Below are 144,179 nucleotides of genomic sequence, written 5' to 3' on the forward strand. Positions count from 1 at the left end.
TGACAAAAATAAAGAGGTATTGGTCAACAATGACTGGGGAAAAAGGGAAAAAACATAGAACTCTTATGGTAGCAAGTCGCTCTTGAACATGACACTTTCACTTCATCTCCGTGTTTGAGTTGGGTTGGGTTATACCGTTTATTTGTCATCATACCATTGGTCTATCATACCATCCATCTTTTGGGTTTAAGATACCAATTCATCTCAGTGTCACCAATATGTTCAAGAGAATTCATCCAGTTGAGAAGTCAACCAACTAAAATTCCATCCATTGCAATACTATGAACATTCATTTTCATCACTGTCATTCCTGAGTCTTATGTCGTCAATTCATTTTCATCTCCAAAAATCATTTGCCTCGTTTCATTTTGTAGATGTGGGATACATCAAGGCCCTCCTACAACGAGTCACTTCTTGTCGACGACAACTCATTATCCAAGAAGTCGACTTAGAAATAACCTTTCATTGCTTTGAAGCTTGCATACATCAATGGCAAGTTTTTTCACTTCCGGCGACAAGTTTACATCAATGACCTTTGACCGAAAGATTTTGCGTGGTGTTCGACATCAAATCATCTATTCACACCACATTAAAAGTGTTGTCTTACCTTGAGGTTCATCTGCATTATTGGTGATTCCTCTCGCGTCTGTTAACAACTTACATCATTGGCTCGTAATCAGACGATGTCTCTCCATGTTCCACTTCAAAACATCTTTTCACATGGATTGATTTGTACATTGAGTGAAGATTAGACGAGTTTGAAGACCCCGGATCTAGTTTCATCCATTCATTCTGTGATATATATATTCAGGAGTACAAAAAATCAAATATACATGGGCATTTCATAGACGATCATCTTCCTTCATAGACTACAAGTCTATCTCTACAGATGATTATCTGATCTATGTACTTATAATGAAAGTTTATAAAGCTGAGCATATGAATGCCTCCCTCATCTGATCCATGAAAAATCATATTATCATGTATTGCATTGTAATCGATGCAGGTCACCTTCCAGTTCAAAACCTCCGATCCTCATGATAAAGCATTTCACTCGACATGAATTTTTACAACCTCATGCTTTAGGGGGCAACTGTTATAGACATATTTGGGCACATCAACCCCAACCTTATATGTCAATGAACTAGGGCTCATCAACCCCTAAAAGGGTTGTTTCATATCCTAAAGGAACTTAGTCACTTGAGTGCATCATTCCCCAAAAGCTCCACTTCAGAAAACATCTAGAAACTACTTAAACTGGACCATACTGACTGCTCCACTGATAAACTGTGATGCATACTGGCTGGTACACTGTCAAGGTGCGTTGCACACTGTTTAGGCCTTCTATAGGGTGTGATGGGCGAGAGTGGACAACTTTGCGGGATTGTTTGTTAGTTGGTTGCTCATGGAACCTTCTAGAAACTTCTCCTGTGCCACTTGTCCAAGGATAATTTTAGGGGCCAATGTTCGCCCTTTGGCGAAATTAAGGGGTTTTAAATTTTTAGTGGGCGAATATTTTGTATCATAGTACATTTTTACAGCTCACCTCAAATAGCCACCTTATTTTAAGGGAGAGGGTAAAAAAGGTAAATTTAGCCCTTGAAATTAGGACTTACAACCTTCCATTCGCCCATTTTCAAGAATAGGTTTTATTTAAGTGAATCCATTCGCCCATTTTCAAGAATAGGTTTTATTTAAGTGAATCCTATGGGCCAAATACCATATTTATAAAAGAGGTATGGTAAATTAATAAAAATATAAATAAATGAGAGGTATGGTAAATAAATAAAACATTTTTTATATTTACTCCATAAGTCACCTTATATACATGTAAGGGTGTAAATAAATAAAAATATAAGTAAAGTGGAGGTATGGTAAATAAATAAAACGTCTTTTTATACTTATGGTAAATAAATAAAAATATAAATAAACTATATTTATCGTAAATAAATAAAACCTATTTTTATATTTAGTCCATAACCCTCGTTCTATTTATGAATGCTCAAGAAAGAGGTTTTATTTAAGTGAATCCTATGGGCCAAATACCATATTTGTAAAAGAGGTATGGTAAATTAATAAAAATATAAATAAACGAGAGGCATGGTAAACAAATAAAACATTTTTTATATTTACTCCATAAGTCACCTTATATTTACGAACACTCAAAAAATGGATTATATTTAGGTGAAACCTATGGCCAAAATACTATGGGACAAATACCATGGACTAGATTGTTATTAATCCCATGCAAAAAACCATTATTAACCCTAATATTAGAATTAATAAAAATAAAAATGGCACATGGTATTGACCCATGGTATTCACCAAAATGGCACATGGTATTGACCCATGGTATTCACGTGAAATGTAGCCTATTTAAATGGGGGAATTAAACCAGCATGTAGCCTATGCTAAGAATCACTAGGACTTTACAAAGTTTTATTATTTAGTGAAAGACTCGCCAAGATCTTACAAGATTTTATAATTGAGTAAAATATTCGCCATGCCTGGTGAGAGATTCGCCAAAAAATTATATATACATATTATATTATTGATAAAATCGCCTTCCATTTTTCCTATATACCATGGAGATTCGCCCATTTATTATATTTATAAATTTAGGGGGGGTTCTTAAAATTTTCCCTGCACTTGTCTATCTGAATTCGCCCAAGGATGAAAAAGGGAACTAGGAAACCATCTCCAATCCCCTCTCTTGTGGAACCAATTGTAACAATTGGAATGACACTAATCAAACCCCATAGATGAATCACACCCTTGCAAATATCCATAAATAGATCTCCAATCTAAGATATCAGAAGGTTGGAATGTTGTGAATTGCAAGTAAGTTCTAATAGTTTGTAATTGAGGAGAGAGCATTGTATTCTTGTTGGTGTGATCTTGCTATTTCATGAGGTGAAGAGGGCTTGATGCTGGGAGGATGATGCTGAATCGAACATAGATTCAAGGGTTGTAATCTTTCCTAGATTAATATAAAGAGTTCTATGTTTTTCCCATTTATGTGTTCATGAAATGTATGTTGTGTTCATGTAATGTATGCTGTACATTCGATTCTATAGCATGTTTGGTAAACATATCTATTTTTATGCTTAGATGGTTTGCTGTCTCGGCTTGTGTGCAGGTACCTCTCAAGTGAGTTAAGTACGAGAGGGAGTGGTTTAAATGGTCAAAGGGGAGAAGGATTAAGCGAAAGTTCCAGGTTGGTTCCTTTCTCTTCTTTATCTTATTTGTTTACTGAAAGGAAAAACAAAAGGAATTACCTTAACTGATGTTCTAGATTCACTACCAAATCTAGGGGTTAGTCGTTTGACAAGACACTAGAAGTAGTAAAAGTAGTTAGGTATTCTTAGAAGTAGTTGCTATTACACTAGGACTAGTACTAGTGTCCTTAGGTAACTGTGAAACCTCCTCTTGAAAGGTAGATGTACCAGGAATAATTGGAATAACTGGAATCCATAAAGTTGTTGGAACAAATGTTTCAAACAACCCAGATGAGCTAGACTCAGTTAAATGAGACCGCTTTGTCTGAATTGGTTTCGCTTCTGGAGGCAAAGATGGTTGACCTGCTAATCTCCCTCAACAACGGGTTTCGATTGACTTTATTCCACGATTGCGGATTACTTGATCAACTTAAAAAACTATTGGGAAAGTGATGTTATTCTGAATTCAATTAATTTTAATGCCGCTTGGACACAACTTTGCTTTTTCAATTTTTAAGAGTCGAGAAAAAGCTAAAGATGACTCTAGTCTCCTTCGATTTTTAATGATCCTAAAAGGACAAGTGCCTAGATGGAACTTTTCTTTTAGAGAGTCGAAAAGGAACGAAAGTGACTACTCTGGAGAATCTAGACAAAGGGATTGCCAAACCAATCGCAAAAATGCAATATACACCTTGGTGGTAAATTAAAGAGAAATTACCAAGGACTTATGTACGACAATCAATCTTCCCGAATGCTGTGTTCAGTGCATTGCGATCAATAGGGCGACAGAATCAGTTTCCTATGGATAAAGGATTTAAGCCTATTATGGTCTCCCAATATATACACGACGGTACGGGGAGCACAAGTCCGTGCTAGCACTTGTCGTATCAAAGAGGAGGAATAACCCAACCTTCAATGAAAACGATAGCCACTAGTTTTAACGACGTCGGAACACGTCGCTAGCCTAGACCTCTAGATATGTTGCGTTAAGTTCCAAAGCATTGTTAGGTTCATTGAAGTTCATTTTAAAGTTGATCTTTCTTAGAGTTTGCATTTCAATGGTTCACCGTGTGATAATGATTTGAAATTGCTAAGATGCAATCTACTATGATAAGAAATATTTTGTTTATTTGAACGATAAAAACCCTCACTACAAAGGATAGAGCATAGAAGTGCTTTTAAACAAACAACAAAGAGCACACGCTAATGAAATTTCCCTAAATCATATTTTTGCACACAAATAAAAAATGCTAAATGCAAATGCATGTATTTTTTTTCGCTTTCCTTAATGTGAAAGATGCAAAAAAGGAAAACTAAATGCAGCAAAGATCTAAAATATTGCACTCAAAATGACATTTTTGACAATTTTCTTCAAAAAGAGAAAGGAAGACTCAAAACGACACTTTCAATTTTGAATAAAAATGCTTTTGACACTTCTAATGTAAACACATCAAATGCAACAAAAAAGTTCAATCGACTATCAATGAAAGAGGATTTTACAACATTTCACTTTTCGACAAAAAACTGAAGACTTTACGACACTTTTTTTATCGAAGCGACAAATCGATTAAAACAAATTTTCGACAAAGGATTGTAAATGAGGAACAAATGTACAAAAAAATTCATGAATCCTAATGTAATTGAGGCTGATCTAAGTGATGCAAGGAAGCTTCAGTGAAGAGACACTATTCATATGCAGCAAAACAACCAAACAAAAACTAAAAACAAGTAAAAAACCCTCCAAGTCCTAGATGGGAAAATGAGCTCAGGCAATCATCGCACTTAGGCTTCACAAAAAACAATATGCATTGCACTTTCTACACTCGTGAGATGGAATGCGTATTGGAACACAGTGGAAGATAGTGCGATGGTCCAGAGAGCGCAACTGAAAGAGGTTTTGGCTCAAATGTGGAGCAGTTTTCAATGAAATCAAGCTTGGTTTTGATGAACAATGAGAAGCAAAGTATGATGGAATAATTTGAGAGGTTACTAAGCTACCAAAAGGGCATCTAGATGTGCTTGCAAGTCAAATGTTTAATTCATAAACTAAACCAGAGATTGACTGAAGCAGCATTCATCTACTATGCAATTGCATAGCAAGAGTAGTTCGAAAGCTACCTGGCTGACTTCAGACTTTGTCTATAGTTTATCAAATTGAACATAAAATAAACACTAACAACAATCAAACATCTGTTCTTCTCCCCAGCGGAGTCGCCAATTTGTTATGGGAAAATTTAGTGTCTTGTTGAATGACTAACCCCTAGATTTGGTAGTGAATCTAGAACAATAGTTAAAGTAATTCCTTTTGCTTTTCCTTTCAGTAAACAAATAAGAGAAAGAAGAGAAAGGGACCAACCTAGAACTTTCGCTTAATCCTTCTCCCCTTTGACCATTTGTGCCGCTCCATCCCGTACTTAACTCGCTTGAGAGGTACTTGCACACAAGCCGAGACAGTAAACCATCAAGGCATACAAATAGATCTGTTTACCAAACATGCTATAGAATCGAAAGTACAACATACATTACACGAACAAAACATACATTTCATGAACATATAAATGGGAAAAAAATGGAACTCTTTATATTAATCCAGGAAATATTACAACCCTTGAATCTATGTTCGATTCAGCATCATCCTCCCAGCATCAAGCCCTCTTCACCTCATGAAATAACAAGATCACACCAACAAGAATACAATGCTCTCTCCTCAATTACAAACTATCAACACTTAATTGCAATTCACAACCTTCCAGCCTTCTGATCTCTTAGATTGGAGATCCATTTAGAGATATTTGCAAGGGTGTGATTCATCTATGGAGTTTGATTAGTGTCATTCCACTTGTTACAATTGGTTCCACAAGGGAGGGGATTGGAGATGGTTTCCTAGTTCCCTTGTTCATCCTTGGGCGAATTCAGATAGGCAAGTGGCACAGGGAAGTTTCTAGAAGGTTCCATGAGCAACCAACTAACAAACAGTCTCGTAAAGTTATCCATTCTCACCCATCGCACCCTATAGAAGGCCTAAATAGTATGCATCGCACCTTGACAGTGTACCAGTCAGTATGCATCGTAGTTTATCAGTGGAGCAATCAGTATGGTCCAGTTTACGAAGTTTCTGGATGTTTTCTGAAGTGGAGCTTTTGGGAAATGATGCACTCAAATGACCAAGTTCCTTTAGGGTATGAAACAACGCTTTTAGGGGTTGATGAGCCCTAGTTCATTGACATATAAGTTTGGGGTTGATATGCCCAAATATGTCTATAACACATCCTTCAATATGTCCAGGAGGAAATCAACTATGGGATTCATTATGCAACAAAATATTCTTTGGATCTCTTTGGGTTCACAAATTCAGATTGGGTTGGTGACAACCTTGATCAAAAGTCCACCTCTAACCATGTACTTAGTTTGGGATCCGACCCCATTTGTTGATCAAGCAAGAAGAACACTTCCATTGCTTTATCATCAGTAGAGGTCAAGTACAAAGGAGTGATCAATGTTGCCATTCATGCTATTTGGTTGCAACATTTTATTTCCGAGCTTGATATCATTGTCCATCGTTCGACTATCATATGGTGTGATAATCATAGTACATTGAATTTTTGTAGAGATTCAATAAAATGAAAACATACCAAACATATTGAGGTCCACATGCACTACATCACAGAATTGATTCATGATGGGATCATAGATCTGCAGTACTGCCCTAGTTTTGAGTAGATTTCCGACATCTTCACCAAGACCTTCATTGAGTAGAAGTTTCACTTTTTGCAGTTGTCTTGGGGTGAAGGATACAACTGTGAGACAATTTCCTTTTCTTTTAGTTTTGCATTGTGTTTTGAAGGGGGGGGGGGGGGGGGGAGTTGTTCCCACTAGGTTTTCCTTCTTTCCTCTTTGGTGCATTATACATGCATGAGAGAAATTTTGAGGTTTAAAATGGGCTTCAAAACAAAAATGTACAACCAAAATCGTATTTTCAATTTATCTTCATACAATTTTACTCACCTTTCGAGTAGGAGCACTCATTCTATCCATAATTTAATTCATCATCTAAGGAGTAACCATGTTGCATACTTTTGATGGACCCTGCTACACGAAAAATGAGAAATACATGAAAAATGTGATTTCAATCACATTTTTTCATGTATTTCTCATTTTTCGTGTAGCAGGGTCCATCAAAAGTATGAAACATTGGATGAGGAATTAAATTCCGTGTCTAATGAGTGCTCCCGCTCAAACTTTGAGTAAAATAGCAGGGAGATAAGTTGAAAAAATAGTTTTCTTTTTTTCCTCTAAAGTTTGAAAATGTAATCTAATCTTATTTTATTATTTCCAGTATTATTTTATAATAATCCTTAGGAAGGTCATTTTAGACCTCAAAATTTCTCTAATGGGTACCTAAAATGGCCTTGTTTCCAGGACTGTTAGGTCTCTAAAATACTAGTATAGCCCCAATATCGTTACTTTTATGCCTCATAGAAACCCACTATTGTTATTGTTGAGCCCTTACATTAATTTTTTTATGTAGGGCCTAATTATATTTTGAAGCGTTAGATTCCTATATATACCAAGGAGGTCTTTTCATTTAAATACTCCAAGGATTGTTCATTTATGTGATTTAAAAGGAGGTTTCCCCCTCGAAGAGGATTATTTTCATGTCATTGATCTATCTTTTCTTCTGTTTTTGTGATCTGGTTACATAAAATTTGGTATCAGAGCTTTGGATCCTAGGGTTTTGCGGCTTCAAACAGGACATCTTGGTATTTTTGCTGTAAATTGTTTTCTGCCAGGATTCAAAAGTTGAAAAAAATAACAATGTGTATTTGAATCTTAGTGAACTTCATGTAAAATTTTTAGATCTTTGTTCGCTATATTTTCAAAGATATGGTCCAAGGAAGTTAGGCTTTCTGCATGCTCCAAAATCCAGTCTCAAACATGTGTTTTGGGGAAAATTGTAATAACATTCTCTACATGCATTGGATTTGAATTTTGTAAAAAGTGACTAACAATACACATAATTATTTTTTCATGTAACAATTTTACAGCTGAAGGTTAAAACAATGACATGTGGCATACCTTACAAGTTTGCTTTACTGAACTAGCCCATAATTAGGTCATCATGCAAGATTTGGTATAACTTCCAATTGAAGTATCCAATCTCGATCTAACTAGTGGGGTTGAAAAGAAGACATAAAGGGCTACAACAGGAAAAATATTAGACCTTGGGAGGCCAAAATCACAAAGATACAACAATTTTAAGGTCAACCTTATCATCAAGCTCAAAATCAAGTTCTTAAAAAGTGTGTATTTTTAAATTTGCATAAATTTTGTTTGACAAATAAGTTTGAAGTGATTTAAAGGGAACAATGAGGCATATTATCATTAGTTGATTCCAAAATTCATCCCAAACAAAAAATTTCTACACCCATCAAGTCCTCTGAAATCCCTACTATGACACATGAGTAAGAAGAAATGCAACATGATATATCAAATTTACGAGACCAAATGCAATAATTTTTTCTATCACAAAGAGCAACAAACAATGAATTATAAGCTAATATTGATGGTTTAGAAGCAAACACAAAAGTATACATGGAATTTTTGAAGGAAGGTTTGAAAATTTCTTAGAAGAAAGGCTTCTTATTGGTGGCAAGGCATGCCATGAAACCAATGATGAGAACAAAAGGAATGCGAATCATGATTTTAGAGACTATAACTCTAGGCTAAAGACCTTTCATATTCCAAATATCGATATGAGGAAGTTTGATGGCAAGGATTCGGTAACATGGTTGCTACAAATAGGGTTTTGAGCTTACAATCATGGGTAAGGGTTCAACCCGTTGCAGGTATGAAGAATAAAAGGGTTTTGAGCTTACAATCATGGGTAAGGGTTCAACCCGTTGCAAGTAAGAAGAATAAAAGGGTTTCGAGCTTACAATCATGGGTATGGGTTCAACCCATCGCAGGTAAGATGAATAAATGCCCTGGGTGGAAATAGGTGGGTGGCTTCGAGGCATGTAAAGGACTGAGAATGATAAGAGAGCTGGGCTTGAGCTTACAGTCATGGGTTAAGTTTTGTGAACTGGTTCTTAAAAAAAATAGGAAACAGAGGAACCTGATTTCAAGCTTACTGTCATATTGAAGATTGGTGTCCAATGTTGCCATGCTCGAATGCCATCATGCCCACTGATTTTAACTTATCGAAAGCCCTTGTGGCCTCCTCGAATGCCCTCCTTCCTCCTTGTGGAATGCCCTCGTGCTCACTCTAAGAACCTGATTGTGCCCTTGGCTCTGCTGTGAACCTGTATACCATTATGCCCTCCACACTTTTGATTATACATTATATATTGTATTATATATCATATATATATATTGCTCTATTATATAATATATAATATATATTTTATATATAACATATAATATATATTATATATAAAATATATATTATATATAAAATATTTATTCTACATTATATATAATATTATAATAACATTATTAGATATTATTATATATTTCCTATGGATGGTCCATTTTAACTTAACCAATGGATGGAATTTAGATTTATTCCATGCTTTCTCACAATGATTACTAACCCAGGGGAGTTGGGCAACCGATAAACCAACATGACTGTTGGGTGTGGCTTTTTACCTATTTTCTGCACCTTCTTTCCCCAGTTTTGATCCTTTTATCCTCTAGGCCTATGAACTTTACATGATTAATTCCCATTTTGCTCATTTTTATAACCTATTCTACTATCATGCTATTTTACCATATTTCACTGAATAATACGATGCTATATTCCTTTTTGTGGCTAACTGGGGGAGCATTGAAGGAGTACTTTGGGGAAGCTCTTCACATTTTTCAGGTGTTTCTCGAAGGAACAAGGTTTCAGAGTAGACATGCAGTGATGATTAACTATAGAGAAGGGTAGAGCAGTTCGTTGTTACACCCACTATGTTGTTACATGTTGTTGTTACACATTGAATGTTGTTACAGGTTGTTGTTACACATTGAGTATTGTTACAAGATGTTGTTACACTACGCGCTGATGTAAAGATCTGTTGTTACACCAAGGGTTTTGTTGCCAACGATTTTCGTAACATCTCGAGCCGCTATTCACTCATAGGATGTTGTTTCACTGAAGATGGAAAATGTGGGTACTATTCCACATAACAACTGTCGGCATTAGGAATTGTTTATTTTGGAAGCAACATACTCAAGCGGTTGCAATCCTAACTAATGTATATTTGTATTTAGGAATAGGTTATAACTACTTTTATTTTTGATCAGCATGAGAATCGTGAGATTCTCATGATTGATCTGTTTCTAAATTCGGGTATGTAATAACTATAAAGGAACTCAATTTCCTATGTATATGGACATGACATATGGAAAAGTATTGTTACTCTTCTTCTGTAACTCTGATTATTTTTAATACTAATCATTACCGTGATGCTGTTACTGCTCTTCAAATGATTTGTTAATTACTTTTGTGTTATTCCTGTGCCCTGCTAAGGAGGAAGGGCCCTCCTCTTTGGCAGGGACTGTAGTGATAGAGGTAGTGTACATCCTAGTTTCACTAGTTGTTTTATGGTTTCTTGTTGTTGCTGTACAAATTGTGAAATACATTCACTGTTGTTCCCATTTATATTATGATGTTACATTGATTTAATCAACAGAATGGTAGTAACCAACTAGAGTAGATATTAGTCACTGCGTGGTGCACCCTTACTTTGATAGTTGTGAAGTGTGATTCAATTCTGTGGAGTGTTTTAATTTCTACATGAATGATTTGATTCAACAATTTGGTTCAATGATATCTTTTATTGTTTTCTCCATTTTCTCATTCTTGGTTGTAGTGTATCGGCACAAGCAATGCGAACCCCATTGAAATAGCGAGACCTACCGGTTAACAATTAAATGTTGCAGTCTCCGTCAATTAGGATTGATTAAAATAGCACTACATTTTGGCATTGTTGCCGGGGACGGTAGTTGAAGATACAGTCAGCCAAGTTGTTTGTTTGATGATAGAGTGTTCCTAGTCCACAATCATTGGGCGGTAAGATGAGAGGTAAGAACTTGCACATCGCTCTAACATACCTGGGTGGGCTCACCATTGTGATCACTAGGTCACTTAGGTCATTTTTGTGTTTTTTTTAGCGTGTATTCAACTCTTCAGTCGCTAGGTGGTAAGACGAGAGGTAAGAACCTGCGCATCGCTCTAACATACTTGGGCGGGCTCACCATAGTCAAAGACTAAGACACTTAGGGTGTGAATTAATACACATAGGGTCCATGTGTGCAATTGTAGGAATCACATAGATACTAAAACTACCGCCCACTCTAATTAGTCACAGGAAAAACGGGTCGTAAAAAGGAAAGGAAGGGTGTATATTTGGGAAGGAAAATATTTATCTAGGAACTAATCTCTAAGGTAGAAAAAGAATAGTCCAGTTCTCAAAGAGATGCAAGGAAAACAGGGCCGCAGAATGTTGTTACTCCCATAGCAAGGGAAGAAGCCTCTGATTCCTCTATCACGGACCATATCATTCTAAAGCTAGCACCCACATCCCCAAGATCAAGAATCCAATTCAGGAGTAGGAGGGGGAAGCTAGTAGCGAGAACCTGAGGAATGAGGGACAAGGGGAAACTAAGGGGGAACATCAAACACCTGTTGGTTTACCAATACCCAGATACAAGTAGTGCGGTGAAACATGTAGCGTGAAGGATACCTGACCCATTAATCATACTTGCACGAGAACAGTTTGAAGGACGTCTCTTACAGCAAGGGTTAGAAGGATTAGTCATGGGTGACAACAATGACAACAACACTAAAACAGATGCTACTATCACCACTTTTGAGTTCCAAATCAGGGATATAAGAGGTGAAGCTCCTATGAAAAATATTCCTCTATCATCCTTACCATCCTTCCAGGGGATGACTGTGGAAGATCCAAACACCTTTCTATTTGAGTTTGATGTCTTATGCATAAGTTATGATTATACATTAGATGCTCAGAAATTGAAATTATTTCCTGCTACTTTAAAAGGGACAACCTTGAGATGGTTCATGGGACTGGGCTCCGCCTCTATTCGAACATGGAACAATATGAAGGAGACATTATTATCAAAGTACAAAGGCTATTGAAGAATGAGGGACTTAAGGGAGGAGATATTTAGAATGAAACAGAAGGAGGATGAAAGCTTGGAAGATTATGTGGAATGGTTCCACTATAATCTGTGGAGGTCTAAACATAGCGATTTAGACTAGGAAATATTGAAGACTATATTTATCAAAGGAATGAGGGACGACTTCCTTGACACCCTGAACATATTAGGGAAGGGGGATATATCACAAGAACCATTCGTTGAAATTGTAAAGCTCTGTCTAAGATGCTCTAGAGGATTGTCTAAGGGGAGGAGCACAATTCGAGATGCCTCTGCCTGAATAAAAAAATCTACAGGAGGAAGAGTAAATAGAGCAGATATCGGGAATTTGATCAAAAATTTCAAGACCAATATCCTCAGTACTCTCTCTACCCAAATAATGATAATGTAGATCAAGAAGGCACAAGCAGAAGTTGACACACCTCTAGATGTGTTCTGCCTGAATTGCGGAAAGAAACATCCTTTGAGGGAATGTGAATTGAACAACATCAGTTTGTGTCATGTGAATATTTTCGAGCTAGAACATTCAATAGGGCAATGTCCGGAGCCTCCTAGACTGAAGGAAGTACTTAGAGAGTCAAGCGAGGAAGTGCGGTCCTCTTAGTTCCTTACACCAAGGAGGTCATGGCAACCACGATCTCCAGGTATGTGTCAAAATTTTTCCTTTTTCAATTCATGGAACAATGCATATAATACTCAAAAATATCCATGGAAATATGTTACTCCTTCTTCAGTGGAATTTCCTTCACCCTGGAACCAGTGGTCTCCATCTCCCTCCATCCAATATCCTCAATCTCAGCCATATCCTTGGAATCAAAACTGGAGATTAAATGCCGAGAATTCAGCTTTGCTTGGATTACCCATGCAACAACAATTGCAGTTACCTCCTTTCAAAACTCTTGCTCCTCCACCGCCTGTACGACCCCAACTACCTGTGCAACCTAACCCAAATCCGAACAATAAAGCAACTCAGGGCCTAGAGGCTTCGACTACCTTTCAGACCTACCTTATTACCCCCGTGGGGCTTAATGAAATACAATTGTGATCGAGAAAGGTAATTAAACCAAGTCACTCCCCTATTATTACAGAGGAGGAATGTGAACCATCTAGAAGAGATCTCGGAGGCTCTCAGGCGGCCACTATGCCTATAACAACCTATATAGAGGAAGATGTTACGTTTGAAACATCCAACCCACAAAGAACTGTTACTACTGTAACAGCCAACTCGGGAAAGGCTGATACACCTGTAATAGCCGATTCGACTATTGTAACTCAGGACCCTCTGTATCCTCAGAGATTCGCTCAACCTAGGATGACTTCACAGCCCGAATATGATTTTCTTAGGGAGTTGCAAAATCTACATGTACAAATTCCTTTGCTACAAGCCCTTAAATAAGTACCTATTTATGCTAAAATAGTGAGAGATTTGCGCATCAAGAAACTTGGGAGGAAGCCTAGAGACCCTGCCACCATACATGTGATGGGGAAATTATCCTAATTAATGTCTGCTCAGCCTCTTCTAATTAAGTATAATGATCCAGGAAATCCTATGGTTACTATCTACATTAATGATCAACCCATAGCTAACACGTTGATCAATCTCAGTGCTGCCATTAATGTAATGACAAAGGACCTCTTTACTGCTCTCGAGCTACAAGACTTAGACATACTGCTACTATACTTGAATTAGCAGACAACTCTCGTGTTAAACCCGAGGGGGTGTTAGAGGATATAGTGATTACAATGGCTTCCCGAAGGTATCCGACTAACTTTCTTATTTTACAACCCAAATCCAATTTGGGGGGACATCCTTTTATCTTAGGGAGACCTTGGCTAGCCACTGTAGACGCATTTATAGGCTGCAAATCTAGATCTATGGTGATCTCGGATGGCCAGGTGACAAAGAACCTTAATCTTTACCCCCAAAATCAAATGTGGATGTATAAAATCCTTGGTAGGATGAGTTTGAGCTTGAGTCAGACCTTTCCTCACTCCGGGGAAAGCCCAGTATTTCATTGATGAGAAAAAAGATGATGTCATTAATGGTTTTATTAGTAACTCACTTTCTGTCGCTTCTATTAAAAATGCGCACAAGGGAGAAGAGGTGGAAGATATAGATTTTGAACAAATGAGAACCACTCTAAATATTGACAATAGTCCAATTGAGATAGAACCTGGAAAGTTTTTGAATATTAACCCCAACCTAACTGCTGAGCAAAACCAACTATTGTTACAGATGTTACAGAAATACAAAAAGGCATTTGCATGGGACTATACGGATATGAAAGGGATCCACCCTAACCTATGCAATCACCATATTTATTTGAAGGATGGCTGCAAACTAGTCAGACAACCACAACGGCTCAAGAACCCTTCACTGAAGGAGGTGGTGAAGGAAGAATTACAAAAACTCCTGAGTGCTAATTTTATTTATTCAATATCTGACAGTCAGTGGGTGTCACTGCTTGTCATCGTTACTATAAACAATGGCAAGTGGAGAGTCTGTGTATATTATAGAGAACTCAATAATGCCACTAAAAAGGACCACTTTCCCTTACCATTTATAGATCAGGTCCTTGATACCATTTCTTGAAAGAAATTCTTTTCGTTTTTGGATGGATTTAGTGGCTACAATCAGATACATATTATCCCAAAGGATCAGGATAAAACAACCTTTACTTTCCCCTGGGGAACCTTCGCATACAGAGTACTTCCTTTTGGACTCTATAATGCACCAACAACCTTTCAAAGGGAAATAATGGGAATTTTTTTTGACTTATTGAATGACTACCTTGAAATCTTCATGGACAATTTTACACCTTATGGAGATGCTTTTGAAATAAAATTAGTTAATCTGGAAAAAGTACTGAAATGGTGTGTACAGACTAATGTTGCTTTGAGCACTGAAAAATGTCACATGATGATGACTGAAGGGATCGTGCTTGGACACTACATTCCTGCTGAAGGAATCAAGGTAGACCCTACAAAAATAGAGGTAATTCTAAAAATTCCAACCCCCAAAACACAAAAAGAGGTATGTAGTTTCTTGGGGCATGCGGGGTATTACAGGAGATTTATAGAAAAAATTCAAGAATTGCATCACCATTATTTTCCTTGCTCATGAAGGATGTCGACTTTTTGTGGATAGGGAAGTGTGAGCAGGTCGTTTTAAAGTTGAAATGTTGTGTATCATCAGCTTTAGTCTTGCGAGGACCTAATTGGGAACTTCCATTCACATAGCTACAGATGCATCTGATATTTTTGTAGGTGTTGTTTTGAGCCAACTGGAGGATAAGAAACCTTATGTTATTTACTACATAAGCAAAAATATAACCTTGGCTGAGCTCAACTACACAGTGACTGAGAAGGAGTTCTTAGCAATCGTGAACGCCATCAATAAATTCTGACATTATATCAACAGGTATCAAGTATTTGTACACACTGACCACTTTGCCGTTTGTTTTTTAATGAATAAGCCAATTACCAATGGTAGAATCACACATTGGTTATTGCTGTAACAAGAATTTGATATCACAATAGTCGAAAAACCTTGAAAAGATAATGTACTAGTTGATTTTCTTTCTAGGTTAACTATTGATGACAATTTCATTCCTACAAAGGATTCTTTCCCTGATGAATATCTCTTTGCTATTTCTACTTACTTACCTTGGTATGCAGATATAGCCAGTTATCTTGATGCAGGGAAGTTGCCACAGTATTTGTCCTCCAAGGAGAAAAGAAAGATTATACAACAAAGTGCTATCCATACCTGGATAGATGGGAATCTCTATCATACTGGACCAGATTTCCAGATGACACATTGTGTTAGAGAAGATGAAATCTTTGACATCCTTAAAACTTGTCACAAGGAACCTTGTGAAGGGCACTTCGCAGACAAACGTACAAGATATAAAGTCCTTTCAACAAGGTATTATTGGCCAACAATATTTCAGGATGCCAAGAAGTTTGTGAAGGGATGTGATAGTTGCCAAAGGATGGGCCAACCACTGCAATCAGATGAGATGCCATTACAGCGCCAAATCATCTTAGAACCTTTTGAGAAATGGGCTCTAGATTTTGTGGGACCAATTAATCCTTCATCTAGACAAAAATCTTACATCTTGGTCTGCACTGACTATGCCACACAATGGGTTGAGGCAAAGGCACTAACATGAGCCATGGAGCAGGTTGTTTTAGACTTTCTGTTTGAAGACATCTCTGTCCGATTTGGCATACCCAGGGAGATAGTCATAGATGGAGGTCCCCAAATCATATCTCATATGATCGAGAAGTTGGTTGAAAAATAAAAAATCCATCATAGAATCACAACATCTTATCATCCACAAGCAAATGGCCAAGTGGAAAGCACTAACAAAGTCATTGAGGGGATCCTTACTAAGACTATGGCCAGTCACCAAAGAAATTGGGCTGACAAACTTCTAGAAGTGTTGTGGGCATACATGACCACATGGAGAAATACCACGGGATTCTCACCATATGAACTTGTGTATGGTAAAAACTCCTTATTCCCCATTGAGTTTGAAATCAAGACACTAAGAACAACATTGTAGGTAAATTTGGATCTAGCTACAACACAAAAGCAGAGATTGGACCAACTCAATGAATTGGAGGAGAAATGGTTAGTTGTTATCCAACAAACATAGATTATCCAGCAGTAGAGTGCTAAGTGGCACGACAGATTCATCAAGAAGAAGAAGTTCCAGAAAGGAGATTGGGCTTTCTTATAAGACTGAAGATTTAAAGACTTCAAGGGTAACCTCTGCACCAGATGGCTAGGTCCCTATGAGGTAGATGCAGTCTTTGACAATGGGACTGTAAATTTGGTGACCATTGACAGTGTGAGGACACCATTGCTTGCAAATGGGCACCTTCTTGGGTTATATCATAAACATGCTTCAAGGGATTCATTCGTCAACATTGTCACAAATTCAGATATTCATATTACAGGAACAAGGGAAATCCCCCCTGTGCTACAAAAATTCTAATGTTTCCAATAAGTATAAAAGCTGAAAATCAACTACAGTTGGCAGTAGTTACACCTTCGAACTATTCAAAAAAAAAAACATAATAAAATAATCTGGTTGTGAAAACCTTTCCCGAGCGCAGACAGACAATTTATGTAGGAGTTGAAAACCACCTTGTGGCGGCTGTTACATACTCTGTAACACACACACACACACACACACATATATATATATATATATAGATATATATTTAATTTATTTCAAAGAATACCTTACGATAATGCTGTTCCATGATCTTTTCTTCTCTATTTTTGTAAAAATTAAAAATATATACTAGTCGTCTTGGCTGTTACACCTGTACCAACCGACGACTTTTAGAAATAAGTGGAATAGGATATTTTATTGCAATAAGAAGTATGCATCATCGTGGTTCTTGTCATCATAGTTAAGTTTGCGCATCTCGCCATTGGAGCTAGGTTCGTGCGTCACGCCACCCATGACTTCTCCCCATGTCACCCAGGTATGTCATACAAAGGTAATATTGTTATTCGCTTTATTCGACAATTATGGCAACTTAACATGACTTTTGATGGCCAAGGACGACTGTCACATTTAAGAAGGGGGGAGCGAATCATATTGTGACATGACATTCGCATGACTTGTGATTATTCAAAAAAACCTGCAATTAATCGTGGTGACCTGGTAATTATTGTTACTTAATGCCCGATCATACCAAAAAGGGAAAGCGTACCTTCGATGAGACCTCCCATAACCCAACATTAATAAGGAAATATCACTTTGCAGTACGAACCATGAATGCAAAATCCTAATTTGAAATCCTTGTAGGTTTTAACATCGTACATAAATTACCTGCATAGGAATTCTAAGAACAGAAAATAAACAATGCAAGAGCATAACACATAAAACAAATATACACAGAGATTTTCCCCTGGATCCCAAAACCGGGACTACTAGCTTGACTTTTCATTACATTCCTTTCAATGTTACAATACATATTTATACATGTTGAAGCATCCAATACCATGGACCGAAAACCCATTGCATCCAAAACCATGTGCAAAAAGCATGCACAAAACCATAGGTAGGTTTGCCCAACCTAATATAGGGTCCAAAAAAAATTTCCTCGGGGCGCTGCCCTGAACCCCATAAAGGGGGGCTACCTGCTCCCCTCAAACCCCCTATAGCCCCCCTGTTGCGCAATGAAGGGGGGGCTCCACCCCCTCTCTAACCCCTCAATTGACCAGGTGAGCTAGTCGTGGAAAGAATATAACACAACCCAACATTCTCCCACTTGTTGTTTTCTTTCCACAAGAGAGCTTAGTCATTTATCCAGCCCTGCAACACCCATTGTTTCTCTACACCAAGAGAACTTCTTAAAGCTCATAAATTTTGTCAATGCATCTGCAATATTCTTCAAAGTGTCCACCTTTACCAGCAACACCTTTTTGTCTTCTATCATATCCCTCACAAAGTGATACTGAACATCAATGTGCCTTGTCTTTGAATGATAAGCAGGGCCCTTTGCCAAGAAAATTGTACTTTGGCTGTCACATTCTATCCTTATATCTCCCTGTACTAACCCCATACTTGAACAAAATCTCTGCAACCAAATTGCTTCCTTTCTTGCATGAGTGGCCGCCATGTATTCTGCCTCTGTAGTTGATAGTGCCACTACAGATTATTTCTTACTCATCCAACTGACTACACCTCCAAATAGGTTAAACACATACCCACTTGTAGATCTTTTCTGATCCAGATCTCGAGCCCAGTCTGCATCAACAAAGCCATGAATATCCAAAACTTTGTCCAATCCTGGTCTTCCTTGTAGCACAAACCATAATCACTAGTGCCACGCAAATACCTGAAAACCCGCTTCACTATTGTCCAATGCTCCTTCCCTGGTTTTGACATAAACCGACTCAATACTCCCACTACATGTGCAATGTATAGTCTAGTACAGACCATCACATACATCAGGCTACCGACTGCACTTGCATATGGAACACGAGATATGTCCTCTTCCTCTTCTTGTGTCTTGGGACACTGTTCAACAGATAAATTTACACCTACAAGAATAGGAACCTTCACCGGTTTACTATCCTACATATTAAACCTCTGCAATATTGTCTCGACATACTTCCTCTGGTTTAACCAGAGCTTCCTCTTTGCCCGATCTCTTTTAATTTCCATGCCCAAAATATAGTTTGTAGCACCAAGATCTTTCATGTCTAATTTGGAGGACAATTGGGTCTTCAAATCCTGGATAATTTCTTTGTCATTTCCAACCACCAACATGTCATCCACATACAAGACCAGATAAATAACACAGTCACCAATTAATTTAAAATACACATAGTGATATGCTTTGCTTCTAGTGAAGCCAAGTCCTCGTATAAATGTATCAAATTTTGTATAACACATCCTTGGTGACTGTTTTAGACCATACAAATACTTCTTTAACTTGCATACCAGTTCTTTCTTACCCTTCACCGCAAAGCCTTCAGGTTTCTTCATGTAGATCTCCTCTTCTAGATCCCCGTCGAGAATGTTGTCTTCACATCCATCTGTTCTACCTCAAAGTCAAAAGAAGCAACATCAGATAAAGTAATCTAATAGAAGCTACCTTGGCAAAAGGAGAAAAAATATCACCAAAATCAATTCCCGACACCTGGGAATAACCTTTTGCTACCGCTTTGCATTTCTCCACCTTTCCTTCTGCATTTGTCTTCTTCTTGAACACCCATTTGCTGCCAATGTGTTTCCTTCCAGTCGGAAATTCCACCAGATCCCAAGCCTCATTTTTGTGCAAAGATGCCATTTCATCAACCATGGCCCTTTTCCAGAGTTTTCCATCCTCTGAATCTATTGCTTCCTTCACAATTCTGGGATCATTATCAGTAATAGATAAAGCAAAATTTGAACAGAAAGTAGATGGACTATACCTTTCTGACTGCCTTCTTTCTCAAACTGATCTTCTCACAACCGGAGTTTGTGGCTCTTCATCTTTTGATTCCTCTTCTATTACTTTGATGGGACTTCATGTTTAATAACATTGTTCACCTCTCTAAACACCACATCTCGGTTGTACGCAACCTTCCTTGTTACTAGGTTCCAAAGCTTATAACGCTTTAAACCATCCTTATACTCAATAAATATGCACTTTTCAAATTTACTATCCAACTTGGTTCTTTTCTCCTTTGGAACATGTACATATGCATCACGTCCAAATAACCTCAGATGTGAAAGAGAGGGTTTCTTACCAGTCCATACCTCTTATGGAGTCTTATCCTCCAATGCTGATGAAGGTGATCTGTTGACCAAGTAACATGTTGCCTCCGCCGCCTCTGCCCAGAATTCTTGTCCTAACCTGGCACCACTGAGCATGCTTCTTGCCCTTTCCATCAACGTCTTGTCCATTCTTTCTGCAACTCCATTTTGCTCAGGTGTATACAGAGTAGTCTTATGCCGTGCTATACCACAATTCTTACAGAATTCCTAAAATTCCTTACTGCAAAACTCTCCACCGTTATCTGTCCTCAGCACCTTTATCTTCTTCTCTTTCTGGTTTTCCACCAAAGCCTTAAATTCTTTAAACCTGTCAAAGATTTCACATTTCTTCTTGAGGAAATATATCCATGTATTCCTTGAGAAGTCATCTATAAATGATACATAGTACACAGACTTACCCAGTGATGGAACCTTCACAGTCCCAAACACATCGATATGCACAGGCTCTAATATTTGTTTTGCCCTCTTACCACCAGAAGGGAAACTCACCCGATTCTGCTTCCCATATACACAATTTTCACAGAAATCAAAATCTAGAGAGCTATTAGTCATACCTTCTACCATAACTTTACCATGAAGTATTTGAAGGCCCTTCTCTCCAATATGTCCAAGCCTTTGATGCCATAACATGGTCTTTTCTCGAGAGACCACTAGATTTTTTGCTCCACTTTCAAGAACCATAAAACTGTTACACCCATCAATAAAAATGCTACCTTGCAGCTTGTATAGAGTTCCAATATGAACTCCTCGCATCAATAACAGTGCTCCCCGAACCATTTTGCAGATATCCTTCTCGAACATTGTTTTTACACCTACATCATCCAGCTTGCTTACAGAAATCAGATTTCTGGCTAATGCAGGAATATGCAGAACACCCGAAAGTGTTCTAACCCTTCCACCTTGCAACTTCAACTTTACTTTTCCACGACCAATGATTCTGGCCTTCCTATCATCCCCTAAGAAGACATCACCACTATCATATTTCTCATACTCGCAGAACCACTCTCTATGGGGAGTGAAGTGAAAGGATGCATGTGAGTCAATCAACCATGCCTCATGATCTACATGTGTACTTGAAGAAGCCAGGTACACATCCCCACCTTCATCTGAGGTGGTTTTCACCTCTGCAGAAGGAGCATCATCAAATCCCTTTCCTTTGTCAGGAGCTTTAGATTTACAGTCCTTTTTGTAGTGCCCTTCCTTTCCGCATTTCCAGCACACCACCTTTACATGTTTTCCTGGAGATTTATATCTCCCACTTCATGACTTATTTTTGTTTCTTATCCGAGACCGTCCTTGTACAAACAAGGCATCATCATTTCCCACTTCATGACTTATTTTTGTTTCTTATCCGAGACCATCCTTTTACAAACAAGGCATCATCATTCTGGTTCTCCATATTTTTCTGTCTCATCTCCTCCGTCAGCAAGGATGAGACTATTTCATCAAACTGCAAGGCAGTTGCATTGCTACCTATTGCAATAACTAGACTATCCCACAAATCTGGTAGAGAACACAACAAACTAATTCACTTATCTTCATATGAAATTTTAATATCAACAGATAATAACTGACTTACCACAATATTAAATGCATTCAGATGCTCTGTCACTGAGTCTCCATCTTTCATCCTTAGGTTATACAACTTTTTCCATAGGAACAGTTTATTCATCAGAGACTTAGATTAGTACAAAGTCCCTAACTTATCCCACAAATCCTTCGCCGTAGCTTCCCATGATACATTCAACAATACTGAATCTGAGACACACAATCGTATTGTTCTCTTTACTTTCTGATCCAACTTCTTCCATTCTTCATCGGACACTCCCGTTGGTTTAGTACTCGGATCTACCACGACCCACTGATCTTTATCCACCAACAGATCCTCCATCTTGAACTTCCACAACTCAAAACTCTGACCATTAAATTTCTTGATCTCTATCTTTCCACTACTCGCCATCTGCTTTCACCACCAGAATCGATCTCGTAGATCTCCCACTGAACAGGATCTACCACATGCCTGAGCGAAACCCCTTAGAAACAAAGGCATCCCCATGAAGCCAAAACAACTCTGATACCAAATGTAGGTTTTAACCCTGTACAGAAATTACCTACATACAAATTCTAAGAAAAAAAAATAAACAATGCAAGAGCATAACACATAAAACGCATATACACATAGATTTTCCCCTGGTTCGCAAAACCGGGACTACCAGCTTGATTTTTCATTACGTTCCTTTCAATGTTATAATACATATTTATACATGCCGAAGCATCCAATACCATGGACCGAAAAACCATCACTTCCAAAACCATTTCCGTAAAGGGGGTCTACCCTCCCCATCAACCCCCCTGTGACCCCCCCCACTGCGCAATCAATGCAACGAACGGGGGGCTCCGCCCCTCCTCTAACCCCCCTGTCGACTAGGTGAGCTAGTCATGGAAAGAATATAACACAACCTAACAATCCTCACCTGCGCCACCTTGCCACCCTAGCATTTACCCCTGTTGGAGCATTGCATCCCCATTCAAAGTACTCAGAGAGGTGGGAAAACAATAGTGTAGGCTAAAATAGCTAAGTAGTGTGCCGACTACCCCGAAACTTCTGAAGGAATGGAGAAGGAAGAGAAACAACACTGAATTTGCGAAGCAATGGTTGGAGCAGCAATTCGGCATGAGCCAGGGTACACAGAAGCCTTGGAGAATTGCCTCAAAGCATGCTAGGTTTTCAAGGGCGCAGGCTGGTTTGAGTTCTTCGAGAGGTTGGAGGGATCAGACAACGATATTACCATGGAATTTGCAAAGAATTTAGAGAGAAACTAGACGAAGGTTAGGGGGTTGAATCTGGAGGTTACAAAAGAGGTGATTGCTCGAGTGATGATATTACCAGTGGAAGGAAAGAGATGGTTTAACAGGAAGGTTAATTACCCCTCCTTGAAGGGGGATTTCATCCAAGAGGAAGAGTCACTGGTAAAGAAATGGAGGGGGGTCGACAGGTTATCACTTCCCCAGCCATGGGCTGATATTTCCCTCTACCTCATCAAGTACATTACTTGCGAGGGAAGGGAAACAATTGTGTTAAACTACCACTTTCCATTGCTAAATCACCTTCAGCATTGGTAACTGATCAATCTTCCCTACTTCATGTTGGGAAACATTAAGCATATGGCTGCGGCCATGAAAATAGTTGCGCATCTAGAAACATGTATCACCAACCATGACCTCATCAAGCTCATTGTGTTGGACGCCTTGAGCCGCCAGGGCAGGAATTGGGAATAATTCATGAGGAAGAAGGACAAGACCAGCCGCAGGAGGCAAACCGGGATGCCTGAGGAAGCTCCAGTGGTGACAAAGGAGCAGCTCCAACCTTCGACAGGAAGGGTTGGTAAGAGGCCAGTCGAAAAACCAGTTGGTGATGGGTGGCCAAAGAAGAGGATAAGGGTTAGAGGGCACTCATAGTCCCCATCCATGTCAAACAAGAAAAAAGAGGTAGTAGAGGAGAAGGACGAGGAGTAGGCTCAGCCAGAGGAACCTTCTTCACCTGGTAAGATCAAAACTCAATCCTTGTTGTTAAGAATTGAAAATTTAGAAAAAGAAAATAGAGAGATAAGGGAAAAACTAGCAGAAGGGAAGACATAGGTGAAAGCCCCAAGGTTAGACACTTTGGCTGAGGACGTGGACAGGGCTAGAAGAGGATATGTCCCGGGGACTTTGTGCACGGCCTGTGCTGAGAAGCTAGTGACAGCAGGGTTTAGAGTCTGTGCAGCAGAAACCACCTCGATGGAAACAAAAACTAAAATCTGGGAGGCTGACACATAAGAAACCATCGAGGACGTTGCTGTTACACAAGAACCAGCAATTGAGCTGAAAAAGTCCACAGAAAGTGATCTGGTAGTGGATACACAGGAGCCTTTGGCTGACATTGCTATTACACAAGAACCAGCAGTGGAGACAGAAGCCTACCTGGGGAAAAGCGATATACAAAAGTTTGTGGATGACATTGTTGTTACACAAGAACCAGCAGTGGGAATGGAAGCTAATCAGGGAGATAAGGAAACTGTAACAAAATCCATTGACGAAGCTATTGTTAAACAAGAACCAGTAGCCGAGGTGGGAGAGTTTCACCCTTGGGAGGCTGTTACACCCTCAATTGATAGTGCATGTGGGAGAACAACGGGTCTTGATGAAGAATATTGTTATGAAAAGATGATGTTGTTGCCAGAGCTACAAAAATGGAAGAAACATGTGCTCTCTCTACAAGAGGGAGTGATATCGCTCAAGGCACACAAAAGGATGATGGATTGCCTTAGGGAAAATTGGTTAAAGGAAGAATGGGAGAGAGAATGGGAAGCACAGAGGCACAAGGAAGCCATGAAGAAGAAGGATGAACAACTATATCAGTTACATAAATAGGTCCCAGACCTAATGAATGACAAGACCAAGCTCCGTGACCTTGCCCTAAACCTTTTAGAATGCAGGTGGTCATCCCCATCGTATCCATTGTTCCTTTGGGAACAATATTATTTATTTCAATTAAAAACAGTTTTTGAGAATAGGTCTTATTTGGGTTCTTCAACCTGGAATTTTCTTGAGTTTTTTTGCTCCTACGATTTTGATGAACAGAGCTTGCTTTGCGAGCTATTTTTGCATAATATCATGTGTCAGTATGTCAACATGAAAATGGTAGCAAGTGTGTTCTCCTATATGTGAGATTTTCAATTTTGAGCCTTCCTTTCATTTATGAGGAACCAGATTGAGTGGCATCTGGTCATGAAATCATCAGAATCTAATGAAGAAAAGACAACATTGTGGGTCATAGCCGAACCAGGGATGGTTTATGAACTCAGGTGTGAGTTTAAGATATTCCTGAGCACTCTAGAGATCAGGGAACAATCGGTCATCTATAGGAAAAGGATTGTGAGGATCTTCCTCAACTTGTATGCACATATGAAAAATCGAGCACTAGTAGGATGTCTTAAATGCACCGAGGCATGTAGTGATGAGGTGCAAGAAGGGGATCCTTTTGAGTACAAAAATATTGTGGTTGTTGTTAGATGGGTGCCTGAGTATGCTCGGATCATGCACACATTGGGGGCATTCTGGATTGGGCTCAGATTTAAATTTCCTTTGATTTGGTTGCCAGTAGAAGAGTATCAGCCGAACTACCACCTATGTGATTATGAAGAAGAATCCTGGCCACATTAGTTGATGGCCATTCAAGGGTACAAAGCTCCGAGTGAAGACACTATTGGTGCTTACAATTTTACAGACTTGCATCGGGGGTATAGCAGGAGAAGCTAAGATTCTGCATGAGGACATGCAGTTGCTTCAGTCGGTGGGAGATGTTGAGTGTGGATTTTTATCTATTTTATGCACCTTCTTTCCCCAGTTTTGATCCTTTTATCCTCCAGGCCTATGAACTTTACATGATTAATTCCCCTATTTCATAACCTATTTTACTGTCATGTTATTTTTCCATATTTTACTGAATAATACGATGCTTTATTCCTTTTTGTGGCTAACTAGGGGAGCATAGGAGTATTTTGGGGAAGCTCTTCCCCTTTTCAAGTGTTGCTCACGGGAACAAGGTAATGGAGTAGATAGGCAGCACTAGTTAACTACAAAGAAGAGTAGAGGAGTTCGTTGTTACACCCAGTATGTTGTTACAGGTTGTTGTTACACATTAAATGTTGTTACAGGTTGTTACACACTGAGTGTTGTTACAAGATGTTGTTACGCTATGGGTTGATGTAAAGGTCTGTTGTTACACCAAGGGAGTTGTCACCAGTGATTGCCGTAACATCCTGAACTGCTATTCACTCGTAGGATGCTATTGCACCAGAGCTGGCAAATGTGGTACTATTCCACATAACAGCTGTCGGCATTAGGAATTGTTTATTTTGTAAGCAACAGACCCAAGTGGTTGCAATCCTAACTAATGTATATTTGTATTTAGAAATAGGTTGTAACTATTATTTTTTATGAGCATGAGAATCATGAGATTCTCATGACTGATCTGTTTCTAATTTCGGGTATGTAATAACTATAAAGGAACTCGATTTCCTATGTATAAGGACACGACATATAGAAGAGTATTGTACTCTGCTTATATAACTCTAAATTATTTCTAATATTAATCATTATGGTGATGTTATTAATGCTCTTCAGTTGATTCGTTAATTAATTTTGTGTTATTCCTGCGCCCTGCTAAGGAGGAAGGGCCCTCCTCTTTGGCAGGGACTACAGTGATAGAGGTCGTGTACATCCTAGTTTCGTTAATTGTTTTATGGTTTCTTGCTATTGTTGTACAAATTTTGAATTACATTCGTGTTGTTCCCATTTATATTATGTTGTTACATTGAGTTAATCAACAGAATGGTAGTAACCAACTGGAGTAAATATTAGTCACTGGGTGGTGCGCCCTTACTTTGATAGTTGCGAAGTGTGATTCAATTCTGTGGAGTGTTTTTATTTCTACATGAATGATTTGATTAAGAAATTTGGTTCAACGACATCTTTTACTGATTTCTCCATTTTCTCATTATTCGTTTGTATTGTATCGGCACAAACAGTGTGAACTCCATTGAAACAACAAGACCTACCCTGGGTTGACAATTAAATGTTGCATTCTCGGTCAATTAGGATTGATTAAAACAACACTAGAATGACCACATAGTAAAATCAACATGCTAGTGCATGATTATTTAGTAAGTACGTATGTACCCATGTATGTATGAGACTCAAATGAAGTAGGAAACCAGTCCAACAAACATTCATTATTCAGGGGTTATCCTTAATTCATCTGCCTAGTTTCCTACGAGATTGAAAGTGCTTAGGGGAGGAAGGAAATGAATATTCCAATGTAATGAGAGTGGTGATAAATAAAATTATAAAATTATTTAAAAAAAGATCCTAGATGAAACTATGTCACAATTGCATAGGTGAGAGCACAATTTTTCACAAAAACACAAGAAAATTTCCTTATATCCATTCTTAAATAAATTAAGAAATTTATAGAATGTGGTGCACATGATTAATCTTAATTAATATTAATGAATTATCTCTAAATTGATTAATAGTGATCAAGAAAACTTAGATGAGTGGGTCAAAAAAATCGTAGTTTACTTTTTTGAGTAGCAAGCAATAGAAGAAAGTCATCCCTCGCTGATGTTAAAATAAGATTTTATGAAAAAATGTATGACTAGTTCCTCTACATAGTACCCACTTTAATTCACAAAGTCTTGATTGGCCAAGGCATTTGGAACATTTTTGAACCCCAATCTCCACTAACAATACTAACTAGTACATAATAGAAAAAATGACAATCTAGGTGATAATATTTTTTGAATGTTAGTTGACAAATTGCTCAAGAATCTTAAGAATACTTTAGAAATGAATAGCTAGTTGTGGTACTTGATATTGGATGGCAGTTTTTTGACTGCTCTGCAACTAGAGCTAGGGTTGAAGTTGGCACTAGGGTTTTGACTTAGGGTACCATGGCGAGACGTGCAGGGGGGAGTGCTGCTCTCTCCTATAGTCAGGTAGTTACAGAAGGGAGTAAGGACACGGGAAAGAAGCATTTCAAAAAACCTCTGGAGAAGGTATCAGAGGCAAGAAGTAAGGGAACAATGGGAAGAAACGTACTTCAGGGTCAGGAAGGGGATCAGGAAGGGGATCAAGTGGAAATGAGTAAGGAAAAGGAGAATGAAGGAAGCAGGGAAAAACTCACTTCCACAAAGCCGACTGGGGTCTGCAAACCCAAGTCGAGTATCATTCCCTGGGCCATATTGAGTGATCCAGCGATACACGCGCATAGGGACCATATGAAGGAATATGCGATAAATTCTAAATTCATGGGGTTATGGCTGACTGAGAGGGCACTACACATATGGATAAGAAGCCATTGGAAGCCAAAGGGGGAAATACACCTACATATGGGTTCTAAGGGCTTCTTCACAGTAGTGTTCACAAGCCTAGAGGAAAAAGATAGAGTGTTTGAAGGGGGGCCATATTTCTATGCTACGGCAAGAATCGACATGCAGCCATGGATGATGAACTTCATCCTGGAACGGGAGACCTTCACATTGGTACTGGTATGGATCAGACTATACTCCCTTCCTTTGGATTATTGGCTACCAGAATCTTTGAAAACAATAGGCAAAAAGCTGGGGCATTTTCTAAAGATCTCAGAGGCAACTCTGAAAGGAAAATATACATCCTTTGCCCGTATATGTGTGGAAATGGACTTTTCGGGAGCCCTTCCGGAAGCAATAATTTTAGAAGTGTATGATGAAGAATGGGTGCAGACTGTGGACTATGAGAACATTCCATTTAGGTGCCGCAAATGCGATGAACATGGGCATCTATTCATAGATTGCCCAACAATCAATAGGGAAGGTAATGGGAAAGCTACTGGGGATATAAATCAACAGGATTTCACCAAGGTTGGGGGCAAAGGGAAAGGAGGAAAGCGTCCACAAAGGAAGATGAATGAGGACAAACATACAAGACACAATAGCTTCAAGATCCTAGAGGAAGAAGAGGGGAACAAGGATATAGTCCAGGACATGGAGAACATAACAAAGGAGCAGGAAAAGGCAGCTGACATGGAGATTAACGCAGTAAACGTCCAGTAAAAGGATGGCCTACCAAGCAGCATGGATATCAGTAGGGACTATGAAATGACTCCAAGTGAAGTAGGAATGAAGGACCATGAACTACAGGAGATTCTAGATAGGGAAAATCTAGATCTGGAAAAATTTCTGGAACAGGGGAAGAACAGGGGAGTGGACTCCCTAACAAAAGAGGATTATGACAGAGTATAATAACTCTTTCTATGGAGATCACAATTGAAGGGAGATGGAATCAAAAGAAATCATAAAATCTAGGAGCCTAGCGAGGTTAAAATGATGGAGAACGTACAGGCACCATCTCCAAATAGCTCAGGTAGGAAAAGAGGAAGAAAAAGACAAAATGAGCTACTGAACGAATGTGGAAAACTATTGATCAACTCAGGGAAGATGAAAGATCTTACCAATTACTCATTTACTAATCTTTCCTAATGAAACTTACAACCTGGAATATTAGAGGAATAAGAAATAGAAAGAAACAGAGAAATCTTAGCAACAGAATGAAAGAAGAAAAACCAGACATGATTTTTATTCAGGAGACAAAATGTTCAATGGATAAGATAAGAGAAATTCATAATAAGTGGTTAATCAAGTATGAGTATTTAGAGGTTAAGGCAAATAACTCGGCAGGGGGGAATTCTCACGATGTTGGATCCACAAAAATTTGGAATCTTGGATGCTGAAGCATCTAGGAACTATCTATTGGTGGTATGTCAACCTGTAGGTGATAAGGAGATATACTTGTTCACAAACATTTACGGACCTCAAAGAAAGCAGATAAACTCAAGCTTCTCATCTCCCTGGAGGATCTAAGAGTAAGACATCCCAATATGCCCTGGATCGTGGCGGGAGATTTTAACATGATAAGATCTATTTCAGAGAAAAAAGGAGGTATTAGACAGCTAGGCAAAGACTCCTTGGCCTTCCAGAACTTCATTATGAATATGGGGCTAGTGGATACTGAAACAATAAATGGAACTTTCACATGGAACAATAAGAGGGGAGGGGCTTCTCAAGTTGCTTCCAAACTTGATAGATTTATTATTTCAGAGAACCTCCTTCTTACAGGCCCTACCATAACAACTTCCATTTTTCCCTTTGGAGGATTGGACCACTGGCCTGTACAACTGGAAGCCACATTTATGGGCACACTGAGAAATAGACCTTTCAGGTTTGAAAATGCATGGCTCTCTCACCCTAATTTTACAAGCAACATTGAGAAATGGTGGAGAGAGTATTTGAAAATTAAAGACACTAAAATGTTCATGCTACAACAGAAACTTAAACATATCAAATCCAGACTTAAGGTTTGGAACAAAAAGGAATTTGGAGATATCTTCAAAGCCAAAAGAGAAGCTGAGTAGAAGCTCCAGGAGATCAATCAAATCAACATCACAGATGGATTCACCGTAGAGCAGAAAAATCTTACTAACTCTTTGCAGGAAGAATGGGAAGAGCGATGCTTGCAAGAGGAAATTTTCTAGAGGCAGAAATCAAGGATACAATGGATTAAGGAGGGAGAAAGAAATACAAAATTCTTTCATAAATCCACCATGGCTAACAGGGCACACAACAGAATCACAAATATTAAATATTCTCAAGGGATTGAACTTGTTTCTCACAAGGATATGGAATCGGTCCTTGTACAACACTTCCTTAATATTGCAAAGGAGGCACAAGAGGATAGATCCAGGTTCATTGACCATTTCACTAGTATATCCCTCAGCTGGTTAGCAGAGAGGAAAATCACAATCTTAATAGGCCAGTGTCAGAAGAGGAGGTCAGTGAAGTGATTAATGAAACGAAAAATGGAAAAGCACCAGGCCCGGATGGATTCAATGTAGATTTCTTTAAATCTTGATGGGAAATAGTCAAACAGGATATCCTTGAGGTTGTGGAAGTCTCAAGAAAATCCAAAAAGGTTATGAAGGCTTTTAATGCTTCCTTCATAGCTTTGATCGCAAAACAGGAAAATTCCATGACTCCGTATGGTTTTCGACCCATAGCCTTATGTAATGTGGTGTATAAAATTATTTCCAAAGTAATAGCCAATAGACGCAAGCCCCTTCTACCATCTCTAATCTCGGAGGAACAAACAAGATATGTGGAAGGAAGACAAATCCTCAACAACATCATTCAAGCTCATGAGGTGGTTCACTCTCTCAAAAGCAACAAACAAGCTGGTATGATTATTCAGTTGGACCTAGCTAAAGCGTATGATAAACTTAGTTGGTCTTACATAAGAGCAATTCTAAGAGCCTATGGCTTTGACCAGAATTGGATAAGATGGGTTATGGCACTAGTCACCACGACCAGTTTTTCCATACTACTTAATGGAGCTCCATCAAAAACCTTCACACCATCCAGAGGTCTCAGACAGGGAGATCCGCTCTCATCGTTCCTCTTTGTTCTCATGATGGAAGGGCTAGGTAGAGTGATCAAAAGAGCAAATGCTGAAGGACGAATCCAAGGTATCAAACTCACCTTGGATGGAACGAAAAATACTCATCAACAATTTATGGATGATACAATGTTGCAAGGCATACACATAGTCAGGGAATCTAGAGCAATCAAAAACATCTTGAATGACTTTGCTATGGCAGCAGGCACAGAGGTAAGCCTCAAGAAGTACAAAGTCTTTTTCTTTAACACTAATATTGCTATTCAAAGAAACATTGCCATAATTCTTAGATTTCAAAGGGAACAACTTCCTTCCAAATATCTTGGCATACCTCTTACCGATAAACCTCTAAGCAAGAAGATGTGGGAGCCAATAATAAATAAACTTCCGGACAAGGTCAAAAATTGGACATGCAGGTCACTTAATTTGGCAGGGAACCTTGTGCTTACACAGTCAGTCTTGCAGGAAATTCCCATCTTCATGTTCTCATTTCTTCCTGCTCCTAAAGGCATTATGCAACAGATCAGGAGCATCCAAAGGGATTTTCTATGGGGCAGAGGAGAAGAGAAAAAGAAGTGGGCCTTAGTTGCCTAGGATAAGATATGCAAGCCCAAAAGCCATGGTGGCTTGGGGCTGCGTGACCCTGAAACCCTCAATAAAGTTGCGGGGGCCAAACTTTGGTGGAGATGGATTAAGGAGCCGACAACTCCTTGGGCTAAGCTTTGGAAACAAAAATATGCTAGGCATTGGCAGGAGAAGGATCACATTAGAATTTTAGGGCAAATTAGGGGCTCCCACATTTGGAACCTTGCTTGGGAAAATAAAAGTATTGTTCAACATAGCTTTTAGGAAATTCGAGCAGGGAACCTTGCACAATTTTGGGAGGATAGCTGGAAATAGGAACCTAACCTTTGTAAGAATGATTTAGCAGCTTTCAAGAGTGACACAGATAACAAAGGTCTTCTGATGGTCAAAGACTTCTGGGACCAGGAAAAGAATGATGGAAAATAGAGGGTTTGGAAGGATCTAGGTTATAGTGATGAGAGTAAGCCCAGGAAAAAGCTCTCACCCAGGTTCTAGATCATAGAAGGATTCTAGTATCCTCCTTACCCAACCAATTAAGATGGGGAAAGAATACCAAGGGTAACTTTAACCTCAAAGAAGCTAAACAGGAAGTAACAGGTTTTAACTATCTGAATCTTGATCAGGTCTGGAAGAAACATTGGCAGAGTCCCCACTGGATGAAAATAAAGTTATTCATCTGGCTTGTGCATCAAAGGAAAATCTTAACTTGGGAGAATCTCCTCAAAAAAGGCTTTATTGGCCCTTCCAAATGTTATCTCTGTGGCTCTCAAGAGGAGACAAATCATCTTCTCAACCTCTGTCCTTTCACATCCAACGTGTGGGACTGGGTCGCCTCCATCTTTAGACAAACAGATAGGGATAGTCTCAACATATCCAATACTTTGAAGAATTGGAGGAACGAATTTTCAGGAAATGAAATTATTAATAAAGCCTGGATTATGATTCCAGGCTTTTTTATCTGGAATGTTTGGAAAGAGCGCAATAGTTGGTTCTTCAAAAACAAAGCAAGTAAGCCACACCACATAATTGACAAAATTTTAAGGAAGATCAAAGACACAGTAAGAAGCCTATTGAGGATACTTCCTAAGGATCCTCCCCTGCCCTAGGAGGCGAGTATTATACTTCATTTGGGTATCCAGTCCATAAGCCCACAGGGCATAATCAAGGAAGTCAGCTAAATTAATGCAGATAGTGTCATTTGGCAGCCTCCTCCTTATGTTTTCCTAAAGGTTAATATAGACGGAGCTTCGAAGGGCAATCCAGGGTTAGCTGGCTTTGGGGGTGCTATAAGAGATGAACAAGGTCAAATCAAGAAGGTATTCCATGGCCACTTGGGTAAAGACACTAATAACATGCCTGAGCTCATTGCATTGGAGCAATGCTTGGAAATCCTGGTGGAATCAAATTTGCATAATGTTATCATCAAAGAGGATTCAGAATTGATCATCAGAGCGGCCAAGAAAATATGTAATGGCACTTCTCCTGATAAAGTATCGAAGCATTGGAGGCTTTGCAAGTCTATCACCGTATCCACTCCCACTTGCAAACCTTGAAAACTATTAGCTTTGTCCATGTGAAAAGGAAAGCTAACATGTTAGCGGACCGTTTGGCGAATGAAGGTGTCACCAACATGGATAGGGATTCTCAGTATGTATGGGATTTGATACCTCAAGGAAAATTGTTGGAGGATTATCTCTATCAGTTGGACAAAGACATGGAGCTATGGTTACACAGGAAGGATCAATTTGGTATAGGAGACAGGCGGGAGGACAGGGAGCCCTAAACTTTCTGGCCCCTTTGGGTTCAGGCCGCAATCCAAGGCTCAGTATTCCATCGGATGTGTGGTGAGGGGTTCGACTCTGGAAGCACCACAGGTCTGGGTGTCCATTGACCAAAACTTCAGGTAGTAATTTTGACCTTCGAATGTTCTTGTTTAAGGGCTATCGCTTGGAGAAGGAGCGCGCAGGCTTTTTCACAAGGCGAACGATTCTAAAACCACATGTAGTTTATCGGGCAAGATCCAAGTGGTATCTAGTTTTGCTGAGGAAGGTCTCTATTCCACTCATTGTGCGACACGTAGCTGTGATGGGTGAGAGAATACCGCCCTCATCGGGTGGTTATCCCTCAAGCTACTTGTCCACCCGATATTCATGTAGATCATTAAATCTTCATCGGGTAATCAACGGTGTTGGTTTGTTCGCACAGTTTGGTTTGGTGGTTCGAACCTGAAATTTTTTAGAGGGCTAGCATATAGCTTCCGTCGGGTCCGTAAGACAGGCTTATGTGTGGGTTTGTAGTGGGCCCGCTATTAGAGTGGTATGTACAAACCAAGGTAGGTTTATTGGGCGGGGTCCAAGTGGTATTTGGCTTTGCGGAGGAAGGCCCCGATTCCACTCATCGTGTGACACGTAGTTGCGAGAGGTGAGAGAATATTGCCTTCATCCGATGGTTATCCCTCGAGCTACTTGTCCACTCGATATTTGTGTAGACCATTGGATTCTCGTCGGGAAATCAACGGTGTTGGTTTGTTTGTGCATGTTGGTGTTGTGGTTTAGACCTGTAAGATTTTATAGAGCTGGCCTATAGCTTCTGTCGGGTCCGTAAGATAGGATTATGTGTGGGCTTTCAGTGGGCTTGTTTTCAGAGTGTGTATGTTGATACGAGCAGATTGGATCACATGGTTTGCGGCTCATCAAGCTTACTATTGTGGCAGTCTTGTGGACCCTCAGCGGGTCACTCGTGGCATTTTGGTGGGCCTCGGCTCTAAGGACCAGTCTTCCTAGGCGTTCAGGGTTCTTTTGATGCTCGACAGTACGATCTGAGGGTCTACTGCTTGCTTATGCATAGAGTGTCTAGAGGTAACTTCCCGGTTTTCGTGTTTGGGATTCTCATGGTTTTAAGTGTATGAATCGAAACTTTGCTTGCCCAGCTACCTGTTGAACTCTCACAGAGCTGGTGTGGCTCTTTGTAAATTATGTATTATTGGCTTGATTAATAGAAGGTCCTACTCTTACTTGATAAAAAAAAAGAATAGCTAGTTGTGGTACCTTTCTCGACTAGTAAAAGTAATTTTAGCTTTGTGGTGGGGGTGACAATTTGGGAGAATTCCTAAAATGGAGTAACCTTAGTTGATATACATTGAAGATTAATTATGTTGAGGAAAATGAGGAAGTCAAATACAAGAGAGTGAGAGTAGGCACTAGATGAAGAAAAAAAGAAAAGGATGCTCAAAAGAATGCAATCATACAAGACAATGATTAATATTAAAAAAGTTGGAAGGGACCAAAGCCAAAATAAAAGAAAAGTGATGCATGATGTTGCAAACCATCATCAATCCCAATGAAAAAAACCTCAATAATGGAAAGTAATTAGCGTTCTGAATCAGTTTGATGATTATATAGATGTCACAAGGGAAGAATCCTTGATTGTTCCTAAGTTGAATGAAGATGTAAAGTTGGTAGAGGTAAGCATTGCCAACCTTTGATTGGTAGAGAATGTGGAAAGCATAGAAGTTTTGAGTTAGGACATATGATACGTAATCATCCAAATCCTTATGTAACAAGTCATCTATGTTAAAAAATTCCTCTTGTTCAATAATTCTTTTGGGAACATTTACAAGTATGGTAAATCTTCATAGTGGTATCAACTAGACAACCATGTAAATGTGAGAGATATGTTGTTCCTTGGAATACCCTAGAAGAAGTGAAATTGGTTAAGTATTGAAGGAGATAATAACATATTGTAACTCCACATAAAAGATGTTAGAACTGTACCCCTTATATGATTTACTATTGAGGAGGATACCTCAATTTTTTTCAAACATTGCAAGGAAGTGATGCAACCACAAACAAGACAATTTACATCCTATAAAGATAAAAATTATTAGATCGATGAAATAAACCTTATAGTAAAATCAACCAAAGTTGGTGAATTAAATGTTAATAAACCATTGACTATCCTATTACTAGCTCCACCTACTATAATATAGTAAAAAAACCCACCTCCTTAAACAAATTTTGCACCACCATCTACCCCTCTACGAGGGTGACGAAGATATTTAATACCATTGGTTCATATATGAGAGAAATTGGGTTGTGATGGATTTACCACACAAATAAAATCAACTTGCATTAAAGTGTGTTGGAGCATTAAATAAAAGAATGTTAACATGGTTTATGAATTTTAAGGAAAAGTAAACAAAAAAAAAAACAAAAATGGAAGTGAAGGACAATTTTTTATGATTCCTTAAAACTCAATATGTCAAACATCTAATAGAACAAAAAATAAAAGGCACTAATTAGATGCCTTATAAACTAGTGTTGGAATACAACAAGAGGTTTATATATCTTCTTAGCCATATCCCATATATAATCAACAACGACTTGCTCATAGAATGGTTCATAACATGCCTTCTATGGAATATAAGGGGTACTCTTTGAATACATGAAATAAAAACTTTTTAGGATGCCCTAAAGAAAGAATAACATATGGAATCATATGAATATTGTTCTATCTCATCATCATTTGATAGAAAAGTTGAATAAAATCTTGAGATGCTTCAAAAATTACTTATAGACGTGACTCTTTAATGAAGTGGCTTATGGTGTACAATATGTACAAATGAAGGTCACTCTAGTTAAAAATTTCGAAAATATAGAATTAACTAATAGAGATCCAAATGTTAGACCGAGTAAAAGTTGTATATTTCTACAAGATATGCCCAAATATTACGGAAAAAAATAAAAATAAAAATTAATAATAATAATAATAATAATAATAATAATAAAAATAAATAAATAAATAAAAATAAAAAATAAAATAAAAAATAAATAAAAATAAAAAATAAATAAAAATAAAAAATAAATGATTGTCCACATAATTTAAACAATGTGAAGCCAAAGTTGTGCGCTATTTTTTGAGAGGAAACTCATTCTATTCAAGAATGTTGACGGGGCACCATGGATTGAAAACTATTTTGTGATTAATAAGTTAAGTATTATAGTGTCTCTATGGTGATTTTTCCTCAAAAATCGATGTGTTCATTATTTATGGCTATTTAATTGAATATATTTATGCTTACATTTGTTTATGAATTATAAGGGTATATTAATCATTTAATCTTGTGAATGGATATGAGTTGTTAAATTGGTTATATTAGGCTTGAAATATGCGAGATTTAGCTTATAACAAGTCAAGTTTTGGAGTTTATTGAGGATGGGTATAATTTAAGATCAACATTTGGGGGGAATTCCACTTGAAATCCCAAATCCTATGGAAACTAAGTGAATCATATCAATTATGTATGTATTTGGAGAACTCTGAACAAATTTTAGAGGGCAAGTTTGATCGAGGAATTTCATTACTGAAAGTAATAATGAGAATAATTAAGTCACCTTTAAAGAATTTTAATAAAACCTTGAATAAATATTCTATGTGATCAATAGCATGAACACTAGAATTAGATATAATAGGATAATAATAATAAACATTTATACATGGTTTCATATCAAGAAATTTCTTATGTGATATAGTTTATCAAGTCTTAGTTTTTGAAGCTTTATTAAACCATGTTTGCCTGATAGTCGTGTTGCTTGGTACACCCATCACCCAACTTGCCCAGGAAAAAGATGATGGTGATGATGACGATGTTGATGATGAAAATGATGGTGATGAAGGGTAAGAATTTTTCTAAAATGGAAGGGTAAGGAGTTTTCTCAACCTCTGGACTATGAAGTACATTATAATCCTACAACTTATAAATAGTAATAAATAATTTCATCTCCTTGACATTGATATATGTTATAATTTTTTTCGTTTGATTGTCAAATTATTTTTGTGAGTCTAAAAACCCTTCCATATCTTCAATGCATACATCTACCATAACCATGTCAAATTTCAGTGCATATGAGTACAAACTGAAGTGATTTAAAGGGAACAATGAAGCATATTATCATTAATTGATTCCAAAATTCCTCCTAAACAAAAAATTTATACACTATCAAGTCCTCTGAAATCCCTACTATGACACATGAGTACGAAGAAGTGCAACATGATATCTCAAATTTACTAGACCAAATGCAATAATTTTTGCTATCACAAAGAGTAACCAACAATGAATTATAAGCTAATATTGATGGTTTAGAAGCAAAAACAAAAGTATACATGGAATTTTTGAAGGAAGGTTTGACAAGTTTCTTAGAAGAAAGGATTCTTATTGGTGGCAATGCATGCCATGAAAACCATGATGAGAACAGAAGGAATGTGAATCATGATTTTAGAGACTATAGCTCTAGGCTAAAGACCATCCATATTCCAAATATCGATGAGGAAGTTTGATGGCAAGGATCCGGTAACATGGTTACTACAAATAGGGTTTCGAGCTTACAATCATGGGTAAGGGTTCAACCTGTTGCCGGTAAGAAGAATAAAAGGGTTTTGAGCGTACAATCATGGGTACAGGTTCACCCCATTATAGGTAAGATGAATAAATGCCCTGGGTGGAAATAGGTGGGTGGCTTCGAGGCATGTAAAGGACTGAGAATGATAAGACAGTTGGGGTTGAGCTTACAGTCATGGGTTAAGTTTTGTGAACCGTTTCTTTAAAGAAATAGGAAAAAAAGGAACCTGATTTTGAGCTTACTGTCGTATTGAAGATAGGTGTCCAATGCTGCCATGCTCAAATGCCCTCATACCCACTGATTTTAACTGATTGAAAGCCCTTCTGACTCCTCGAATGCCCTCGTGCTCACTCTAAGAACCCGATTATGCCCTTGGCTCTATTGTGAACCTATATACCATTATACCCTCCACACTTTTGATTATACATTATATATTGTATTACATATCATATATATATTGCTCTATTATCCAATATATAATATATATTATATATTATATATAAAATATATATTCTATATTATATATAATATTATAGTAACATTATTAGATATTATTATATATTTCCTATGATTGGTGCAACAACCGAAAGTATGTGTGTCCAATTTAACTTAACCGATGGATGGAATTTAATTGATTCCATGCTTTCTCACATTGAGTACTAACCCAGGGGAGTTGGGCGACCGATAAACTAATATGACCACATAGTAAAAGAAACATGCTAGTGCATGATTATTTAGTAAGTACTTATGTACCCATGTATATCTGAGCCTCAAATGAAGCAGACAACCAGTCCAACAAACATTCATTATTCAAGGGTTATCCTTAATTCATCTACCTAGTTTCCCACTAGCTTGAAAGAGCTTAGGGGAGGAAGGCAATGAATATTCCAACATCATGTGACCGGTGATAAATAAAATTATAAAATTATTTCAAAACTGAGCCTAGATGAAACTATGTCACACTTGCATAGGTGAGAGCACAATTTTTGACAAAAACACAAGAAAATTTCCTCATATCCATTCTTAAATAAATTAAGAAATTTATAGAATGTGGTGCACATGATTAATCATAATTAATATTAATGAATTATCTCTAAATTGATTAATAGTGGTCAAATAAACTTAGATGAGTGGGTCAAAAAAATCGTAGATGACTTTTTTGAGGAGCAAGCAATAGAAGAAAGTCATCCCTCGTTGATGTTAAAATAAGATTTTATGAAAAAATGTATGACTAGTTCCTCTACATAGTACCCACTTTAATCCAAAAATTCTTGATTGGCCAAGGCATTTGGAACATTTTTGAACCCCAATCTCCACTAACAATAATATCTAGTACCTGATAGAAAAAAATACAATCTAGGTGAGAATATTTTTTGAATGTTAGTTGACAAATTGCTCAAGAAGCTTAATAATACTTTAGAAATGAATAGCTAATTGTGGTACCTTTCTCAACTAGTAAAAGGAATTTTGGCTTTGTGGTGGGGGTGAAAATTTGTGAGAATGGCTAAAATGGAGTAACCTTAGTTTGATATACATTGAAGATTCATTATGTTGATGAAAATGCGGAAGTCAACTACAAGAGAGTGAGAGTGTGCACTAGATGAAGAAAAATGAAAAGGATGCTCAAAAGAATGTAATCATACAAGACAACGATTAATATTTAAAAACTTGGAAGGGGAAAAAGCCAAAACAAAATCAAAGTGATGCATGATGTTGCAAACCATCATCAATCCCAAAGAAAAAATCCTCAATAAAGGAAAGTCATCAGCGTGCTGAATCGGTTTGATGATTATATAGATGTCACATGGGAAGAATCCTTTATTGTTCCTGAGTTGAATGAAGATATAAAGTTGGTACAGGTAGGCGTCGTCAACCTTTGATTGGTAGAGAATGTTGAAAGCATAGAAGTTGTGAGTTAGGACATATGATATGTAATCATCCAAATCCTTATGTAACAAGTCATCTATGTTAAAAAAATTCCACTTATTCAAGAATTCTTTTGGGAACATTTACAAGTATGGTCAATCTTCATAGTGGTATCAACTAGAAAACCATGTAAATGTGAGAGATATGTTGTTCCTTGGAATACCCTAGAAAAAGTGAAATTGGTTAAGTATTAAAGGAGATAATAACATATTGTAACTCCACATGAAAGATATTAGAACTGTACCCCTTATACGATTTACTATTGAGGAGGATAACTCAATTTTTTTCAAACATTGCAAGGAAGTGATGCAACAATAAACAAGACATTTTACATACTGTAAATATAAAAATTATTAGATCAATGAAATAAACCTTATATTAAAATCAAGCAAAGTTGGTCAATTAAACATCAATAAACCATTGACTATCATATTACTAGCTCCACCTACTATATTATAGTAGAAAAACCCTCCTCCTTAAAAAAATGTTGCACCACCATCTACCCCTCTACGAGGGTTGCTAGCGCTTGAATTTGGCCTCAGGCTGAAAAAGACAAAATCCAAGGCAACATCAAACCACTTAGCCTCGTAGCTAGCCCTACGGGGACAGGAGAGGGCTCTCTCCAGGTCTATCTCGGCAAATATCTTCAAATGATTGAGATGACCAATAAAGAACACTAATTTTAGGCTAGTAAACTGATAGAGAAGGTTTGATTTCATATTTTTAGGGTTTTGGTGGAAAACAATTTTAGGTGCGGGGATGGGACACAACTTTTGCAGAGGTCTTTTTGGGGCAAGGTAGGAGACTGTCTTGATGCCTTTGAAAGAGTTGGGTTGATAGGAATGACTGGTGAGGAGCTAAGGAGAGCAAGAAATCACCATGAGTTCTCCTTAAACAGATGAAAACATTGATATTAAGCAAACTTAAAGGCAGAGCATAGCAATCATGAATTCTACCTTATCACTTCATTTTCCTAATTTGCAGAAGGAAAAGTGAGAAAATGATACACATAATAAAACTTACAAGTACATAAGAGAATCACACCATCAACACAAGTAACCACAGGAATACCAAACAAGGCTGCAAAACCCTGGTCTTTCCTTTACCAAAATTGCAGAGATACAAAGTGTAATACAATAGAAGCTTATCCCTCAAGAGTCCAACCATGAAAATGACTAAGAAAATACATAATATAGGCAAGCTAACACCATTCCTTGCCTCTAGGGGTCGAGCTCATCCTTCTAGGAGTTGTTTCAACCAATTCTAAACTGAGCACTAAAATCTAGGCAATCAAAACAACTTGCCTCTATAAGCTAGGAAACCAATTCATTCATTAAATTTTTGACTTTTTATGAATGAATCTTCTAGAAGAGATAAATAAGTGCCATGACATCATAAAATTACATCAAGGAGGATGAAAAATCACTCCAAAAAGTCAAAACTAGTCAAATCTGCGTTTTTCTGAGCTGTAGGTGAAAATCTGGCAAATTTCGCTGATGCGTAGCGCCCCAATTCTCTACGCGTAGCGTGCCTTTGAGCCAACTTTTGAGCCACTTCCCAACATCCAAATGAGGAAAAAGAAGGCTTGTTGGAAAGTTCTAGATGTCTACTTTCCAAACCAAGTGGAATTTCTCAATGTGGTGTCCATTTGCCCCTCCAAAATTGCAATCTCCCAAGATTGCTTCCTGTGTGTCCAAAAAGTGGCAGAAGGTCATTTTTTTGCATGTTTTTTGACCTTCTGAGGGCTATCAAGTGTAATTTGTCATGAAAAATCCAAAAATGTTGAGTTTTTGAGAAATGGACTTGCCCATCTTCAGGGTAGCGCACGGCGCGCTACGCGTTGAGGGCAAAAACCTGTTTTTTGACAAAAAAAAATTCAAAAATGACCAAAATTGCTCCAAATTCTCTGAAATTTGAGCTGAAGGTGTGCCATTTAGTGCCATGCTCCTTCAAGGAAGCCTCAGCCAAAATATGAAGGGAATCGACCCTTTTTCTCCGTTTTAGTGCCTTGTCCAACCATCCTTTGAGTACCTTCATTCTTGCTTTACACACATGCATTCGAGCCCAATAGTGATTCTTCATGTGTCAGAGCATGTCCTTTTCCCTGTTTGCCTTGGCCAGCAACTTCTCCAAATGAGTATTGACCCGGATGAGCATAGACTCTCGCTCAATGGCTTTCAAATCACCGGGTCTCTTGTGAGCCAAGTTGCGGTCTTCATGGATCCTCCACAACTCATCAAGAGTGTGCTCATCCTCTAGTTGCTTATTGCGCTGCTCTAAGTAGGTGATTGTCCAATTTGCCATTTCCAACTTCTGCTGCAACAAGCGATTTTCAGCCTTTTGTTGCTGAATGATCTCCTTTAGCTCCGAGCTAAGAGAACTGATGTCAAGGTCAATAATGTCAATGTCTGGATCACCTGATAGTCCCTCCTCAATCATGGGCTGCTTGCCTCTCTCTGGTACCTGTGCTGCTGTCGAAAGCGAGGCCCCTTCCACATGAGGTGGAGATAACACTCGCTATGCTGATAAAGAAGGCAAGACCCCTTTCACCTGGTGTGAAGATAATACTCGTCGTGCAGATGCAAATAAGGCTCTGTTGCCTCTCTGATATGTAACAAATGGAGGGGAGCTGACATGCTCGGGCTCTGGAATGTCAAACTGATGTGAAGGCCCTCCCTCATCACGGACAACCTCAGGAGGTGGCTGTGGCACTGTGAACAAATCACGAGAAATGAAATCCTCCCATGGAATACCCTGTTGTGCCAACTGATGCATGACCACAATCTTGATCAATGCATAATGATAGATGCTCTTGTGTTGCTGTGCTGGGCTCTTTCTTTGCACCAAGGGCACCATCCTCTCTATATTTCGGCACATGAAGAATGGAATGTTCATCATTCGTACCCGTGTGAAATGCATCAACAAACGGATATGGTACGAATATAAACGTGAAAATCTACCCTCGCAAGTGAAATAGCGAATGATGATCCTCATCAAAGGTGCATACTCATCTCTTAAGAATCTGAAGGGAAAAACAGCAGTTAGGTGCCTCATATATACAGGTTTGATATATGGCTCATAATGAAATCTGTCCAACTGCTGGCGCTTGTTCCACTCTTCTCCAATATTGGGTATCCCTGTTGCTTGAGCAACAATCTCGGGTGACAATGTGAAGTCCACTCCTGCAAGATTCACATGCCCATTGTGCAAATGTAGGACAAACAAGTGGACCAATTCCCTATGGTGTTGAATTTGGGAGATTCTCTCGCAATATTCATAACATGATTGGTATCGGAAACATGTCACTGCAAGTGGACAAGCTTGTAGATAAGCCAAAGAGGTGGGCTCCTCTCTGACATGTTGACCACCTTTACCACCCCTGTGATGCCTCCTTGGCACCTCTACCTCTGGTGTTGATTCACGGTCATCACTTTGCTCATAATCTGTTTCGGTTTCTGACATGGTTTTGGAGGTAAGTGACTGAAAAATAATGCTGACTGTGCACCCAATGAACTGTTGTTTTGACTTGTTTAAATGTTGTTACCAAGGGGACAAACACACATAGGAAATGTTAGGGAAAAGGGAACATTGAGGGGATTAGGGAAAACAAATGTGAAAGGAAATTTTAGGAAAGGAACATGGAACATATACAATCATAATTTGTGGGATTTTAATGGGAAGTAGGGTTTAGGAAATTTACATAGGGTTTTAGGAATTAGTAGGGTTTAGGGATTTTAATGATTTTTAATAGGGAAATCATATGATTGCATGGAAAAATGTCAAGGAAAATGGTGATGAAAATATGGGAAAAGAGGAATGGAAAATGGGTAACCTTGGGCAGCAAATTTCAATGAAACCCTAGCACATTTACATTTTTTATTTTTGACACAGCAAGGTAGGGTTTTTACTCCATATTAGCATGGCATTTTTTTGCATGTTCATTTCTCATTCATCTTAGCCAAACCAAAATCACGATGGATTAGAGGCCTACCTGAAAAGATTTTGAGAGAGAAGTAGTTTTGGTGGCTTGCTGGCGATTTCCTGAGCAAGAAACCCTACGCGTACCACGCCCAGCCTGATGCGTAGCGCGCCTCCAACGCATAGCGCCTGAGTTAATTTGCACTGGAAAATGCGCGCTGATGCGTAGCGCTCCCCCAACGCGTAGCGCACCTCCTCTGATGTGTAGCGCGCCGCTGTAATTGCCCAATTCGCCCAATGAACTTTGAAATCGACTTGACAAGTATTCTCTTGAAGTGTTGAGAGGAAAATGAGTTACCAATGAGGAGGGAGGGGCTTTTATAGGCTCACTTCTGAATTTAATTTGCCCAAAACCCACTTTATAATGTTTTTGAAATGACACTTTTTTGAATTAATTGCTGCTGACTTCTGGTTTCCTTTTTTCAATATAAATTGGTTGAAATGATGATTTCTCTTGAAAATTTTTGCAGGGATAGCTTCTGAGATGTCTTGGCAAAGGAGACCAAGGCTGAATGCCAACTTTCGGAGAATTTGAACTTTTTACAAATTTTTACAAAAATGAGATAATGACCTTTGTCTTCAAAAAACAGGGTTTTTGAAAACAAGGTAAAAATTAGTTGTACAATGACAAGAGTTATTAAAATGATACTTTATGACAGATGGTGGGCCCTAGTATTGTAGCAATAATGCTACAACTCTTGGAGCTTCCTTCTCTAATTTTATCAACCCAGTAGTTCGTAACAAACTTGGAAGCGACGGTGCTGTATGCACAAGTACTAGCTCTTGTCGCAGCTGTCACTTGGTCAGCTGGCACAAGTCTGCTAGGGCTCAAGCCAACTTCTATGAGCTCTCAGAAGAAGCTTTTTAACTGATGAATGAAAGCTATCTCAAAGGAAATTAACCTACTTTGCAAAAATGAACTGAAAGCCAACAAGAAATGAAAACCCTAGCAAACCCTAATTCTACCAGCTAGTCCTTCTGATGCAATGGTGGGAATGCAACTACTGAAAGTGATGCCATTACTTCTATTAAGATGAGATGCATGTGTATAGACCACTTTCATCTGAAGAGAACATATTTTTTTATTTTTTCTCAAATTTTTGGAATTATTATGCATGTGCTTCTTACTGGGTCTTGACTGTGCAGGGATAGATCAAGGGGAGGAAGGCGTGGAAAAGGTCAGGAAGACTCAAAGAGGGTCTAAGGAATCCCTAACATCCTTTCAGAGAAGTTCACAAAGTTTATATGCCTGGAAACCGTGTTTACAAGCTTCTACAGGAAGTCTGCAGGGGTTCTACAGGATGTTCAGGATTTCCACAGGAAGTTCAGTAATTCCTACAGGATGTTCTGCAATCGGATTCTTGGGTGAGAGATGAGTGAGAGAGGTTGTATAGATGGATAGGGAGGTAGGAGGGGAGCTTGTGATGGCTTATGGACAGAGAGATGAGATGGAGAGGGGGTGTGCAAAGCTGGTTGGTCTAGAGGAGGGTAGAGGGAATGGAAGGCCGAAAAGGCAGAATAACGTGGATAATAGAAGAGTTAGGAGGCAAGTGGTCTAACTAGCAGATGAGTAGATGGCCTAGGCACGGCTTAGAAGGATAAGGGAGTGAGGGAGTAGCACTGCGCAGTGTAAATGAATCAAATCATCCATGTCTTGTACATAACCGAAATTTCATCAACCTATTCTAACTGTTTTAATAAAGACCAAAGAACAGCAACGTGATTTCTAAGGAAAATCATGCATGGTACTGAAGCAAAGAATCATTCCACAAGATCTGAATGCATGGATACTGCTACAAACGAGAACATTGCATCAAAGCTTGAATGAACATGTGAAACAGTGTTTTTGGTGGGTGGCACGGTCTGCACTTCCAGTCCCTAAACAGAGGTGAAAGTGAGTGTGCAGTCAACCCTTTTTGGGACTCTGATTAACTCCAATCTCCTTACTCTAATCTAAACTACTGAAGCAACTCTGTTCATAAAACTACCCTACGTAACCACACCAAGAAATTCAACTCAGCAAACTGTGTTTCCAAGTGCATGTAAAGGAAAAGAAATACAATGCTGAAAGAAAGGTAACGATACAAAGGGAGGAAGCCTTAGGCTCTCAGGTTGGGCCCAACCCCGAGAGCTATGGCTCCTTTAAGAACTCAGAATTGAACTCAAATCTGCCTGCTTTTCATTAAAAGATAATAGTCATAAGTCAAATAACATGCCAAAAAGGGCTTACAAAGAGAAAAACAGAGCTATCATCTCGTAGTTCAGAATATGCAACAAGGTTTCAAAAGTCCCCCTCGAAGGCTACAGCCTCATCATTTATACATTACGAGGGCCAAGCTGGCCTCCTAAATTAGTGGGGTTTGGCTGACCAAACTAAGAGTAATCTGTTGTTTCCTCAAAATCCGTTTGGCTGCCTTCTAGCTCGGTGGTGGTGGCTGTTGGAGATCGGAGTTGGGGGTGAAGATCATGAGGAAGGCCATTCAATGCTGTGGACAACCTTCCTACAAAATCTCAATCCCATCTTGGCTGTCTCCTAGCCCTCATCTGCGTGGTTTTGCTCCATTAAGTGTCAAAAAACCTGAAATAAACATGTGTTAGCCACCTAGGAATAATGACTGCCCTCATTCGTACAAATGACATAAATATACTAGAAAATGATGCATAAGTTATGAAAAATGAAGGGTTGAGCAAGGGTAGTTAGGCCAAATGAGCCCAAAATGTTACCAAATTTGGGGCTCATCATCACCCCCCAGCTAAAATGATTGCTCATCCTTGAGAAACTAATCCAGCTCCTCGTCCTTCATTGCCTTCACTGCCACCCTCACATCCCAAGCTTCTGCAGTGGTGTCCTCCTTACTGATATGGAACCCAACCTTTCTTTCCACCTCTTCCCACTGTTCCTGCTCATCTTTCTCTGTGCTGCCTTCCATCAATCCTAACAACAGAGGTGGGCTTAGCTTGAGGCCAATCCAGCTGGCCTGGAGGTTTTGCATGGATTTCTTATAGAGGGGCACCCATACTAGAGCTTCCCTCATTCGAGTTGGAGAATGATATTCTTTGATTTTTAGACTGTGGGCCAACGTGTTCCATCGGAGGGTGCAAGCTTGAACACAGTTGTCCCCTAACAGTCTCTCCATATCCTCGAAATGCGCTATGGCTTGGGCCTGATGATCCATATATTTCAATGAAGCTTGAGGGTCAGTGGATAAGTGTTGGTGTGCCGATATTAATGCAGTTGGATCCCCTGGTTCTGCTCTAATTAGTAATGGCTCATTCAGCTCTCGGTTCATGACCGCTTTGGCTTCTGCTGCTCCTTTGTCTTCATGGTTCAACCATGAGGCAAATGCCATTAACTGCATATCCCCTAAGACCGTGTTGGGATCCCATGAAGTCACATTAGGAAGGGCCAAATTATGGAGGTAGAACTCCGATAGTTTGGCCTTATCCTCTGATGAACTGGTATTGCATAATTCAGTGAACTGCTGCGGGTCTTGGAGTTGAGAGATACCTCTTTGCGCCAAGGTATTGATTTGAAATTGCAGCCACTGGTCTCTCAGGTATAGGCCATAGGATTTGGCCGGCTGTCTGCATTGTATAGCATCCATGGCCATTTTCTGTAGATGCAAGGTTGGCTCCCCAAGACCGACTTGCAGTTCCTTTTTGCCTTGCTGTTCTGCTGTGATTTCCCCTGAGGATGTGCCTGTTCCTCTCCTCAGCTCCTGTAGCTGCAGTCTAAGTTTTTCGTTTTCTTCCTGTAGGAACACCCGCTGGCAATTTTCCACGTGTTTAGCCATAGCTAATTCCTTTCTTGCCTCCTTGAGTTGCTCCTCCAAGGGGCCTATGTCTGCCACACCTTTTGATTTGGCTATTTTCATCCACGTGTGGGTTCGTACTCTCTCTTCCTCTAATGCAAAGAACAGTGGCACAATGAATTTCTGTGGTATAATTTTTTCAGCTTCTAAGAAGTTATAATATGAGCTCAGACTTGGCTGAGGGCTAGGCTCTGGAATATGCTCTTTCTCTTCCTCTCTTGGTGGCTCTACTTCGTCCTCCCTCGGTGGTGATGAGGGTGCTTCTCCTTCCATCCTCTCTGTCTCCTTCAACCGGGCTAAAGTATCCTGTAGAGCAGCCTCAGCATCCTGTAGCCGGTCTTTTGAGGCCAACTGGTCCAACCTCTCTTTCCAAGTAGTTTTTTTCGGGCTCCCCCTCTCATAGGTGACTGATATCTTTGAAGGGGACCTCTCCCTGGGCGAAGTAGGGGCATCCTCTATAGTGATTGGGCTGCTGGATGGAGGCTGTGGCTTGCCCGTTTTTATTCTCACACTTCTCCTAGATTTAAAATATAGAGGGGCCTCCCTCTTTCTCTTCTCCTTTGGCTTAGGAGGTGTACTAAGGGCGGCCAGGATGGCTGCTGCCTCCCTTGCAAGCATGTCGGCTTTATTTTCCTTGGGTTTTCCTTTCTTAGGGATTCCTGTAGAAGGCCCTTTTTCAGCTAATTTCTGGCTTCCTGTAGAAGCCGGTTTTGGTTTTCCTGTAGAAATAGGTGGCATTGTTTTAGTTTGTTTCGCTGAGTGGGTTTTGCTTTTTGACTTGGTCGAGGCTGCTGTCAAGGTGCCTTTACTGACGTGGACCTGCTCAGTCTTGTCCACCTTGCTTTGTAATCTTTTCTCTCTAGCCGTCAATGTGGGTGTGTCATCCTTCTCTTTGGCACCCTTTTTCTCTTGTTTCTCCTTTTGCTCTTTCTTCTGTTCTTTGGTCGTGGGTCTCTGGCCTTTTTCTTTCTTCTCTGCGGGTACTGACTCCTTCTCCTCACTGCTAGAGGAACCAAGCTCTTCGATCAACATTTTTATATCGCCATCCTTAGTCAAATTTTGGAAGGCTTCCCATGAGAGAGGGACTTTGTATGTGTGGAGTGCATCCTCCACGAGGAGCTTAATGAGCCCGTGATGAGCTACCTGGTCTGGTGTGGCTTCTCTCAACTTGTTGGCACATTAAGTCATAGACTGCAGTAGAAAGTAGGGAATACTTACTTTGTTCTCTGGAGGTAGGTCCATTTGATGCCTTAATTCTGTGAGTAGCCGAAAATGGTACCCATACACAATGCTAAACCGACCTTCGCAGGTGATGTATTTCATAATTTGGAGGCTGACTTCACTCCAAAGTGGCAGTAAGCTAGTTCTGCGAACCACATTCTTATCTTCTGAGAATTGCTCCTCTGGTGGAAAGAATTCCTTCTTAGCCTTCTGGCCTAATTTCCTCCCTTCTTTGTCCCATGGTACCCCCATTGGGAGCTCAGTAACTCGGCTGATGAACTGTGGGGTGAGTCTGAGACTCAAACCCCTGAAATTGACGGTGGCCAATGTTTTTGATTTTGGCTTCAGAGCTCGCAAGAACTCCTCTGCCACCTCATCATCATATCCTTGCAATTTGTCGCAAAACGACATCCATTGCGCACGAGTGAAAAACTCTACCACCTCAAGGTTCTCTCTTAGTTTCTTTGAGTCGGTCGGTTCCTTTCTGATGAACCCACCCGGCATGGTGAAAAACTGCTACATTAGCTGGAGGTGGCGGGTGTGTATTAAAAAACTAGCCTTTTGGGACTACGCCTCTGCCACGCACACAATTCGCGAAGACTATCTCCAGATGAGCCTTAACAGGGCTTAATTACAGATCACATCCTGTAGAAAACCTGCATACACTTCGACGACAATTCATGCAAACAACAGACAACACTTGCAATTTTTTTATGATCAGACTGTAGAACGTCAACTCCGCCACCCTTGAAACCAATTGCTTGGGAGGCACAGGTTCAGGCTTACCTTTTTAATTCACCACCTTTGACGTGAAGAGCCCAAATTTACTCGTGGCAGTGAGCTTCCTGTAGCAGAGCTTTCTGTAGAAGCAGCGCACAGATTCTAGAGAACACTGCAGTGGTTCTGCGCCTTCTGTGCTGCTATCAGACGTTCGAACGGCCGAAGACTTGGAGTGTTGAGCTTCAGAGGAATTTGGATGCTCACTCGACTTCTAAACGGCTGCTGATAAATGCGTGGGGTGGCGATCTAGCCGATAGATTTGAATCCGGCGGAATTCGTGGCGCGGGGGTGAGCTGTCCCTGCCGGACCGTTGGACGACGTCATCTACTCATTCCACTGCAAGTTCCATGACTGTTGCATCATTCTCCGCAGATCCGCCGCCGCCATTTCTGTTAAAACGCACTTCTCCCCGACTGGACGGTTCTCACGTGTCCACTACCCGTTCTTTTTGCCACGGCCACCATTCTACACATCCGACTAGACCATCTGATTGGTCGATGTGGCCAGTTGAATGGCCATACGACTGCTAAACCTATTCATTTCATACTTTCAAACATTTCAAAGTAGTATTCATGCAATTCGACGAAAGAAAGGGCGAGGCACTTACCTGTGCGACCGCGACATGATCTTCCAGGCTTCAGGACGACGATGACTAGATTTGCTTGCTGCTGCTATTCGCACAGGCCCGGAGGTTCCTCTTCGCAGGCTGCTGATGATGAAGCTTGTGACTCAGCTGCATGCGCCCGCTTTATTATTGCATGTTGCAGGCGATTGAATGGTGTACACTCTAGTTGGCTGAACTGCTACGGGATTCCTGTAGGATGTCCTGTAGCAGTTTTTCCTCCTCGGGTGCATGCTGAACGGTGAAGACAGTGGCATCACGATCACGCTCGCAGGGCCCTTGGATAGCTGTGATGAGTATTGCATGGCATCTCAGCATCTTTTTTCCATTTAAGAATCGCTTCCTCTAGATAATTCAATGATCTGTTTTGATTGTGCAGGTACTTTCATTGCATGTCAATTGGGGTGGTAGAAGGAGGTGACAGCAGTGTGTGATGGAGAAAATAGTAGCTTGCATGCCTCCATGCTGAACCTTGGTCGTTAGATCTACCCACACAATTAGTTCTGGGCCGTCCAAAACTTCTACAGGAAGTTTCCTGTAGAAATATAGAACTTCCTGTAGAAAGTCTGTAGCTTCCTGTAGAAGACTAAGCTGTGATGAAATCGTGCCCATACCTTGGAGAAGATGAGTGTTTTCAGAGGAGGTGCTGGTGAGGTCACCTGGTAGCATAATAAGGACCCTTGTCTTTGAGTTGAGGGACCTCTTCTTCCTTCATAAAATACCTGCAACCTGCATGCATTGCCACATTGTGAACTTGCTGTCCCTGTTTTTTGTTTGTTTTTTTTTCTCTTTTTTTTTTTTGAAAGACAGCAGGGGCGCCTCAATGAGGTTTTCACCCTTGCCATCTGCCTTAAGCGCCTCAGAGAGGTTTTCACTCAAGGGTCTTTTTCAAACCTTTTTTTTTTTTTTGAAAGACAGCAGGGGCGCCTCAATGAGGTTTTCACCCCTACCATCTTCCTTGGGAGCTCAGAGAGGTTTTCACCCAAGGATCTTTATTTATTTATTTATTCTCTTTTTTTTTTTTCTTTTTTTTTTAAGATCTTCAGGGTATGCCCAAAACAGAGGCAGAAACCTTCTCTATGACCATGACTGATCTCTCCACAGTTTTGATGAATTCTTGTCTTGAGAGAGGTTTCCTGTATATTTTCAGTCGATGCCCATTGACAAGCATGGGGATGGCCTCCTCATCAATGGTCCGAATAAGAACAGATCCATTGTCATGACATTTTTCCACTGCATATGGTCCCAGCCATCTGGTTCTCAGCTTCCCCTTGAAATCTTTATGCCTGGAATCATACAACAGTGCCCAATCTCTTGGCTAAAATTGCTTGTCATTGAGGTGTTGGTCATGCCACACCTTCCTCTGAAGTTGAACCACTTCCGTGTGAAGAAGGGCTTGCATTCGGTGCTCGTCCAATCCATTCAGCTGCAATAACCTTTCTTGTTGGGCATGGCTGAGATCTAGGTCCAGCGGAGCTGCCATCCTCAAAGTGTTGTATTCAAATTCAATAGACAGCAAAGCTCTCTTCCCATAGACCAGCTCATAAGGTGTGAAGCCAGTTGTGGTCTTCCAAGTGGTGTTGTAAGCCCATGTGGCCTCAACCAGCCGATCTGCCCAATCCTTCCTGCTGCTGCTCACCACCTTAGTCAAGATCCCTTCCAATGCTCTATTGGTGACTTCCACCTGCCCATTTTCTTGAGGATGATAGGGGGTGGAAGTCCTATGCTTGATTTTGTGATGAGCTAGTAGGTCTTCAATTAGGTTGGAGGTGAACTGGCTTCCTTGATAAATGACTAGCTCCCTTGGGTAGCCAAATTTGTAGAAGATGTTTTCTCTTAAGAACTCAGCCACCTTTTCTTCTGTCGTTGCTTTGATTGCCTTGGTTTCTGCCCACTGTTTCAGGTAGTCGGTGCACACAATGATGTAAGACCTTTGCCTCGAAGGAGGGTTGATGGGACCCACAAAATCCATACCCCACTTCTCAAATGGCTCAAGAGTCACTTGAGGTTGGAGAGGCATTTCATCCCTTTGAGTCGGTTTCCCCATCCTTTGGCATCGGTCACATTGGCTGATATACCTTCTGACATCTTGATGAAGTGTGGGCCAATAGTAGCCTGCCTGCAGGATTTTGAAGGCAGTCCTCTTTGCTGCAAAATGTCCTCCACAAGGCCCATCATGACAAGTGAGGAGGATATCAAAGACTTCCTCCTCCCTTACACAATGCCTTAAGATCTGATCAGGGCCAAGCTTGAACAGGTTGCCCCCGATCCAAGTGAACGAGGCACTTTTTCTGACGATTTTGCTCTTTTCTCTTGAGGATAGGTGCGGAGGGAACTGTGCTGAAACAAGGTAGTTTGCTATATCAGCAAACCATGGAGAGAGTACTGAAATAGCAAACAGATGTTCATCGGGCATCTGGTCATCCACTGTTCCATCCTCATCTGCAGATAAATCCAATCTAGACAAAAAGTCAGCAACAACATTTTCTTTACCTGGTTTGTCAACGATGGTCAAATCAAACTGCTGCAACAAAAGTAACCATCTAATAATACGAGCATTCACATCTGGTTTATTCATTAAATATCTAATTGCAGCATGATCAGTATGTACAAATGTTTGATAGCCAGTGATATAATGTCGGAACTTGTTCAGTGCATGGACCACGGCCAAGAATTCTTTCTCAGTTACAGTGTAATTCAGTTCTGCTTTGGATAAGTTTTTGCTTTGGAAGTTTTTGTTCAACTTGTCCTAAGGCTGCCCCTATGGCTTTGTTCGAGGCATCAGTGTGGATGTGGAAAGGTAGGGCCCAGTTTGGACCTCTCAAGATTGGGGCAGACACCAACTTGTCCTTTAATTCATTCAGAGCCCTCTAACAATCGTCAGTCCATTTAAACTCCACATATTTTGCCAAGAGGCCAAAAAATGGCGAGGCTAGCTTGCTGAAGTCTTTAATGAATCTCCTGTAATACCCTGCTAATCCTAAGAAACTCCGAACATCCCTTACCTTTTGAGGAGGTGGAACCTTCTTGATGAGAGCAATTTTGTTAGGATCCACCTGTAACCCTTGGCAAGAAATGGTATGGCCTAGCACGGTCCCTTCAGTCATCAAGAATTCACATTTTTCAGGACTAAGGGACAGGTTCATCTCAATGCATTTGGTTAGGACTTTTCCCAGATTGGACAATGCTTCCCGGAAGTTGGACCCATAAGGAGTGAAGTCATCCATATAGATTTCCACCGCATCATGGACCAGCTCAGAGAAGATGCTCAGGACGGCTCTCTGGAAGGTAGCAGGAGCATTGCATAGTCCAAAGGGAAGAACTCGGTAGGCAAAGGTACCCCAAGGACAAGTGAAGGTGGTCTTATCTTGGTCTTCCGGGCTGATTTAGATTTGGTTGTACCCGCTAAACCCATCTAGGAAAGAGGAAAACTTCTTTCCTGCCAGTCCATCCAACACTTGATCTATGAAAGGTAGAGGAAAATGGTCTTTCTTGGTAGCTTTGTTCAGTTCTCGATAGTCCACACATATTCTCCACTTCCCATTTTTCTTGGGAACCAACACCAGAGGGGACACCCATTCGCTATCCGAGATGGGGTAAATGAATCTGGCATCCAACAGTTTTTGCAATTCTTCCTTGACGATGTCCTTAAGGGCTGGATTCGTTCTCCTCTGGGGTTGCCTAACCGGTTTACAATCCTCTTTGATGTAGATGTGATGGGTACAGACCGAAGGATGGATTCCTTTCATCTCTTTATAGCTCCAAGCAAAAGCATCTAGATGACTGGCCAACAGACTACACAGCTCCTTTTCCTGGGAAGGAGATAGGGAGGAGCTGATCTTTAACATTCTCTCAAGGACGAACTCCACATTTTTGACTTTGGGAGTGACCGGGTTGGTCACACAAAGGTTCACTAAGGTGCTGGCTTGGGCATCCTCCACCAATTCCTCTAAGGACAGTGCACTGGGAGGTGGATTCTGGATCAAGGTCTCAATCAAATCATCCTCGGTTGGGGGGTCTCCCCTAGTGGTGTCTAGGGTGCACAAAGGTGCTGAGTACACCTCATCCTCTTCTCCTTCCTCCAACCAAAGTGGTAAGTCATGCTCTAATGAGGGTTGGGCAGGAGGGTATAGGACTAGCTGCTTGGACATAGGACCATTTTTGATGGTCATGTTTCATGCACGGCAGCTTATGTAAGCATCTGCAGTGGCTAACCAAGGCCTTCCCAAAATAAGAGGGTATCCAGTAAGCTTTGCCTTTGGTTGCAGAACCAAGAAATCTGCAGGGTATTCCCAAGAGTCAACAGAGACCAAGACATCCTCCACAATCCATTTAGGAGTCACGGTGGAGCGATCTGCCAGTTGTAGGATTGTCGAGGTCTTTCTCAAGGAACCCTGAAGGTTGAGTTTGAGCATGGTATCCCTGGTCATCACATTAATGGCAGCCCCCAGATCAATCAAGGTGTGAGGTATGATGGTGCCATTGATGTGGACATCTACTACAGGACTCCCAGGATCTAGATACTTTGGGCAGATGACTTGTCCCAACATAAGGTCAGACAGTTGTCCTATGACATTGATGGTTGAAGCATCTCTCTTTCGCCTGCCTGGGTGTCTGAAACACTTTTCCTTAACCAGTTTGTTGTATATCGGTACATCTTTGATGGCTTGGAGAAGTGGAATTTTCACACACAACTGTTTGAGATCTCCCAGAAGCTCATCCTCCTCTGGGTTGGGTGGTGTGGTGGCCGTTAGTCTCTCAGGAAAGGGTGGAATAGCCTTTGGTTCACTTTCCTGTTTATCTTCCTCGTCCTCTGGGGGAGGAGGTTGGCGATCCGGAAGAGTCTTTCCAGATCGCAGATTGATCTCCTGGATCTCCACAGCATAGGTAGGGCATGATGTTTCCCCAGTATATACCTACTGGGCCTGTCTGTTGTTGGGGTTCGGGTTCGGTTGAGCAGGCATTTGAGGTTGCCTTGGAGGAGCAAGAGGTAATGGTTGTGGTCGAGCTAGTGGTGGAGGCAAAATGGGGGGAGGAGTATTGTACTGGGGCCTCCACCCCGATTGAGGTGCATTCCACTGAGGCTGTGGCTGGGCATGTGAGTGATACGAATGAGTAGTGGGTTGAGTGTGGTACTGAGGTGGGTAAGACCATGGAGGAGGCATAGACCAGGAAGGATGAGCAGGGGGACCCCAGGAAGGCATAGGAGTAGATTGGTTGGGGTTGTAATAAGCTTGGGGTGCCCCTTGCATCCCCTGCTAGTAAGGTCTAGGTCCTTGTGGCCTCCTTTGGTTGAGGAAATAGAGAGGTTCGGTGGGGGCTTTTGTCCCTTGATACATGGCTTTAAGCCTAGGTAAGGTTGGACATTGGTTTGTGGGGTGGTCCTCCTCACAAACAAAACATACTTCAACCGAATGTAATGGGCATTCGTTCTTAGGGTATTTCCTTGTACACCTAGGGCAGAAGATAGCCAAGGCCCTCTCAGCTTCTTCTTTCTTCTGCTGGATCTTGAATGTATCCAGTTGCATGGCAATGGTTTGTCTCACCTCACTCTTGAGATATTCTAATTGATTTGCAAACTCATGTTTGGAGAAAGGAATACCAGCTGAGAAGAGGTTTCCTCTACCTCTTTTCCAGGCTGCCCTAGAGTGGTTTCTAAACACAGTATTTATGTCCTCATAAGATAGTTGGTAAATATCTCCTCCAGCTAGCATGTGAAGGGTATCTAAGATGTCTTCAGGGACTCCTCAGAGCAGAACCAACTTGAGGGATTCAGGGTCAAGTGTGCATCTGGCCCATTTATAGCTAAGTTGGAACCTTTCCTCGTAATCCTCTAAGGACTCATCATTTCCCATGGTCATCCGAAAGATTTCTCCCTTGGTTTCCTTGGACCTACAGTAGTCCCGGTATTTGGTATTGAAAGCTTGCTGCATCTGAGCCCAAGTGGTGATACTGTTCCCAGGTAAGCCCATGAACCAGCGTAATGCTGCATCCTTAAGGGTTGAGGGGAAGAGTTTTAGCTTCTGCTCATCTTCAGTATAGTCATAGGTTCGACAAAGGACAGCAAACTCAAACAGGAAGGTATCAGGATCTTCAGTAGTCAGTCCATGGAAGTGAGGTAAAGCAGAAGGGCTTATGTTCTTCATTTTCATGTCTCCATTGGTCTCTCGGATGGGGAAAGCACCTTCTATTCTCTCATCTTCTCCCCTATTGTCAGCCATAGCTTCAGATGGAATGGTCTCTAACTCTTCTTCTGCTATAGGATCTTCGTATATCTCAGGAGGTTCACCTATAGGTTCTTCTGGATCACTGTCACCAAAGAAGAGAGAAGGGTGACTTAGTGATGTGGTGGGGGTGTTGGGTAAGAATTTGCCTGTTTTATCTCGATTCCTACGAGGCATGAAATGGAAAGACTTTTGATTGCTTTTGTTTTTTTTCTCTGGTACCTACAAAAACTGAAACAGATTGATCTACAACTAACTATCTTGCGGAAATGAAAATGCAGAATTGAAATGAACGCAGGAAAGAACTAATCTACTTTGCTCAAATGAAATTGCAGGAATTGAAATACTAGTCTAAGCTTGCAGAATTAGAATGCTAATCTATGCTTGCAAAAATGAAATTGCGGAATTGAAATGTTAATCTATGAAAGCAGGAAATGTCTATGCTACTTTTGCAGAATGGAAATGAAATAAACTACTTGGCAGAAGGAGAGAGTAGGAAAATAGAAGAAGAGCAACAATTACTAATACTCTGACGCTTCCCCGGCAACAGCGCCAAAAAGAATGGTGGGCCCCAGTATTGTAGCAATAATGCTACAACTCCTGGAGCTTCCTTCTCTAATTTTATCAACCCGGTAGTTCGTAACAAACTTGGAAGCGACGGTGCTGTATGCACAAGTACTAGCTCTTGTCGCAGCTGTCACTTGGTCAGCTGGCACAAGTTTGCTAGGGCTCAAGCCAACTTCTATGAGCTCTCAGAAGAAGCTTTTTAACTGATGAATGAAAGCTATCTCAAAGGAAATTAACCTACTTTTCAAAAATGAACTGAAAGCCAACAAGAAATGAAAACCCTAGCAAACCCTAATTCTACCAGCTAGTCCTTCTGATGCAATGGTGGGAATGCAACTACTGAAAGTGATGCCATTACTTCTATTAAGATGAGATGCATGTGTCTAGACCACTTTCATCTGAAGAGAAAATATTTTTGTATTTTTGCTCAAGTTGTTGGAATTATTATGCATGTGCTTCTTACTGGGTCTTGACTGTGTAGGGATAGATCAAGGGGAGGAAGGCGTGGAAAAGGTCAGGAAGACTCAGAGAGGGTCTAAGGAATCCCTAACATACTTTCAGAGAAGTTCAAATAAAGTTTATATGCCTGGCAACCGTGTTTACAAGCTTCTACAGGAAGTTTGCGGGGGTTCTACAGGATGTTCAGGATTTCCACAGGAAGTTCAGTAATTCCTACATGATGTTCTGCAATCGGATTCTTGGGTGAGGGATGAGTGAGAGAGGCTGTATGGATGGATAGGGAGGTAGGAGGCGAGCTTGTGATGGCTTATGGACAGAGAGATGAGATGGAGATGGGGTGTGCAAAGCTGGTTGGTCTAGAGGAGGGTAGAGGGAATGGAAGGCCGAAAAGGCAGAATAACGTGGATGATAGAAGAGTTAGGAGGCAAGTGGTCTAACTGGGAGATGAGTAGATGGCCTAGGCACGGCTTAGAAGGATAAGGGAGTGAGGGAGTAGCACTGCGCAGTGTAAATGAAACAAATCATCCATGTCTTGCACATAACCGAAATTTCATCAACCTATTCTAATTGTTTTAATAAAGACCAAAGAATAGCAACGTGATTTCTAAGGAAAATCATGCATGGTACTGAAGCAAAGAATCATTCCACAAGATCTAAACGCATGGATACTTCTACAAACGAGAACATTGCATCAAAGCTTGCATGAACATGTGAAACAGTGTTTTTGGTGGGTGGCACGATCTGCACTTCCAGTCCCTAAACAGAGGTGAAAGTGAGTGTGCAGTCAACCCTTTTTGGGACTCTGATTAACTCCAATCTCCTTAATCTAATCTAAACTACTGAAGCAACTCTGTTCATAAAACTACCTTACGTAACCACACCAAGAAATTCAACTCAGCAAACTGTGTTTCCAAGTGCATGTAAAGGAAAAGAAATACAATGCTGAAAGAAAGGTAACAATACAAAGGAAGGAAGCCTTAGGCTCTCATGTTGGGCCCAACCCCGAGAGCTATGGCTCCTTTAAGAACTCAGAACTGAACTCAAATCTGCCTGCTTTTCATTAAAAGATAATAGTCATAAGTCAGATAACATGCCAAAAAGGGCTTACAAAGAGCAAAACAGAGCTATCGGCTCTTAGTTTAGAATATGCAACAAGGTTTCAAAAGTCCCCCTCGAAGGCTACAACCTCATCATTTATACATTACGAGGGCCAAGCTGGCCTCCTAAATTAGTGGGGTTTGGCTGACCAAACTAAGAGTAATCTGTTGTTTCCTCAAAATCCGTTTGGCTGCCTTCTAGCTCGGTGGTGGTGGCTGTTGGAGCTCGGATTTGGGGGTGAAGATCACGAGGAAGGCCATTCAATGCTGTGGACAACCTTCCTACAAAATCTCAATCCCATCTTGGCTGTCTCCTAGCCCTCATCTGCGTGGTTTTGCTCCATTAAGTGTCAAAAAACCTGAAATAAACATGTGTTAGCCACCTAGGAATAGTGACTGCCCTCATTCATACAAATGACATAAATATACTAGAAAATGATGCATAAGTTATGAAAAATGAAGGGTTGAGCAAGGGTAGTTAGGCCAAATGAGCCCAAAATGTTACCAAATTTGGGGCTCATCAACGGACATCCCTCTGGCCTGCTGGTCCTTTATGACATCTCAAAACAAAGCTTGACTCAACCCTAGACCTAAGACCTTGACATTTAAAACAGGGAAATGACCTTGTGAAGATTTTATTTACTCAAGAAAACATGATCCAGCAGTGCCAAACAAGAGGGGAATAAAAGACATAAGCTTCTCCACCGGGGTTAGGGCATGCCTAACGGGATGCAACATGATCACACTGATGAGACACCTAATTATGAAATGGAAAGAGTTTTGATCTCTGGTGGAGGGCTACTAGACCGACTCTAACATTGGCTCCAATGGGGATGGTAGCACCTTGGAGATGCCAAGAACCTTAGACCTCTGGGAGAGCAGACCAGTGTTTTCCAACCATTGGGCAATGGAGTCATTATTTACATATTTGACCTAAGCTTGGACAGCTTTATTGACTAGACATATGACTACAAATTGGACACAACTTTGACCCAAACTAACTCAACTTAGACAGGAAATGGACTGATAAAAACAACATGACAAACCTCACACCAACTAATCTACATCTTCAGAATTATAGCCTTCACCACGGGCCCCAGACTAAAAATAAAAGATCAGTACACACATGCGATAAAACAGAAGTAAAACGATATGTACAATGATGATGACAAGAGCAGAAAATGCTTAGATATGGTACCTCTTTAGCAGCCGACCATTGACCAACCCTCCGGGATAATCATCTCCGTTCATTTCTTTGAGAAGAAAAGCATTTTGACCACGATATGTTGCGATTTTTTAGGGACCTTTCCATAAATTATCAAATTTTCCATGCTTCCCTTTGTCTTCATTTCGGGCATCCCACCTCAAAACCACATCATCTATTTGGGAGTCATCCGGTTTTGCTTTCCTGTCATAAATCTTCTTTATGCGCTCTTGCAACTTGAGAGTATTGTGAAGAACCTCCTCCCGTGTCTGCTGTAAATGAATCATTTGACTAATCCGCCTCTGCATGGGATCCTCCTCGCTACCAGCTTCTTGAAGCAATTTGGCCACCAGAATAGCAAGTGAAGTAGGAAACACCGCATTTGTCCCGTACACCAGTTCAAAAGGGGACATACCAATTGAATTTTTCTGACTTACCCGATCAGCCCATAATGCATTCACTAACTTTTTGTGCCAGCTCTTCTTATTGATTTCCAACAATTTTTTAATGATATTTACCAAAGATTTATTCGAAGATTCAGCCAACCCATTTCCTTGCGGATGGTAGGCGGTGGAATGCCCCAAGCTGATATTGTATTTGTAGCAAAAGTCAACCATCCTCTTTGATTTAAATGCTGCTGCATTATCTGTAATTAACTTACTTGGACAGCCAAAACGTGACAATATGTTATTTTCAAGGAAAGAAATAATTACCGCGTCCGTGGCCTGCCGGGTGGGAATGGCTTCAATCCATTTTGTAAAGTAATCTGTGGCTGTCAATATCCATCTATGCTGTCCTGAAGATGCCGGATGAATTTCGCCGATAAAATCCAAGCCCCACTGCTGAAATGGTGCGCTGACCTCAATTGGTTTGAGAGGCAATGGTTGTAATTTCTGCTTCCCTTGAAAAATTTGACACTCATGACAATTTTTGACTGCTTTATATACATCTGAAAACAATGAAGGCCAATAAAAACCTGCCCTTAGAATCTTGTTTGCCGTAGTTTTCCAAAACAAATGGCCCCCGCAGTCACCTCTGTGAAAATCCTCCACAACTCTCTTGGCTTCCTCCTCGACCAAACAATTCAGCAATATTCCACCGAGGTCTTTCCAATATAATGCAGATTTGAGGATGAAAAATTTGGCAGCTTTCAATTTCAATGTCCTACTTTTATTTCGAGGCATCCCGGGAGGTGAAGACAAATTTTGAAGTACATATATAATATCAGCATACCAAGGAGAGGAAACAAAAATATCGGATACCTGTAGTGCTGGATTCTCCTCGTCTTCATCGGACATGGCAGCTATCAAATTGATGTCTAGGACATGGAGATTTGTTTCAGCCATCAATTTAGCGAGACCTTGACCTTTGATCAGCTTAGTGGGTTTAATTTCCACATCATACTCTAATAATGCAGCAATCCACTTACCCCGCCTTCCTTCCGGTTCTGCCTGCACTAAAACATCCTTTACTGCTGCGTTAGGAACATATGCTATAATGTGGGAATTCAAAATATACACACGGAAATCCTTCAAGGCCTTCACAAGCGCCAGTGCTTGCTTTTCGATGATGTTGTACTTCAATGCTCCATCCCTTATAATACGACTGAAAAAGGCAATAGGCTTCTCAACTCCATCTCTTTTTTGCATTAGTACAGCTGCCAATGTGTGCTCAGAAGCAAATGAAAATAAAATAAAATCTTGTGTGTAATCCGGGCTGATTAGAGTTGGGGCTGAAGATAGAACCAACTTTACCAAATTAAAAGATTTTACCGCCTCTTCGGTCCACTTTAGCTGGCTGTCCCTTTTCAGCATGTTTGTGATTTCTCTAAGGTGCTCGGCAAGATTCGGAATGAACCGTCGCAGAAAATTCAACTTACCACTAAAGGACTGAATTTCTTTTTTATTCCGGGGCTGCTCAATTTGCTGAATAGCTTCCACACGTGCAGGATCTATACGGATGCCATCTTTGGAAATAATGTGGCCCAAGAGCTTGCCTTCACTCATGGCGAAAAGGCTCTTCTTTGGATTCAATGAAATACCATATTTTCTGCACTTTTGAAACACCATTGTCAAGTGATACAAATGTTCTTCATCAGATTTAGAAAATACAGTCAAATCATCAAGATAAACAACCAAAAAGACATCTTTCTCGTTGGCGAAAGCCATGTCCATCGCACGCTGAAAAGTGGCACCTGCATTTTTCAAACCAAACGGCATTTTTGCATAATGAAATGTCCCCCATGGAGTAGTGAATGCAGTTTTGTCACGATCATCCTCATGCACCAAAATCTGATTGTATCCGGAATAGCCATCAAGTAGCGACATCCTTGACGCTCCAACTACTAGTTGCAATATATGATCCATCTTGGGCAACTGATAATTGTCTTTTAAAGACACCTTATTCAAATTTCTAAAGTCAATGCACAAGTGGATCTCACCGGTCTTCTTTCTTACAGGCACCAGGTTTGATATCCAATCGGAAAATCTGATAGGCACTATGATTCCAGACTTGTACAACCTGTTTACTTCTTTTTCTATCAATGGCAGCAATTTAGGATTAATTCTCCTCAACTTTTGACGGAAAGGCTTCTGATTTGGTTTTATAGGAATAGTATGCTGAATGATACTAGTGTCATATGTTTTCAGATCTGAATAATCCCATGCAAAAACATTAGAAAACGAGGATAACAATCTGATATATTCTTTCTTTACCTTTGGCGACAATGACTTCGATAGCTTTACCATCTTTGGATTCTCAGCTGCTCCAATGTTCACTTCTTCAACACCTTCTTCCGTTGGTCTCAATGTCGGTTTGCGGGCCACATCATCTTGATCAAACAGCTCCTCCAAAGGAATTAATCCTTTAGGAATAAAATTATCTTTAAGTTGCAACACATCCATTTGGTTTACTTCATCAGGTTCTGTATCTATGGAGATGTCTTTAAACTCACCTTCAACTTGCAGAAAATCTTTAATTTCTTCATCATCTTGGAAGACTTGCCAACATCTTTGATTATCCGGAACTGTAGGATGGTGCTTCACATAAATCTCAAATTTGTTGTTGGAATTCATGGGAATTTTTAAGTTACTTGCTGCCTTAGCCAATGCATCAACAACACCATTTTGTATGCGAGGCACACATGTCAAAGTATGTTCAGAAAACAGTTTCAAAATATCTAGGACAGCATTCCGATATGCTCTCATACGAGGATGCTTGGCCTGAAACTCACCTTTCACTTGCTTTATTAACAACTCGGAGTCGCCATAGACTGCAATCTTCTTTGCTTTCAGCTTTCGAAGAATTTTAAGGCCAGCAATGAGAGCCTCATATTCCACCTCATTATTTGAACAATCGAATGCTAGTTTATAAGAACATACTCTCACCTTGCTTGGGACTTTGTCTTGGGCAGAAAATGGACTTCGAATCCACACACCAATACCAGCACCATCGCTGCCCACAACGCCGTCAAAATCCATGGTCCAAAGACCATCTTCATCGTCCTCCAAGTGCTGAAAATGTGTTGCCTCTGCTTTTTCTACTTGCTGCCCATTAGCTTCAGTTGTTTGCTCCATGGCAGCTGGCTTTTCTTCTCTTTCCTTTTGCAAAACTTCTCGAAAATTTTCAGTAATCTCTGGTATATCTTCTGCTTGAACTAACTGACTATCTATCTCATTAAAATTATCAGCAAACAAAACAAACGACTCCAAATCTGTATGTACATAATTTACAGGATGATTTACTGGCTTTTCTTTACTAGTTATCATGTATTTCATCTTTTGCTCCCGATATAACTTTCTCATTTGACCGAAGACCGGAATTGTAGCATAAGAAAAATCTAGCTGAAGTGTACCTTTTAACTTAGCTCCCCAAGATCTCGAAAGCAACATACCAAAACGCGGAGGAATATCCGCCACAACCACATCCATCAAGACATTCTTGGCTGGAATTTGATCTAAGCTTACCACCAAGTCCTTGATCAAACCGATACATTTTACCCGGCTGGAATCAAATGAATACAAATCATGATATTTCCTTGTGATGTCTAGTCCCAGCTTTTCCATGATTGCTTTCGGCATCAAATTATGCGAAGCCCCCGAGTCAAACATAGCATTATGTAAAACATACTCATGCAATCGCAAACTGATATAGAAGGGAGGAACATCACTTTCTGGAGACTCACCGTTTAAAGCGGGCCCAAAAATTAATTCCGGCTGATCATCTTCTACATTTACCGTGTCAAGCATTGGATCAAAATTCAGCATTTTGGAGATTTGGCCTCGGTAACTGCTGTTTTTCATGATTTCCGTCAAAGGAATGGACACTTTCAGCTTTGAAATTTCATTCTCCAAACTGAATGCTGAAACCTTCTCACCTTCTTTGGCCGGAACTTCTCTTCTTTCGACTTTATCTCTCGTTGTGCTTGGTGGCTGATTTATCTTGTCTGCTGATGTCGATTGACCTGCTGGAGGATCAATTATCTCTTTCCCTTTTTTCTGTGGGGCAGCTGAACCATTCTTTGCTGAAGTATCTGTTCTCTTCTGGATGGGATTTATGGGAACAACTCGGTTTCTTAATTGTCTCTGCTGAGCGGATAAAGCATTCAAGTATCCTCTTTGGTACTCCTCTGATTCTTCTTCAAGTGTTGCATCATTTGATAAGATATAATTCTCATCCTGAGGGATGATTGAGTTTCTCACAAATTCTTCTTCTTCTGTAATATAAGTAGGCAGATCATCAGGAGTGAAGAAGTGATTTTCCTCTCCCACCGTATCACCTTCATCCTCGGATTCTTGGCTAACAAAATTCTGCTGAAGAGGAGGTTTTATTTGCTGCTGAACTGCTGCCTCTTGTGCCCTTGTTTCACGCTGCTTGATTCTATATTGTGGCTGTTGCTGACCTCGGAAATTAGGATTGCGAATCTGCGGCTCTGGCTTGTCGAGATGGACTTTTTCAAGCATTCTTTCAACCTTTTCAACCTTGCGAAGGAGCTGATCTGATGTAGAAGCCTCTTCTTTGATTGTCACTCGCTTTTCAGCCTTCATTCTTGATCTTTTATCATTCAAGTTTGCCTCAACACTAACGGCGATTTTCTGCATATCCTCCAAGGTAGGCGGATCTCTATCTCGCAATGAATAAGCCATCTCCGGATCAAAGCCATCCGGAAATTTGAGAAGAGCTGATTTTCTAGATGGTTTTAAATCATCGGGAATAGCATTATAAACTGTGTTAAATCTGATAATATAATCTTGGACGGACTCACCATGATTGCGTTTGAGATTGTTGTACTCGGCATTGATCTGAAGTGGATCCTTTCTGATTTCCCATCGATCTAAAAACTGCTTCTGAAGTTCCTCCAAGGTGGGTATGCTCCTAGCTGTCAAACCTCTGAACCATTTTCTTACTTCTCCTCCGAATGTTTGCACAAACAACCGCATAGTGACATCTTCTTCATCTATCTCATATAGATCAAAGAAAGTTGTGATTTTGTCTATATGTTGCTGAGCAGAAACACTTTGAGGAGTGGCATCAAACATGGGAATTTTACTCTGATAGTTGGCTGGCATATCATGCAGATTTTGAGGAAGAGCAAGAGGGGCAAACTGGGCAGCCATTGCTTTAGGTGGAGAAGTAGGTGTAGTTGTAGTATGAGGAGATGTAATATGAGGGACTATGGTTGAGGAGCTGAAGGAGTATGAGGAGTATTAGGAGGAGAAGTGGTATGGGATGTAGAAGGCGAACCAACTATAGATTTAGGATAAGTGATTATAGGAGAAACAGAAATAAAAGGAGGATTGGTCTGCTCATGCGCCGTGATAGTGGATCCAATATGGACAGATATAGTTTCAATGAACTAAGCAAGATTAGTAGCATGAATATCTGACTGAAGAGATCTTAGGATGAAATTTTCAACCAATTTGTTGTGTCTTTCGATTGCAAGGGCAGCTGCGAAATCAGGATCGGGAACTAGAGAATCAAGTGCACTTTCAGACTTGGTTTTAAACACTGACAACTCAAAGCTTTCATCAAAATCAATGTCTTCAAAATACTTAATAACAGCTGGACATGAATGAGATTTAAATATAGGCCTAGGATCTGAAGCCAGCTTGCTTTTCTCAAAATATCAGGGAACAAAAAACCATTCAGCCTGTGAAAACTTTCAACCTATCATCAACAGTTGAGAGTTTACAAATGTACTGGGGTAAATTGCTAATGAGGTGCTATGTTCACAAGCTCACGAAGATCGACTGAAGCAGCGTTTATCTACTTGCGCTTATGCAAAGCAAAAGCGTTTCGAAGGCTACCTGGCATATCTTCAGACTCCGTCTAAGACTCATGAAGTAAACACATCAACCAACAAAGGATTTGTTTGTTCTCCCCAGTATGGTCGCCAATATGTTATCGCTTGAATTTGGCCTCAGGCTGAAAAAGACAAAATCCAAGGCAACATCAAACCACTTAGCCTCGTAGCTAGCCCTACGGGGACAAGAGAGGGCTCTCTCCGGGTCTATCTCGGCAAAGATATTCAAATGACTGAGATGACCAATAAAGAACACTGATTTTAGGCTAGTAAACTGGTAGAGAAGGTTTGATTTCAGATTTTTAGGGTTTTGGTGGAAAACAGGGGGAAAACAATTTTGGGTGCGGGGATGGGACACAGCTTTTGCAGAGGTATTTTTGGGGCAAGTTAGGAGACTGTATTGATGCCTTTGAAAGAGTTGGGTAGATAGGAATGACTAGTGAGGAGCTAAGGAGAGCAAGAAATCACCATGAGTTCTCCTTAAACAGATGAAAACATTGATATTAAGCAAACTTAAAGGCAGAGCATAGCAATCATGAATTCTACCTTATCACTTCATTTGCCTAATTTGCAGAAGGAAAAGTGAGAAAATGATACACATAATAAAACTTACAAGTACATAAGAGAAGCACACCATCAACACAAGTAACCACAGGAATCCCAAAGAGGGTCGCAAAACCCTGGTCTTTCCTTTACCAAAATTGCAGAGATACAAAGTGTAATACAATAGAAGCTTATCCCTCAAGAGTCCAACCATGAAAATGACTAAGAAAATACATAATATAGGAAAGATAACACCTTTCCTTGCCTCTAGGGGTCGAGCTCATCCTTCTAGGAGCTGTTTCAACCAATTCTAAACTGAGCACTAAAATCTAGGCAATCAAAACAACTTGCCTCTATAAGCTAGGAAACCAATTCATTCATTAAATTTTTGACTTTTTATGAATGAATCTTCTAGAAGAGATACATAAGTGCCATGACATCATAAAATTACATCAAGGAGGATGAAAAATCACTCCAAAAAGTCAAAACTAGTCAAATCTGTGTTTTTTTGAGTTGTAGGTGAAAATCTGGCAAATTTCCCTGATGCGTAGCGCCCCAATTCTCTATGCATAGCGCACCTTTGAGCCAACTTTTGAGGCACTTCCCAACATCCAAATGAGGCCAAAGTAGGCTTGCTGGAAATTTTTGGATGTCTACTTTCCAACCCAAGTGGAATTTCTCAATTTGGTGTCCATTTGCCCCTCCAAAATTGCAATCTCCCAAGACTGCTTCCTGTGTGTCCAAAAAGTGGCAGAAAGTCATTTTTTGCATGTTTTTTGACCTTCTAAGGGCTAGAAAGTGTAATTTGTCATGAAAAATCCAAAAATGCTGAGTTTTTGAGAAATGGACTTTTCCATCTTCAGGGTAGCGCGCGGCGCGCTACGCGTTGAGGGCAAAAACATGTTTTTTGACAAAAAAAAATTCAAAAATGACCAAAATTGCTCCAAATTCTCTGAAATTTGAGCTGAAGGTGTGTCATTTAGTGCCATGCTCCTTCAAGGAAGCCTCAGCCAAAATATGAAGGGGATCAGGCCTTTTTCTCCGTTTTAGTGCCTTGGCCAACCGTCCTTTGAGTACCTTCATTCTTGCTTTACACACATGCATTCGAGCCCAATAGTGATTCTTCATGTGTCGGAGCATGTCCTTTTCCCTGTTTGCCTTGGCCAGCAACTTCTCCAAATGAGTATTGACCCGGATGAGCATAGCCTCTCGCTTAATGGGTGTCAAATCACCGGGTCTCTTGCGAGCCAAGTTGCGGTCTTCATGGATCCTCCGCAACTCATCAAGAGTGTGCTCATCCTCTAGTTGCTTATTGCGCTGCTCTAAGTAGGTGATTGTCCAATTTGCCATTTCCAAATTCTGCCGCAACAAGCGATTTTCAGCCTTTTGTTGCTGAATAATCTCCTTTAGCTCCGAGCTAAGAGAACTGATGTCAAGGTCAATAATGTCAATGTCTGGATCACCTGATAGTCCCTCCTCAATCATGGGCTACTTGCCTCTCTCTGGTACCTGTGCTGCTGTCGAAAGCGAGGTCCCTTCCACATGAGGTGGAGATAACACTCGCTGTGCTGATAAAGAAGGCGAGACCCCTTTCACCTGGTGTGAAGATAATACTCGCCATGCAGATGCAAATAAGGCTCTGTGGCCTCTCTGATATGTAAAAAATGGAGGGGAGCTGACATGCTCGGGCTCTGGAATGTCAAACTGATGTGAAGGCCCTCCCTCATCACGGACAACCTCAGGAGGTGGCTTTGGCACTATGAACAAATCATGAGAAATGAAATCCTCCCATGGAATACCCTGTTGTGCCAACTGATGCATGACCACAATCTTGATCAGTGCATAATGATAGATGCTCTTGTGTTGTTGTGCTGGGCTCTTTCTTTGCACCAAGGGCACCATCCTCTCTATATTTCGGCACATGAAGAATGGAATGTTCATCATTCGTACCCGTGTGAAATGCATCAACAAACGGATATGGTACGAATATAAATGTGAAAATCTACCCTCGCAAGTGAAATAGCGAATGATGATCCTCATCAAAGGTGCATACTTGTCTCTTAAGAATCTGAAGGGAAAAACAGCAGTTAGGTGCCTCATATATACAGGTTTGATATATGGCTCATAATGAAATCTGTCCAACTGTTGACGCTTGTTCCACTCTTCTCCAATATTGGGTATCCCTGTTGCTTGAGCAACAATCTCGGGTGACAATGTGAAGTCCACTCCTGCAAGATTCACATGCCCATTGTGCAAATGTAGGACAAACAAGCGGACCAATTCCCTGTGGTGTTGAATTTGGGAGATTCTCTCGCAATATTCATAACATGATTTTATCGGAAACATGTCACTGCAAGTGGAAAAGCTTGTAGATAAGCCAAAGAGGTGGGCTCCTCTCTGACATGCTGACCACCTTTACCACCCTTGTGATGCCTCCTTGGAACCTCTACCTCTGGTGTTGATTCACGGTCATCACTTTGCTCATAATCTGTTTCTGTTTCTGACATGGTTTTGGAGGTAAGTGACTGAAAAATAATGCTGACTGTGCACCCAATGAACTGCTGTTTTGACTTGTTTAAATGTTGTTACCAAGGTGACAAACACACATGGGAAATGTTAGGGAAAAGGGAACATTGAGGGGATTAGGGAAAACAAATGTGAAAGGAAATTTTAGGAAAGGAACATGGAACATATACAATCATAATTTGTGGGATTTTAATGGGAAGTAGGGTTTAGTAAATTTACATAGGGTTTTAGGAATTAGTAGGGTTTAGGGATTTTAATGATTTTTAATAGGGAAATCATATGATTGCATGGAAAAATGTCAAGGAAAATGGTGATGAAAATATGGGAAAAGAGGAATGGAAAATGGGTAACCTTGGGCAGCAAATTTCAATGAAACCCTAGCACATTTACATTTTTAATTTTTGACACAGCAAGGTAGGGTTTTTACTCCATATTAGCATGGCATTTTTTTGCATTTTCATTGCTCATTCATCTTAGCCAAACCAAAATCACGATGGATTAGAGGCCTACCTGAAAATATTTTGAGAGAGAAGTAGTTTTGGTGGCTTGCTGGCGATTTCCTGAGCAAGAAACCCTACGCGTAGCGCGCCCAGCCTAATAAGTAGCGCGCCTCCAACGCGTAGTGCCTGAGTTAATTTGCATTGGAAAATGCGCTCTGATGCGTAGCACGCCCCCAACGCGTAGCGCGCCTCCTCTGATGCGTAGCGCGCCGCTGTAATTGCCCAATTCGCCCAATGAACTTTGAAATCGACTTGACAAGTATTCTCTTGAAGTGTTGAGAGGCAAATGAGTTACCAGTGAGGAGGGAGGGGTTTTTATAGGCTCACTTCTGAATTTAATTTGCCCAAAACCCACTTTATAATGTTTTTGAAATGACACTTTTTTGAATTAATTGCTGCTGACTTCTGGTTTCCTTTTTTCAAAATAAATTGGTTGAAATGATGATTTCTCTTGAAATTTTTTGTAGGGATAGCTTCTGAGATGTCTTGGCAAAGGAGACCAAGGCTGCATGCCAACTTTCGGAGAATTTGAACTTTTTACAAATTTTTACAAAAATGAGATAATGACCTTTGTCTTCAAAAACAGGGTTTTTGAAAACAAGGTAAAAATTAGATGTACAATGATAAGAGTTATTAAAATGATGCTTTATGACGGACATCCCTCTGGCCTGCTTGTCCTTTATGACATCTTAAAACAAAGCTTGACTCAACCCTAGACCTAAGACCTTGACATTTAAAACAGGGAAATGACCTTGTGAAGATTTTATTTACTCAAGAAAACATGATCCAGCAGTGCCAAACAAGAGGGGAATAAAAGACATAAGCTTCTCCACCAGGGTTATGGCATGCCTAACGGGATGCAACATGATCACACTGATGAGACACCTAATTATGAAATGCAAAGAGTTTTGATCTCTGGTGGAGGGCTACTAGACCGACTCTAATAAGGGTGATGAAGATATTTAATATCATTGGTTCATATATGAGAAAAATTGGGTTGTGATGGATTCACCACACACAAAGAAAATCAAATTTCATTAAAGTGTGTTGGAGCATTGAAGAAAAGAATGTTAACATGATTTATGAATTTTAAGGAGAATTAAACAAAAAAAACAAAAATGGAAGTGAAGGACATTTTTTTATGATACCTTAAAACTCAATATGTCTAACATCTAATAGCACAAAAAATAAAAGGCACAAATTAGATGCCTTTGTTGGGTTGTGTTATATTCTTCCACGACTAGCCCACGTAGTTAATCGGGGGGTTAGAGAGGGGGCAGAGCCCCCCTTCGTTGCGCCGATTGTGTAGCGGGGGGGGGGGGGTTACAGGGGGTTTGAGGCGTACCAGTAACCCCACTTTATGGGGTCCAGGGCAGCGCCCACGGAAATTTTTGGTTTTGGACCCTATGTTAGGATGGGTGGACCCACCTATGGTTTTGTGCATGATTTTCGCACATGTTTTTGGACGCAATGGTTTTCGGTCCATGGTATTGGACGCGATGGTTTTCGGTCCATGGTATTGGATGCTTCGGCATGTATAAATATGTATTATAACATTGAAAGGAACATAATGAAAAATCAAGCTGGTAGTCCCGGTTTTGGGATCCAGTGGGAAAATCTCTGTGTATATGTGTTATGCTTTTGCATTGTTTATTTTTCTGTGTTTTAGAATTCATATGCAGGTAATTTCTGTAAGGGGTTAAAACCGACATTTGGTATCAGAGCTGTTTTGGCTTCAAGGGGACGCCTTTGTTGCTGAGGGGTTTCGCTCGGGCCTGTGGTAGACCCTGTTTAGTGGGAGATCTGCGAGATCGATTCTAGTGGTGAAAGAAGATGGCGAGCAGTGGAAAGATAGAGATCGAGAAATTTAATGGTCATAGTTTTGAGTTGTGGAAACTGAAGATGGAGGATCTGTTGGTGGATAAAGATCAGTGGATTGCGGTAGATCTAGGTACTAAATCAACGAGAGTGACTGATGAAGAATGGAAGAAGTTGGATCAGAAGGCAAAGAGCATAATACAATTGTTTGTCTCAGATTCAGTATTGCTGAATGTGTCAGGGGAAGCTACGGCGAAAGCTTTTTGGGACAAGTTAGGGACTTTGTACCAATCTAAGTCTCTGATGAATAAACTGTTCCTGTGAAAAAAGCTGTATAACTTGAGGATGAAAGATGGAGACTCGGTGACAGAGCATCTGAACGCATTTAATACTGTGGTAAGTCAGTTAGCATATGTTGATATTAAAATTTCAGATGAAGATAAGTGCATCAGTTTGTTGTGTTCTCTACCAGATTCGTGGGATAGTCTGGTTATTGCAATAGGTAGCAATGCAACTACCTTGCATTTTGATGAAATAGTATCATCCTTGCTGACGGAGGAGATGAGACGGAAAAATATGGAGAGCCAGAATGGTGATGCCTTGTCTGTACGAGGTCGGTCCCAGAACAGAAACAAAAATAAGTCATCAAGTGGGAGATCTAAATCTAGAGGAAGATCTAAATCTCCAAGAAAACATGTAAAGGTGGTGTGCTGGAAATGCGGAAAGGAAGGGCACTACAAAATGGATTGTAAATCTAATGCTCCTGATAAAGGAAAGGGATCTGATGATGCTCCTTCTGTAGAGGCAAAAACCACCTCAGATGAAGGTGGGGATGTGTACTTGGCTTCTTCAAGTACACATGTAGATCATGAGGCATGGTTGATTGACTCACGTGCATCCTTTCACTTCACTCCCCATAGAGAGTGGTTCTGCGAGTATGAGAAATATGATAGTGGTGATGTCTTCTTAGGGGATGATAGGAAGGAAAGAATCATTGGTCGCGGAAAAGTAAAGTTGAAGTTGCAAGGTGGAAGGGTTAGAACACTTTCGCGTGTTCTGCATATTCCTGCATTAGCCAGAAATCTGATTTATGTAAGCAAGCTGGATGATGCAGGTGTAAAAAAAGTGTTCGAGAAGGATACCTGCAAAATGGTTCGGGGAGCACTATTATTGATGCGGGGAGTTTGAATTGGAACTCTGTACAAGTTGCGAGGTAGGAATGTTATTGATGGGTGCAACAGTTCTATGGTTCCTGAAAGTGGAGCATAAAATCTAGTGGTCTCTGGAGAGAAGACCATGTTGTGGCATCAAAGGCTTGGACATATTGGAGAGAAGGGCCTTTGAATACTTCATGGTAAAGGTATGGTAGAAGGTATGAGTAATAGCTCTCTGGATTTTGATTTCTGTGAAAATTGTGTATATGGGATGCAGAATCAGGTGAGTTTCCCCTCTGGTGGTAAGAGGGCGAAACAGATATTAGAGGTTGTGCACAGTGATGTGTTTGGACCTGTGAAGGTTCCATCACTGGGCAAGTCTGTGTACTATGTATCATTTATAGATGACTTCTCAAGGAATACATGGATATATTTCCTTAAGAAGAAATCTGAAGTCCTTGACAGGTTTAAAGAATTTAAGGCTCTGGTGGAAAACCAGACAAAGAAGAAGATAAAGGTGCTGGGGACAGATAGTGGTGCAAAGTTTTGCAGCAAGGAATTTGAAGAATTCTGTAAGAAGTATGGTATAGCATGACAGAAGGCTACTCCATGTACACCTCAGCAAAATGGAGTTGCAGAAAGAATGAATAAGATGTTGATGGAAAGGGCAAGAAGCATGCTTAGTGGTGCCGAGTTAGGACAGGAATTCTGGGCAGAGGCGGTGGATACTGCATGTTACCTGGTCAACAGGTCACCTTCATCAACATTGGAGGATAAGACTCCACAAGAGGTATGGACTGGTAAGAAACCTTCTCTTTCACATTTAAGGTTATTTGGATATGATGCATATGTACATGTTCCAAAGGAGAAACGAACCAAGTTGGATAGTAAATCTGAAAAGTGCATTTTTATTGGGTATAAGGATGGTTTAAAGGGTTGTAAGCTTTGGAACCCAGTCACACGAAAGGTTGTGTACAACCGAGATGTGGTGTTTAGAGAGGTAAAATATGTTGTTAAACATGAAGTCCAACCAAAAGAACCTGAGAAGATAGAGTTTGAGCTAAAGGAGGAAGAATCAGACTCTATAGCAGAGGAGGAATCAAAAGATCAAGAGCCACAAACTCCGGGTGTAAGATGATTAGCTCGAGAAAGAAGGTAGCCAGAAAGGTATATTCCATCTGCTTTCTTTTCAAATTTTCTTTATCTATTACTGATGATGATCCTAGAACTGTGAAGGAAGCAGTAGATTCATAGGATGGAAAACTCTGGAAAGAGGCCATGGTTGATGAAATGGCATCTTTGCACAAAAATGAGGCTTGCGATCTAGTGGAGTTGTCGGGTGGAAAGAAACCTATTGGCAGCAAATGGGTGTTCAAGAAGAAGAAAAATGCAGAAGGAAAGGTGGAGAAATACAAAGCTCGGTTGGTAGCAAAAGGTTTTCCCAGGTGCCGGGAATTGATTTTGGTGATATTTTTTCTCCTGTTGCCAAGGTAACTTCTATTAGGTTACTTTTATCTGTTGTTGTTGCTTTTGATTTTGAGGTAGAACAGATGGATGTGAAGAAAACATTTCTTCATGGGGATCTAGAAGAGGAGATCTACATGAAGCAACCTAAATGCTTTGCGATGAAGGGTAAGAAAGAACCAGTATGCAAGTTAAATAAGTCTTTGTATGGGTTAAAACTGTCACCAAGGATGTGGTATTAGAAATTTGATACATTTATAGAGGGACTTGGCTTCACCAGAAGCAAAGCAGATCATTGTGTGTATTTTAAATTAATTGGTGACTGTGTTATTTATCTGGTCTTGTATGTGGATGATATGTTGTTGGTTGGAAATGACAAAGAAATTATCCAGGATTTGAAGACCCAATTGTCCTCCAAATTCGACAAGAAAGATCTTGGTGCTGCAAACTATATTTTGGGCATGGAGATTAAAAGAGATCGGGCAAAGAGGAAGCTCTAGCTAAACCAGAGGAAGTATGTCGAGACAATACTGCAGAGGTTTAATATGCAGGATAACAAAACGGTGAAGGTTCCTATTCCTGTATGTGTAAAATTATCTGTTGAACAATGTCTCAAGACATAAGAAGAGGAAGAGGATATGTCTCGTGTTCCATATGCAAGTGCAGTCGGTAGCTTGATGTATGCAATGGTCTGTACTAGACCAGACATTGCACATGTAGTGGGAGTATTGAGCAGGTTTATGTCAAAACCAAGGAAGGAGCACTAGACAACAGTAAAGCGGGTTTTCAGGTATTTGCGTGGCACTAGTGATTATGGTTTGTGCTACCAAGGAAGACCAAGATTGGACAGAATGTTGGATATTCATGGCTTTGTTGATGCAGACTGGGTTGGAGATCTGGATTAGAGAATATCTACAAGTGCGTATGTGTTTAACCTATTTGGAGGTGTAGTCAGTTGGATGAGTAAGAAACAATCTGTAGTGGCACTATCAACTACAGAGGTAGAATACATGGCAGCCACTCATGCAAGCAAGGAAGCAGTTTGGTTGCAGAGATTGTGTTCAAGTATGGGGTTAGTACAAGGAGCTATAAGGGTAGAATGTGACAGCCAAAGTACAATTTTCTTGGCAAAGAACCCCGCCTGTCATTCAAATACAAAGCACATTGATGTTCAGTATCACTTTGTGAGGGATATGATAGAAGACAAGAAGGTGTTGTTGTTAAAGGTGGACACTTTGAAGAATATTACAGATGCATTGAAAAAATTTGTGAGCTCTGAGAAGTTCTCTTGGTGTAGAGAGACAATGGGCGTTTCAGGGCTAGAAAAATGACTAAGCTCTCTTGTGGCCCCCTGTGGAAAGAAAACAACAAGTGAGAGAATGTTTGGTTATGTTATATTCTTTCCATGACGAGCCCACGTAGTTAACTGGGGGGTTAGAGGGGGGGCAGAGCCCCCTTTCGTTGCGCCGATTTTGTAGCGGGGGGGGGGGGGGGGGGGGGGGTCACAGGGGGTTTGAGGCGTATCCGTATCCCCACTTAATGGGGTCCGGGGCAACGCCCTGGAAAATTTTGGTTTTGGACCCTATGTTAGGATGGGTCGACCCACCTATCATTTTGTGCATGATTTTTGCACATGTTTTTGGACGCGATGGTTTTCGGTCCATGGTGTTGGATGCTTCAACATGTATAAATATGTATTATAACATTGAAAGGAACATAATGAAAAATCAAGCTGGTAGTCCCGATTTTGGGATCCAGTGGGAAAATCTCTGTGTATATGTGTTTTATGTGTTATGCTCTCGCATTGTTTATTTTTCGGTGTTTTAGAATTCGTATGCAGGTAATTTCTGTATGGGGTTAAAACCTACAGCCTTGTAAACTTGTGTTGGAATACAACGAGAGGTTTATATATCTTCTTAGCCATATACCATATATAATCAACAACGACTTGCTCATAGAATGGTTCATAACATGCCTTCTATGGAATATAAGGGGTACTCTTTGAATACATGAATAAAAGCTTTCTAGGATACCCTAAAGAAAGAATAACATATGGAATCATATCAATATTGTTCTATCTCATCATCATTTGATAGAAAAGTTGAATAAAAGCATGAGATGCTTCAAAACTGACTTACAGATGTGACCCTTTAATGAAGTGGCCTATGGTGTACAATATGTACAAATGAAGGTCACTCTAGTTAAAAATTTTGAAAATATAGAATTAACTAATAGAGATCCAAATGCTAGACCGAGTAAAAGTTGTATATTTCTACAAGATATGACCAAATATTACGACTCACAAGAAAAAATGATTGTCCACATAATTTAAATAATGTGAAGCCAAATTTGCGTGCTATTTTTTGAGAGGAAACTCATTCTATTCAAGAATGTTGACGAAGCACCATGGATTGAAAAATCTGTTGTGATTAATAAGTTAAGTGTTATTGTGTCTCTATGGTGATTTTTCCTCAAAAATCGATGTGTTCATTATTTATGGCTATTTAATTGAATATATTTATGCTTACATTTTTTTATGCATTATAAGGGTATATTAATAATGTAAGCTTGCGAATGGATATGAGTCGTTATATTGGTTATATTAGGCTTGAAATATGTGATATTTAGCTTATAACAAGTCAAGTTTAGGAGTTTATTGAGGATGGGTATAATTTAAGATCAACATTTGGGGGGAATTCCACTTGAAATCCTAAATCCTATGAAAACTAAGTGAATCATATCAATTATGTATGTATTTGGAGAACTCCAAACAAGTTTTAGAGGGTAAGTTTGATCGGGGAATTTCATTACTGCAAGTAACAATGAGAAGAATTAATTCACCTTTAAAGACTTTTAATAAAACCTTGAATAAATATTCTATGTTATCAATAGCATGAACACTAGAATTAGATATAATAGGATAATACTAATAAACATTTATACAAGGTTTCATACCATGAAATTTCTTATGGGATATAGTTTATTAAGTCTTAGTTTTTGAAGCTTTATTAAACCATGTCTGCCTAACAGTTGTGTTGCCTGGTACACCCATCACCCAACTCGCCCAGTAAAAAGATGATGGTGATGATGACGATGTTGATGATGAAAAAGATGGCGATGAAGGGTAATAATTTTTCTAAAATGGAAGCGTAAGGAGTTTTCTCAACCTCTGGAATATGAAGTACATTATAATCCTACAACTGGTAAATACTAATAAATAATTTCATCTCCTTGACGTTGATATATGTTATAATTTTTTTGTTTGATTTTCAATTTATTTTTGTGAGTCGAAAACCCTTCCATATCTTCAATGTATACATCTACCATAACCATGTCAAATTTCAGTGCATATGAGTATAACTAAAGTGATTTAAAGGGAAAAGTGAAGCATATTATCATTAATTGATTCCAAAATACCTCCCAAACAAAAAAATTCTACACCCATTAAGTCCTCTGAAATCCCTACTATGACACATGAGTAAGAAGAAATGCAACATGATATATCAAATTTACGAGACCAAATGCAAAAAAAATTTCTATCACAAAGAGCAACCAACAATGAATTATAAGCTAATATTGATGGTTTAGAAGCAAAAACAAAAGTATACATCGAATTTTTAAAGGAAGGCTTGACAAATTTCTTAGAAGAAAGGCTTCTTATTGGTGGCAAGGAATGCCATGAAACCCATTGAGAATGAAAGGGATGTGAATCATGATTTTAGAGACTATAGCTCTAGGCTAAAGACCTTCCATATTCCAAATATTGATATGAGGAAGTTTGATGGTAAGGATTCGGTAACATCGTTACTACAAATAGGGTTTCGAGCTTACAATCATGGGTAAGGGTTCAACCTGTTGTAGGTAAGAAGAATAAAAGGGTTTCGAGCTTACAATCATGGGCAAGGGTTCAACCCATTGCAGGTAAGAACAATAAAAGGGTTTCGAGCTTATAATCATGCATACAGGTTCACCCCATTGCAGGTAAGATGAATAAATTCCCTGGGTGGAAATAGGTGGGTGGCTTCGGGGCATGTAAAGGACTGAGAATGATAAGAGAGTTGGGGCTGAGCTTACAATCATGGGTTAAGTTCTGTGAACCGGTTCTTAAAAAAAATAGGAAACAAAGGAACTTGATTTTGAGCTTACTGCCATATTGAAGATAGGTTTCCAATGTTTCCATGCTCGAATGCCCTCATGCCCACTGATTTTAACTAATCGAAAGCCCTTGTAGCCTCCTCGAATTCCCTCCTTCCTCCCTATGGAATGCCCTCGTGCTCACTCTAAGAAACCGATTGTGCCCTTGGCTCTGTTGTGAACCCGTATACCATTATTCCCTTCACATTTTTTATTATACATTATATATTGTATTATATATCATATATATATTGCTCTATTATATAATATATATTATATATATATATATAATATATAATATATCATATATATTATATTATCATAACATTTTTTAGATATTATTATATATTTCCTATGAGTGGTCCATTTTAACTTAACCGATGGATGGAATTTAGATTGATTCCATGCTTTCTCACATTGAGTACTAAACAAGGGGAGTTGGGCAACTGATAAACCAACATAACTGTTGGGTGTGGATTTTTACCTATTTTCTGCACCTTCTTTCCCCAGTTTTGATCCTTTTATCCTTTAGGACTATGAACTTTACATGATTAATTCCCCTTTTGCTCATTTTTATAACCTATTCTATTGTCATGTTATTTTGCCCTATTTTACTGAATAATGTGCTGCTTTATTCCTTTTTGTGGCTAACTGGGGGAGCATTGAAGGAGTATTTTGGGGAAGCTCTTCTCCTTTTTAGGTGTTGCTCGAGGGAACAAGGTTTTTGAGTAGATAGGCAGCGCTGGTTAACTACATAGAAGGGTAGAGCAGTTCGATGTTACACTTTGTATGCTGTTACACATTGAATGTTGTTAAAGGTTGTTGTTACATATTGAGTGTTGTTACACTACGCGCTGATGTAAAGGTATGTTGTTACACCAAGGGTGTTGTCACCAACGATTTTCGTAACATCCCGAGTCGCTATTCACTCATAGGATGTTGTTGCACAGTGTTGGCAAATGTGGGTACTATTCCACATAACAATTACCGGCATTAGGAATTGTTTATTTTGGAAGCAACAAACCTAGGTAGTTGTAATCCTAACTAATGTATATTTATATTTATAAATAGGTTGTAACTACTTTTATTTTTGATCAGCATGAGAATCGTGAGATTCTCATGACTGATCTGTTTCTAATTTCGGGTATGTAATAACTATAACGGAACTCGATTTCCTATGTACAAGGACACGACATATAGAAGAGTATTGTTACTCTGCTTTTGTAACTCTAAATTATTTTTAATATTAATCATTACGGTGATGTTGTTACTGCTCTTCAGTTGATTCATTAATTACTTTTATGTTATTCCTGCGCCCTCCTCTTTGGCAGGGACTGCAGTGATAAAGGTAGTGTACATCCTAGTTTCACTAATTGTTTTATGGTTTCTTGATGTTGCTGTACAAATTGTGAATTACATTCTCTGTTGTTCCCATTTATATTATGTTGTTACATTGAGTTAATCAACATAATTGTGGTAACCAGCTGGAGTAGATATTAATCACTGCGTGGTGCACCCTTACTTTGATATTTGTGAAGTGTGATTCAATTTTGTGGAGTGTTTTTATTTCTACATGAATGATTTGATTCAACAATTTGGTTCAGCAACATATTTTACTATTTTCTCCATTTTCTCATTCTTGGTTGTAGTGTATCGGCACAAATAGTGCAAACTCCATCGAAATAGCAAGACCTACCCTGGGTTGACAATTAAATGTTGCAATCTCGGTCAATTAGGATTGATTAAAATAGCACTACATTTTGCCGTCGTTTTCGGGATGGTAGTTGATGATACAGTCAGCCAAGTTGTTTGTTTTATGATAGAGTGTTCCTAGTCCACAATCGTTGGGCAGTAAGATGAGAGGTAAAAACCTGAACATTGCTCTAACATACCTGGGCAGGCTCACCATTGTGATCACTACGACACTTAGGTCATTTTTGTGTTTTTTTTAGCGTCTCTTTAGCTCTTCAGTCGCTGGGTGGTAAGATGGGAGGTAAGAACCTGCACATCGCTCTTACATACCCAGGAGGGATCACCACAGTCGAATATTGAGACACTTAGGGTGTGAATTAATACACATAGGGTCCATGTGTGCAACTGTAGGAATCACATAGATACTAAAAATACCCCCCACTCTAATTATTCACAGGAAAAATGGGTCATAAAAAGGAAAATAAGGGTGTATATTTGGGAAGGAAAACATTTATCTAGGAACTAATCTCTAAGGCAAAAAAAGAACAGTCCAACTCTCAAAGAGATGCAAACAGGGCCGTAGAAAGTTGTTACTCCCAAATCAAGGGAAAAAACCTTTGATTCCTCTATCTCGGGACCATATCATTCCAAAGCTAGCACCCACATCCCCAAGATCAAGAATCCAGTTCAGGAGCAAAAGGGGGAAGCTAGTAGCCAGAACCTGAGGACTGAGGGACAAGGGGAAACCAAGGAGGAACATCAAACACCTGTTGGTTTATCAATACCTAGAGATAGGTAGTGCAGTGAAACACCCAGCCTCAAGGATACTTGAGCCATTAATCATACCTGCATGAGAACAATTTGAAGGACGTCTGTTACAGCAAGGGTTAGAAGGATTAGTCATGGGTGACAACAATGACAACAACACTAAAACAAATGCTACTATCACCACTTTTGAGTTCCCAATCGGGGATATCAGAGGTGAAGCTCCTATGAAAAATATTCCTCTGTCATCCTTACCATCCTTCCAGGGGATGACTGTGTAAGATCCAAACACCTTTTCTATTTGAGTTTGATGTCTTATGCATATGTTATGATTATACCTCAAATGCTCAGAAATTGAAATTATTTCCTACTACTTTAAAAGGGATAGCCTTGAGATGGTTCATGGGACTGGGCTCCACCTCTATTCAAACATGTAATGATATGAAGGAGACGTTCTTATCAAAGTACCAAGACTATTGCACAACCAAGGAATTAAGGGATGAGATATTTAGAATGACAGAGAAGGAGGATGAGAGCCTAGAAGATTATCTGGAATGGTTCCACTATATTCTGCAGAGGTCTAAACATAGCGATTTAGACTAGGAAATCTTGAAGACTATATTTATCAAAGGAATGAGGGATGACTTCCTTGACACCCTGAACCTATTACAAAAGGGGGATATATCGCAAGAACCATTCGTTGAAATTATAAAGCTCTGTCTAAGATGATCTAGAGGATTGTCTATTTGGAGGAGCACAATTCGAGATGCCTCTGCCTGAATACAAAAATCTGCAGGAGGAGGAGTAACCAGAGAAGATATCGGGAATTTGATCAAAAATTTCAAGACCGATATCCTCAATACTCTTTCTACCAAAATAACGATAGTGCAGATCAAGAAGGCACAAGTAGAAGTTGACACACCTTTAGATGAGTTCTGCCCGAATTGATGAAAGAAACATACTTTGAGGGAATGTGAATTGAACAGCATTAGTTTTTGTAATATTTTTGTTCTGGAACATTCGATAGGGAAATGTCCGGAGCTTCGTGGACTGAAGGTAGTACTTAGAGAGTCAAGCGAGGAAGTGCAGTCCTCTTATTTCATTGCACCCAAGAGGCCATGGCAACCACGACCTTGAGGTATGTGCCAACGGTTTTCCTCTTTCAATTCATGGAACAATGCATATAATACTCAGCAATATCCATGGCAATATCCTGCTCCTTCTCCAACGTAGTTTCCTTCACCCTGGAACTAGTGGTCTCCATCTCCCTCTATCCAATATCCTCAATCTCAACCATATCCTTGGAATCATAACTGGAGAGTAAATGCCCAGAATTTAACTTTACATGCATTACCCATGCAATAACAGCTGCAGTTACGTCCCTTCCAAACTCCTGCTCCTCCACCGCCTGTGCAACCCCAACTACCTGTGCAACTTATCCCAAACCCAAACAACAAAGAAACTCAGGGCATAGAGGCTCCGACTACCTTCCAGACCTACCTTATTGCCCCCGTGGGGCTTAATGAAATACAATTGCGATCGGGCAAGGTAATTAAACCAAGTTACTCCCCTATCATTACAGAGGAGGAATGTGAACCATCCAGAAGAGATGTCGGAGGCTCTGAGGCAGCTACTACGCCTATAACAACCGATATAGAGGATGATGTTATGTTTGTAACATCCAATCCGCGAAGAACTATTATTACTGTAACAACCAACTTGGGAAAGGTCGACACACCTGTAATAGCCGATTCGACTGTCGTAACTCAAGACCCTCCTTATCCTTAGAGATTGGCTGAACCTGGGATGACTTCACAGCCCGAATCTAATTTTCTTAGGGAGTTGCAAAATTTTCATGTACAAATTCCTCTACTACAAGCCCTTAGAGAAGTACCTATTTATGCTAAAATATTGAGAGATTTTTGCATCAAGAAACCTGGGAGGAAGCCTAAAGACCCTGCCACCATACATGTGATGGGGAAATTATCTGAATTAATGTCTGCTCAACCTCTTCTAACTAAGTATAATGATCCAAGAAATCCTATGGTTACTTTCTACATTAATGATAAACCCATAGCTAACACATTGATCGATCTCATGGCTGCCATTAATGTAATGAAAAAGGACCTCTTTACTGCTCTTGGGCTTTAGGACTTAGACATACTCCTATTGCACTTGAATTAGCAGAAAACTCCCGTGTTAAACCCGAGGGGGTGTTAGAGGATAAAGTGATTACAATAGCTTCTCGTAGGTATCCGACCGAATTTCTTATTTTACAGCACAAATCCAATTTGGGGGGACATGCTTTTATCTTAGGGAGACCTTGGCTGGCCACTACGGATGCATTTATAGGCTGCAGATCTGGATCTATGGTGATCTCGGATGGCCAGGTGACAAAGAGCCTTAATGTTTACCCCCCAAAACCAAATGTGGGTGTATAGAACCCTTGGTGGGATGAGTTTGAGATTGAGTCAGATCTTTCCCTGCCACTCCTCACTCTGGGGAAAGCCTAGTATTTCAAAGATGAGATAGAAGATGATGTCATTAATGGTTTTATTAGTAACTCGATTTCTGTCGCTTCTGTTAAAAATGTGAACGAGGAAGAAGAGGTGGAAGATATAGATTTTTAACAAATGAGAACCACTCTGAATATTGACAGTAGTCCAATTGAGATAGAACCTGGAGAGTTTTTGAATATTAACCCAACCTGATTGCTGAGCAAAACCAACTGCTATTACAGCTATTACAGAAATACAAAAAGGCATTTGCATGAGACTATACGGATATGAAAGGGATCCACCCTAACCTATTCACTCACCGTATTTATTTGAAGGATGGATGCAAACCAGTCAGACAACCACAGCGCTGCATGAACCCTCTACTGAAGGAGGTGGTGAAGGAAGAATTAAAAAAACTCCTGAGTGCTAATTTTATTTATCCTATATCTGACAGTCAGTGGCTGTTGCCTCTTGTCACTGTCCCTAAAAAGAATGGCAAGTGGAGAGTTTGTGTAGATTACAGAGAACTCAATAATGCCACTCAAAAGGACCACTTTCTCTTATCATTTATAGATCAGGTCCTTGATACCCTTTCCGGAAAGAAATTCTTTTCATTTTTGGACGGATTTAGTGGCTACTATCAAATACAGATTTCCCCATAGGATTAGGATAAAACAACCTTTACTTGCCCTTGGGGAACCTTCGCATACAGAGTACTTCCTTTTGGACTCTATAATGCGCCAGCAACCTTTCAAAGGGAAATACTGGGAATTTTTACTGACTTGTTAAATGACTACCTTGAAATCTTCATGGATGATTTTACACCTTATGGAGATGGTTTTGAAACAACATTAGTTAATCTGGAAAAAGTACTGGAACAGTGTGTACAGACTAATGTTGCTTTGAGCACTGAAAAGTCACATGATGATGACTGAAGGGATCGTGCTTGGACCCTACATTCCTGCTAAAGGAATCAATGTAGACCCTACAAAAATAGAGGTAATTCTAAAAATCCCAACCCCCAAAATGAAAAAAATAGGTACGTAGTTTCTTGGGGCATGGAGGATATTACAAGATATTTATACAAAAAATTTCAAAAATTGCATCGCCATTATTTTCCTTGCTCATGAAGGATGTCGACTTTTTGTGGACAGGGAAGTGTGAGCAGTCCTTTTTAAAGCTAAAATGTTGTGTATTAGCAACTCCAGTCTTGCGAGGACCTAATTGGGAACTGTCATTTCACATAGCTACAGATGCATCTAATATTGTTGTAGGTGTTGTTTTGAGCCAACTAGAGGATAAGAAACCTTATGTTCTTTACTACATAAGCAAAAAATCTAACCCCGGTTGAGCTCAACTACACAGTGACCGAGAAGGAGTTCTTAGAATTCGTGCATGCCATCAATAAATTTCGACATTATATCATCAGGTATCAAGTATTTGTACACACTGACCACTTTGCCATTCGTTTTTTAATGAATAATCCAATTACCAAGGTAGAATCACATGTTGGTTATTGCTACTACAAGAATTTGATATCACAATAGTCGATAAACCTGGAAAAGATAATGTAGTAGTTGATTTTCTTTCTAGGTTAACTATTGATTGAAATTGCATTCCTACTAAGGATTATTTCCGTGATGAATATCTCTTTGCTATTTCTACTTACTCACCTTGGTATGCAGATATATCCAATTATCTTGCTACTGGGAAGTTTCCACAGTATTTGTCCTACAAGGAGAAAATAAATATTATAAAGCAAAGTGTTACCTATACCTGGATAGATGGGAATCCCTATCACATTGGACTATATTTCCAGATCAGACATTGTGTTAGAGAAGATGAGATATTTGACATCCTTAAAGCTTGTCACAAGGAACCTTGTGGAGGGCACTTCGCAGACAAATGGACATGATACAAAGTCCTTTCAACAGGGTATTATTGGCCAACAATATTTCAGGATGCCAAGAAGTTTGTGAAGGGATGTGATAGTTGCCAAAGGATGGGCCAACCACTACAATCAGATGAGATGTCATTACAACCCCAAATCATCTTAGAACCTTTTGAGAAATGGGCCCTAGATTTTTTGGGACCAATTAATCCTTCATCTAGACAAAAATCTTACATCTTGGTCTGCACTGACTATGTCAAAAAATGGGTTGAGGCAAAGGCACTAACCAGAGCCACGGATCTGGTTGTTTCAGACTTTCTATTTGAAGACATGTTTGTCTGATTTGGCATACCCAGGGAGATAGTCACAGACGGAGGGCCCCAGTTCATATCTCATATGATCCAGAAGTTGTTTGAACTTTTGAAGCCGTTTTGAGGCCCTAAATGATTTTTTTGGCAATCTACCGCTAGTTACTTTCGAGAAGTCATTTTTTTCATCGTATTCCTCAGAGAGATCTTTCCAATGGGATATCATGTACGTTAAACGGAGATAATATGACCAAGTTACGACCCTAGGAAGTTGGTTGTCCAACTAACCCCAACGGGGCCCATAAACTCTTGGTGTTACATCTCCTTGGGTGGATAGTGGTGGCCACCCACCAATTCCACTTGGACACCCACCATTGTTTCTTTCAGTTTTTCAGTTTCCTTGGTAGCTTAGTGGTAGCAAAGCAGGTTATGATTCCATGGGAATGAGGGTTTAATGCATATTTCGGTTTCAATTTTTTGCAGAAATATTCAACAAACTTCAGGCATGTGCTGCGACCTCGACATAGCACTTTCTTGGGCCAGGCAAGAAGAATTTTTGTTTTTTCATTTTTTTGCAGGAATTGTTTCAGGCGGCCAGTTTGCAGATCAGATATGAAATATTGGTGAAATTTTTTCAAAAAAAAAAAAATATCTGTATTCCTTGCGAAAAAATACCAAAATTCAAAAAAAAAATCGGCCGAATTGAAGTTTGGATGAGGGAGATATCGCTGATTTAAAATCAGCTATGTTGTAGAATATTTTCTACGGCAACGGATGGACGACGACTGGTGGAAAGAAAAAAATTATTGTCCACATAATTTAAACAATGAGAAGCCAAAGTTGTGTGCTATTTTTTGAGAGGAAACTCATTCTATTCAAGAATTTTGACGGAGTACCATGGATTCAAAAACCTTTTGTGATTAATAAGTTAAGTGTTATAGTGTCTCTATGGTGATTTTTCCTCAAAAATTGATGTGTTCATTATTTATGGCTATTTAACTGAATATATTTATGTAAGGGTATATTAATAATTTAATCTTGCGAATGGATATGAGTTGTTATATTGGTTATATTAGGCTTGAAATATGCGAGATTTAGCTTATAACAAGTCAAGTTTAGGAGTTTATTGAGGATGTGTATAATTTAAGATCAACATTTGGGGGGGAATTCCACTTGAAATCTTAAATCCTATGGAAACTAAGAGAATCATATCAATTATGTATTTATTTTGAGAACTCCAAACAATTTTTAGAGGGTAAGTTTGATCGAGGAATTTCATTATTGCAAGTAATAATGAGAAGAATTAAGTCACCTTTAAAGACTTTTAATAAAATCTTGAATAAATATTCTACGTTATCAATAGCATGAACACTAGAACTAGATATAATAGGATAATACTAATAAACATTTATACAATGTTTCATACCATGAAATTTCTTATGGGGTATAGTTGATCAAGTCTTAGTTTTTGAAGCGTTATTAAACCATGTCTACCTGACAATCGTGTTGCTTGGTACACCCATCACCCAACTCGCCTAGTAAAAAGATGTGGTGATGATGACGATGTTGATGATGAAAAAGATGGCGATGAATGGTAAAAATTTTACTAAAATGGAAGGGTAAGGAGTTTTCTCAACCTCTGGACTATGAATTACATTATAATCCTGCAATTGGTAAATACTAATAAATAATTTCATCTCCTTGGCATTGATATATGCTATAATTTTTTTGTTTGATTGTCAATTTATTTTTGTGAGTCGAAAACCCTTCCATATCTTCAATTCATACATCTACCATAACCATGTCAAATGTCAGTGCATATGAGTACAAAATAAAGTGATTTAAAGGGAACAGTGAAGCATATTATCATTAATTGATTCCAAAATTCCTCCCAAACAAAAAAAAATCTACACCCATCAAGTCCTCTGAAATCCCTACTATGACACATGAGTAAGAAGAAATGCAACATGATATATCAAATTTATAAGACCAAATGCAATCATTTTTGCTATCACAAAGAGCAACCAACAATGAATTATAAGCTAATATTGATGGTTTAGAAGAAAAAACAAAAGTATACATGGAATTTTTGAACGAAGGTTTGACAAATTTCTTAGAAGAAAGGCTTCTTATTGGTGGCAAGGCATGCCATGAAACCCATGATGAGAACAAAAAGAATGTGAATCATGATTTTAGAGACTATAACTCTAGGCTAAAGACCTTCCATATTCCAAATATCGATATGAGGAAGTTTGATGGCAAGGATCAGGTAACATGGTTACTACAAATAGCATTTCGAGCTTACAATCATGGGTAAGGGTTCAATCTGTTGTAGGTAAGATGAATAAAAGGGTTTCAAGCTTAGAATCATGGGTAAGGGTTCAACCCGTTGCAGGTAAGAAGAATAAAATGGTTTTGAGCTTACAATCATGGGTACGGGTTCACCCCATTGCAGGTAAGATGAATGAATTCCGTGGGTGGAAATAGGTGGGTGACTTCGAGGTATGTAAAGGACTGTGAATGATAAGATAGTTGGGGTTGAGCTTACAGTCATGGGTTAAGTTCTGTGAACTGGTTCTTAAAAAAAATAGGAAACAAAGGAAAATGATTTCGAGCTTACTATCATATTGAAGATAGGTGTCCAATGTTGCCATGATTGAATGCCCTCATGCCCACTGATCTTAACTGGTGGAAAGCCCTTGTGGCCTCCTCGAATGCCCTACTTCCTCCCTATGGAATGCCCTCGTGCTCACTCTAAGAACCCGATTGTGCCCTTGGCTCTGCTGTGAACCTGTATACCATTATGCCCTCCACACTTTTGATTACACATTATATATTGTATTAGATATCATATATATATTTCTCTATTATATAATATATATTATATATTATATATAAAATATATATTCTATATTATATATAATATTATAATAACATTATTAGATATTATTATATATTTCCTATGAGTGGTCCATTTTAACTTAACTGATGGATGGGATTTAGATTGATTCCATGCTTTCTCACATTGAGTACTAACCCAGGGGAGTTGGGCGACCGATAAACCAACATGACTATTGGGTGTGGCTTTTTACCTATTTTCTGCACCTTCTTTCCCCAGTTTTGATCCTTTTATCCTCTAGGCCTATGAACTTTACATGATTAATTCCCCTTTTGCTCATTTTTATAGCCTATTCTACTGTCATGTTATTTTTCCATATTTTACTGAATAATACGATGCTTTATTCCTTTTTGTGGCTAACTAGGGGAGCATTGAAGGAGTATCTTGGGGAAGCTCTTCTCCTTTTTAGGTGTTGCTCAAGGGAACAAGGTTTTGGATTAGACATGCAGCGTTGATTAACTAAAGAGAAGGGTAGAGCAGTTCATTGTTACACCCAGTATGTTGTTACAGGTTGTTGTTGCACATTGAATGTTGTTACAAATTGTTGTTACACATTGAGTGTTGTTACAGGATGTTGTTACAGTACGTGCTGATGTGAAGGTTTGTTGTTACACCAAGGGTGTTATTGCCAATGATTGTCGTAACATCCTGAGCTGCTATTCACTCGCAGGATGTTGTTTCACCGGAGCTGGAAAATGTGGGTACTATTCCACATAACAGCTGTCAGCATTAGGAATAGTTTATTTTGTAAGAAACAAACCCAAGCAGTTGCAATCCTAACTAATGTATATTTGTATTTAGAAATAGGTTGTAACTATTATTTTTTATCAACATGAAATCATGAGATTCTCATGACTAATCTATTTCTAACTTCGGGTATGTAATAACTATAAAGGAACTCGATTTCCTATGTACAAGGACACGACATATAGAAGAGTATTGTTACTCTACTTCTATAAATCTGAATTATTTTTAATATTAATCATTACGGTGATGTTGTTACTGCTCTTCATCTGATTCGTTAATTACTTTTGTGTTATTCCCGCGCCCTCCTAAGGAGGAAGGACCCTCCTCTTTGGCAGGGACTGCAGTGCTAGAGGTAGTGTACATCCTAGTTTCGCTAATTGTTTTATGGTTTCTTGCTGTTGCTGTACAAATTGTGAATTACATTAATTGTTGTTCCATTTATATTATGATGTTACATTGAGTTAATCAATAGAATGGTAGTAACCAGCTGGAGTAGATATTAGTCATTGCTTGGTGCACCCTTACTTTGATAGTTGTGAAGTGTGATTCAATTTTGTGGAGTGTTTTTATTTCTACATGAATGATTTGATTCAGAAATTTGGTTCAACAACATATTTTACTATTTTCTCCATTTTCTCATTCTTGGTTGTAGTGTATCGGCACAAAAAGTGAGAACTCCATTGAAACAACAAGACCTATGTTGGCTTGATGGGTCCTGACCTAGGTTCAGAGTTAATTAGCTAAACAAATCCTGGTACCACTGGCCCTTTTGGCAACAGTCCGCAGAGCACGGACTGAGGTCTCACCCGAAGTAGTATGGGAGGGTGCTAGAACCAATTTTCCTTACCCTGGAGATGTCTGATGAGTTCCAGTGGTCCGCGGTTTGACCCTGCACGCAGGTTGCTTCGCGCACTTTCCTGTACCTCGTAGCACGATATACTGCCTTCGTGCAGCCCTACTCAGGGGCTGAACTCTGTGCTTCTACATTATTACCCAAGAACTTACTGGCATTCTAATTTTAGTTGATTATTTTAGCCTACTTGCATGCTTTAAGTTATACTTAACAACATAAACCATTCATACAGGTGCGCGCAGTAAATAAACATTATATTTGCAAATTATATGAAACATACATTAACCCAAGAACAGATACACAGAATTATGATGAAACTTCTCTTTATTAATTCCTTCCTCGGTTACAGACTCGACTCCACCCTGCGCACTCAGCTGTAGACTACTAGGCCTCTGCGCACTCAACTGCAGAGCCTTCTCCTACTCTACAGCACAAAGACACACTTCACTTAGTTACTTAAACTCTTCCTTCTCTACTCTTATCTATCTCTTACACTTAGAGCCTCACTCTATTTATATAATCCCATGGTCTGTGGACCATGGGTAGGTCTATCCAACTGACATTACATTACAAAAACTAGGGCGGGCAACCTTGTGACTCTATCATACTTTTGTGCCCCACGTCCACAATTCGCAGAGCTTTACAACAAGATTAGGTCAAAACTTGGGCTTTGAGCAACATGCCTTGGGGGGATTCCATGCCCAACAGACCCCCAACACAAACATCGTGACTCGCCCTCGAGTTTCTTGGTCGACACGAAGGCATTATTTGGCCCTTGCCTGCCTTCGCGGCTGCTACATGTGCTGCTACTACTGCTGTGGCCTTTTCCTGCTCATATGCTTTCTGTGTCGCATCCCGCACTTCTGCTGCTACTGTTTCCTTCCTGCTTTTTTCAGCTAACTGTGCGATGCGCTGCTTGACATCGTCTTTCTTCTTTTACGTCACCGACTTCTCAATTTCTACAATGTCTTGGGCGCGCCATTCTGGTGGCCATGCCTTCAAGAAATTGAAAATGGCATCGTTGGTGGCTACAAAGGGTAGCTTTGTCCACTGCTTCATCGGGTCCTTGCGCACCCTGATATATATGTTATGCATCTCTGCCTTAAATTCTGTAAAACTTTGTAGACTGTTGTAAACCGTGACTGACAACCACGACTTACGGTTGATCCATATTTGGATGTTCATCTCCATGAGCACCCAGAAGATCTTGCTATCACGTATCTTGTTGGCATCCTTCATGGCCCAGAGCGAAGCATGCTTCACGGCCTCCGGTAAATCTCTGTCAATTATGGGGAATTGACTATCCTCCGGCAATTCCCCAACTACAAGCACTATGGACAACAACAACCATGCATAGTGGAATGTTTTGACCTGTTCCTGGGCTTCGCGGAAATTCTCTAAAAATTCCATGCAAAGGAATTCAGACCAGTTAAACTGGACCCCCTGTTTGTCTTTTCTAGCTTGTACTTCTTCTTCATGGCGTCCGCAATGGCCAAATCACTGCCTTTCCCTTCCGATATGGCCGCAGGGTCCTCTCCTTTGTATGGAAGCCAGGAGATGTGATGAATCAAGTATGTCGTGATGGAGATGGGCCCCTCCAGCCATAAGCACCCATCATGCACCAGGTAGAGCAGCTGTTTGATGACGAAAATGGTTATTGGGGCGCGGTGGAAAGGTGGCACCCAAAGTAGGTTCAGCAACCCGGCCTTTTCCACTCTGCACAACCACTTCCACGGCTCTAATGTTGTCACCACCCCCGCGGTCTTCTACTTCACGAGGTTTCCGGTCTTAAGGTGTAGGAACTTCTCATGGTTAGCGAAGTCCCAATCTTTGAATTTCATGCTTGACACACGGCCCAAGTTCGTTCCTTCAAACATAATGCCATTTGGGAGGAGCGGGGTCTGGAGTGAGCTCTTGGCCTCGTCCAGGTCCTTGGGTACTTTGGCCTTCCCTTTTCGCGGGGGGACATAGGTGGGCAGTTTTGTCGTAGAGTGCGTAGGTTGTGTATCCACCTCCATGGCTTCATCTTCTTCTTCTACGATGATAAAATCCTAAAAATATTCTTCTTCTTCATCTATTTCTATAGTGATAGCTTTCCCCTTCTCCTCCATCGGCAATTTGCTGCGCAGTGGGTTCCGTGGGGACACGCGTACGGGGGCCTCTGCTTGTTTGTATTTTTGGGTCTTGGTGAGCGCGGTGATTTCAGGGTTTCTGCCACAATCCCGACACCTTCTGGAACATCCCCCATAGTTAGGGCTTGTGTAGCCTCCTCATCGGTCACTTCTGCTATCTACATACCATCCTTAGCTGCTGTCATTGTATCTGTGCTGTAATCTATCACTCGCGAACTCAAGGGCTCAATCAACGCTCGGCTCACAACACTCAAGGTTCTGCTCAATTCGCAAATGACCAAGTGTTGTTTGCAAGGCAGCCCTTTGTATTTTATAGCGCTTTTTGAATTCGAATTCTACTGTTCCCCCCAATTCCAGTTCATTAATGCTTTCTTGGCGACAAATTTTCCCAAATCTTGCCCATAAATCTCGTCTTAAATGCCTATCGCCCGCTCCATTTGGCCTCAAGTCGAGCATCCCATCGTGAATAGTGACTTCAATAGTCACTTTCTAGCAACCCATGCAGCAACGCAGCGCCCCGTGTGCGGTCGCAGACCTTGTAACTCTTTTCTTCTACGCGCATCTCCAATATCGCACAACTTTTGGGTAGAATAGTTTAGCATCTCGTGCTCCCTTCCAACTACCTAGAGCGCTAAGAATGTCCTTCCCTTGGCTATTCAGGTGGCCGCACCACTTGTGTAGAGTTCCATCCGGTCCTCTGTCATGGTTCCTGGAGAATCGGCCGGCATCGCGCACTTCACCATTTGTAACGTGCTACCCTATTCACTATGCTTAGCAATATGTGGTCCAAGCCAAGACATCAGACTAATCAATTCACGACGATAGTTCTCAAACTTGTTAGCATGATCGTATGCACCTTGCCTTACCACCCTAGTTTTTTCAGTGAGAAAATCTTCCTTTATCTCATCCTGCAGCTTCTTGACTTTCGCGTCCACCAGAACACTTTTATTTCATAATCGTATCGTTTCTTCTTCAAGTTCTTGGAGTCTAAGGTTTCCCTATTGGATTTCTTCCTCAAGTCCCATGCGTTCTGTTTCTTGCGGCTATGTGATTCCTTCTTTTCGGGCTTCGCAAACCATCATATCTATGGGTTCTGCTATGCGCGGACTAAGCTTTGCACGCTCCATAGGGATTACAACATCTGCTTCATACTTCATCTTCAGAAGTGCCCGCACGGTCAGAGTTTTGCACATGGTCCTATAAGCCCATAGAACCGTTGGTACATGCAGGTCCCAGTCAGTTTGCTTCACATGGTGGACCGCGTTCAGTGCTTCGCGTACTTTGTCAAAAGCTTCTGTGTGAATATGCTTATGCATGCTTGGTCTTACCATACTTCTTGATTGTTGTTCGCACCATTGCATTGCTCGTTCCTGCTCGCCGATCGTGTTTCCTACCGTGCGGACGGTGTGCCTTTGTGCAAGTTGTGCACCATACGGCTGTATCCATCTGGACAAGTGGGTGTGCGGGTTGTTTCGTCCATCATATTTGGCTTTCATCTGCATCTGAGGCTTCCCAAATAGTAGGCGCATCATCCTTCTGCATTCACGGCAGTCCTCAAAATTCTGCTAGTGCGTACCCCACCATATTGTGCGCGTAGTGCGCAGTACCCATTCCAGAGCATCGAAATGTTGTTGTTCTGGCACTTTTTTTTCAAATTTGTTCAGGAAATCATCCACCTCGCTCAACCCGTCATACATAGGCAGATCTCTTACCTTTGTTTCCACACAGCACAACGACCTTGTCATCGTGTTATAGTTGAGCATGCTTACCTCATGTAACTAGTTCTGCCATCGTTCTATTTCCTCGTCCGAATCTGAGGTGAAGGAGCTTTCGTGCTCCCACAACACTCTAGCATCTTCTGTTGGATTCACTCATTCCTGCTCCCACGCTGTGATCTTGTAATTATAGTCTAGATCGTCGTCGCTATCATAGTCGCGTACTCACTCTGTGTAGCGCGATCCTTTCGTAGGGTCTAAAGGTACCATTATGCGCAATGACTTTTTCTCAAAAATCATATTGCACTTCTTTAGATTTATCACTCCATTCATGTCAGTGGCTGTTGGAGAGGCAAATCCCCTCTACGGATAGAGGCGATCCCTACTAGCCCAAAATGGGTCTAGCAACAATCAGTCAATGCTACTATGCAAGTTCCTAATTGCAATTAAAAGGTAGGCAAAGAGCACCTACTTGGATTCCAGCGTTGTTGTTTGATGAAGAGATGCCACCTCCGCTCCTTCGCTCTGGCTGGTCACGATCCTCCGCGATCTCCGCGAATAGATACCTGCACACACGAAGAGGAAACAAACACAAGCGTCAAATCTAATAAAAGCAACTATACATCAGTCAGAAAGGATGTAATTCACATTAACCATTGCATAGAGAAATGAGAATGGAACAATAATAGTAGTCATCTATTATTAATCAAGAAGAGAAGAGTACAACCAAATGTTCTGACGTCGGTATCCTTCTCAGGAGGGGCCAGTCAGCAAGTGTCTCAAGCATTCACCTTTGGAAATGATTCTCCCAAGACAAGAAACTCTCTCTCTCACACAAGCAACACAAAACAACCTTCCCTAAGCTATCAAGCACTTCCACACTTATCACACCAAATACCTATAGTAGCAGCAATCTGAGCACTATAAGCTCCACACAATCCAAGCTATTCCAAACTAGCTGCTCATGGTAATGGTGGAGGTTTATATAGGAGAAGGAGTCTCCTTGAATGGTGGAAGGATGAGCTTATCTTCAAGGGAAGTAGTTGCAAAGGTTCGAACAGACATGCCATAGAAGGGAGGCGATACTCACAAGGCCAACAACCAGGTCTGAAGTTATCTGGAAGGCTGGCTGTTGGAACAAATTCGCCCAAACTGGATCAGCGCGGGTGCATAACTGGTCTGGCGCGCTGACGTCGCAAATACATAATGGAAAGGGCCATGTCAGCACGGGTAAATACAAACAGAGGTTGCGTTGGTCATGAAATTCGATCAGCGCGGGAAAGTCGTGTGCTTCCGCGCTGGCAACGCACGCGGTCTGTTATGAAGCGCTAGTCATCGCGGATATTTTAGAAACAGACGCGCTGATGAGGAAAACTTTGGAAAAGTGGGTTTTTTGGCCAGTTCAAAAGGCATGAACTTGATTATTGTGAATTCCTGACACAGTAGGGTGTCTGACAGGGAGACAGTGACAAATTACTTTGTAACAGATGCCCCCTAAAGCATGAAGACTGAGAGAGTGGGAGAGGTGAAATGCTTTACAAAACTCGCCGAACTGGAACACCACCAGGAAGGACCGAATATCCCTGATAATCAAGTACATGGAGTCTAGGCATGGGCGCAGCCATTCGAAAGACATGCGAAAAGGTCTGTGGAATGGACGCAGCCACCCAGCTAAAGAGACCAGAATAATGATAAGGTATGGTCGCATCCATCCATGAATACTCAGGTATGGGCGCAGCCATCCATCAATGAGTCATGTAATGATCATCCACAAAATTGCAACCTGGACCATAACAGACAGAGATCCAGGGTTTTGCGCTCCGTCCCGACCTGAACAAAGTACAAGTCCAAGCATGTGAATACATGAGCTGAAGTCGAACATGTATGGACATCGTCTGATTACCAGTCAATGATGGGAACTGTTAACAGACGCGAGAGGTACCACCAATAATGACAATGGTCCTCAAGGTACTATAGGCACAATCTGCAGCGTGCGAATCAATGAGCTGGTGTCGAACACCCGCAGAATCATTCGATCGGAGGCCAATGATGAAAACCTCGCGTCGAACACGAAGAACCTGCCATTGAGGCATGCAGGCTCTAAGGCACCTGAAGGGAGTCTCTAAGTCACCTTCCCGGATAATGAGCTGAAGTCGACAGGAAGTGACTTTGATCGAAGGTGGGCCATAATGTTTCCCACATCATCGACACGAGACAGAAGTAAAATGATTTGTGTGAGATAGCAGATGAGGTTGTATCATTGCAGAGGTCAACTTCTCTTGAACATATCGGCGGCACGACAGTGGATTTGGCAGTATTTGATATCAAATGAGCAGAGGGTATAAAGACGACGACAATGAGCAAATGAGAGGTCAAATAGGATAACCCGTACCCACGGAGGTCACTTGTGAAACAAAATGAGAAATTCCCACCCGACACGAATGCAGACCAGTGCCATGTTCAAGAGAGACATACTACCGACACGACAATTACAGTTCCATTTTCCCCACCATTTATGGCAGGTACCCCGGTTATTTTTGGATGACAAGCTTGACGGGGATAGCATATGCTTGGAGAGTGTCATTTTGACGATGCCCGATGTCATCAAGTGTTTAATGAGCCTAACAAAGGAAAAACTTGGCGCCTTTTCTTGTTTAGAGAGTCTGAAAAGACAACGGAAAAGGAGACTCCAGGGGGGTCCTTTTTCGTAAAGTTGTGTCTCTCGAGCCCGAAAAAGTATAAAACAATGCTCGAGAGAACCGCCCGACCATTACGATCGAGGAGTACTTTTCGTAAATAGTGCCTTCGACCCGAAAAAGTAAAAAAGCGGTCGGAAACACGTCGTTTTAGAGCCAATAACGAGTGCGAAACGACAAACACCCGACAATATTTTTAAGTTACACGGTCGGAAAAAGAGCTTAAAACGACCGCCTCTCATTCCCTTTAACGAGCCGAAAGGAAGCTCGGCAATCTTTTCTCGATTTATGTCGGAAAAGAGCTCAAAGACGACATTTTTTGGGACCAAGTATATGGAAGACTACTTACGACCACGCCGGGTACCTAAACCTGCACAAGAACACCACCCGCATAAATCTGTTCGACATGTGTAAAAACATATTAAAACATGCATAAAGGCATAATACAGTGGCATTAGTGCTAAATCCATGGTGAAAATGCGACAAAAACCCACATTGACAAGAAATTATAGCAAATTATGAATTTTTTACCATAAATAGGGGGGTAAAAGTCATTTCTACCATTGTTACCATTTTGGATCGTGAAGAACGTTGAGGAGCTGCAAAGTTGATGGAGCGATTTCCAGCCCGTGTGGACACCATTCATCCCGCAGTTTCTTCCAGGTAGGTTCTCCTCTCTTTGCCTTGCATTTTGATTCCTTTTGGTAGCAATTTAACAGTGGGATTTGGTCATTTGGCCAAATTCTTTGAGCGTTGGTGCGCTCTCGGTCAGCGCAGATTTCCCGCTCGGGAGCACGCTGATTGATTTAAAATTACACGTACCACTTTTTGGGTCAGTGCGGAAAACACGTGTGCTTCCGCGCTGACCCAATGAAAAAACACAGAGGCACCATTTTCAGCGCGACTGTTTTTAAAACAGTCGCGCTGGCGCGGAAAATTTTGATTTTTAATAAAATGAACGTACAAATTTCCACAAACAACATTCTAATGTTTCTTCATGGTTTTGCAGGGCAAAATGGCTTTCGTGTGGCAAGAGAGATCCCATGATGACGAGGATATAGCGGCTTATGCACTTCCCGAATGCCGAAATGCAATGCGGGCATGCGGATTCTTAAAATTCTTCCCGACTCCGCGCTTGAGGGCGCAACCTGACTTGCTGGAGTTCCTGATCAGAGCTTGGAACCCCGTAGATGGGAAATTCAGAATCCGTGGTGAGGATATCGAGTTTGACTCCACGGCCATTTATTTTTTGACTGGATTGTCACGTCGGGGTCAGATGCCCATTCTGGAGGGGCAGCGACCCAGCGGTGAGACACTGGACCAGCTGATGGCTCGAGTATGCTCGGGAGCCGCGAAAACACGGAGCGGGAAGGTTGGTATCCCGACAGTGCGAGACATGCCTCTTCGTACTATACTCTTCCTAGTGACACGAGCAGCGAGTTCTTTGGCCAATCATGAGGCCTCAAAGAACCAACTACTGCTAGCTTTGGAGTGCCTACAGCCCACTATTTTCAACTGGGCGACAGCTGTGACTAACAGCATGAAGAGGCAACTAAACAACTGCCGTCGCGGAGAGACAAAGCAGTTTGCATATGGGTCGCTTCTTCTTCCGCTCATGCTGGAGCGGGTGCTAGCTTTACAGCTACAGACAATGGCTGTGGATCCACCTAGGGGTCCTCGAGAGACGAGGGCCAGCCGATGGGCCCGTGTCATGCCACGTGGAGGTGGAGGCCGCCCAATATCTTGGGGAGTGTATTTCAGAGAGTGGCTGGACCGCCAGGTTGTCATTGTGGAGGACTGGCCATATGCTGGCATGGACTTCCGCAATGATCTTGACATGCCACTGCCTGCAGGAGAGCATTGGGACGACGGAGGTATGATACTTGATCTTTTTCAATATTTTTTAATATTTTTTGATTTTTCATGTACATGTCTTAATAAATGTCACTGTATGCAGATGTGGGACCTGTGAGACCTATTGGCCTAGCCCCAACGGCACGGAGGGAGGGGCAAGGAGCTGGAGCCCTGGCCTTGGTTCCTCCAAGTGTGGATACGTCGGAGACGGTGGCTCGCAACCTTGAGGGTTTGCTGGAGGGAGAGCCGGATTACCAGGGGGTCGAGGAGGTCCCTATAGAGCATCAGATCCACACAGTGGGGGTGGTACCCAGGATGCACCGCCTTATGAGGCGGGTGGCACGAGCAGCTGTATGCTACAGAGAGCATAACCCAGCACAGTAGTCGCCTAGGTTTACTTCCACTGATGTTTTGAGAGACATATGTCTCGGATGTACTGAGGACAGTGATTCCATTTTTGACATATACACTTATTTTTGAGCGCCTTAGTGCGCCACACGATATATATATATATATATATATATATATACATACCGATTTTTGGATGGATCTTGTTACATATGATGATGTTTTGTTTATGCTATGCAAATGTTCAGTACAAATGTAATCTTATGTATGAATTGCACAACACATGACCCATGTATTTTAATGTTTTAAATGCAAGCTTAAAAGCACACACGGCACGCATGCAAAATATGCTTGGAAAATATCTTATTTACATATGCTTTACTCTATTATGCTTTCTATGTTTTCTTGTATGATGTTTATCTATTTCGAAAATGTCTATCTAACACATGATTAGCCAATGCATCAGTCAACGTGTTTAATCGTCTCGGAATATGTTGATACGTAATATAGTCAAAATTCCTTTCTAACAATCTAACACGTAGATACAACCTTAGGATGCGTTGGTCTCTGACGGAATATCGCGCGTTGAGTTGATGGACGACAAGCTGGGAGTCCAGGTTTACCATCATTGCACGAATGCCGAGATCAACTGCTTCGGCTAGTAGTTCAATTACGGCACTGTATTCGGCAACATTATTAGTGGTACGACCGAGGCAGACTCCTTGAAGATCTAGCAACTCTCCGTGAGGATCATAGATTGCCCACGCCGCAGAGGACAAATTGCAAGTACTACGGCAGGCGCCATCAGCGAAACCAACATAAGGTGCACTAGATATTTGCACAAGAAGGAGAAAACACAATAAGAGGCAAACACGTCTTCACACCAAAGCAAAACATGAAATCATGCACACAAAACACACTAAACACGCGTATGTACAAACTGAGTGCACAAAGTCATGCATAATATTTCTTCAAATAAAGCCCGTTGTGGGGCTTGTCAAGAGGATTTCCTTCGTAATCAATCAACTCATATGCGTCCTTTTGTAAAACTCTCTTCACGATATAGGGACCTAGCCACATGGATTCGAGTTTTCCTGCCCCCAGCTTACCTTTAGCTTGATCATAGAGCAGTACTAGATCTCCCTCAACGAAGGAACAAGGATGAATGTTCTGGTCAAAGTGAGCCTTGACTCTCTTCTTTTGCGCTTCGATAGCCAGAGAAGCTAAACGACGAGTCTCGTCTAACCGTTCTAGGTAAATAAGCCGTTCCTCCATCGAAGTGGTGTTGGGAAGCAACTCGACAGCTAATTTCAACGAAGGAATCTCACACTCGACAGGAAGGGTGGCCTCCAGTCTGTAAACCAACTGAAATGGAGTGAAACCGGTGGCGTCCTTCACGAAAGTCCGGTAGGCCCACAAGGTTGGGAACAACATCAGATGCCAATTAGACTTGTGCGTATTGACGGTGCGTTGAAGCATAGTGATCAAAACTTTGTTCATGGCCTCGACTTGACCGTTGGATTGTGGATAGTACGGTGTCGAACTATCTTGACGCAAGCCTAGTTGGGTCGTTAGTTCCGTCATCATGTGATTACGGAAATGCTTTCCGTGATCCGTGACGATAGCCTGAGGGACTCCGAAACGAGTAATGACATGATTAAATAAAAAACTGCGCCGTTGTGTAACTGTCTTTGTTCAATGTAGGCATCGCTTCGGACCACTTAGTGAAATAATCCACGGAAACGATGATGTACCCATGCCCCCCGGCCGAACGAGGGTTACAGGACGTATAATCGATGCCCCATTTGGCAAATGGACCTACGGTGACAACAGGGTGCAGTGGTGCAGGAGGAGCACGCATTTTCCGGTGGTATACTTGGCATTCATGGCATGCGCGAATGACAAGAATGCAATCTTTGAAGATAGAAGGCATAAAGTAACCAACACGGAGAATTTTCTGGGTGGTAGCATATCCGGACATGTGACCGCCACAAGCACCAGAGTGGCAGTCATTCAACACCCGCTCAGCTTCCTCGAGAGTCAAACATCGGCAGAGAACAGAATCAACGCTGAGGCGGTACAGGGTATCGCCCAAAATGCGATAGGGTTGAGATTGGTGAAGAATTCGCCGTCGAGTATCTTTCGATAGATTTGGACGGAAGGAAGACGTCTGCAAATATATGATAATGTCCCCGTACCACAGGTCGAGGGTGCTGATGAGAAACAATGTTTCATCCGGGATATGCTCCTCCGAACGAGATGGTGCAGAGTGAGATGGTAAGGAACAGAGCAGTTCAGCAAAGACCAGAGATTTCTTAGACTTGGCCGCAGTGAACTCCAAGTCGAAGTCTCGCTTTAATAACCGTGTGAAACCCTTAGCCACCTCGGCATAATTCAGAATGAATCGTCTGAGAAAATTAGCTTTACCCTGCAAGCTCTGCAATTGCTGCAAAGAGGCAGGGGGAGGAAGATTCAAAATGGCCTCGACTTTGAGGGGATCCAGATGGATGCATTCCCGGGAGACGATGAACCCAAGTAGTCGGCCAGATTCTACGCAGAAGACACACTTATGCGGATTGAGTCGAATACGGTAGTGTCGACAGCGGAGAAAGATTTCGCGTAGATGAGATGGATGGTCCTGACGCTTAGCTGAATGAGCTGGGAGGTCATCCAGGTAAGGTTGTACGATGTGTCGAATATCATGAAAAGCATATGACATCGCACGCTGGAAGGTGGCACCGGCATTTTTGAGACCGAAAGGAAGCTTCTTATAAGCGAAGGTGCCCCAAGGACAAATGAAAGTTGTCTTATGCTGGTCGGCAGGGGCTATGTTGTTCTAGTTATAGCCAGAGAAGCCGTCCATAAACGAATAAATCTCACTTCCTACGCAGTCATCAATGAGCGAATCAATGAAAGGTGTAGGAAAGTTATCTTTTGGATAGGCACGATTGATGTCGCGGTAGTCAACACAGACCCGGATAGTGTCCTGCTTTTTATTCACAGGGACTATATTGGACACCCACTCCTTGAGGGGGATGGCATAGATGAAACCAGCTCGGAGAAGCTTTTCGACTTCGGCCTTGATGGCTGCAGCCTTTCGAGGGTGCACTGGACTTAAGCGCTGACGAACAGGCTTAGCATCTGGATAAGTAGGTATTTCGTGCACCACAATACTAGGGTCGATGCCGGGAATTTCCTCGTAAGACCATGCGAAGACATCATGAAATTCACGAAATAAAGCAGTATAGAGTTGAACTTCCTCAGGAGTGCACGTGACTCCAATGAAAATATTCTCGACAATCCCTGGTTTGACAGAGATGTCGATAGGCTGGGTTTGCGTGATGTTACCCATATTGCCCTCCGAAGACACTTGATATAGCTGGACAGGTGTTTGGAGGGGCGGAGATGGGACACATGAAGCAAACTGCTCGAGACATGCGACCATTTCCGAATGTGGAGGGAGAAACGAAGAGCGATGGTGGTGATCTGACCAAGGGAGCTCTTCGAGAGACATAGTCTCTATGATGGCCTCATCGGAGGGAAATGTTTCCTTCAGGGGATCCGAAGTGGCCTCATCATCCAACCAAGGGAAATGGACATATGAATCGGGAACACTGCTTAGAAAAGCAGGTTCAGGAGGGGGAGCCGATGCAGCGACAATCTCGATGTAGTTGAGCTCGGCAGGACTCAACGGCATCATATCACCCCAAGAGTCTTCCTGATTCAAGGGAGGAAGAACCCATGGATCAGAACATACTGAAATCATGTTAACAGGGGCGAGATTCAGAGGTGGGAGGGGAAAGACTCCCATTAAGGAGGGATCTTTGAACAGTCCGGCACCCACACTCACTAATGACTTGGAGGTATGCTCCACGAACGGCACATTTCCTTCAGAAGAAGAAGCAAAAAAGGACAGCTGGTCCACCGTGACGATTCTTCCTTGATGAGGGAAGCGAACAACACAGAACAAGGAGGAAGCCACGGCTTGCATGGCGTATGTCCAGCTTCGTCCAAGGAGGAGGTTGTAAGTGAGATTAGCGTCAACAACTTCAAAATCTACCTCTACGGTTTTCCCTTCTAAAGAGATAGGCAATCGTGGGAGGATGCCATATGGACGAGATTCTCTTCCATCGAAAGCTTCCAGGGTCGTAGGAGACTGACTCAGAGCAGGAGAACCAATAGCCTTCCAGCAAGCAACAGACATGATGCAGGTCGAGGCACCCTCATCAATGACTGTACGGTGAATCGTTTTGCCATTGATGAGGACCTGTATAAGGAAAGCCACTTGGTGAGGCAGTCTCTGTGTGAAACCCTCGAGATCAAAAGAAATTAAATCCGAATCTGCCGGGTCGATGCCACCAATGGCTGATAGCAAGGACTTCCTCTAGGAGGGGCAACTCTGGAGGACTTCTAACGTGGACATAGCAGATGGAGCCTGAGCTAAGTCCTCGACAATGCTATAGTGCTGGGCAGCACGAGCATTGGGGTTATAAGATGACTTCCTGAGTACACCTTTGGGAGGGGGTCGAGGGATCATCTCAGTGCTGGGCCGTTCGATGTGAAGGGGACCAGAACTGGACGGAGGAGCGCTGGAGGGAACCTCCGGCTCTTTCCCGGCTTGAGATGGATAATCTTTCGCTCGAGTTGAAACATGGATGGGGATCGTTCCAGCCATGAACACTTGAGAACCGAACGAGGAAGAGGATTGAGACGGATCTGCCACCATTTGGGTCTGTTGGGAAGGGAAAGGCTCTTTAAGCACAACAGGAGGCCCCGGAGCACTTTTCAAAAGTCGACTAACTTCGGACCGCCTTGGGCAATCCTTGGTATAGTGATCCTCATCATAGATGAGACAAGGATACTTAGGTTTTCGTTTAGCTCCTTCCTCGGAGGGAGGCTTAGGAGGATCCTGCTTGGGCTGTCCAGATTTATCTTTAGCTTTCCCTTTCTTTTTCCCTTTTGAGGATTTGTCCGCCGCGGTGGACTGAACGACGTTTACCTCGGAGGTACTCCCAGAAATTGATTGGCCCTGAGAAGCATTTTCGTTAGAGGCATTCTGTTTCTGCTTCCCAGGGTTTGCGGCCGATTTCTTTGATGACGAATTCACAGAACCATTGACTCCATCAACAGAAGGATTTGGTGGAGCCTTGGGCTGTCCAGGCCTCGGGGCATCTGGCAAATACTCATACAAAGTACCCGACTGAGAGTACACTAAGTCGAGGTACTGAGCTCGCGCGATTGCTTGCTCTTCAGTTACACACGCTCCCATTGCGATGTCTTTTGCAATCTTAGGGACAAAGGAAGTCGTGAACCAATCGGTCAGGAGTTGATTAGGAATCCAAAATTTGATCAAGCGATGACGCCTTCTCCATTCATGTATATGATCAGAGATGTGCGTAGCCGTATCCTGTTTGAGAGATGTGAGGAGATGTGTCCCAGTCTCGTACCGAATAGGTAACTGAAAATGAGTCAAGAAGGCCATAGCCAACGAGTTGAAATCTTGAAACATGCCGCGATTCAGCTCAATGTACCACTTAGCGGCTGAACCAGTGAGAGCTCTCTGAAAGAGGCGGAGTCGGATAGAATCATCAAGCCATGAGTTTGATGAACACCAAAGGTGATAAGTCATTACATGGGCCTGAGGGTCTTCACCAGCTTTGCCATCAAACTTTGGACAATCACCTGGTATTTTGGTTGGAACCGGTGGCCAATATGGATTATGCAAAATAGGATCATTTGTTAACTTGGACACATCAGGCAGTTCCAACATCACTAAGAACGGTAACTGAGGGTTAAAGGACATTTGTGGCTGCGGATTCGAGGCAACATTAGGGTTCCAACCAGGTGGTGGTTGCCCCCATGGTCTCTGTCCAGATGGACCCGACCCGAAAGGGCCTGGTGCGTAGGGACCTTGCCCATAGGAGTTTTGTCCATATGGATTCTGGACATATGCGGACAGTTGTCCCTGTGTCTGCCCCCCAGCTCCCCATGTATTAGCAACTTGCCCTACAGGTGCGGCATACTGATAATTTTGGTAAGGAGTGACCTGTGGCTGTTGATAATTTTGGTAAGGAGCAAACTGAGTTTTCCCCTGGGGTTGCTGGTAGCCATATGACTGCCGGGCCCCATACTGAGCCTGATAGGGAGGCTGCATCTGGTAAGAAGGTCGAGGTTGTGGCCCACCTTGCATTTGATAACCCATTTGAGTTTGAGGCCCAGAGTAATGTCCTTGAACCGGCTGGGCTTGGATCATCTGGCCCGAAGGTTGACTTGGTTGGATTTGGGATGGACCTAGCTGGCCAGCAGGATGAACTTGTTGGGTGTCAGGTTGTCCGTGGACCACCAAGGGTTGTCCTTGCGGTACATATGACTGAGCCGGCTGAACAGCTGGTTGACCCTGAGGTTGGCCAGCTTGTCCAGATGGATGATTAGGGCGGACAGCGGGTTGACCTTGCTGCATAGAAGGTTGGCCCGTCTGCCCCCCAGGGTGCACAGACTGAGCAGAGGGCTGGCTTTGCTATATAGCAGGCTGCCCCCCTTGGTGCATAGGCTGAGCAGTGGGTTGGCCTTGCTGTATAGCAGGCTGCCCCTGCTGCCCAGAAGGATGCATGGATTGAGCAGTGGGTTGACCCTGCTGAACGTAGGGTTGCCCACCCTGCCCAGAAAGATGACCAGACTGGGCAGTAGGTTGGCCCTGCTGTAAGTAGGGTTGCCCCCCCTGCCCAAGAGGATATCCCTGCTGGACTGCTGGTTGACTTTGAGGAGTATAAACTTGCCCAGCTTGTCCAGATGGGTACCCCTGCTGGAAACCGGGTTGGCCTTGTTGAATGTAAGGCTGCCCTGGTTGTCCAGTTGGGTAACCTTGCTGGGTACCAGGTTGCCCTGGATATCCAGAAGGTTGACTCTGATATGAAAATGACGGACCCCCAACGGCCGAGGGTTGTCCCGGGTAGGGTTGTCCCTGCGGGCCCCCAGATTGTCCTGGGTAAGGCGGGCCATAAAGTGGTTGCCCTTGAGGGGTTTGCACATAAGGCGGCTGGCCTTGATTTGGCGGTCCTTGGGGCTGTCCGGGAGGATTCCGGCACCCTCGGAAAGTATGAGTAACGGGATCATACGTAACGTCCAACGGTGCCGAGTTCTCAATGAAAGGTTGACGAGGCAGGGATGAAACGTTCTCGAGGTACTGGCCGTTAGCATCATAATAAAAGAGTGGACCTTGGTAATCTGGGTCCACAATGGGCTGCCCATGGGCATCATACGGCCCTGCTCCTGGAACACCACCAGAAGAGGGCTGAGCACTTTGTGCAGGATCGATGACTCCAGATGAAACCCTTGGCTGGCCCTGACTGTAAGAGGGACCAGCCCCAAGGTTTGTAGATGAGGATGCTGTCACAGCACTGACGACCGGAGTCGAGTGCGCTACACAAACGGTTGGATTGGTAGGAACTGAGGTAACAGGCGTATTAAGCCCTGAGGTAACAGGCGTATTAAGAGGTCGCGAAATAAAGGGCCCCGTGGTGGCAATAAGACTAGGATCCCATATAGTCGTAGAAATAGTTCTAGCAGCTATCCTATCCCTCACTGACTGATATCGTGGAGGGAGTGGAGAGGTAGCTGGGATCGGAGTTTCAATGTCTGTCACCACGGGTGTCTCACCTGTGTTGGAAGATGTCTCATCCATGGGGGAAGTAGACATCGGAGACGACATATCGAGAGGAGTACGAGGGGTATAATCGCTGTCAGGCTCCCAGATAGGATTCCAATCTTCTATGTAATCTTCGTCGCCCGGGGCAGGTACGTTGATAGACTGGATACTCGGAACAATGGGAAGAGTATCGCTTACAACTGGTACCTCTGGAGCAACAGAAGATGGAGAACCTTGATCACTCGGACCGGGAGTTGACGGGTCAGCCAGGATGACAAAACCCCTTAGAAAACCTAAAGAAAACTAACGCTAAAGACCCTACTCAAAACTAACGCATGCAAGATCTAACCAGGTGATGTTATCGTGGCCGAATAAATTTTAAGACACAAGAACCAAACTTGACCTTTTCATGTTTCAAGAGTCGAGAAAAGGACGAAAAGATGACTCCAGTCTCCTTCGAATGTTTAATGAGCACGAAGTGACAAGACGCTCACAGGCACCTTTTCATTTAGGGAGTCCGAAAAGGATCAAAAGTTACTGCTCTGGAGACTCTAGGTAAAGGGTTTACCAAGCGACTCGTAAAACTGCTTATACACCTTAGCAATCGTATGAGAGCCAAGGACTTTTCGTACTGTAGTCAATCTTCCCGAATGCTGTGTTCGGTGCGTTACGGTTCACAAGGCGACAGACTCGGCTTCCTATGGATCAAGGATAAAAACCTAGTGGGGTCTCCCTATATACGCGACGGTACGTGGGAGCACAATCCGTGTTAGACCACTATCGAGTCACAGAAGGAGGAATCACCCAACCATAATGTGAAACAATAGTGACTATGTTTAAAGACGTCGGAACACGTCTCTAACCTAGACCTCTAGATATTTGCGTTTAGTTCCAATGCGTTTTTAGGTTAATTCAGTTCATTTTATGGTTTGATATTGAGATTAAGTTTCGATTTCAGGCCCTATCGTATGGTCTCTCACAATTTCCTAGATGCAAGCTATATGCCAAAGAATACCATTTTGTTAGATGAATTCTAACTATGAGAAGGTTAAGAGCTTTCAATCAAACAATCAAACAACCTAATGCAACTAATGACAAAGAAATGAAACTTTTCTTTTGATAATGCAAATCAACAAAAATGCTCTTTCTTTCGACTAACTATTGAATGCAAAAGATTTTAGTTCGATTTTCTCTTTCAATGGCACTAATGCACTTAAAACAAATTTTGAGAGACAAGAACACTGAGCAAAAGAAAAGCGCTGGTTGAACCCAAGCAATTGTAATCTATGTTTGGGTGGCGAAGAGTGGTCGAAACAACTACAGGGCTGGTTCAAGGACGATCACCTAAACAACCAAGCAAAGAAAGCGAAAAGGAAGGTTTACGCAGTAGCAAAGACAAGCAGCAATGAACTTTTGCGAACAAGCAAACAAAACAAGGTTGGTCCAGTGAAAACTGGATGATGGCACTAGGTCACGAGGCGCAAAAATGAAATTTGTTCGACAAGGCTTTGCAAGCAAGTGTGCAACAGTTCAAACAATGAATATCAAGTCACAAACCAAGTAGAAAGAGCTGGAGATAGCCAAACCAACAGATTCAGGAGGTAAAACTGAGACAATTTCAATCTTACAGGATCAGCGCGGGTAGCCTTCAGCAACTGTGCACTGAAACTAGGTCACGCGTAGCAACTTGGCGCTGTCAGCGCGGAAGGACACGGATTAAGCGCGCTGGTTCGATTTCAGAACTTTCGCGACTGTTTTACGTGAAAGCGCGATGACAACAGGTTTAAAGAAACAGCTAAGCGCTGTCAGCGCAACTGTTTTGATATAAACCGCGCTGAGGTTAAAAAAGAGGAAAAAACAAGCCAAGAACTCCCAAACCAAGGCCAGAACTCTTTAAACAATTCATACACCTCCCAGATTGACCCAGGAGGTCTAAAAACAGAGAAATAATCCCGAACTCGAAAAGAGAGAACAATCAAACTTAACACAGGAATGGACACAAGAGACAAAAGGCTGAATTCCCCAGCCGAGTCGCCAAATTGTTGGAGAGGCAAATCCCCTCTACGGATAGAGACGATCCCTACTAGCCCAGAATGGGTCTAGCAACAATCAGTCAATGCTACTATGCAAGTTCCTAATTGCAATTAAAAGGTAGGCAAAGAGCACCTACTTGGATTCCAGCGCTGTTGTTTGATGAAGAGATGCCACCTTCGCTCCTTCGCTCTGGCTGGTCACGATCCTCCGCGATCTCCGCGAATAGATACCTGCACACACGAAGAGGAAACAAACACAAGCGTGAAATCTAATAAAAGCAACTATACATCAGTCAGAAAGGATGTAATTCACATTAACCATTGCATAGACAAATGAGAATGGAACAATAATAGTAGTCATCTATTATTAATCAAGCAGAGAAGAGTACAACCAAATGTTCTGACGTCGGTATCCTTCTCAGGAGGGGCCAGTCAGCAAGTGTCTCAAGCATTCACCTTTGGAAATGATTCTCCCAAGACAAGAAACTCTCTCTCTCACACAAGCAACACAAAACAACCTTCCCTAAGCTATCAAGCACTTCCACACTTATCACACCAACTACTTATAGTAGCAGCAATCTGAGCACTATAAGCTCCACACAATCCAAGCTATTCCAAACTAGCTGCTCATGCTAATGGTGGAGGTTTATATAGGAGAAGGAGTCTCCTTGAATGGTGGAAGGATGAGCTTATCTTCAAGGGAAGTAGTTGCAAAGGGTCGAACAGACATGCCATAGAAGGGAGGCGATACTCACAAGGCCAACAACCAGGTCTGGAGTTATCTGGAAGGCTGGCTGTTGGAACAAATTCGCCCAAACTGGATCAGCGCGGGTGCATAACTAGTCTGGTGCGCTGACGTCGCAAAGACATAATGGAAAGGGCCATGTCAGCGCGGGTAAATACAAACAGAGGCTGCGCTGGTCATGAAATTCGATCAGCGTGGGAAAGTCGTGTGCTTCCGCGCTGGCAGCGCACGCGGTCTGTTATGAAGCGCCAGTCATCGCGGATATTTTAGAAACAGACGCGCTGATGAGGAAAACTTTGGAAAAGTGGGTTTTTTGGCCAGTTCAGAAGGCATGAACTTGATTATTGTGAATTCCTGACACAGTAGGGTGACTGACAGGGAGACAGTGACAAATTACTGTGTAACAGTGGCCCAATCTATTCCCAGTAGCGCAGGATAGGGATTGTTATCATCAACAATATCTATCACTTCGAAATTTTCAAGCGCGCTCGAACCTTCGATATCTACCATAATTCCCTGCAATCTTCCCATAGGTAGGATCTTTTGTTGGTTCGCCATTCGCAATTTAATAGGGGACCATTGTAGTGCGGGCCTACCCATGCGCTCCCATGTCTGCTTTGGCAGGATGTTCATGTCTAATCCTATATCCAAAATCACTTCATCCATTTCATTTTCCCTGATCTGCGCGGTCAATCTCATTTCTCTTCCTGTTCGCGTTGTGTGCTTCCCGAGCTTTCAGACTACACGCGGTTCTCCTGGCGCAGTCCTAGCACATCTAGTTATGAGTCCTTGCAGCCCCTTCACAACCTTGCTATTGCGCAGCAGCTTGATGCATGTCTCCAAAAAGGTAGTGAGCATTGATGGGTCCATTTTTGGTTCCAATTTGTCTTTACTACCTGAAGTGGAGGCCTCCGCGAAGCTCTTCTTAGCTTCCATGAATGTCTCCTTAGCGCACTCCAAATCAATTTCTGGTTCCTTTGTGGGAGCCTTGAAAACCCAGGCACTCTCTTCGGGTTACTTGCCCTTGTCATCCCCCATTGTAATGCCACTTTGAAGCACGATATTTACATTCTGGTCTTCCTCGCGTGGCTCAGACCTCATCATTTGTAGATTCTGAGTCGGGGGAGGTTGGAGTGCTCCTTTATCATGCAACCTCGTTATCAGTGTGGGACAACCCTCTGTCTCATGATCAAACTAGGTACAATATAAGCATGATGGTCTCGTTGGATTTTTACAATCGCGGGCATAATGCCTGTTTAGTCAATTTAGTGTTCCTAAATTGATGTCATTAATTGTCAACCCGGGGCTCGTAAGCTGATGAAGTGAGGGTGTACTATATGTACTTAAGTAACTTTCTTAGAGCTTTTGTCGTTTTTGGGGTGTTGTTTATGGTTAACTTATCTTTGATGGAGTGATGATTATACACAGATGAGTGCAAGTGTGTGAAAAGTGAGTTCTAGATGAGTGAAAGTGTGTGTGTGTGAAGGTGATTTCTAATTACTTGCTGAATTTGTAAAGAAAAAGAACTTGAAAGAAATGAGTAAATTAAAATGACTTGAAAGTAAATGACCACGTTCTAATGGCATTGGTCTCTATCCATACTGCTGCAAATAAAAGAAACAAGAAAACCACTTCAAGGACTGATGTTAATGATTATCTCCTCCTAACTCCCTGCTTCTACCACATAGTACTGCGTAAAACACGATTAGGAGGTAGCTGAAAACAAATCCAAGAATTGATAAAAACTCTAATCTACTCTAATTGACAAATTGTAACACTACTAATCCTTTTCCAACATACTGCTTCCTACATATGTGATTATGTGTAACAAGTGGAAAAAGTATTAGTATCACAAGCCAAGACTACTCAAATACAAGCTGCAATTAATTAGTGTTTTGTTCTCTTGAAATATAAGCCATTCATGATAAAGAGAGCATAAATGAATTAGCATCCAACTTGTAAAACTAAGCTAAAACTAGTCTAGAAAAACAAAGTCAAAAGGGCAGCATCATGAACAAGACAACTGCAACTACCATTAGATTTTAAAGCAAACACAACACACTTAATCCCGGGTGAAAACCTGCAAAGAAGTAAACCTGATCAGTGAAAATAAAGGCTGCAGCAACAAAGAGAAATCAAGCTGTACATAACTCAAGAAAAGAAATTTTGTTTGTAAAATAAAGAAATTGCAGAAATATGAACATGAAAATACTTTACAAGGTTAATACGAACAGGGGCCCTCCATTCATATTATCCACAGAAAACTCAGATGCTCTTAAGACTTCAAAACAGCGTTTCCATTACTTTATATGCGAAGATACATAATCCAAAAGTGCTGGAACAGCTCTTACAAAAACAGAGTTTGAAAACGTGCCAAAATTCTCACAAATACATACACTACAGCATCTGAAAAGGTAACCTTAGCGTACGCAGACGCAAGTATATATAGGCATCTGTAAGATGGCCTAGTACGTAAACATAAAAACAGAAAATGAACTAACTGTTATGCATATTAAAGATGCAATTAACACGTCATAGGCTTCGTGGTCAAGCTGGAGGTCTTGGTCGATATGGGCAATGAATCTAACATTAGATCATGTCCCCCACGGCTTTCAAAACATGGACAGGTCACCTTTTCCACCGACGTGATCAAACAGCTTACGTATCCACGTTGAGCTGTCTTTATTTGACCGAAACTTGACCCCCTTTGACCGGAGGTACAAATGACGTGGCCGGCTGAACTGATGGCACAGGAACCTCGAGCATGTATATTCCAACATGCCCACGTGGCTCATTCTGCAAAATAGCACGTGGAACCTTGAGAACAACAAAATGGCTGCGGGATCATCAGATGGCTACGGAATCAGCAGATGGCTGCGAAATCAGCAGAAAGCTGCGGAATACCTGCAAGTATGTCAAAAACTAAACAAAATAATTATCCATTAGCAAAGCTCACTTGATCATGTTTAATGACAACTAATGTAATGATATGGGTGGAAAATGAGGTAAAAGAGAGAGGAAAGTGATGAAAACAGTAGGTAATGATAGAGGATAAGGTGTAAAGTAGGGACTCTACATACCCCCACTACGAGGGCATTGCATGTCCTCATGCAAAAACACTGATCAATCAACCTGCTGTGATGCCTCTGCCAAGACATCCAATCTCCTCTTCTTTCTCTGTGTAGACACATTCACCCTTGGCTTCTTTACTAAGCATCTGAACTTTAGGTTGATCAAGGCTTTGTTGAGCTTGTTGCATCTCTTCCTTAACTTCTTGTTATTTCTTTGCCACAGGCCCAAATGTAACATGGTGTTATCATGAATCATCTTATCCAATTTGGCTTTCTCTTTCAACTTCTCATTTTCTTGCGTGATATGTCGATTTAGAACCTCAATCTCAAAAAGTTCCTGTTTCAAGGAGTGGACTTGTTGTTCTAAAGGCTGAACATTACTAGGGCCAGCGGCTGCTTGCTCCAATGTTTCAAGATAATTATACACTTTTTGCTGCTCCGGGTCCACTTCAGGTGACTTTTTGGGACTTGGTTCATAATCAAATTCAGATCCATGTTCATGCTCAAGTTCATGTTCAAACGGACTTTCCTCACGTGGAGGAGAAGTCTCAATGTGCTCAGCGTGTGGAGGACTTGCAGTACCTTTTTGAGGTGAACTTAAGTCAATGAAGAATGACTGTTTACCCTTTGTGGCCCCTACTTTTCTATTTTGCAATCTGCTGCTCCTTCTTACAGAGGTGGCACTCTGTTTTTGTTTTGGTACCTTCTGCTGTTTTTCTCTTGGTACTTTTTGCTTCTGTTTTGTCTCCTTTTTGGAAAGAGCAGTTTTTTGAAGTTTGGCCATTCTCTGAGCTAAGGGTTGAGTGTCTTCCTCACTAACATCTTCAGGGATGAGGGAAGTTTCTTGGACTACAGATTTACCCTTATCTTGCTTACGTTTCTTCTTCCCTTCTTTCCTTTTCTGAGCAATTTCTTGAGCAAGTTCTGAAAGGGTTTCAGAGATAATTCCTTGGGCTGCTTGGTTATCATCTTCAGCAAATCCAGGATCAATATCATGTCCAGAATGCTGTATATCAGTTTCCTCATCAAACTGGTCTTGAACTGTTTCCTCTTGGGCAGTTGTTTCAGGCATGGTAGTATCAGGAACAATGGTTTCTGTTTGGGCAGTGGTTTCTTGGTTAACCCCCTCTCCTCTTTTCCTTCTACTTCTTTTTGGCACTTGAGGGGATCCTCCAGAAGTTTCTCCTAACTCTTGAAAATGGTTCCTTATGAGAAACCTCTCCCATGAGTCTCTTTTTTATTTTAATTGTTCCTCTACCAACAATTTCACAAGACCGTGATGACATAAATGTGCTTCAGCATTTCTAGGGTTCTTTTGGACCATTGCACACATTTTCTTAAGACTTGAAAAGAGAAAGTAAGGGAGATTAATGTCATCACCTAGAAAATGCATCATAACCTTTGCATGATAAACATATAAGACCCCAAATCTGCCTTCACAAGTGAAAAATTTCTGCACTAACAAGAGTAAAGTGGTCCACTCTTCTTTAACATAAGAAACTGGAATCCCTTTGGTAAAGATACTTGTGTCCATACCTGGGTTTTTCAAAATTCGTTTCCACTGCTGATCTTGGACTGCCCGGTTCTTAAACCACCTTTCTCCTGTCTGTGGAAGTGAGGTAGCTTGAGCTATGCTGCTTTCATTGACTGTGAATTGTAAGTCTCCTATCTCCACGTGACCATCTTTTTCTCTGAAGGACCTTGCAAAGGCCTTTGTCACCTCCTTATGGTAGCCTTTGAACTTCTGTACACATTGTAGCTAATTTGCCTTTTGTAGAGCCTCCTTGACCTGAGGATAACCTTCCAAAAACTTTGAACCTTCCGGTTCTGCCCTTAAGAGTTTTCCCATTTGCTTTTACGGCTCTGTTCTATTTGAAACACGGCTTTAACGGCTTCACACAGTCAATTCACGGCTTTGGTTTCAGAACACGGCTTCAACAAGGGTTTTACACAGTAAATTCACAACTTTGTTCTGGAACACGGCTTCAACAAGGGTATTATACAGTGAATTCACGGCTCTGTTTTGGAGCTTGGCTTTAAAATGGCCTTACACAGTGAATTTACGGCCTCAACACAGAGGATTATGGGTTCAACTTTGAATACAGCCGTAACAGACCTCTACTGGTGTTTCGAATTAGCGGAGAGGGAAAAAAAACAGAGTATGGTGAATGGCAGCGTAGTGAGCCCAGCATAACAGAGTGTGGTAGCAGTGTAGATGGAATGAAACATGCGAGTGGAAATGGGAGTGAAATGATATGAGCGTAAGAGGGTAGAAGGGTTAATGAATAAACAACGGCTATGTCCTTACATCTCAGCTTCGAAATTACACTTGGCTGCGTGAGTGGAGACGTAGTACATTAGGTTACGTCACCTAAGTACGAGATCTTAATGGAAGAAGCAGCCGGCAGTGGGATTTAAAATCATGGTAATCAAGGACTGATAGTCGTGGATGATACGTGGATATATGTTCTCATGGCTAGGCAATCATTACACTTAGTGGCAAGAAACATAATTTAGAGAACTTTACATAATGAAATAACTGTTAGCTTAGGATTTGAAACATACCTCAGATTCCCGCTTAGTTTTGTCTCTGATAACTTGCCACTTAACCCTTCACTGATTTTTGCATGACTATTATTGATGACTACTGCTGTAGAGAAATTTCAAACAGACTGTGTTTTTTATTTGTGCAGGTACAGAGAGCTGCAGAATCATTAGATGGCTGCAGAATCCTCAGATGGCTGCAGAATCTGCAGTAGTGGCCTCCAACTGCACAAAAGCACTTTAGTTGTAAAAAAATTGACTTTATTGATGAGATGGAGTGTAGTGGGTGGATGGATGAATGAAAACAAATGAGGTGGAGTGGAAAATATATGAAATGGTGGGTGAAATGGTGGTGATGATGAAATGAAATAAAATAAGGGAAGAAAGGAAAAAAAAATTTCTTTAGAAAACATGAGGTGTCAGGTGACCCTGATTTTCACCTCAAGTTTTCTGTATGAGACTGCCAATCAGAGATTGGTTTTCAGGCTCATACATTTATTCTTTTTTTTTTCTTTTTTTTTTTTCTCCTTTTTTTTTCAAAAACCAAAGCTTTAGGCTGATGGAGGAGAAGAATCCTTCTCCACCAGCCTGATTGCAGAATCTCCTTTGAACAATTTGACAAACTCTTCTTTTGAGAATGGCTTCTGATAGATTTTCAAGCGGTGGCCATTCACAATAAGAGGAGTATGAAATTCATCGATAGTTTTTACTCGAACTGCTCCATTGTTAAAGACTTCATCAATCTCATATGGCCCAAGCCAATGAGTTTGAAACTTTCCTTTGAAGTCTTTGAATTTTGAATCAAACAATAGAGCCCAATCTCCTTTCTGAAACTTTCTTTCTTTGATATGACGATCATGCCATTTAGATCTTTGGTGCTGAACTAGATCGGTCCTTAGAATTGCATCTTGTCTCATTTCATCTAGCTCATTTAGCTGGTCCATTCTGTGTCTTTGAGCTTCTGAGAGGCTCATTCCCAATTGAACTGCCATCTTGAAGGTCTTGATTTGAAACTCAATAGGAAGCAGGACTTCCTTCCCATAAACAAGTTCATAGGGGGAATGTCCTGTTGTGTTCTTCCATGTGGTCCTATAGGCCCATAAGGCTTCAGGGAGCCTTTCCGCCGAATCTCTTCTATGAAGATGAACAGTCTTGGTGATAATGCCTTCAAGAACTTTATTGGTAGATTCCACTTGACCATTAGATTGCGGATGGTAGGGAGTAGATGTTCTGTGCTTGATCTTATATTCCTCCATCAGCTTTTCCATCAAATTAGATGTAAACTGGCTGCCTTGATCTGTCACAATTTCCCTTGGGACACCAAAACGAGTGAAGATATCCTCAAAAAGAAATTGAACAACTGAATTTTCAGTGGCAGAAGGCAATGCTTTTGCTTCTACCCACTTAGTAACATAATCAGTACAAACCAGTATATATTTCTTTTGCTTTGATGGTGGATTAATTGGTCCAACGAAATCTAGAGCCCATTTGTCAAAGGGTTCGATGCATACCTGAGGCTGTAGAGGCATTTCATTTGAAGGAGTTGGTTTCCCAACTCTTTGGCAGCTGTCACACCTTTTAACATACTGCTTTGCATCTTTAAAGAGAGAAGGCCAATAATATCCTAGAGAAAGGATTTTATAGGCTGTCCTCTTGTCCGCAAAGTGCCCGCCGCATGGTTCATCATGAGATGCCTTAAGGATGTCAGGCATTTCATCCTCCCGCACACATCTTCTGATTATACAATCTGGCCCTGTTTTGAACAATTCATTAGAAATCCAAGAATAATGTGAACTCTCCCGAATGATTTTCTTTTTCTCATTAGGAAATAAGTGTAGAGGAAGTTTCCCTGTAACAAGATAATTAGCCATATCTGCATACCAAGGTGTCTTGGTAGTCACTGCAAACAAGTATTCATCTGGGAACTTATCTTCTACTGGAGAATCCTCATTAGTGTTTTGGATTCTAGACAAGAAATCAGCTACTGTGTTTTGCTTTCCAGGTCTATCTAACACAGTAATGTTGAATTCTTGCAAGAGTAAAAGCCATCTTGTAACTCTACCATTAGTGACAGGTTTGTTCATTAAATATCTTATGGCAGAGTGATCAGTATGGACAAAGGTTTCATAGCCGGTTATGTAATGTCTAAACTTGTTGATTGCATGTACCACAACTAAGAACTCTTTTTCTGTAACAGTATAATTTAACTCAGTAGGAGTCAAATTCTTACTTGTGTAATAAATGGCATAAGGGATCAAATCCTTTTGTCCCAAAACAGCTCCTAGAGCTGTATCTGAAGCATCAGTAGAGATGTGAAAAGGGAGTTTCCAATTTGGCCCCCTTAAGATGGGTGCTTCAGATATTCTAGACTTTAAAGCTTCAAAGGCAGATTGACATTCAAGATCCCACTTAAACTCACAGTCCTTGGTAAGCAATTTGAAAAGAGGGGATGCTATCCTAGTGAAGTTTTCAATAAATCTTCTGTAATACCCAGTAAACCCAAGAAAACTTCTAACATCCTTTTGGCAATTTGGAACAAGTAACTTAGAGATGACTTCAACTTTGGATTTATCAACCTTGATCCCATCTCCTGAAATATGATGTCCTAAAACAATCCCTTCAGTAAACATCATAAAACACTTTTCATGACTTAAAGAAAGATTTGTTTCCTTACATCTTACCAGTACTTTTTCCAAATTTTCCAAAGTTTCCTCAAATGTATTACCATAAACTGTGAAATCGTCCATGTATACCTCTACACAATCATGAATCAGATCTGAAAAGATTCCTAATACAACCCTTTGAAATGTAGTAGGTGCATTGCACAATCCAAAAGGGAGTACTCGGTAGGCAAAAGTTCCCCAAGGACAAGTAAATGTGGTTTTGTCTTGATCTTCAGGTGCTACCTGAATTTGATTGTACCCACTAAAACCATCCAAGAATGAGAAATACTTTTTACCTGCTAAAGTGTCTAGTACCTGATCAATAAAAGGTAAAGGAAAATGATCCTTTAAGGTTGCCTTGTTCAATTCTCGATAATCAATGCAAACTCTCCATTTACCATTCTTTTTGGGCACTATAACCAAGGGAGAAACCCATTGGCTATCTGAGATGGGGTAAATGAAGTTTACCTTGAGCAATTTCTGCAGTTCTTCTTTCACAATTTCCCTAAGATTTGGATTCATCCTTCTTTGTGGTTGCCTAATAGGTCTGCTATTCTCTTCAATGTAGATGTGATGAATACAAGTCTTAGGATCGATTCCTTTCATGTCAGTGTATTCCCATGCAAAGGCAGTGGAATGTTTTTGCAAAAGTTTAGTTAATTCTTCTTGTTGTGGTCTTCCCAAGTTTTTGTTAATGTTTAATGTTTTTCCTGGGGGGATTTCAACTGTAGAACTACCAAACTCTTCCATTGAGAAGAGAGACATTTGTCTAGAGGAGAGATATTCAATGTCTGCATCTATCTGAAAATGTTCAGAGTCATATTCTAAAGATACTTCAAAATTTTCTAATGTATTTAGAATTTGACTATCCTCACTGATCTCAGAGATGGTTAGAACTGGTTGTATAGTATCTTCATCCTCTACCCATTCATCTTCTCCTATTTCTGTTATGGCTTTTGCTGGGGGATACAAGTTGAATTTCTTGGTGGAATTACCATCTGATATATACATGTCTCCAGACCTACAACTTATGAAAGCATCAGCTGTGGCCAGCCAAGGTCTTCCTAAAATAAGAGGATGTCCTCCTAGATTGTTCTTGGGGGTTAAAATCATAAAATCAACAGGATATTCCCAAGAATCTAGAGAGACTGGAATGTCTTCCAATACACCATCAGGTTTAATGATTGATCTATCTGCAAGCTGCAGTAGAGTGGGTGTAAAGAGAAGGTTAGGAAGCTTTAACTGATCCATGGTCTGTCTACTCATGATGTTGATCGCAGCCCCTAAGTCAATAAGAGTATTTGGGATTTCAACCCCATTAATATGAGTTTTGACAATAGGGCTACTGGGATCTACATACTTTTGCATGGTAATCTTACCCATCATTATGTCTGCAATTTTTCCAACTAGATGTATCCTTTTAGTATCTTTGGTTCTTTTTACTGTTTTCTTCAAACTCAACTCCTTTATTGTCTTCGCTAGAATGGGAATTTCCTTAATGGCCTGTAACAAGGGAATCTTGATACATACATTTTTCAATTCATCTAGGAAGTTATAGTCAGGAACCCATATCTGCTTTTCTACCCCTTTATCAATTTGCAATTTTCAGGAAAGGGAGGTGTAGCTGTAGGTGTAGGTTGCTCAACTAGGGGAGTTGTCGAGATTGATTCTTTTTCTTTTTCTTTTTGGATATTTTGGGTTTGAAGTGATACTTCAGAACCTTTATTGACTTTGAGAGATTCTTCCTCAGAAATGCTAGGTTGTTGAACACTTGTGGAAGGTTGATCTAGGATTCTACCTGATCTAAGTTGTACTTCATTAAGAGGAACAACCATGTAGGTAGGGAATGGTTGACCTTCCATCATATAAGCATTTTGAGGGTTCCTATTATTTGGATTCGGTAATGACTGAGAGGGAAGTTGGTTAGATTTCTGCTGGGATTGAAGTGCTACTTGAGAATTTTGATTTTGTGGAGGAGTTTGTTGTTGTTGAGGGTATGGCAATGATAGTTGTTGACCTTGGTTTGGAAGTTGTGGAGCTTTCTGATTCTGAAATGATGGAGGATATTGATAGAATTGTGCAAATCTCCCATAAGGATTTTGCATGCTTTGCATCCATGCTTGGAAAGCATTTTGAGGTTGAGGCCAAGGTTGTTGCCAAGGATTCCAACTTGGTTGGGATTGAGAATTCATAGAGTTGTTAAACCCTTGATTCTGTTGTCCTTGCCAAGGTCTCCTTGCAATAAAACAGAGAGATTCGAGTGTATCTAGATCCTCTTGAAAGACTGCTTTGAGGCCAGGGATTGAAGGACAATCCTTGGTCTCATGAGTTTCTGAGCAAATTACACATGTTTCTACAACGTGTGCATCTAAGGGACATTCCCTTAAAGCATGTTTCTTTCTACATTTCGGGCAAAAGATAGCCAAAGCTTCGGCTTCTGCTTTTTGTTTATTGTGAATCTTAAGGGTATCAAGTTGTTCACTAAGACTCCCTAAGATGTCAGTTTTAAACTCATCAAGCATACTGCCGATTTCAGCCCTACTCACTGATCCTGTTGCAGATTTATTTGCCCTAAGGAGAGAAGGATCTCTAGGCCCTTTTTGAGTTTTTGATTTGCCCCTTGAGAGATGGATACAAAGTTCGGCTATGTCATTGAGAGAAAGTTGAGAAATATCCCCTTTCCCCATCATGTTTAAGATGTCTATCCATTCATCCCTGATGGCTTTTAATAAGAGGGCTTTTAAGGTCTCTTCATCCAAGGTGTTCATTTTTGCTCTTTTCAAGTTATATTGAAACCTTTCAAGTAAATCTTCTAGACTTTCATCCTCTTTTTGTATCATTTTAAAAACCTTGTCCTTGTGATTAGTAGGCATGCAATAGTCTAAATACCTATCCAAAAATGTCTGTTTCATCTCATCCCAAGTCCTAATGGATTGAGTGAGTAACCCCATAAACCATTTCAAGGCTTGATCCTTCAGTGTTGAAGGGAACAACTTGAGTTTCTGAGAGTCATCCAGGTAGTCATAAGTTCGACACACCACTTCAAACTCAAATAAGAATGTTTCAGGGTCCTCAGTCCTTAACCCATGGAAGTTAGGGAGGACTGATGGTGATATGTTTTTCATAGTGGCTCGGGAATCCTCATTAACAATGGGAAACCCAAATGAATTATACCCATTTCTATTTCCTCCTCCTATGGGACCTCTACCTCCGTTATTGTTATTGTTGTTTCCTCCTCCTCCTCTACCCCTACCTCTACCTCCTCCTTCTTCCTCTGCCATGATGATTCTCGTAGGGATTTCAAAATGATCCGGATTTAAACAGGAACGCAATAGATTACAGAGATAACCATAAATACAGAGATGCAATAACCATAAACACATATATGCAACGGAAATAATGATTCATTTCATTAATGGAAAATACTGAATACAACCAGAAATGGAAATAAACCAGCTAGGGCGATGGTAGCTATCTCTGAGAAGAGATGTGCGGCTACATGCCTCTGAACTGTTCCGAACTGTATTACAATGAGGCTCGAAGGCCTATTTATTGTTGAGAAACAATGGAAAACCCTTCACATACCGAAACCTAACCCTAGAAGATGAAACGCAAAATTGTGGGCCCCGTTTGGGTAAATTGGTACATCAATTTCCCGGGGTCGTAACTTTGGCATACGATCTCCGTTTGACGCGTACGATAGCTCGTTAGAAAGATCTATCCGAGTACTACCACTTTGGGAGGCAACATAGGGCTTGGTCGCCCCAGAATTCCAAAAAAACGTCGTTTAGGGCCTCAAAACGACTCCGGAAGTTCAGGACCCGAAAAACTGCTAAAAATAGTAAACTGTGCTACAATTAAGGAAACTGAAAATGCTGAGAAAGACAATGGTGGGGGTCCAGGTGGACCTGGCAGGTGGCCACCAATATCCACCTGGATCATTCCTCCCCCCTTAGGAAGCAATGGTCCCCATTGCGTTGAGTTCCTCCATCTGCTGAACTTGTCCTGCAATCTCTGATGTGTCCAGTGATGGTGGGAAGCATGGTTGACGATGGTCCACATTGAACATTTGGTGCCAGTGAAGGAATGGAGGAATGATGTGCTCCAAAGCATTGTTCCCCATAGCCTTGGTACTGTTGTAAAGACCATGTCCGAGTGATCTGAGCTTCTGATGGGTTCTGGTAAGGCGTTCTTTCTGTCGATGCAACCAGACTTTGTTGCCCACCTGAAACTTGTGTGGTACCCATGTGGGTGAGGAGAAGTTGTTCCTGTGTTTTGTCATGACCATATCCTTTCGCTGCTGCTGCTGCGTGGAGGAACCCTTTGTAGGAGTCATGGATGTACCAACGATCTTCCCCTTACTTTGGGAGTGAACCAGACAGATGAATTTCCTGGTTTGTGATATGAGCTTGCTGCCTTTCTTGGTAGTAATCAAAGATGTGGCGGTAGGTGGGGCTACCTCCGGTATCCTGTATAATGAATTATTCAAAGAAATAATGACAGCACGAGGTCTGGACTCATACACAGCATGTCGCCTCCACAAGTATGGTTGGCCTAATAATACATCACAAACATCCAGAGGTGTAACATCACATAATACCTCGTCAGTGAAGGGCTTGATGCTGTAGGGAAGGCGGCACTGCTGGCGAACTTTCAGATCTCGTCCTTCGTGAAGCCACCCTATACTGTACGGCTGCGGGTGCGGCGTAGTCGGTAGGCCCAACTGCTTCACGACCTCTGCTGAAACCAGGTTCTTTTGGCTACCACTTTCGACAATGAATCGCAGTGGTGAACCCTTCACCCACATCTGTGAGTGGAAAAGACGCTCGCCTTCCTCTGGATTTTCGGGCTCATCTTTCTGGATCTTGGCGGTGGCAACAATGGCGCTGGGATCCGCATCAATGATCTGCTTCCCTTTGCCATTCCCTTTGTCGAGTTCTGGCTCAGGGTCGGAACATGCATCTGATTCGGAAGCCTTCAACTCCACCACGAGCGACTGCTTGGTCCGACACTCACTTGTGTTATGAGTGGGACTCTTGTGGAACTCACACCACTTTCCTATGTCCTTCTTCGGCTTCGTGGTGTTTTTCTTTTCTTGCGGCTTCGACGGGTTGTCTTGGGTCACCCCGCCTTGGCTTTGTCCTTTGGGCTTCGGATTTGCAGATCCAAAGTCTCGCTTCTTCTGTTTGAACTTTTGCTCGATTTTGACAGCGTAGCGGTATGCTGTGCCGAGTGAGGAGATGTTCAAGAACACCATCTCTTCCTGGATGTATCTGTGCAGGCAGCCGCGGTATTTGAGTACCAGATGCAGCTCAGAATCTTTGATACCCAACTGTGTGCGAAGGGTATGAAAAATGTTTGTGAACTCTGGCACATCTTGGTCTCGTCCCTGTCGCAGTGTGGTCCATTTGATGTATTTGTCCTCATAGCTTCCGACAGGGTAGTACTGCTCCTTGATGGCATCCCGGAAGTCATTCCAAGTGGGTGCGGCTGAAAATAGTGAGCCTGTACTTTCATCCTTCTGCTCGCAGTAGGTTTCCCACCAGTCCTTGACGTGGGGGCCTGCTTTGAGAAGAGCGAAAACAATCTTTTCCCGGCTCGAAAATTCATGAACAGAAAAATAACCCTCTAGCAGATTTAACCATTTATCTACGGCATCTGCGTCTATCTGACCCTCGAATATGGGGATTTCAAAATTAACTTGTACCTTAAACGGCGTGGCATTTCCAGAGTCGCTGTTGGAAGTCGATGCGTCGCCTCTGGGTAGCCGCTGAAGGATCTGCGCAAAGCTATCCATCATCGCGTTCCTTTGCCGCTCGAGCGCTTCTTCGAGCAAGATTTTGATAGGATCTCCTGCCCCCTCGTCTTTCTTCTCATCCGCCATGGGAGGCCGTCGGGATTTGCGAGGCTGGTCTTGCAAAGGTTCGACCAGTTCAAGCCCTAACTCCTTATATCCCGACCTCGTTGGGGACATGCAAAGAAAAACAGAGAAAAAGCAGACCGCTCTGATACCACTGATCCGGATTTAAACAGGAACGCAATAGATTACAGAGCTAACCATAAATACAGAGATGCAATAACCATAAACACATATATGCAGCGGAAATAATGATTCATTTCATTAATGGAAAATACTGAATACAACCAGAAATGGAAATAAACCAGCTAGGGCGATGGTAGCTATCTCTGAGAAGAGATGTGCGGCTACATGCCTCTGAACTGTTCCGAACTGTATTACAATGAGGCTCGAAGGCCTATTTATTGTTGAGAAACAATGGAAAACCCTTCACATACCGAAACCTAACCCTAGAAGATGAAACGCCAAATTGTGGGCCCCGTTTGGGTAAATTGGTACATCAATTTCCCGGGGTCGTAACTTTGGCATACGATCTCCGTTTGACGCGTACGATAGCTCGTTAGAAAGATCTATCCGAGTACTACCACTTTTGGAGGCAACATAGGGTTCGGTCGCCCCAGAATTCTAAAAAAACGTCGTTTAGGGCCTCAAAACGACTCCGGAAGTTCAGGACCCGAAAAACTGCTAAAAATAGTAAACTGTGCTACAATTAAGGAAACTGAAAATGCTGAGAAAGACAATGGTGGGGGTCCAGGTGGACCTGGCAGGTGGCCACCAATATCCACCTGGATCACAAAATCTTCTGGTTCCTCTACAAAAGGTGAATGAGAAGGGATTTCTCCTTCTTCTTCAGATGATTCCAATACCTCAATTACAATTGGTCTTCCTGTAGGAGAAAGAGAAGAGTCTTCTCCTGGTTCAAACTCAATAGAAGGTGTAGGAGAGTCAACTCTTGGCTCTTGAATTTCGGGAATTCTAGGACTAGGAGTTTCGGTTGGAGATAAGGGGGGTGTCTCTTGTCTTTCCCTTGAAGCAGATGGACTTGTAAAAATTGAACTTCGAGCTCTAGCTAAAAACCGTCCTCTAGAATCTCTAGCTCTATGCATGTCATTTTTTTTATTTTTTCTTCAAGTCAAGTTAATAGTTCTTTTTCTGATCTTCCAGTTCACTCTAGGTGCAAGAAGAGAGCATACTCAAGAGACTACTAAATCAATAACTTTCTCCTTTCTGATCCTCCAGATCACTTTAAAGTGCAAGAGGAGAGCATACTTGGATAGATTATTAACTTCTTTCCTTGAATTTTTTTTTTTTATGTTTTTTCTCTAAGTATGGCTACTTAATTTCACTTCCCCGGCAACGACGCCAAAATGTTTAGTCAATTTAGTGTTCCTAAATTGATGTCATTAATTGTCAACCCGGGGCTCGTAAGCTGATGAAGTGAGGGTGTACTATATGTACTAAAGTAACTTTCTTAGAGCTTTTGTCGTTTTTGGGGTGTTGTTTATGGTTAACTTATCTTTGATGGAGTGATGATTATACACAGATGAGTGCAAGTGTGTGAAAAGTGAGTTCTAGATGAGTGAAAGTGTGTGTGTGTGAAGGTGATTTCTAATTACTTGCTGAATTTGTAAAGAAAAAGAACTTGAAAGAAATGAGTAAATTAAAATGACTTGAAAGTAAATGACCACGTTCTAATGGCATTAGTCTCTATCCATACTGCTGAAAATAAAAGAAACAAGAAAATCACTTCAAGGATTGATGTTAATGATTATCTCCTCCTAACTCCCTGCTTCTACCACATAGTACTGCGTAAAACACGATTAGGAGGTAGCTGAAAACAAATCCAAGAATTGATAAAAACTCTAATCTACTCTAATTGACAAATTGTAACACTACTAAGCCTTTTCCAACATACTGCTTCCTACATATGTGATTATGTGTAACAAGTGGAAAAAGTATTAGTATCACAAGCCAAGACTACTCAAATACAAGCTGCAATTAATTAGTGTTTTGTTCTCTTGAAATATAAGCCATTCATGATAAAGAGAGCATAAATGAATTAGCATCCAACTTGTAAAACTAAGCTAAAACTAGTCTAGAAAAACAGAGTCAAAAGGGCAGCATCATGAACAAGACAACTGCAACTACCATTAGATTTTAAAGCAAACACAACACACTTAATCCCGGGTGAAAACCTGCAAAGAAGTAAACCTGATCAGTGAAAATAAAGGCTGCAGCAACAAAGAGAAATCAAGCTGTACATAACTCAAGAAAAGAAATTCTGTTTGTAAAATAAAGAAATTGCAGAAATATGAACATGAAAATACTTTACAAGGTTAATACGAACAGGGGCCCTCCATTCATATTATCCACAGAAAACTCAGATGCTCTTAAGACTTCAAAACAGCGTTTCCATTACTTTATATGCGAAGATACATAATCCAAAAGTGCTGGAACAGCTCTTACAAAAACAGAGTTTGAAAACGTGCCAAAATTCTCACAAATACATACACTACAGCATCTGAAAAGGTAACCTTAGCGTATGCAGACGCAAGTATATATAGGCATCTGTAAGATGGCCTAGTACGTAAACATAAAAACAGAAAATGAACTAACTGTTATGCGTATTAAAGATGCAATTAACACGTCATAGGCCTCGTGGTCAAGCTGGAGGTCTTGGTCGATATGGGCAATGAATCTAACATTAGATCATGTCCCCCACGGCTTTCAAAACATGGACAGGTCACCTTTTCCACCGACGTGATCAAACAGCTTACGTATCCACGTTGAGCTGTCTTTATTTGACCGAAACTTGACCCCCTTTGACCGAGGTACAAATGACGTGGCCGGCTGAACTGATGGCACAGGAACCTCGAGCATGTATATTCCAACATGCCCACGTGGCTCATTCTGCAAAATAGCACGTGGAACCTTGAGAACAACAAAATGGCTGCGGGATCATCAGATGGCTGCGGAATCAGCAGATGGCTGCGGAATCAGCAGAAAGCTGCGGAATACCTGCAAGTATGTCAAAAACTAAACAAAACAATTATCCATTAGCAAAGCTCACTTGATCATGTTTAATGACAACTAATGTAATGATCTGGGTGGAAAATGAGGTAAAAGAGAGAGGAAAGTGATGAAAACAGTAGGTAATGATAGAGGATAAGGTGTAAAGTAGGGACTCTACAATGCCCTGGCCCTCCGCAATTGTAACAAATTAGCTGGCCGCGACCTCTTCCTAGTCCCATTCCACCTCAACCTCGTCCGCACCCCTGAAATCCAGTGCGTTCCATCCCTGCATTTTGATCGAGGGCCCGTGTCTCGATCTGAAATCTGTAGGTAGGAGTCTGATCCATCATCAGTTCATAACTTCTACAGGTGCGCTCATCATGGCCTAATGACCTGCAAAAATTACAGAATCACTACTGGGAATTCTGCATATACTTCTGTAATAGATGGAAGTTATCTGTACCATGCTTCCCTCCTATTTGACAAATCGCTCACCATAATGCAAGCGTCGTGCTCAGTCCTGCTTGTGCCTTAGGTCTCAATGGCATTAGTCCTCCTCTCACCAGGTAGTTCGCAAAGATTGGACAATGGTCCTTGTCATGTCCCTGGCCTTTGCACTTTACGCACCATACCTCCTTGTGCGCTTCTAGGCGAGCTGTCCTATCTTGTTCAAACTCTGCATCTCAAGGCACAAGTTAGGATTTGTTGAACTCTGAGGTTAGGATCTTGTATCGGGGTCTCATGCAATCTCATTGCAATCTCCAAGGCCTCGGCTTAAGTAGATAGCTTCTGTTGTGATAGCGCGTTCCTTAGATGCGGTGTTAGCGATGCTAAAAACCATGCACGGTGTTGCCCATCTGTCAAGGTCATGTTGGCTTCACGAATCATACACTTCAGTCTCTAATCCAACTCCTAGGGAGTCTCGCCTAGAAGCATCACGATTTCCTTAAATCTGATGATCGACTGTGTCTCTGATTTTGGTCTGCTAAATTCCTTGTTTAGCGCAACTTGGATATCTGTGATCCCTGCGTTCGGATTGTCATTGGAATTCTTAATGTACCAAGTCAGTGCGCGATCCTGCAAAGCACTAACCAGCGTTGCTTTCTTTATATTGTCGTTCATGACTCCTTGTGCTTCCCATACAACCCTTACCACAAACCAAAACTGGTCTGGATCTTCATTCCCTACTCCTTTGAACACCGGAAATTTTATCACACTTTCCATATTGAATTGTGGTGGTGGCGGTGGTGTGGGCGAAGACAGGGTTGAAGATGGTGAAACTAGCGATGGGGTAGGTGGAAGTGGTATGCACGGAATTCGCTGCCTTATCAAACTAATCACACTTCTTGGTGAAACCTGTGCGAGCTCTTCCTCGCTTTCTCGCAGAGGTGAAATCAAGGGGATAGTTTCTAGTTCTACGTTACCTTTGTTTCTGTAGTCCTCCCATTTCATGTAGCCCCAAAACATCAATTTATTCGCATAACCCGCTTTTCACACAGTATCATTTTAATCCAAGTGTTCAAAGATTTAACGTACTTACCTCGTGGTCCTTTGAGGAAACTTCGTTCAGCCTCGCTATAGCTGACTAAAGTATCTACCGCGAACTTGGTGATAAATCCTCCTATAACTCAATCGAGTCAGTGATTCACAACATGCGTGATCTTATCTTTTGATGCTTCTAGTCTACGCACCAACTCTGGAATCAACATGATAGGTTTGTCGAGCCTACACGTTCCTTGACTGTCTGCTAGCTTCACAATCCACTCGTACAACTGAGATGGGAAGGATGCAAAGGAAATTTCATGGATTTTCATATATAAGTAGCAATCTAACCACTCTTCCTTTGATAATCGTGGATTCCTATTTTCCTGCACTGTGAACTCGTGAATCTTTCTATCCAACTACTCTTCAATTCCTTTCTTTGTTGGATTCTAGTGATACGACATCAAACATCTCTATGCAAATCTCGGTCCCAACAACGGAACCATTTGTTGGCTTGATGGGGCCTGACCCAGGTTCAGAGTTAATTAGCCAAACAAATCCTGGTACTACTGGCCGTTTCGGCAACATTCCGCGAAGCGCAGACTGAGGTCTCACCCGAAGTAGTATGGTAGGGTGCTAGAACTAGGTTTCTGCACCCTGGAGATGTCTGATGAGTTCCAGTGGTCCGCGGTTTGACCCTACGCATAGGTTGCTTCGCGCACTTTCATGTACCTTGCAACTCGATATATTGCCTCCGTGCAGCCCTACTCAGGGGCTGAACGTTGCGCTTCTACGTTATTATCCAAGACCTTACTGGTATTCCAATGTTAGTTTATTATTTTAGCCTACTTGCGTGCTTTAAGTTATACTTAACAACATAAACCATTCATACAGGTGCACATAGTAAATAAACAGTATATTTGAAAATTATATCAAACATACATTAACCCAAGAATAGATACACAGAATTATGATGAAACTTCTATTTATTAATTCCTTCTTCAGTTACAGACTCGACTCCTCCCTGCGCACTCACCTGCAGGGTCCGCGCACTTAGCTGCGAACTACTAGGCCTCTACGCACTTGGCTATAGATCCTTCTCCTACTCTACGACCCAAAGACACACTTCACTTAGTTACTTAGACTCTTCCTTCTCTACTCTTATCTATCTCTTACACTTAGAGCCTCGCTCTATTTATACAATCCCATGGTCCGCGGACCATGGGTAGGTCTATCCAACCGACATTACATTACAAAAACTAGGGCGGACAACCCTGTGACTCTATCATAATTTCGCGCCCCGCGCCCGCAATTCGCGGAGCTTTACAACAAGATTAGGTCAAAACTTGGGCTTTTAGCCCCAAAACATGCCTTGGGGGGATTCCATGCCCAACAACCTACCTTGGTTTGACAATTAAATGTTCCAGTCTCGATTAATTAGGATTGGTTAAAATAGCACTACATTTTGGCGATGTTACTGGGGATGGTAGTTGACGATACAATCAGCCAAGTTGTTTGTTTGATGATAGAGTGTTCCTAGTCCACAATCGTTGGGCGGTAAGATGAGAGGTAATAACCTGCGCATTGCTCTGACATACCTAAGCGAGCTCACCATTATGATCACTAGGGCACTTAGGTCATTTTTATGTTTTTTTTAGCGTATCCTCATCTCTTCAGTCGTTGGGAGGTAAGACGAGAGGTAAGAACCTGTGCATCACTCTAACATACTTGGGCGGGCTCACCACAATTGAAGACTGAGACACCTAGGGTGTGAATTAATACACATAGGGTCCATGTGTGCAATTGTAGGAATCATAGAGATACTAAAACTACCCCACACTCTAATTAGTCACAAGAAAAACATGTCGTAAAAAGGAAAGGAAGGGTGTATATTTGGGAAGGAAAACATTTATCTAAAAAATAATCTGTAAGGCAGAAAAAGAACAGTCCATCTCTCAAAAAGATGTAAGGAAAACAGGGCTGAAGAAAGCTGTTACTCCCATAGCAAGGGCAGAAACCTTTGATTCCTCTATCTTGGGATCATATCATTCTAAAGCTAGCACCCACATCCCCAAGATCAAGAATCCAATTCAGGAGAAGGAGGGAGAAGCAAGAAGCTAGAACCTGAGGACTGAGGACAAGGGGAAATTGAGGGGGAACATCAAACACCTGTTGGTTTATCAATACCCAGATACAGGTAGTGCGGTGAAACATCCAGCCTCAAGGATACCTAATCCATTAATCATAACTGCACGAGAACAATTTGAAGGATGTCTGTTACAGTAAGGGTTATAAGGATTTAGTCATAGGTGACAACAATGACAACAACACTAAAACATATGCTACTATCACCACTTTTGAGTTCCCAATCGGGGATATCAGAGGTGAAGCTCCTATGAAAAATATTCCTCTATCATCCTTACCATCCTTCCAGTGGATAACTGTGGAAGATCCAAACACCTTTCTATTTGAGTTTGATGTCTTATGCATAAGTTATGATTATACATCAGATGCTCAGAAATTGAAATTATTTCCTACTACTTTAAAAGGAACAGCCTTGAGATGGTTCATGGAACTGGGATCCGCCTCTATTTGAACATGGAACGATATGAAGGAGACGTTCTTATCAAAGTACCAAGACTATTGCAGAACCAGGGACTTAAGGGACGAGATATTTATAATGACACAGAAGAAAGATGAGAGCCTGGAAGATTAAGTGGAATGGTTCCACTATAATCTGTGGAGGTCTAAACATAGCGATTTAGACCAGGAAATCTTGAAGACTATATTTATCAAAGGAATGAGGGACGACTTCCTTGCCACCCTGAACCTATTAGGGAAGGGGGATATATTGCAAGAACCATTCGTTGAAATTATAAACCTCTGTCTAAGATGCTCTAGATGATCGTCTAAGGGGAGGAGCGCAATTTGAGATGTCTCTACCTGAATACAAAAATCTACAGGAGGAGGAGTAACCAGAGCAGATATCGGGAATTTGATCGAAAAATTCAAGACCGATATCCTCAGTACTCTCTTTGCCCAAATAACGATAACATAGATCAAGAAGGCACAAGAAGAAGTTGACACACATCTAGATGTGTTTTGCCCGAATTGTAGAAAGAAACATCCTTTGAGGGAATGTGAATTGAACAACATCAGTTTGTGTAATATTTGCAAGCTGGAACATTCGACAGGGCAATTTCTGCAGCTTCCTAGACTGAAGGCAGTACTTAGAGAGTCAAGCAAGGAAGTGCAGTCCTCTTATTTCATTGCACCAAGGAGGCCATGGCAACCATGACTTCCAAGTATGTGTCAAGATTTTTCCTCTTTTAATTCATGGGAAAATGCATATTATACTCAGTAATATCCTGCTCCTTCTTCAGTGCAGTTTCCTTCACCCTGGAACCAGTGGTCTCCATCTCCCTCTATCCAATATCCTCAATCTCAACCATATCCTCTGAATCATAACTGGAGAGTAAATGCCCAAAATTAAGCTTTATTTGGATTACCCATGCAACAACAGCTACAGTTAACTCCTTTCCAAACTCTTGCTCCTCCATCGCCTATGCGACCCCAACTACCTGTGCAACCTAACCCAAACCTGAAAAATAAAGCAGCTCAGGGCATAGAGGCTCCGACTACCTTCCAGACCTACCTTATTACCCCGTGGGGCTTAATGAAATACAATTGCAATCGGGCACGGTAATTAAACCAAGTCACTCCCCTATCATTACAGAGGAGGAATGTGAACCATCCAGAATACATGTCGGAGACTCTGAGGTGGCTACTACACCTATAACAATCGATATAGAGGAAGATGTTATGTCTATAACAGCCAACGCACGAAGAACTATTACTACTGTAACAGCCAACTCGAGAAAGGCTGATACACCTGTAACAACCAATTCGACTATCGTAACTCTGGACCCTCTGTATCGTCAAAGATTGGCTGAACCTGGGATGGCTTCACAGCCTGAATTTGATTTTCTTAGGGAGTTTCAAAATCTGCATGTACTAATTCCTTTGCTACAATCCCTTAAAGAAGTACCTATTTATGCTAAAACAGTGAGAGATTTGTGCATCAAGAAACCTAGGATGAAGCCTAAAGACCCTGCCACCATACATGTGATGGGGAAATTATTCGAATTAATGTTTTCTCAGCCTCTTCTAACTAAGTATAATGATCCAGGAAATCCTATGGTTACTATCTACATTAATGATCAGCCCATAGCTAACACGTTGATTGATCTGAGGGTTGCTATTAATGTAATGACAAAGGACCTCTTTACTACTCTCAAGCTATAGGGACTTAGACATACTCCTACTGTACTTGAATTAGCGGACAACTCCTATGTTAAACCTGAGGGGGTGTCAGAGGATATAGTGATTACAATGGCTTCCCGAAGGTATCCGACTAACTTTCTTATTTTACAACCCACTTGTTGTTTTCTTTCCACAGGGGGGCACACGAGAGCTTATTCATTTATCCCGCCCTGCAATGCCCATTGTTTCTCTACACCAAAAGAACTTCTCAGAGCTCACAAATTTTGTCAATGCATCTACAGTATTCTTCAAAGTGACCACCTTTACTAGCAACACCTTTTTGTCTTCTATCATATCCCTCACAAAGTGATACTGAAAATCAATGTGCTTTGTCTTTGAATGATAAGCAGGGTTCTTTGCCAGGAAAATTGCACTTTGGCTGTCATGGTCTATCCTTATATCTCCCTGCACTAACCCCATACTTGAACACAATATTTTCAACCAAACTGCTTCCTTGCTTGCATGAGTGGCTGCCATGTATTCTGCCTCTGTAGTTGATAGTGCCACTATATATTGTTTCTTACTCATCCAACTAACTACACCTCCAAATAGGTTAAACACATACCCACTTGTAGATCTTCTCTAATCCAGATCTCTAGCCTAGTCTACATCAACAAAGCCACGAATATCCAAAACTTTTTCCAATCCTGGTCTTCCTTGGTAGCACAAACCATAATCACTAGTGCCACGCAAATACCTGAAAACCCATTTCACCGTTGTCCACTGCTCCTTCCCTGGTTTTGACATAAACCTGCTCAATACTCCAACTGCATGTGTAATGTATGGTCTAGTATAGACCATCGCATACATCGGGCTATCGACTGCACTTGCATATGGAACACGAGACATGTCCTCTTCCTCTTCTTGTGTCTTGGGACACTGTTCAACAGATAAATTTACACGTACAGGAATAGGAACCTTCACCGGTTTACTATCATGCATATTAAACCTCTGCAATATTATCTCGACATACTTCCTCTGGTTTAACCAAAGCTTCCTCTTTTCCCGGTCTCTTTTAATTTCCATGCCCAAAATATAGTTTGCAGCACCAAGATCTTTCATGTCAAATTTCGAGGAAAATTGGGTCTTCAAATCCTGGATAATTTCTTTGTCATTTCCAACCACCAACATGCCATCCACATACAAGACCAGATAAATAACACAGTCACCAATTAATTTAAAATACACACAGTGATCTGTTTTTCTTCTGGTGAATCCAAGTCCCCGTATAAATGTATCAAATTTTTGACACCACATCCTTGGTGACTGTTTTAGCCCATACAAAGACTTCTTTAACTTGCATACCAATTATTTCTTACCCTTCACTGCAAAGCCTTCAGGTTGCTTCATGTAGATCTCCTCTTCCATATCCCTGTCAAGAAATGTTGTCTTCACATCCATCTGTTCTACCTGAAAATCAAAAGCAATAGCAACAAATAAAAGTAATCTAATAGAAGCTACCTTGGCAACATGAGAAAAAATATCACCAAAATTAATTCCCGGCACCTGGGAATAACCTTTTGCTACCAACCGAGCTTTGTATTTCTCCACCTTTCCTTCTGCATTTGTATTCTTCTTGAACACCCGTTTGCTGACAATGGGTTTCCTTCCAGCCGGCAAATCCACCAGATCCCAAGCCTCATTTTTGTGCAAAGATGCCATTTCATCAACCATGGCCTCTTTAGAGAGTTTTCCATCCTCTGAATCTATTGCTTCCTTCACAATTCTGGGATCATCATCACTAATAGATAAGGCAAAATTTGAACAGAAATTAAATAGACTATACCTATCTGGCTGCCTTCTTTCTCGAATTGATCTTCTCACAACCGGAGTTTGTGGCTCTTCATCTTCTCATTCCTCTTCTGTTGTAGAGTTTGATTCTTCCTCCTTTAGCTCAAACTCTATCTTCTTAGGTTCCTTTGATGGGACTTCATGTTTAATAACATTTTTCACCTCTCTGAACACCACATCTCGATTGTACACAACCTTCCTTGTTACTGGGTTCCAAAGCTTATAACCCTTTAAACCATCCTTATACCCAATAAAGATGCACTTTTAAGATTTATTATCCAACTTGGTTCTTTTCTCCTTTGGAACATGTACATATGCATCACATCCAAATACCCTCAGATGTGAAAGAGAGGGTTTCTTACCAGTCCATACCTATTGTGGAGTCTTATCCTCCAACGTTGATGAAGGTGATCTGTTGACCAGGTAACATGCTGTCTCCACCGCCTCTTCCTAGAATTCTTATCCTAACCTGGCACCACTAAGCATGCTTCTTGCCCTTTCCATCAACATCTTGTTCATTCTTTCTGCAACTCCATTTTTCTCAGGTGTATATGGAGTAGTCTCCTGTCGTGCTATGCCACAGTTCTTACAAAATTCTTCAAATTCCTTACTAAAAAAATCTCCACCGTTATCTGTACTCGGCACCTTTATCTTCTTCTCTGTCTGGTTTTCCACCAGAGCCTTAAATTCTTTAAACTTGTCAAAGACTTCAGATTTCTTCTTGAGGAAATATATCCATGTATTCCTTGAGAAGTCATCTATAAATGATACATAGTACACATACTTACCCAATGATGGAACCTTCACAGGTCCAAACACATCGTTGCACACAAGCTCTAATATTTGTTTCACCCTCTTACCACCATAAGGGAAACTCACCTGATTCTGCTTCCCATATACATAATTTTCAAAGAAATCAAAATCCAGAGAGCTATTAGTCATACCTTTTGTTGTAGCTTATATTGTGTTTTTAGCTTTATTTATCAATTATATCACTATCAGGGATTCAACCTCAATGAAACTTCTTTATATTCTTTACCCCCCACAAAGTCTAAAAGACATGAATTATTTTATTTATTTCATATTGAAATCTTAAAGGAAACAATTGTTAAATAATCGGCCCATGCGATGAAGTCAAATTGCAATATAAATAGTTATATGGAGCCATAACCAATATATATGTGTGTGTGTGTGTGTGTGTGTTAGCAATGCGATTAGATCGCAATTGCAAAACACAGCAGGCAATGATGTTATTACCACGGGAATCACTAATTGCCTATTGCGATGAGCAGTTAATGAAGCATTGAACAAGCGGACCCGAAACATATATATTATATTTAAAAGCCCGGCGGGTCCGACGTATCCCATAGCACCTCAGCTTCCGTTGATTGCGAATCATGATAGCCGGACCCAAAACATATATACATTGTGTTTAAAAGTCTCGGTGGGTCCGATGTATCGAAAATCCCTTCATATACATGTATATGGGTTCTGCCGATTGCGATTTGCGATGACGAACCCGAAGAACTATATATTGTGATTTATAATTCCAACGGGTCGAAAGGGCGTACGAAAAGGTGGATTTAAAGCTATAAGTGGGATTTCAAGCGGATGCAAAATGGTAAATGGTATTCCATTCAATGGTTGACACATAGCACTAGAGGAGAGAGAAAAACCGCTCATATCGGGCGGGTAACTCTCGTGCAAGTAGTCCACCCTGAAATCTACGGTGGAGAATGGCTGGACCCGATAGTCTATACATTATGTTTTATAACTTTGGCACGTCCGTTATATCACGGTTTTGTTAAGGATTGGGTCAATACAACATTTGAAAATGTTGATTGCAATTTGTGATGGGAAGTCAATGAAACGCTAAACAGGTGGATCCGATGGATTTATGAAGCAGAGTTAATTCTTTTTCAGTTCCACAATTACCAAAGGTTTGCGTTAATTTCGTTGGGTAAAGGGAAGAATTAGTGTTAGAGCTGAATCTGAAGAAAAGGCAATTGGTCAGGTTTCTTGGTGTTTTGGCCAATTAAAATGCATCTAATACATGCGTAAGCCCAGGGTTATACAAGTCAAACACAACTCATTATGGTAAAAGCGGATTAATTATTATTGAAGTGTTTACAGAGGAACTCAGCAACCGATTAACAGAGCAAGCTAGTAGTTATCGATCTTCTAAATTCAGTTATTTGAGGTGTCTTTTACCCTCTGTAAAACTCTGTAGTAGTTTTTATTTCAGATAAATAAAGAAACAGTTTTAGTAGTTTGACAGTTTCAGAGATAAACAACTATTTCACAATGTATAAAAAGAAGAAAATTTACAAAGAAGGGGTTGGTTGTTCGAATTTTGGGGAACCTGGAGACTAAGCCACTGTATTCTTGATATAATTGTTGATTAATGAAAGAATAAAAAGTTTCCATGAATTGTTGGGTATAATTTTGTAACTTCTCTGTCATGTGTCATCTTATGTTTTCTTCTTTCAAGTATAGTAATGAAGTTGCAGGTCTTTATTTGCTTATGTAGATAAAGTTAAAATTCCTTAAAATAGCGCTCCTATACTTGAAGCTTTCACCTTCCTTTCTAAGTTATAGATAATAGCTTATGTGTAAGGCAGCATATTATCTTTAACTTCTCCAAGGGTCGCAGATAGTAGTTTCTGTGTTAAGCAACATATTGTCTATGATTCAGTTCTCATTTTCATAATTCTTCTAAGTGACGGATAGTAGGTTCTATGTTAAGCAACATATTATCTTTAACTTATCCTTCAAGCTTTCTTCATTCATCATTTATATCTAGCAACAAATGGAATTCTGAGATTTTCTGGTCACATATGTATTAAGGGTTAAAGACCAAGTTTTCTAGGTCCTTCATTTAAGAATACAACAAACAATAAAGTGACAAATAAGTGACAATAAACAATAATCATTAATGTCTTAAGCACAATTTCTCACAGCGAGGAAATTGGTTTCTTAAGGTACAACCCCTTCTACCATACCTTTACCGTGAAGTATTCGAAGGCCCTTCTCTCCAATATGTCCAAGCCTTTGATGCCATAGCATGGTATTTTCTCCAAAGACCGCTAGATTTTCTACTCCACTTTCAGGAACCACAGAACTGTTGCACCCATCAATAACAGTGCTACCTTGTAGCTTGTATAGAGTTCCAATCCGAACTCCCCACATCAATACCAGTGCTCCCCGACCCATCTTGCAGGTATATTTCTCGAACATTATTTTTACACCTGCATCATCCAGCTTACTTGCAAAAATCAGATTTCTAGCCAATGCAAGAATATGTAGAACACCTAGAAGTATTCTAACCCTTCCACCTTGCAACATCAACTTTACTTTTCTGCAACCAACGATTCTAGCCTTCCTATCATCCCCTAAGAAGACATCACCACCATCATATTCTCATACTCACAGAACCACTCTCTATGAGGAGTGAAGTGAAAGGATGCACCTGAGTCAATCAACCATGCCTCATGATCTACATGTGTACTTGAAGAAGCCAAGTACACATCCCCACATTCATCTGAGGTGGTTTTCCCCTCTGTAGAAGGAGCATCTTCAGATCCCTTTCCTTTGTCAGGAGCTTTAGATTTACAGTCCCTTTTGTAGTGCCCTTCCTTTCTGCATTTCCAGCACACCACCTTTACATGTTTTCCTGGAGATTTAGATCTCCCACTCCATGACTTATTTTTTTTTGTTTTGGGACCGTACTTGTATAGACAAGGCATCACCATTTTATCTCTCCATATTTTTCCGTCTCATCTCCTCCCTCAGCAAGGATGAGACTATTTCATCAAATTGCAAGGCAGTTGCATTGCTACCTATTGCAATAACCAGACTATCCCACGAATCTAGTAGACAACACAACAAACTAATGCACTTATCTTCATCTGAAATGTTAATATCAACAAAAAATAACTGACTTACCACAGTATTAAATGCATTCAGATGCTCTTTCACTGAGTATCCATCTTTCATGCTCAGGTGATACATCATTTTCCGTAGTAACATTTTATTCACCAGAGACTTAGATTGGTACAAAGTCCCTAACTTGTCCCACAAAGCCTTCGCCATAACTTCACCTGATACATTTAGCAATACTGAATCTGAGACACACAATTGTATTGTTCTCTTTGCTTTCCAATCCAACTTCTTCCATTCTTCATCAGACACTCCCGTTGGTTTAGTATCTGGATCTACAGTGATCCACTGATCTTTATCCACCAATAGATCCTCCATCTTGAGCTTCCACAACTCAAAACTCTGACCATTAAATTTCTCGATCTCCATCTTTCCACTGCTCGCCATCTTCTTTCACCACCAGAATCAATCCCGTAGATCTCCCACTAAACAAGGTTTACCACAGGCACGAGCGAAACCCCTCAGCAACAAAGGCGTCCCCTTGAAGCCAAAAAAACTCTGATACAAAATGTAGGTTTTAACCCTGTATAGAAATTACCTGAATACGAATTCTAAGAATAGAAAATGAACAATGCGAGAGAATAACACATAAAATACATATACACAGAGTGTTTCCCCTGGATCCCGAAACCGGGACTACCAGCTTGATTTCTCATTACGTTTTTCAATGTTACAATACATAATTATACATACCGAAGCATCCAATACCATGGGACCAAAAACCATTGCGTCCAAACCATGTCCGTAGAGGGGGGCTACCCGCCCCCCTCAAACCCCCTGTGACCCCCCTGTTGCACAATCGGCGCAATGAAGGGGGCGCTCCGCCCCCCTCTAACCCCCCAGTCGACTAGGTGACCTGGTCGTGGAAAGAATATAACACAACCCAACAATCCTCACCTGCACCACACTGCCACCCTACCATTTACCCCTGCTGGAGCATTGCATCCCAATTCAGAGTACTCAGAGAGGTGGGAAAATAGCAGTGTAGGCTAAAATAGCTAAGTAGTGTGCCGACTGGCCCTGAAAGTTTAAAAGGAAAGGAGAAGGAAGAGAAACAACACTAAATTTGCGAAGCAATGGGTGGAGCAGCAATTCAACATGAGCCAGGGTCCACAGAAGCCTTGGAGAATTGCCCCGAAGCATGCCAGATTTTCAAGGACGCAGGCTGGTTTGAGTTCTTCCAGAGGTTGGAGGGATCAGATGACGATGTTGCCATGGAATTTGTAGAGAATTTAGAGAGAAACTAGACGGAGGTTAGGGGGATGAAGCTGGAGGTTTTAGAAGAGGTGATTGCTCAAGTGATGACATTACCAGTGGAAGGAGAGAGATGGTTTAACAGGAAGGTTAATTACCCCTCCCTGAAGGGGGATTCCGTCCAAGAGGAAGAGTCACTAGTAAAGGAAGGGAGGGGCATCGACAAGTTGTCACTTCCCCAACCATGGGCTGATGTTGCCCTCTACCTCATCAAGTACATTACTTGTGAGGGAAGGGAAACAATTGTGTTCAATTACCACTTTCCATTGCTAAATCACCTTCAGCATCGGCAGCTGATCAATCTTCCCTACTTCATGTTGGGAAACATTAGGCATATGGTCGCAACCATGAAAACAATTGCGCATCCAAAAACATGCGTCACCAACCATGGCCTCATCAAGCTCATTGTGTTGGACGCCTTAAGCCGCCAAGGCAGGAATTGGGAAGAATTCATGAGGAAGAAGGCCAGGACCACCCGCAGGAGGCAAACCAAGATGTCTGAGGAAGCTCCAGCAGTGACAAAGGAGCAGCCCCAACCTTTGACAGTAAGGGTTGGTAAGAGGCCAGTCGAAAAACCAATTGGTGATAGGGGGCCAAAGCAGAGGATAAGGGTTAGCGGGCACTCAGAGTCCCCATCCATGTCAAAGAGGAAAAAAGAGGCAGTAGAGTAGAAGGACGAGGAGCAAGCTCAACCAGAGGAACCTTCTTCACCTGGTAAGATCGAAGCTCAATCCTTGTTGTCAAGAATTGAAAAGTTAGAAAAAGAAAATAGAGAGATAAGGGAACAAATAGCAGAGGGGAAGGCATAGGCAAAAGCCCCAAGGTTAGACACTTTGGCTGAGGTCGTGGACAGGGCCAGAAGGGGAGATGTCCTGGGCACTGTGTACACAACCTGTGCTGAGAAGATAGTGGCAGTCGGGTTTAGATTCTGTGTAGCAGAAACCACCTCGAGGGAACTGAAAACTGAAATTTGGGAGGCTGACACATAAGAAACTGTCGAGGACGTTGCTGTTACACAAGAACCAGCAATTGAGATGACAAAGTCCATAGAAAGTGATCTGGTAGCGGATACACAGGAGCCCTTGGCTGATGCTGCTGTTACACAAGAACTAGAAGTGGAGACAGAAGCCTACCTGGGGAAAAACAATATAGAAAAGTCTGCGGATGACATTGTTGTTACACAAGAACCAGCAGTGGGAATGGAAGTTGATCAAGGAGATAAGGAAACTGTAACAAATCCATTGATGAAGCTACTGTTACACAAGAACCAGCAGCCGAGGTGGAACAGTTTCACCCTCGGGAGGTTGTTACACCATCAATTGATAGTGCATGTGGGAGAACATCAGATCTTGATTAAGGATGGTGTTCTGAAAAGATGTTGTTGTTGCCAAAGCTACAGAAATGGAAGCAACAGGTGCTCTCTCTACAAGAGGGGGTGATCTCGCTCAAGGCATACAAAAGGATGATGGATTCCCTTAAGTCAAAGTGGTTAAAGGAAGAATGGGAGAGAGAATGGGAAGCACGGAGGCACAAGGAAGCCATGAAGAAGAAGGATGAACAACTGTATCAGTTACATCGACAGTTCCTGGACCTGATGAATGACAAGACCAAGCTCTGTGAAATTTCCCTAAACCTTCTAGAATGCAGGCGGTCGTCCCCGTCATATCTAGTGTTCCTTTGGCAATGATATTATTTATTTCAATTGAAAGTAGTTTTTTAGAATGGGTCTTATTTGGGTTCTGTTATCACTTAGAACTATAGTTCATGTATATAAGGTTGTCCATAAGTTTCATATAAAGGTTTTCAGTTTTGTGAATAGGTTTATTGGTGTATGTCAATTTGAAATTTGAATTTCAAAAGGTATTGATGTGAATTCGTGTAAAGAAAAAATCATTAGATACCCTCCATCATTGTTAGTTAAAGCATGTCATGTCATTAGTACTTTGCGCAGTTTCGCAGCGCATGTTTGATTGGTCAGTTTAGCTGCGAAATGATGTTTTCGTTTTTTCGTAGCGTTCTGTTTGTCAGCCATTTAGTAGCGCATCTTGTTAAGTTTGAACTGTCCGCGCTACGAAATCGGGGTTTCAGGGTTTTTTGTAGCGCTCTTCCTTTGAATGTCAAATCCGAGAGAGGTGAGTCATAGGTCCGTTCATGTTTGTCAGTTTACGTCCTCTCCATGTCATGATAAACCATCATTTCGCCATAAGGTCCAGAGTCATGCATTTGAGTGTCAGTTTAAAGGATTTTACAAGGGATGGTTATATCATAATGGGTTTTTCATAATGTGTAAACATGATTGCTGTATGAGAAGCCCAAGTTCTTATTTAAAAGGGATCATTGCAAGCGAGCCTGCACTCCAAAGTCGAGTTTGTTTTCGCGCTGCAAGCTACCATTAGTTCCCTGTGTGAAAATATTCAAAGCAAGATGGAAAAGAGGGAACATCGATCCGGTAAGTGTGTGAGGACAGAGCCGGAGGGGTTAGATGTTACTCTCAGGGATGAAGGTGTAGCAAGAGCCTTTCGAAATGCTGGTTGCTGGAGGTTTTGCGAAAAATTGAAGGGAGGACATGCAGAGGTAACGAAGGCTTTCGCATTAAATTTTACTGGACTGAATTCAAAGGTGTCAATGTTAGAGTTTCCGGTGTCTCCTGAAGTTATTTCCACTGTCACTGAAATTCCGAGGGGTGGCCAAGAATGGTTCAAAAACTTCAAGTTCGACATGAGTCCCTGTAAAGAGTTTTTGAAGGAACCTTATGTAGATGAAGACCTCACCAAAGCGGTGCCAAGGAGTTATATAAAAGAAAATTATGCTATGCTCCTCACATGCATCCAAAAATACTTGACATGCGAGGGTAGGTACAATAAAGTTTACTCCTACCACTTCAAACTTTTGTTACATTTCACAGGTAAGGTTTCAATAGACATACCTTTCTATTTGTTCAGAAGCATTAGAAAAATGTGTGATAAAATTTAGTTAAAGAAAGATGGTTGTGAAACATCCCTGTTTCATCATGGTCTAGTAAAGTTGCTGGTGTTGGATAGTTTACAAAAGATTGGCAGAGATTGGGATTCATTTGTGTTTATGGCCGGCTTCCCAAGCAAAACAGGCCTCACTCCATTGCCTGTGAGAGAAAGGGAAGAAAGGAGTGAAGAACCCACCTTGGCTGAACTTAGAAGAGAAGTGACAGACCAAAAGAAGCCTAAAACTAAGTCAAGGAAATCAGAGAAGTCTGTGGCAGCTAAAGAGACACCTGAATCATCAGTGAAGAAAACTCCTAAGCCATTATCTAAAGAGATATCTAAAGTATTAGAAAAGGAAACTCCTAAGTCATCATCTAAGGAGACACCTCAGTCATCAAAGCAGAAGATTCAAAGAAAGAAGGATGAAGCTAAATCAAGTGAAGTTGAAAAGATTTCAAGGGTGAAAACCAGAGGTCAACTAAACAAAGAGAAAGGTAAGTCAATTACTGTGGAAGAAAGCCCTATTTCAAAAGGTAGTTTAAATGACTTACTTGAAGCCATTGAACTAGAGCAAGATCAGCCAATACAGATTGAACCAATGGAATTTGAGCAAGATCATCCGGTGCAGCCAATGCATATTGACCTCACTCAGTCCTCACCCGAAAGTTCTAAAAAATCAAGGGCTTCTAAAAGGTTGAAATTTGAAGAGCCTAGTAAAGAATATGCTTTTAAGCCACGGAGACCAGTCACAAGAAGGCAAATCAAAGAAGTGGAGAAAGCGCAGAAAGAGAAGGCACCTTTAGAAGTGCCTAGGACAGAGGTACTGGAGGTTTTGACCGGAATAGTTCAAGCAGCCAAAAGTAAGAACAAGGGTAATAGGGTTATCATCAGTCAAGGTGGAAATGTTATTGCTATCAAGAAACAAGCTGGAGCAACAAAAGAAGAAATACCTCAGATTAAAAATGTTTCTAAGGAAAGGGCAGTAAGATATGCAAATTATAAAAAGGCTGTAATGAAAGGCAGAACAAGTTTGATCAGCCAAACTGACTCAGTGTCTGATGCATATGTGTGGACGGTGCCAGCTCTGAAGCAGGCAAAAATCATGAAACAGATGAATACAAGCTTAAGAGCAGAAAATAAGGTTTTAAAGGAAGAAGTCAGCAGTTTAAAGAGGAAGCTAGGCAAACTAGCTAATTAATCCAAGGGGAAGTTTGCCTTCCAAGTTTTGGTAAATTTTGGCTGTCATCGTTTTGAAACTTTTTGAAACTTTTTGAAGTCCTTACACCTGTGTAAAATAGCTGAAGAAATCACCGAGTTAAGTCATTATTGCTTTAAGGTTCATATGCTTAGTTTTGATTACCTACAGCAGTTTCGTAGCGCGCTACGAAACTGCTGTAGATGACTGTTTATGTGAAAAATTTGAGATTGATGCTGAGGT

Source organism: Pinus tabuliformis, chromosome 3_1, assembly GCF_031772625.1.
Source record: "Pinus tabuliformis cultivar Carrire ecotype Pingquan chromosome 3_1, CPIR1, whole genome shotgun sequence".
NCBI classification, from domain to species: domain Eukaryota; kingdom Viridiplantae; phylum Streptophyta; class Pinopsida; order Pinales; family Pinaceae; genus Pinus; species Pinus tabuliformis.